This window comes from Stegostoma tigrinum, chromosome 40, assembly GCF_030684315.1.
Source record: "Stegostoma tigrinum isolate sSteTig4 chromosome 40, sSteTig4.hap1, whole genome shotgun sequence".
Taxonomy (NCBI): domain Eukaryota; kingdom Metazoa; phylum Chordata; class Chondrichthyes; order Orectolobiformes; family Stegostomatidae; genus Stegostoma; species Stegostoma tigrinum.
In genome coordinates, this window is record NC_081393.1 from 4860926 (window position 1) to 4989389 (window position 128464).

Here is a 128464-nt window from a genome sequence, read left to right on the forward strand (position 1 = left end):
TCTCGCTTCGTGCACATGAATTTTTTAAGATGTTTCTAAATAAAGTGTAGGCCATCAAGCAGAGGAGGGTGAATTATCTGCAGTGCCTTATGCAGTCAGTGGCAATCTTAATTCTTAGTTGTCAGAAATACTTCATCAAATAGCACTTTTTAATCCATTCTGCAGAAGACGCTGAGCACAGAGACTCCACCTTGGGAAGGTTTGCTGTTTTGCTTATTGACAAGATAAATCTGATTCCATCCCAGCCAGGGACCTGCTCAGCAGTTGACCGCAGGGGACTAGGGATCAGAAATTAATTTGAAAAAGAGCATTTCAAGGAGATAGTGAGAATGGTCACTGATGTATTTAATGCCCTAGTGACATCTGTATTTTTGCTTGAAAAATACCTTCGATGAGGTACTTGGCAGGAGTGGCTGGGATTGTGACCTTTACTGTTACTCTGGGAAGTCAGGTGTCCTGATATCTGTGGTTCTCTTGGGTGGGTGTCAGGAATCTGGATGCAGCCTTTCAAATGCGTGTGGCTTAGAACAACATCTCTCGGGCAGGGGGTAAGAGGAAGCAGCTCATGTACACTTGGCCAAGCTCCTTGCTGATGCACTTGGCCATAACAACCAGTTGGTTTCCAAGCATTTTCTTGGAAAGTTATATTTTCTGATGAATTGAGTGTTTGACATCAGACTTGTGCAGCATTCTAGCCAGTCTGGCACTTTCCCTTTCATAAAAACCGAAAGAACTGCAGATGCTTTAAATCAGGAACAAATACAAAGTTGCTGGAAAAGCTCGGCAGATCAGGCAGCACCTGTGAAGGAAAAAAATAGCGAACATTTTGGGTCCGGAGACCCTTCCTCAGAACTTCTCTCTCATTGCCAGCAATAGCTTGGGTTCCCTACTTTGCAGCTCAGTCCTGGGAAGTGGAACCCAGAGGAGCTGGGTCATTCCTTCTCTCAAATACGTTTTATTCCTCACGCAAGATCATTTCCAGTTCCAAAAACATAACGTAATGAGTTGGGGACGTTGTTAAATGGATGAAAGGTGAAGGCCCATTCTGATCCCCTAGCCACCCTGGTTGCCTAACGTAACAATAATGTAACTGTCTGTGGCAGGCAATCTGTCAGTCAATCTGCAGAAGAGCAAGGAGGGTTTGGCTGACACAGATCAGAAGTTCTCTGTTACTGTGCAGAGTTGCAGTTAAAATTTCACAGGCCTAAAACAATGCAGTATGTGTGGTGTTCAGTCTTTGAACTGTTTTCTGTTCAGTGCAGAATAAATCATAATATGGCATGGAGAAAATGTTGCCATTTTGCATTTATCTGGATATGGCTTAAATGAGGATGTCTTTGCATTTTCCATGCCCCATGGATTTTGCAGTGGAATCAGCCATGCCTGCTGATAGAATAGTCAAGTGATGTGAGGTCACGCCTGTCCCACCTCACCGACCGCACTCAAACTCTCCCACAGCCTGGTGGAGCATGTAACTGACTGTAAAACTTTGGACAGTCTAAAGTGGCAACCTGCTGAGCTCCCCTGACTGTCTTCTCTCCCCTGAGTTGCAAAAATGCAAACCAAAGTCATGTTAATCCCTTGGGTCTTCTGATACATTTGTGAGCTGAGTTGAAACATGGCCTCTGCTGTCCATTGCTGGAGGAGCATTATGCCTGTGGATTGTTGGGAATGTGAGAAATGACTTTGATCAGAAAGAGTTAATGCATAAGAGTTTATCGTTGATGCTTGTGTTGTCCTTAGGCTATACAAACGCATGCTTTGACCTCTCTTCCAGGTGGACCCACATTTGCAGGTGAAAGTTTGTGTCTTAAGAAGTTCTGAAACTTAAGTATTTTGTATCTGGCTTAAAATGCTTGTCATTTAGCGATTTGCGGTGTCTTTTGTTTAAAATTACCTGAGTTATTTGTTTCCTCTGATCTGAACTGGGCAAAAATGTGACACTTGTACAGGGGAAGGAAAATGCTGTTTATATTTTGCATGAAGACAAGTACAGAGATGAACCTGTGATTAAAAGCTGCATGAAATGCTTGCCCTTGATATGAAGCAAGCTGTATTTATCTGCTTGAATTTTAATTGTGAATCAGGGTATTGTTTGATGACCAGAGATCGTAAACGGGCCTGAAGATCGTGGCGCAGTTTCTGTTGCAACGTATAGTTGAGAATTGCGCAGTTCAAATCAGATGACGCAGTTTGATTGGAAGTTTGAGTGGGTGATGGTGGTGATGGACATCTTCTTACCCTTGCTGTCTTGAGCTTTAGGTAGTGAGCATTCTGAAAACTGTGTGTATTCAAAGAACATCCAAAACATGAGCTCCCCCCAGGTTTGGCTGATGCTAAGGGACAGGGTGACCACTAGGATGAGGCATCATGACTCCTCAGAGAGCAGGGGAGAATCATTCCCAACTGGGTTTTTTTTTAAAAAGTTCCTGATCCCAGTTGAAAGGTTGGACAAGAACAGGATTCCAACTCTGCACTGGCACCCTCTGGTCAAAGTTTCCAACATTGGTCATGCAGACTTTGAACTGAGGTCCAAACCTTTTGTCAGGAGGATAGCCAACGTACGGGAACCTGGTTACCCTCCCTGGTGGCACAACAGCAGTCAGGGCAGAACAGGTAACGAGTCTCCCACCCTCCTATTGTGAGCGCTCACTGGAGCTCTCGTGCAGAGGCTGTCCTGGAAATCTGGTCTCTATCTGAGCAGCCCTGTGTGGAGCCGGCAAGACCCTGGGTATTTTTTTGGGCACTGGCTGGGCGCTGCTGCTGCTGCTAACTGAACGCCAACAGGCTCAGCACAACCGAGAATCGTGGCTTCACCATTTGTATTTGCAGGGCGTCTCACTGGTGCGGCATGCAGTGACGGGACTGGGGGCCGGGCCCGTGACACTACGCAAGGTGAGTTAACAGTATCCGCTAGAACTGCCTGGGGATAGGTGGGTGGTGAGGGGGACGGGATAAGCATTGTGCTCAGGTCTTGCCCTCATTTCCAAATGTGGCTGAACTCAGCCCGGGATAATATCCTCCTCTGCAGAGTGTCTTGAATGAAGATGAACTCAAGCAGTTGAGTTGATCAGCTTAAGCAAAGTTGGACTTAATACCTCAGCCTAACCTACTTCCAGATTGAAATGGTTTTGTCCGCCATCTCTGACTCTTGATGATTTAGGCTAGGAAGCTGTAATGTCAGACAGCTGGGAAGACGAGATGCGTTGCAGGTGAGGGAGTCATGTAGATGGCTTTGGCTCCTCATCAAACCCAAGCTTAATGCACTTGGATTCTGACCCTGAACCAGTCTGCTTAATTGAACTCAAAAGTTGAGCAAAAAATAATGGAACTTCTCTAGTCTTCGCATGTTTGTTCGAAAGCCTTCTCTTTCAACCTGTTCAGGGTTGACCATCCCACATGCGATCCAGCAGGTCTAATATTATGTGTCTGTAGTCTTGCTCTTGACATTGTTGCTGCAGAGGTATTATGTGCAGTACACGTTATTGTAAGATGGCCTTTGAGCAATAAATGCATGCTTTTGTCAGTACTTCTGTGTGGAATATTTGTTCTGATGTCTGTTGTCTTTGATATTGAAATTTTAAGATTGTACTTGATACAGAGGATGAGACATAGTTAAACCTGGCTGGCTGCTCGTGGAAAAGCAGGCAGAAAGCTGATATCCTGACTTGTCTTATTCAGTAAATTTTGGGAGACTCAATCAAGTGGGATGAATTTAGTGCAACTAAAATTATTTCAGTAAATTGATTTACTTTTAGTCACTTTACACGGAGCTGGATGTTTGTCACAGAAAACCATAGTGTGTTTAGTATTGGCAGTGGGAGGTGATATGGAGGCATTTAGAGCAAAGAACAGTTGTTCCTTGCAGACTCTGTTGTGCTAGGTGGTCTATGATATTCAGCAACGATGCACAGTTTGTGGTAGTATTGTTTTGCTGCCTCATGCCCACACCAAGGTTCACTGCTCTGCTGTCTTTCCAAACTCACTCACTCTCTCCATTTGCACTGTGCCGTTCACGTTTACAGGCACATCCTTTCCCTTCGTCACATAGCTTGTTGGACACCATACACTAGTTTGTAGCCCTCAAAAATTGCATTCTCCACCATTATTCAAGAAGGGTAGGGCTAAACCAGGAAGCTGCAGGCCGGTGTGGCAAGATGGTTGGAAAACATTGACGGACGGAATTAATCCTCACTTTGAGATACAATGATTAAGGAGAGTCAGTCTGGTTTGGTCAGGGAAATGGTATTTTTTGTTGATGAGGATACTGTGTGTGTAGCTGAGGGTCGTGCAGTTCATGTCTAAATGGACCTCCATGAGGCTTTTGATGAGGTCTCGAAAGGCAGCCTGGTTAAGAAGCTAAGACCCCATGGGGATGTAGGACAGTTTGGAAAATTGGATCCAGCATTGGCTTTGTGACAGGAAGCAGAGGGCGACGGTTTAAAGGGAGTTTTGGAAACTAGAAGGGTTAACTGCTGGTCTTTGCTGTTTGTAATGGGCATGGATGATCGAGATATGAATGTACAGGGTATGATCTGCATGTTTGCAGGTAACATGAAAAGGAAGGTGTTGAATATAGTGAGGAGAAAAGATTAGACCACAGGACCCTGTGAATGGGCTAAACAGTGGCAGGTGACATTTAAACCTGAAAAGTGAGGGTAGACAAGGCAGTGATGGACCCATTGAATGGCAGGAGCCGAGGAAGTACGGGGGCTCAGAGGGACCGAGGTGTGAAATCTTTAAAGGCAGCAGGACATGTGGATAATATGGTTAAGAAAGGGATTGAATATTGGCCCTTATTAGTCAAGGCACTGAATACAAAAGCAAGGAGAACCTTTGTGGTGTGGTTGTAGTGTCCCTACCTCTGGACTAGAAGGCCAACTTTCAAGTCCTGCCTGCTCCAGAGGTGTGTAATGACATTGCTGAGCGAGTTGATTGCAAAATATTTCCATAATTAAGGTGGCTGTGATGGTGCTGTATAGAATGTTTTGCATGATTTGAAGTATTTGTTCATGTCTTGGTGCCGCATGAATGGTAGGATGTGATTGCCCTGGAGAGGGGTGATCGAGATTAAACAGGATGTTGCCCTGAGCTTGAGAACTTAGGCTCTGAAGAGAGACAAAACAGGATGGCATTGTTTTCCTCAGCGGAGAAGGCTAAAGGTGGAGGTCCTGATTTAGGTATATGAAGATGTGAGGGGCTTTGACTGGGTATGTGTAAGAGAAATGTTTCCCCTTTGTTGATGGGTCGTTATACATGGCACACATCTTTAAGATAAGAGCCAGGAGGTTTAGGGGTTACATTAAGAAAGTGTTTTTCACTCAGAGAGTGGTGTGTAACTGGAAGGCAGGTGAAAGCCTGTTACTGGTAGGAGCCCTCAAGACATTTCAGAAGTTGTTCAGGTGAGCACTTGAAATACCATTGCATTCATGGTTACAGGTCAAAGGCTGGAAAATGGCATGAGAATAGGTAGGTGCTCAGTGACTGCTATGGATGCAACAGTACAGTGCAGGAACAGGTCGTTTGGCCTACCACACCTTCGCTGACAGATGACGTTTCTGAACTAAACCTTTTCACCTCTACACAGTCCACATCATTCTCTCCCTGTCCATTCATGTATCTGTCAAGATGCTTAAATGTTGCTATTGTATCCAATACCACCACCTCTGGCAGCACATTGCAGGCGCTTACCACTCTGTGAAACAAGTTACCTCTCACCTCTCCTCCTTAAACCTATGTCCCCTCATAATTGACACTTCTACCTTGGAAAAGAAGTTTCTGACTATCCATTCTTTCAAGACCAGTTACAATTTTATGAACCTGTCTAAGCTTGCCCCTCAGCCTCTGATGTTCAACAGTGATGGGCCAAAGGGTCTCTCTCCATACTGTATAAACTCTCTGACTCTTCAACTCTAAACTGAGGAGCCTTGACATTTTGGCACTGGCTCTGCCCTGTGTCTCGGAAGGTAAAACTTTGGACAACATTCACTGCACCGAGGGGAAATCTCTCTCTGCATGGGTGATACAGGACAGAGTGCGTGTCCTGAACAACATGACCGAGGAGCCACTGGTCTTGCATGAAGTGGGATGAACCTATTGTGAAAGGGAGTTGGAATAAAGTTTCAGAAGTAGGGGTGTGAAGAGTTAGGGGTGTTACCATTGCAGCTGTACATGTTTGAATTAGTGTCACTATCTGCACAGGATGACATTTGAAGAAAAGTTCAGGTTCTGCCCGTCTTGTCAGTGTACTGCGTTCATTTTCCAAGTGTTCGAAGTTTCTGTTTTCTGTGCAACCTTCTGCGCCTTTGTGCTTCCCTTTGAGAGTAGCTGCAGAAACCATGAATCTTGCAAGCAAATGACAAAGCAGCATTACTGCTGATGCTTCAAGAAATTCTGCGCTCCTCCAATTCAAACAGCATCACATTTCACCCTGATTTGCATCCTCATTGCTTTGAGAGCAGTTACTGCCAGAATTTAGCACAGGTTCTGGACATGCACATGGACAGCAGTGAATTGAGGGGAATGTAGGTTAGATTAATTTATTTTTGGATTAGGAATATTCCACGGCACAACATCGTGGGCCGAAGTGCCTGTACTGTGCTGTACTTTTCTATGTTCTATGTTCCCAGGACAAGCAGCCCATTGCTTAGTGTGTCCAGCACAGCCACTTGATGTGGTTGTGAATGGCTCCCAGGAAAGGCAACAAGTCACTTCCACTGGAATAACTTGCCTTGTTAGGTATTTGACTTACATAGTGTCAGTGGGCACTATCTGAAATCTGAAGATCTGTTGGGTGGCACTGACTAACTACTCTTGTGTGTCTTTCTGTGGTCCGTGAGGTATCAGCTACATGGATGGAAGCAAAACTTGAGCAGTCTTGTGACAAATGAGCTGCAGGGGTCAACGATTGAGTGGTGCAAAGGTACAACTGAAGCAGGAAGCCAGACTCAAATCCATAACTTGGGTAGTTGGAACCCTGACTGATAGATAACCAGTGGGTTCAGTAACAAGCACATGTCAAATTGACAGCACTCCCAGAGCAACATTGTATATCATCAAGGGTCACGTCCTGGAATTACACTTTCTGTACTTTTAGTCTGAAATCTTGTAGCATTTACCTGGAACAGGTTAGTAAGTATGTTAACCCATCAGAGAAGACATTGAGATGCTGAGTCATGTTTATAATCACTGGTTTTGTGTTGGGATAACCTCACACCATAAATACAGGATAGTTACGAGAAGAACAGAGCACCACCAGCCCCACCAGACGAAGTCTGACAGCTGAACATTCCTGCTGTCAGAATTTTTCACTGCTCTTTGCTCAGAGTACAAATCACACTTGTTTCCTGACATGCTGGCATAATGGTGTGTGAAATGCGCCATTGCGCTTGAATTTCAAAATGCAAGGTTCTGCATGGTGAAATAATGAAGCATGATTGGTCACAGGGAGTGTAGAATTAGATTGAAACAGTGAGCATGTGTTTGGAGAAGTCTGAAGTTGCAGGAATGAAACCAACTGGTGGAAGGGAGTTGAGCAAATATTGGGCAGGCACTTAAAAGCGTTTGGTTCTGTTTCTACACTACCCATTAAGTCTCAACATTTATGTAGCTTGGTAATGACTTGGTGAGCTCCCTGATTGAGCAGCTGCACGCAACACTCAGACAGAGGTTTGTTCATTTTGTTGTGATTTCACCTTGAAAACCAGGTAATACTGACAGTATTGTCTTAAAGCAAGCATTGAAATGTATTCACTTGTTCCATGAGAGAATTCTGGCAGTAGCGGCCCTGAAGGAGAGCCTAGTGAATAACCTTGCGCTGCTGTGCTGAAATTGCTGTTGGTGTTGTCAGCAATAATTTCTATTTTTGTCCTGTCCCAAGTCCTTGTTTCCCCCCCCCCCCACCGTCCCAGGCATGTCAAGGAGGGGAGAGGCTTGCGGGTTAGTCTGTTCCCAATGCACAAAAGGCTGTTGCATCTTGTGCTTTCTCCCCTTGAGTGGTCGCTCAGCTGTGGGTATTTGGGAGCAGACAGTTCAGTCCCAGATCACAATCTTCAGTGTTTTCTCTTCCAAGGTGGCACTGTCGGTGGGAGCGGGAAAGGAAGAGGAGCGAAACGTAAACAGGACGGAACCTCGGGAGGGACTGCCAAGAGGACCCGAAGGTGAGGCCGTTCAGGAATTGATGGTGTCCCTGTGTCAGTGGGGAGGAGAGCAGTCCGGCTTTGAGAAACCCTTCTTGTTCATGTACCCATCCAGATGCCTTTTAAAAGTTGTAACTGTACTAGCCTCCACCACTTCCTCTGGCAGCTCATTCCTTACACCCACCGCCCTCTGTGAGGAAAAGGTTGCCCCTCAGGTCTCTCTTAAATCTTTCCCTTCTCACCTTAAACCTATGTCCCTCTAGTTTTGGACTCCTCCCCCACCCCCACCCTGGGGGAAAGACCTTGGCAATTTAACCTATCCATGCCTCTCCGGATTTTACGATAATCTATAATGGTGCCCCTCAGCCTCCAATGCTCTAAGGACTATAGTCCCAGTCCATTCAGCCTCTCCCTCTAGCTCAAACCCTCCAACCCTGGCAACATCCTTGTAAATCTTTTCTGAATTCTTTGAAGTTTCACCACATCCTCCAATAGCAAGAAGAACAGAATTGCACTCAGTATTCCAATTGTGGCCTAACCAATGTCCTGTACGGCTACAGTGTGACCTCCCAATTCCTGTACTCAAAGCACTGACCAATTAAGACAGGCGTACCAAACACCACCTTTACTATCCTATCTGCCTGCGAATCCACTTTCAAGGAACTATGAACCTGCAATCTAAAGACTGTTTGTACAGCAACATTCCCTGGGACCTTACCATTAAGTGTATCAGCCATGCCCTGATTTTGCTTTTCCAAAATGCAGCACCTCTCACTTATTTGCATTAAACTCCATCTGCCACTCCTCAGCCCATTGGCCCATGTGGCCAAGGTACTGGTGTACTGAGGTAACCTCCTTCACAGTCCACTCCACCTCCAATTTTGGCACCACTCTGAAGAGAACAGCACCATACAGCAGTATGTTTATGGATTTGGAATAAATGCTATTAATTTCTGCCACTGTAGTGTTTGTTGTGTTCCCATCTAAATCTGATCCTCCATCCCAAAGAATTAGTTGGGGTGAATCATTCAAATTTTGGAAGGACTTAGAAACAAACATTCCCTACAGCGTGGAAATAGGCCATTTGGCCCATCAAGCCTACATCGACCCTCCAAAGAGCATCCCACCCATATCCTGTCCCTGTGGCCCTGCGTTTCCCATTGCTATTCCACCTAGCCTGCACTTTATCAGCAATTTAGCTTGGCCAGTCCACCTAGCCTGCACAGACAAAAGGACAATGTTTGGAGGTTGCATAGACAGTTGTCTGAGGGTGGAATCCAACCCAAGTCCCTGGCGCTGTGAGGCAGAAGTGTTAACCACTGAACCCAGATTGTCCTAGCTGGGCTCAGACCAGTGAGAAGCAGATGGTTAAGGTTTTTGTATAATCCTAAGTGCACGTGTTCTTTTGATTCCTCCCAGTGACCCGCTGTTTGCTGCTCAGCGCCTGCCCCCACATGGCTATCCCCTGGAACATCCGTTCAACAAGGATGGTTATCGGTATATCCTGGCAGAGCCTGATCCACATGCCCCAGATCCTGAGAAACTAGAGTTGGACTGCTGGGCTGGTAAACCCATCCCTGGGGACCTGTACAGGGCGTGCCTGTATGAGAAGGTTCTTCTGGCACTGCACGATCGAGGTATGCATGGTGGGAGAGGCTCCCTTCGTTTGAATGTTAGCTTTCCGCCAGGATGCGGGGAAGGAGGGAACTCTTCCCGAAGGAAGTGGGTTCCCTCAGGGAATGACGGCGGCTGTGATCTTTGTGCTGTCATGTGTTGCTGAACTCTGAGTGGATCTTACAGTATAGTTCTGGCAATGTGCTTGCATTTCTTCCAGTGTTTGTCAGACAGCGAAAGTGTGTTGGTGTCCATTCTGGGCTGCGTTCTCATTGAGACCACTGGTTGCATAAAATGATGCCTCCACCGTTCTGTGACGTGGTAGCCCTGACCTCCATGTAAGCTGCTGAGTACACGGAGTCATGTCATGGGGTGTCAGAGTGCACTGTGCAAGGATTGAGGCTGTTGAGGTGCAGATTTGCAGTCCTTGACTTCACAAGCTCCCAATATCTTTGAGTCCCCCAAAGAAGCACATGATGGGGAGATGCCTTCAGATCTCCGAGTTCAAGCTGAATTTGGAAGCGCTGCGTTTTCCCATCCCGTTGATGTTCATCCCCGACTCTGTCCGAGCTCAGCCTTGAATTTCCATCGGAGATCGTTGTTAGATCAGATTGGGGAGAGGGACCCTTTTGGCTTGTCGCCACTGTTTTGCAGGTTAAGGGCAGAGTTGGGAGATGCAGCAACGGATGCAGACTTTGTGTAGAATCCATGGTACAAACTGTTGATGTTATGAGATGGTCTCTGAGTTGTAGGATGCTGGGGAGTTAGGGACGTAGGAGGCACTGAATTTTGTCACTTCAAAGAGCTGGGAATTGAATGTGAGGTTCTTGCATTGTTGAGCATGTAAGAAACCAAGCGTCTCCGTACCGTGGCTCGTGTCTTTTGAAATTTGCTGCTCATTGTGCAATCTTCTCAGCTCCTCAGCTCAAGATCTCGGACGATCGACTGACCGTGACGGGAGAGAAAGGTTATTCCATGGTGCGGGCCTCTCACGGGATCCGGAAAGGAGGCTGGTACTTTGAGATCACTGTGGACGAGATGCCTGCGGAAACGGCTGCGAGACTTGGCTGGTCACAGCCATTAGGTACAGTACCGTACTGCATTGTTCTGCAGAAAACCTGTCAGTAAGGAAATTGTTTGTCTAGTTTGTTTGCCTCAGTAAATCTCTTGAGGTGATCATCTTGCTAACAGCAACAAAGACTGATCTTTTTAAAGAAAGCAATTTGATGGACACGTGGAATATATCATTGCCTTGAAGCCCTGCAGGTAACTGGTGATCCATGTACATGGTACACAGAACAGTAAAGTGCATGAAGACACCCTTTGGCCCATTCTGTCTGGGCTGACCATGATGTCACTGGAGGAGACATGTATTACTTCCCTCCGTTCTAGACTTGGCAATTCAGCCCCTTGAGCCTGCTCCACCGTTCAGTACGTGATTGACCTCAGCTTGGCTTCAGCTCCACTTTCCTCCCTGTTCTCCACAGCCCCTTCAACTCGTTACTAATTACAAATCTCTCGTCCTTACACCCTGTCCCAGTGTCCACCATACTCTGAGGTAGGAACTTTCACAGATTCATGACAGTTTGGGTGACGTAATTTCTCATCTCTGTTTGAAATCTGCTACCCCTACTCCTAAAACTTTGACATCTTGTTCTACATTGGCTCCCACAAAAGGAAACTTCCATTCTGTGTCTCCTTCATCAGTGTTCTTCATCATCTAATGTACCTCAGCCAGGTTTCCTCTTGTTCTTTGAAACTCTAGTAACTATCAGCCTAAACGCCTCTTGTCACAGGAAAAACCTTTCAATCTCTGCTTTTTCGTTGCCTGTCAGAGTACATGATATAGTCAGCGAGGCAGAATGGAATTTCCAGTCTTGATACTCAGGCCATTCAAAGAACAAAGAAAATTACAGCACAGGAACAGGCCCTTCGGCCCTCCAAGCCTGCGCCGATCAAGATCCTCTGTCTAACGTGTCATCTGTTTTCTAAGGGTCTGTGTCCATTTGCTCCCTGCCCATCCATGTACCTGTCCAAATATATCTTAAAAGATGCTAACCTGTCTGCGACTACCACCTCCACTGGCAATGCGTTCCAGGCACCCACCACCCTCTGTGTAAAGAACTTTCCATGCATATCTCCCTTAAACTTTCCTCCTCTCACTTTGAACTCATGACCCCTAGTAATCGAGTCCCCCACTCTGGGGAAAAAGCTTTTTGCTATCCACCCTGTCTATACCCCTCGTGATTTTGTAGACCTGCTGGTGGGTCCTTCAGTGTGGGTCAGCTTCAGTAAACCTGCTGGTCTTAGCTTGTCCGTCAAATTTATACTCTGGTAGCAGAGAGCGAGTCTGTCCTGCTGATTTCAAGTCTCAGTAGTTTGTTCTCCCCTTGTTTGAATTTCAGAATAGTGTGGCTTGTGGTCAGGGACCAGCGAAAGTTGTGCCAGTTGTTGAAATGATGGGAAGGATTGAGTGTAGTGGTGAGTCTGGATGCTTGCACACCTAACAAAATCTCAATGTGTGTTGGCAGATGATATCGGGAGGTACATTTGGGAGCAGAAGAGATGGAGCTTGACGTTCACATTTCAACTTGTAACCTTGTCAAACTTGGCTACCTCCAGGCAATCTCCAGGCACCTTTGGGCTATGATAAGTTCAGTTACTCGTGGCGGAGCAAGAAAGGGACCAAGTTCCATCAGTCGATAGGCAAACACTACGCCAAAGGCTATGGGCAAGGAGACATCCTTGGGTTTTACCTGTATCTTCCTGAGGACACAGAGGCTGCCCGTGCACTGCCAGACACCTACAAAGATAAGGTAACATGAGGAATGAGGCGGGGGGGTGGCGGTGGTTGTGACGGTAAGCTGAAGTGAGAAAATAGACAAGGAGTGGTTTGGTAGTTCACGGGAGCAAGGCAGACAAGTGCACAGCTGAGAATGAGGTAACACCAAAGAATTAAACTGCACTGATGTCAGTGCCAGAGGCCTGACCGTTAAGGTTGATAAACTCGGGGAACTGGGGGCTGGGATAGCATTTAGATATGTCAGAGCCATGGCTGAAGGAGGAACAGGACTGGTAGGTTAATCTTCCAGGGTATAGACGCTAAAGGAAGGATAGAAAAGGGGAGGGGGCTGGTGCGGGAGAGGAGTAGGATTGCATTTTTGATCCAGGATGACATTATGGCTGTACATGGAGAGGATATTGCTGCGATTACATCTGTTGAAGCTATATGGATAGAACTGAGAAGTAAGAACGGAATAATCATCTTGATGGGATTGAATTATAGGTCCCTGTTAGCAAGAAACTGAGGAGTAAATAAAGATTTCAGATCGCTGTAAGAATAACAGGGTTATAGTGGTCGGAGAGTTTAACTTTCCAAACATAGACTGGGACTGCCATAAATAACGGGCTTGGAAGGCAGGAATTTGTGTTCAAGAAGTCTTTTTTTACATCAATATTTCGATGTACCTTTACTTGGGAAATTAGAGCAAATGACGAAAGAGTTAGTACGGGAGCACTTTGAGGCCAGTGATCATAATTGTATTAGTTTTAAAATAATTATAGAAAAAGATAGACCTTGTGTAAAATTTACAATTCTAAATTGGAGCAAGGCTAGTTTTGATGGTATGAGACAGGAACTTTCAAAAGTTTATTGGGGTAGACTGTGCGTAAAGGGATGGCTTTTCAGTGGATGGCTTTCAAAACTGGGATAACGAGAGCCCAGATACAGGATATTCCTGTCAGAGAGACTGGCAAGGCTGGTAGGAATTGGGAACAGTGGCTGACTGGAGATATTGAATCTCCGGTCAAGAGAAAGGAGAAGGCATATATCATGTATAAGCAGCTGGGATCAAGTTAATCACTTGAGTGTAAGGTGAGTAGGGGCATACTTAAGAGGGAAATCGTGAGGGCAAAAAGGGAATGTAAGATACTCTTGGCAGATGAGTTTAAGTATAATCCAGAGAGATTCTACAAGTACATTAAGGGCAAAAGAGCTAATCATGACCCTTTTCAAGATCAATTAAACTGTCTATGTTTGGACCCACAAGAAATGGGAGAGATAGGAAATGTATTTTTCGCATCAGGATTTACTGTGGAGAGCGAAGTGGAAGCTAATGATCTGGAGGAAATAAATGTTCATGTTTTGAAACAGTCCACATAACAGAAGAGGAGGTGAAAGAGAACATAAAAAGCATACAAGTAGTTAAACTGATCAAGACAGGATATTGTGGGAAGGTAGGGAGGAAATTGCTGAGCTCCCAGCAGAGAGATTTGTATCATCATCAGCCATTGGTAACGTGCTGGAAGATTGGAGGATGGAAACTGTTGTGCCTTTACTCGAGGTCTGTAAGGAGGGATTTGGGAACTATACGCCAGTGAGTCTAATGTAAATGGTGGGTAAGGTGTTGGAAAGCGTTCTGAGACAGGTTCTACATGCATGTGGAGAGGCACAGACTGATTACAGAGAGTCAGCATGGGAAATCTTGTCTCACAAACTTGATTGAGATTCTTGATGACATGACCAAAAAGATAGCTGAGGTCAGAGCCGTTTTTAGAATGGACTTTGGCAAGGCCTTTGAGAGGGTTGTGCATGGTCAACTGGTGAGGAAAGTTAAATCACATGGCACCCAGGGAGAGCGTGTCAATCACAAAATGGGCTCAAAGGTAGGAGACCAAGGTGGGTGGTCAAGGGTTGATTTTCGGAAGGGAGGCCTGTGACCAGGTGTGTCGCACAGGGATCAGTGCTGGGTCTGTGGCTGTTTGTCATTTATATAAACGGTTTGGATGAGAAAACAGAAAGCATGGCTACTCAGTTTGCGGATGACACCAAAATTGCTGGTGTGAATGGGATCTTGATCAGCTGGACCAATGGGCCGAGGAGTGGCGGATGGAGGTTAACTTAGATAAATGCAAGGTGATGGAAGGACAAATCAGGGCAGACCTTATATAGGCGGTAGGGCTGTGGGGAGCATTGCCAAACAGAGACGCAGGGGCCCAGGTACATAGTTCTCTGAAAATGGTGTCACAGCTACATAGAGTGGTGAAGAAGGCATTTGGGATGCTTGCCTTTATTGGTCAGAACAGTAAGTATACAAGGTGTTGGTGAGGCCAGTTTTGGAATACTACATTCAGTTCTGATCTCCGTGCTATAGAAAGGATATCATTAAATTGGAGAGTGTGCAGAAAAGAGTTAGTAGGATGTCACTGGGCTGGGGGTTTTGAGGGAAAGGGAGCAGTTGGATAGGCTTCGACTTTTTCCCTGGAGCATTAGAGCTTGAGTGTTGGCCTTACAAAGGTTTATAATATCATGAGAGGCACTGGTAAGCTAAACAGCCAAGGTTGTTATGCGAGGGTAGGGCAATTCAAAACTGAAGGGCATAGTCTTAAGGTAAGATGGAATAGAGACCCGAGGGGCAACTTTTTCATACAGGGTGATTCATGTGTGGAATGAACTGCCAGAGGAACTCGTAGGTGCATGTAAATGTTGAAACTGTACAAGATATTTGGACAGATCCATGAATAGGTAAGCTTTGCAGGGATATGAGCCAAACACAGGAAAATGGGATTAGTTTAGTTTAGGAAACCTGGCCGGTGTGGATGAGTTAGACCAGAGTGTGTTTCCGTTCTGTATGACTCTGTCTCTCCCATTCGAGCAGGGAGTCAATACGTTTCTGAGAGTTTGTTAATTAACATTATTGATTTAATTTACCTGCATTAATTTCTCTTTGGAATTGGCTTAATCTCAGGTTCCTTGTCCAAATGGTAACTTGGCACAGCAGTGGTGGATGCTGTTAATTGCCCCAAAGCATTACCCACTGCTGAACAACAAGTTCCTGAGTTCAAACCCCAATTCAGAGACTTCAGCATGAAATGTAGTGATGCTAACCCGGTCCTGAGGGAGCCCAACACTGTTGGCTACAGCACTTCATTGATGACAGTTCACATCCATACAGTACTATCTTATGGCACAATATTGGGACGAGTTTGATTCCAGGTGTCCTGGCCAGGATTCAAGTGATCACTTGAAAAGAGAGATCATGTGGGTCGTTTTCACGTTGCTGTTTGTAGGAACTTGTGTGCAAATTGGCTGCCACTTTGCATATCGCACAGCAGCCTCAGTACATTGCAAAAGACTGCGTCAACTCTGGAGCACGTGCATCATGACAGAATGCTTGTGTGAAGTCCAGGTCAGACGTCGTGTCTGTGAGAATGGCCTTGTTGTGATTGTTCAGTCTTTAAGAGCAGTTCCTTCAATACAGACAGCTTTCGTACCACGTGCTGTGCAATATGTAGAGCCAGTCCTGAAGAACTTGAGTTTGAGCTGGGGAGAAACAGAAAGCGGGTCAAATCATAGGGTTTGTGTTTATATGCTGTTTAATGTCAATCTTTTCTCTCTGAGGCAGGCATTGATTAAATTCAAGAGTTACTTGTATTTTGAGGAAAAAGACTTTGTGGATAAGGCTGAGAAGAACCTCAAACCAGCAACAGGCAGTAAGGTGAGATTCCCAGTGAGATGGTGCATCTGTTGCCAAAAGGAGACGGAGACAAAGCCTTTCATGTTACACTTCGCAGAACTAGCATGCAAGAACCAGACTTGGAAAGAAAGGGACACCGTGAGAGGAGGGTTAGGGTTGGTCAGGACACTGGGATTCAGTCAGAGCAGTTAACTGTCAATGTTAACCCTCCGAGCAGGCAGATTCCGATTCAGCAAAGTTCATTGCCAATCTCTGCTGCATCCCTACGGCAGCCACTTGACCAATTATAATCTGCCTCCCGGCTCAGAGAATTAAGATTGACGGCTCACTGTTATTGCTGAATCTCCATGTCCTAACCAACCACCCTGTTCCCACGCTGCTTGAATTAGCGACTGTTTCCTGGATCCTCGCTCTGACAAGCTTTGAGTTCTTAATGCCTTTTAGCAGTGTTTTAAATTCCGTACAAACCAGCAATAATTTACATACCAGTCACTGTTCAAAACAGCCCCAGCTGAGTCGACAACAAAGCTTGGAGTTATCTGCAGGTACGTGATTTCGAGGAAGCCTAGCTCGAACAAAAATCTCCAGTGTCAGTACTGTCTACAAAATGCGAAAGGGGATTGATAAGGTGGGTGTGGAGCATGCGATCCCCCTTGTGGGTCACAGTCTTGAACAAGATGCCACAGCAAGCGAGTAATGTTCAAAACTGAAATGAGGAGAAACTGCTTCTCGGGTGGGGGGTCGTGGTTGTGAATCTGTGGAACTCACTGCCCCGCAGTGCAGTGGAGGCAGAATCAATCAACAGATCCAAGAAAGAAATAGACGTGTTTCCAGTGAAAAGCAGGATGGAGGCTGGTTGGGAGCAGGCAGGACAGTGGATTTGACACCAAGATAAGATCAGCCATGATGGTGTTAAATAGTGGAGCAGGCTCTAAGGGCTGAATTGCCTTCTCCAGCTCCGAATTCCTGTGTTTCTGAGATCGGGATCTGACTGATTCGTTGCAAGGACTGGAAATGATCGATGGTTGGTTTGGTCCAGTCCTTATAGGTTGGTCTGGAATAACTACTGCCTTGACAAAATCTTGAAAGTTTTTTTTTCTTTTCTCCTGATCAGATGATATTTTTTAAGAATGGAGATAATGAGGGAACTGCCTATGAAGATGTGTATGCTGGAGTGTACCATCCTGCAATTTCTTTGTACAAGAACTGCACTGTAAGTATGACTGAGGGAGCTCGTGGACTTAGTGCTGATTGCAGCCTTCTCTCGAGGATATATCTGGTATTGAGCAAGGAAATACGGGCTCTGGTTAGGTGCTGCTGCACTGTGTACTCAGGGCAGTGCTTGATGGTTTCATTCGTCACTAGCACGGTTCACTCCACCTCATTGCATTGGATTGGCGCCCTCATCCCTCGCATGTCGTCCATGCATCCTGTGTTTTCCCAGTTGACAGTTGCTGAAAAGCTGCCACAGGGCTCAGACCACTGTCCTTGATCTCTGGGAAACAGCAGTGACTCTGTAATGGGCATTACCTCCCTTGTTCCAACTATGAAGAGTGTTGGGCATTTACTGAAGGGTCTTTGATTTTGAGAGCCTGTCACCCATTTATTATCGTTAAGGTGTTGACAACGAAGGGCAGACAGGAGAGAGGCTGTCTCTGACAGGGTGCCAGAAGAAGTACTGAGAAGTTGCTGTAGCATTTCAGCAGGCAGGTAGACAGGACCTTGACACTTGTACTTCGAGCCTTGTTTCAATGTTGGAAAATTCCACTGAGATTTGTTTGCTCCACTTGAATACCCTGTCTGTCAGAAAAACAGAGTTGAGTGGAATCTTTTTGACTCAGGGTGTTCCAAGTGAGAGATTCATTTTCTGGCCGCAGTAATGGGCATGTTCACTCATTGAAATATATCAAGGGAATGCTTGTTTTTCACGTTTGGGTTTCATTTTTCTCAGGTGTCAATCAATTTCGGGCCAAACTTCAAGTATCCTCCAAAAGACATTCCGTTCAAACCAGTAAGTTGCCGCTGTTTTCATGCAGCAGTCCTCTTATTCTGTCTTATTAAAAATAAACAGTTCTGCAATAGGAATGCTGACAATGGGGACACGCTGAAATTGTGAGACTGTACCCTTTTTATCCTGAGCAACCTGCTGCAGCATTTTGTGGGATGTGCAGTGTCAGAGATTTTCTTCCCCGCATCAAAACCTTTCAACTGAATGTCAAAGCAAGGCTCCATCCATCCATCCTTGGTTCACGGGAATAATCCTGAGATATGATTGGAAGAAAAGTTGGTGAATTCCCTTGGTGTAATGGCCAGCTTTTAACCCTGTTCACCCATCACACTCCTCCAAGTTAACTGGTCTCTTTTCTCACTGCTGCCTGTGGAAGCTGTGATAGTAATTTAGCCACTCTGCTTCATCCCCTGCCATGGTCACAAAATAATCTTTTAGGTTCTGAAGCACTGAGAACCTGCTTTTAGGCGCTGTATAAATGTGGGTTATATTCTGGCCTTGATGAGCGGCGTAATAGTCAGAGAATCACAGAAACCTATAATGTGGGAGGAGGCCATTCAGTCTGTCATGGGTCTGCTGGCTCATGCTGTCCTCACATTTCCTCTTGTTTGTAACTGTACAAGTCCGTTATCCCCTCTCACCTGTCAAATTCCCTTTTCACTTGAATTATTCCTGTTTCCAACTCTTTCTCACGAAGTCCGTGCCTCAAACTGTGTCCCTGAAACTGAGCCTAAAATGCAACAAGTCCCTGCTTCCATTTCCAGGAGCTTCTGCAATTAACCTGATCCTGTTTGTCTTTGTTTGATATGCAGATAAGTGACATGGGCTGGTACGCTGTTGTGGAGCACACACTGGCAGACATTCTTTACCATGCCGAAGGAGAGGTCGATGGGCGGCGAAGCCCACCCTGGGAGCCCTAACTCCCTCCGAACTAAGAGAAAACCTGGCTCTCCAGGAACAGCCGAAGGAACCTTGTGCAGCTAATTTAAATCCAAATGATACTTGAACCGCAAGCAATCGTGATGGGCTTGTACAATCTTGGAGTCATGTCAAACTGATTCCATGGTACTTGGGTTTTGGTGAACCAACCCAATCCTATTGCCAGCCAATTCCACATATAGATCAGTCACATGGTGCACAATGCTAGGCTTTACATGAGCTCTACTCCCCCATCCACAACCCAGACGTGTTCGTACAGCATCACATGAATGTGATGATACATTTGTGAAGCTGAATGGGTCCTGCATTTTTCGGCGTCTTGACTTGATGACCGTAGCATTTTGTGAACAGATCACAACACACGGCACTGGCAGTTCGGCTCAGCTCTGAATCACATCAAGCAGCAACAAAAAATTACATGAGGTGACACCGTTCCCGATGGAACTGGGTTGCCCAGTGCTGCTTCCACAACGCAGATTCGTAATCATCATGAAGTGGGCTGAGAAAGACCACTTGGACAAAATGGCATGGGCTATTGGGGGCCTTGTATCTTGACATCATTATCCTGTAATAAAAGCTGGAAATAATGTGTGCCTTTTGGATTCCTGAATGAAGTTGCATTGTCTGTTTCTGTCTTCTCATTTAGGGAATGTGGCATGAGTTTGCGAGTTTGTTTTTTCACTGCTAATTGTCACTGGTCCTTCCTTGTTAAGTTTTCACCAACTTTGTGACTGCGTTTTCTTTGACCTCTTCCCTGTTTTACCTCGAACCTCTAACATCACCAAGTTTTAACGAAACGAGGCGAATTTAGTTTACTCAAGCCAAGAGGCCTGAGGTTCCAGTCCCAGCAGCCCCAGAGACATGTGATGACATTTTAACAGGTTGAGGAGAAAATGCTTAAAAGGCAGTGCAGATTTTGAAACTGGGTTGCAATTATGTCAGGCCAACAAGTCATTTCAAAGTCACACAGATGTGCAGCACAGAAACAGCCCCATCAGTCTGACTTGTCCATGCTGACCAGATATCCTAATTTCATCCGGTTTCATGTGCCAGCGTTTGGCCGTATCCCTCTAAACTCTTCCCATTCATATACCCATCAGCTGGCTTTTAAATGTTGTCATTGTACCAGCTTCCACCACTTCCTCTAGCAGCTCATTCCATACATGCAGCACTGTCTGCGTGGAAAAGTTGCCCCTTGGGCCCCTTTTAAATCTTTCCCCCCCTCATCTTTATACCTATGTCCTTGATTATTGGAGCCTGCACACTGTGTGGAAAAGACCTTGGCGATTTAACCTATCCGTGCCCCTTCTGATTTCATGAACCTCTGTAAGATCACCCCTCAGCCTCTGACATTCCAGAGGAAACAGCCCCAGTCTATTCAGCCTCTCCCAAGAGCTCAAACCCTGCAACCCTGGCACCATCCTTGTAAATCTTTCTTGCACCCTTTCAAGTTTGACAACCTGTTAGCTATAGCAGGGGGACCAGAATGGTATGCAGTATTTCAAAAGTGGCCTTTCCAATATCCTCTGCTCAGTGGACTGACCAATAAAGGCAAATAAACCAAATGCCGTCTTCACTATTTTGTCTGCCTGCAATCCGTTTCATGCTTCACTTCTACACAAATGCAGTTTCAGCATGGATTATGTGGCAATTGAGTTTATCTGCTTTCCCTTTCTCAAAGGTATTTGGGACGTAGCCATGTTTTTCTGTCATCTCTTCTTCCGTATAATCTACAAAATGAAACAAGTGTTTGGGGAGAGGATCAACCAGTTGAAATTTGGAAGAATGATGTTGCAAAGGGGCAGAGAAATGGATTGGCAGTGGTCACGACGAGCCTTGACACCATTTGAAGTCAGGATGCTCAGACTCGAGGATTGAATAGCTGCATTGTCTCTTCTGATTTGTGCATTTCATCTGCAAATAAATCAAGCTAGTATTTTTAACCTGTGGCGTGATCTTGTTCTGAGGATGTTGGGTGCTTGTCCATCTTGTGGTGAATAATTTATTGCTGTCAGTGTTAGGCCTGATGTATAGAGACAAGCCAAATGTCTAAGAATAACTTCCAATTTCAACAGAGGACACCTTTCCCATCATGGAGAGGAGTAAGTTTTGGGCTGGCCAAAACTCTGACAAGTAAATTCCTTCCCTGTGGGTAACAATCTTTGAGTCAGGCCTAGAAGATCCTGATGATTAGACAGGTGATGGTCAGAGCTTGTGTGGGTCTTGTTTTTGGAGAGTGTGAAGTTTACAGATTATGTTGAGTTACAATAGCCTGCTTCGTGCCTGGAGCATTCAAAGTGGTGTGGCAGACTTGATGGGGGAGCGTGTGTCTGATCTGAAGCTGAGGGGTTGAGTGAGGTCTCATTGATGCCTCGTGAGACCAAGGCCTGGAAAGTGAGGGGCAAATGAATTAGAGGTTCAGCATTGGTTTAATGCAGTCAACTGTCAAAATGAAGGGTGAGCTAATTGCCAATTTCAAACAGAATCATATCCAGTTTAATTCCTGCAGTGATCTCCATCAACTCTGTTGTAAGACAATGGTTGTGCATGTCAATGCTGTTGATGGTCATGTTCCAAATGGAAAGTGCATGTTTGTGTTCAATTCACTCCCGATCCCTCAGAGATGATGGTGCATATGAATAGTGGACATTTGGCTGAGCTGGCAGAGGGTTAGCTTTGGAACATGACCCCAGCTATCACCAGTGTTTTGAGGAAAGTAAAAGGAGAACATCTTGGGCGAGAAGAGAGAAGGACAGCAACATTAAAGACACATGGACAGGCAGGGAGCAGAGGGACGCAGATATTGTGAAGGCAGATGGGATTAGTTTTGAATGGCATCATGGTCAGTACACACATGGTGGGCTGAAGGGCCTGTTCATGAGCTGTACTGTTCTGTGATCTGATGGGTGATCCCAAAATGTGTTTTGCATCTCTTCCGACCTCCTCCATTACACCCTAATTAGCTGCACCAGCTGCTGTCAGGGAGCACTTGTTCCCCTCAATCTTGCCCTTCACCCGTTTCAATATGCTCTTGTATTCTGTCTGTGCTTCATCCATTCTTGGTCATTCAAGTCAGGAGTGTGATGGAATACTCACCACTTGCCTGGATGAGTGCAGCTTCAACAACACTCTAGAAGCTTGACACCCTCCAGAATAAAGCTACTGACTTGATGGACTCCGTCCAGGGCCACCCCTCAGTCGCAGCAGAGTGTACTAGCTACAGTAGGCAGTGCACGAACCCACCCAGGTGCCTTTAGCAATATCTTCCAAACCTCTAACCTCTACCACCTGAAAGGATGAAGGCAGCAGACACATGGTGAATTCACCAAAGAGCCTTAGTAACTTGCTAACCTGGATCCACTTCCATCAACAAGGGCAAGAGCAACAGATACATGGGAACGCCACTCCTGCAAATTCCCCTTAAATCACCCTCCAAAATCCTGCAACTCCTTCACTGCCAGCTACGGGTGTCCCACACTGCCAAGGACTGCAGTGTTCACCACAACTTCCTCTAGTGCAATTTGTGATGGTAACAAATGTGGGCTTTGCCCATGATGCTATGTCTCCTTAAAGCGTTAATTCAAAAACTGCATTTGCTGCCTCCCCCTCTAATTTCAGCAACACTGCAAGAAGGCTGCATATGTGTGACATTTAGTCATAGTCCCAAGGACCAGTGTTTCTCTGCTCGACTCCATTGTCAGTTCATTTTCAGAACGATTTTCATGGTCTCAACTTGCAACTTTACTTTCAAGTGTGTGATAAATACAAATTGAAAAGGATTGTCTGTGCAGTATATTTATTCAAGAGCAATTTTAAGAACAATAAATAACAAAGAAAATAGTACTGTGCATTTTCAATTTGAAATATAAGGATTAGAATCTATATATTATATTTTTAAATATATGTACACAGTGTAAAGCCCGCACCACATTTGTCAAAGGAAGGGTCTCTAAGCAGGCAACCTGCCAATTTTGCAGATACAAATCATTTGTGTTTGGGAGTTTTTCAGGTCACAAGTTCATGATTGGAATATACCTGAAACACGGATCGAGAGGGTGAAATGATGTGCGATGGGATGAGGCTTGAATGCTCGCAGAGAGCATTTGGACTGAATGGCCCATTTCTGTGCGGTAAATTCTGTGGGAGCTTTGTGTTGCTGCATGTTATCACTTTGGCATCAGTGATCCTCTGCATCTGAGTTGACCTGGTTGTGGACCAGAGCAGATGGGACTGTATTTCCTTCTGAGGCTTTCGTTTGGCATCAGCCTTTGGCCTGTCCTGCAAAGATCAGAGGACGCCTCTCTGGCCTCTCATCCTTGCAAGGTGTGAAAACATATACCTGTGCTGGCCTGTTCAAACTCTCGACAGGCTGGCCATCCATCCTTTTTGGAAGGAGGTGGAATCAATGCCATTCATGGGATGCTAGCCAGTGTGTGTCACAACTCCCTTTACTCAGAGCCTGTTGTTTTATCACCGTTAAAACAGCTGACCAGTCTTTTCAAGAGAAAATCTCTTTGAAGCTGCTGTTCCTCAAGTGATGGGCAGAAGGTGTGTCTAAGTCAGCACATTCCTAGTGATATTGTCCCAGAGACTCGGGTAACATTCTGGGGCCCTGGGTTTGAATCTTGCAGTAGCAGGTATTGGAATTCAATTTTAAAAGAATCTGGAATGAAGAGTCTAATGATGACCACAAATCCGTTGTCAATTGTCAGAAAAACACATCTCGTTCATGAATACCTTTTGGGGAAGGAAACTACCATCCTTACCTGGTCTGGCCTACATGTGATTCCAGACCCACAGCAATGTCCTCTGGGCAATTAGCAATGGGTGATGGCCTCGGCAGAGACCCCCTCATCCATTGAGTGAATAAAGAACATAGTTTACAAAGCACTGAGAGAGGAAGGAGTGTGTGGAACTGAGGAGGTTGCTGGTTCTGTGTCATGCTGTCAGTTTGTGGTTTAGGTTTTGGCTTTGTTGAGGGATGTGAGGAGGACATCCGCAGACCTTTATTCCTGTGTTCTGGGTCCAGCATTGCTGGGAAACATGATATCAGGAAGATCAGGGGCAAAGGAGGTGAACGATATGAATTGTTCAGCCCCACAGCCCCAGATCAAGCTCTCGTCAGCCTGAGAGTTCAACGGCTGATTCAGCCAGTCCCTCTGTATCAGAGAACTACAGGCGTCACCACTGACTTAGATTCAAAGCACCACTGCATCGAGAGAGGACCCACAGTTTGTCATGGAGCCCCTTCTCGGATGTTACATGAGGCCCTCCCTTCAAACCTTTTCAGTGGTTTTACAGTTTGTGCCCTGTGTCTCTGGCCAGCATGGTTTTAAATGGGGCAGACATCCAGAACAAATTGGGATCAAGAGAATGGGCATTCTTAGCTGGGACCCCTTCCCCAGGGGGACTGGTGTAGTTCACGGAGAAGATAGTTGCAGGAGTCTGGAGTAAAGCGGGAAGGAAGAAAACATAAACTCATAGAAAGCAGGCCATTTGGCCCATCAAAGCCACTCAAACCCTCCAAACAGCATTCCCACTCAGACCCACCCTGTAACTCTGAGTTCCCAATGCCTAACCCACCCAAGCTGCACATCCCTGGACACCATGGATGATGTAGCACGGCCCTTTCACCTCCCCTGCACATCTTGGGCTGTGGGTGGAAACCCACTCAGGCACTCACCTGAGGGTGGAATCAAAGCCACATCCCATGTGCTGTGAGGCAGCAGTGCTAATACTGAGCCACAATGCCCCCTCCCGCCCTATTTGAAAATGTAATTGATGGAGCATACAGAATGGGTTGGGAGAAAACATCATCTTGTGGGAGACTTTACAATGAGGGGTTTAAAGTTGAAAAATGAGGGCTCACCATTTTAAACAGCAATGAAAATAATTTTCTCCACACTGGAAACCTTTGCAACATCTCAAAAGGTAGTCCCAGCAGAGCCATTGAGGATTTTGTTTTAAGGTTGAGGTGAATTCTCACTCAGCGAAAGGGGTGAGAAGTTGCCAGGTGCAGGCTGGAACATTGGGCTGTCAAATTGGCCTGACTGAATGGCAGAACAGGCTGGGGAGGCAGACGGGCCTGTTCCTAGCTTGCATCTAACCCTTGGAAATTTTCCCTTTTAAAAATAATGCACACCACAGCTTTGAATAACTCCGTCAACCCAAGACTGATGATTGTGAAGGTTTAAAATCGGAAAAGGTTGAAAAATTCCATTCCCAAGACGATCGCAACCGAAGACCGTGGAATGCAGAGTTCCTCATCCAACCACAAAGAAATGGAGATTTTAAAGAGAAGTATTTCAGAAAAGTGGAATGTTGCCTGAGATTTCCCCACCCTGGCGTGGGGGGAGTGAGGAGAGAAGTTAATGTCGGTGGTTTCAGCAACTGCAGACAGCATTGTTGGAATCCAGGTGACGGCGGAGATGTTGGGCGAAGTCAGCTTGGGATTGGGAGAGAGCCTGGTCAATGAGAGACTTTGGCAACCAGCCCTGGAACAAGGAAACAGGAGGTCTTTACATCAGTCAGATGGAATATTGAATCCAAGACGGTGACAGAAAGTGCCTCAGTTGTTTGAATGCCAGTCCCTAGCCTGCCTCTCTCTCTCACCTGCCTCTCTCTTCGAATTTGACAGCGCTGTCAGCCAGAAGGTTCATTCTGCTCCCCTGCTTTCTCCCCATGGCCCTGCCCCTGTCTCTGCTTCAAGTATTTATCCGGGTTCATCTTGACAGTTACCGATGGATCTATTTCGACCTCCCAAAACAAGCCACAAGTTAAATCTCCCCTCTCACAAAAACCCATCTTCCTTGATTATTTTTTAAGATCAATGATCCATCCAGTACCAGCTGCAAGCTGTAATGTCACTGGCACAAAAAAACCACCTGGTCACTTCCAACAGGGAGCAAAATTGGAGCGGCAGATACAGGGACACCCAGTGCCTGTCTCCTTGTGGTCACTGGGCTAAATTCCTGCAGCTCCCCACTTCCTGACACCTTGGGTGCACCTTCAAAGAATGCAGGTCAACGTTTGTCTCCTTGAAGGGGAAATTAGGGATGGGGCTGAGTGGGAACTGATGAAAGTCTTACTCTCAGTGATTAAGGGGATGATGTAAAACTGCCCTGAAATTGGGCATGAATGGGAGCTTCACAAGATGAAATAGAAAGTGATGCTGCCACGAGTCAGCAGCCTGGTGTGGTAGCTAATACTCAATGTTCGTCTAAATCTTTTGAGAAATTGATTGACTTTCAATGAAAAGTCCAAGGAAGTCCAGATGACGTTTGATATTGGGAAACCACTTTACAAACATGGAGAAACCATTCATGGTTACTGTGTGCATCAGCTCCATTTAATCATCTTTCCTCTATATTTTCTGACACTTTGATCTATGCAAATATTGTTTGGTCTGGTAAGTTATGATTGTCCAAAGACTCTTTTTTTTAAAGTAGAGCTCCTGACTTCTGCCCCTTTCCAATTGGAAAAAAAATGAATCTCAATTTTATTCTTGAATGACCAGCTCTGGATTTAAAATCACAGTCTTGCGATTTTATTCCACCGTCCTGAGCAGATAGTTTCTCTGCGTTGATGGTATCAAATCATCTTAAAAGCTGAACAGACTCAATCAGATCACCCAGAAATCTCCTGACCTTCAAGGGAACAGAAGTCATGTTTGTGCAACATCTCCTCAAAATGAAACCCTCAAAATCTACCACAGAAGGAGATCCAGCACCTCAGCCTTCTCAGAGTGAGAACTGGCCCAGGCGCAAACTGTTGTTTCAGTTCTTTCCATTGTTTTGATGTGGCTTCAACAATTAAGCTTGTGATTTTTAAAATTCTTGTTTCGAATCTGTGTAGACCTTTGGAATGTCGATTACTAATATTTCATGAATGATTAGTTTCATAACAGAACCTTGTGCCTTGATTAATTCAACGGCCATCCAGAAAATCATATTATTAATGTCAAGCTCCTGTGTATCTCTTGTTCCCAAACATGAGTCAGCCCTTGGAGAGATAAGAAGTCTGCACTGGGATGCTCCATTCAATAACTGCACTGTGTCACCCTGAGTTGACTTACCTTCAGGTCAATACTCAGCAGCCATGTGAACCTGGTCTTGTTTGGATCTTCAGCAGAGGGGCGCAGGACGATACAAGTGGGCCCATTCTCAGCCCTGCAAGCACAACAAGCCCAAGTTAGCAAACTCTCACTGCGTTTCAAAAAGTAACCAACATCTTTTTCTAGATTGAGACTTTGCTGCCATGTATACAGGAGTGCAGTGTACAAAACCACCTTTCTCTGGTGCCTCCATGTATACAAAAGCCAGGATTAAAAACAGAAGCAGAAATAAAAGAAACAGCCAACAGAAAAGGAAATGTTCCGATCACTGCCCTGCCTCCCCCATCAGTCCTCATCACTGGATTAAAGCCACAAAGTCCCTCAGCCAGAGAACAATAGCAAGCAAGCCTTGTGGTGATAGAATGTGTGGGAATGGATTGTAACAGGATGAGCCTCTGGCCTGAATGAACAATAAGGACTTTTACACGCACTTTCCCCCGACACTGCATCAGGTCTAAGATATGAAGCCTTGATGTCACCTAAAGCTAGCAATGTACATTCATATTGCTTCTTCAATGCACTGAAACATTCCTGAAGAATTATAGAAGTTGCTGGAAAAGCTCAGCAGGTCTGTGAAGAGAAAAAAGCAGATTTAGCATTTCCATCGGGTGGCCCTTCCTCAGGGCTGATGGTCAGTTTATATTTAGAAGATAGGGTAGGGGGTAGGAGGTAAATATTAGGGTAAAGGATAGAGCCCAAAGAGAGGAGAGCAGTTGGATAGACAAAGGTGTTGATAATGAACTGCCTGGGAGGGTGAGTAGTTAGTGACTAACAACAGGTAGTGTGTAGTGGCAAGCTGTGAAATAACCAGGCCTGGTGTGTGGGATAGGAGGCTAGAACATGGGAGAGTTTAGGCCCTAAAGTTATTGAACTCGATATGGAGTCCAGAGGGCTGTCGGGTCCCCAAGTGGAAAATGAGGTGTTGTTCCTCCAGCTTACATTAGGCTTCACTGGAGAACTGCAGCAAGTCAGACAGGGATGTTGGCCAGGGAACAGGGTGGTGTGTTGAAGTGGCAGGCACAAGTGGAAGCTCAGGGTCTTTTCTGTGGACAGAACATAGGCGTTCTACAAAGTGGTCACCCAGTCTACGCTTGGTTTCCCCGATGTAGAGGAGGCCACATTGTGCGCAGCGAATGCAGTAGACTAGATTCTGGGAAGTGTAGGTGAAGTGTTGCTTTGCCTGGAAGGTATGTTTGGGCCCTTGGATACTGGGGAGGGAGGAGGTAAAGGGTTGTTGGGGTCGGTGCCATGGGTCTGGGTGGGGTGGGATGTTGGGGGTGAAGGAAGTGTGGACCAGGGTGTGCTGCAGAAGGCAGACAAAGGAGGGGGGGCAATATGAGTCTGGTGGTGTCATCTCGCTAGAAGTGGCAAAATGGTGTCTGATGATCTGGATGTGAATGCTGGTGGTATGGTAGGTGAGGATAAGGGGAACCCTATTGCTGTTGTGGGAGGGAAGAGAAGGGGAGAGGGTGGAATTGGGGGAGATGGGTCGGATCTGGTTAAGGGCCCTGTTGACAACGGAGATGGGGAATCCTTGGTTGAGGAAGAAGGTGGACCTTTCAGAGGCTCCCTTGTGACTGAGACAGAGGAAGTGAGAGAATGGGATGGATTCTTTACAGGAAGTGGGGTGTGACGATGTGTAGTGCAGGTAGCTGTGGGAGTCAGTGGGTTTGTAATGGATATTAGTGGCCAGTCTATCCCCAGAAATGGAAACAGAGATGACGAGGAAGGGAAGGGAGGAGTCAGAGATAGATCACGTGAAAGTGAGGGCAGGGTGGAAATTGGAGGCGAAATTGATGAAGTTTTCCAATTCCAGACGAGACAGGGAAGCAGCAGTGTTGATATCATCGATGTATCGGAGAAAGAGTTGTGGGTGGGGGCCGGAATAAGACTGGAACAAGGAATGTTCCACGTACCCCATGAAGAGACAGACATAACTAGGGCCCATTTGGGTACACATGGCAACCCCTCTTACCTGAAGAAAACGGGAGGAGTTGACAGAGAAGTTGTTGAGGGTGAGGACTAGCTCGGCCAAGCGGAGGAAGGTGGTGGTGGGTGGGGATGATTCAGGATTTTGCTCCAGGAAGAAGAGGAGAGCCTGAGACCCGCCTGGTGGGGGATGGATGTGTAAAGGGTTTGCACATCCATGGTAAAGAGGAGGTGGCAGGAGCCTGCAAACTGGAAACTTTGAAACTGGTGTAAAGTGTCAGAGGAATTATGGATGTACGTGGGTGGGGATTGGACCGGGGAGAGAAGACTGAGTCACGGTGGGAAGAGATGAGATCTGAGAGGCAGGAGCAGGCTGAAACAATGGGTCTGCATGGGCAGTCCTGTTTGTGGATTATTGGAAGGAGGTAAAAGTGAGCTGCTTGGGGCTGGGGGACTATCAGTGTCAGGGGGAGATCACCAGATGAGATGAGGTTAGTGACCGTAGTTGATACAATGGCCTGATGTGTCACAGTGGGGTTATGGTCCAGGAGAAGGTAGGAAGAGGTATCTGAGAGCTGTTGCTGAGCCCCTGCAATGTAGAGGCATGATAATCAATGCTACATTTGTTTGATCAGTGATAATGGGAACTGCAGATGCTGGAGAATCCAAGATAACAAAGTGAGGAGCTGGATGAACACAGCAGGCCAAGCAGCATCTCAGGAGCACAACAGTTGATGTTTCGGGCCTAGACCCTTCATCAGAGAGGGGGATGGGGTGAGGGTTCTGGAATAAATAGGGAGAGAGGGGGAGGCGGAGCGAAGATGGAGAGAAAAGAAGATAGGTGGAGAGGAGAGTATAGGTGGGGAGATAGGGAGGGGATAGGTCAGTCCAGGGAGGACGGACAGGTCAAGGAGACGGGATGAGGTTAGTAGGTAGGAGATGGAGGTGCGGCTTGAGGTGGGAGGAGTGGATAGGTGAGAGGAAGAACAGTATAGGCAGGTGGGGACGAGCTGGGCTGGTTTTGGGGTGCTTTGAGGGGAGGGGAATTTTCAGAAGAATCTTAAATTTGTCAAGAGCAACAGAGATGGAGAGAAGGCTGCTTCTGAAGCTGAAATGCGCAAGCAGTCAGGCACCTTCCTGACTCAAGAGTCCATCGACTAACCTGGCAACACCAACCCATCTGTTGGGAATTGAAACAAGCAGCAGAGAGAAACATTGCAGAGACAGAGGTGCAATTGTCATCTCATGGTACTTGAAGTTCAATGATGTCTTAGTGAGGAACTGAGCCACAAATATGCAGTTAGTTCTTCTGAAGCTTTCTTGAAGGACTGTTGCTGAAATCCCTGAAACAATCTGCTCCATGCCGACTGCCAGTAAATGTGACTACAGGTGTTGGTGTACAATTTGAATTTCCAAGCCATGACAAATTCTCCAAACATATGTGACAATGTACAAACCAAACCCAGAAGGGGGCCGTGAGTGTGGGCAGCTACCATTTTCAAATGCCATCACCACCAACAGTGTGTCTGCCAAGAATGTCCACACATCTGTGTGGCACAGTATAGGTCACCTTAGTTTGCTGCCTTGAACACAATTTTCACCAACCAGTCAGGACATCAGGGAGGCAAAACAGGGACGTGCCTTTGTCAGTCGAGGCATACACTATAAGGTCAAGAAGCTAAGCTTGGAGCTGGACAGGACTTTAGTTGGGCTGGAGTACTGTGAACAGTTCTGGTCACCATCCGATGGCAAGAGTGTCACTGCATGGGAGGGGGTGCAGAGGAGCTCCACCAGGGGGCTGCCTGGCATGGAGCACTTCAGCAAGGGAGAGGGACTGGACAAGCTCTTTGGAGCAGAGAAGTCTGAGGGGTGATCTGACCGAGGTGCAGAAGATATGGAGGGGCTGAATAGAAAGCAGCTGTTGACCTCAGTTGAAAGGCGAATGATAAGGGGGCACAGTTTTAAAGTGAAAGGCAGGAGGTTGAGAGGGAAGACGAGGAGAGGCTTTTCCTCTTGGATTGTGCATTGCCTGGGAAGGTAATTGAAGCACGTAGCTTCACAGCCTTTAACAAGTAACTGGATGAGAGCCTGAAATGTCAGAAATTTGCAGCTATGAGCCCAGTGGGGTTAGTGTTGATAGGCCAGCACAGGTTTGATGGGCGATAGGGCCCCATCGTATAATTTTACGATTGTACTGTACTAATACATTCACTTGTGAGCCAAAATATTGAAGCTATTCATCTGAATATCCCAACAATATCAAAAAAAAACAAATTTGTGGGGCGTGAGATAGGGTTGGTTCATGCACCATGACTCAGTGTTATTAACTGTCGAGAAAAGGTGCATTTCATTTTACACCCATCAGAGCATTTGGCAAGATTACCAGTGTGATGGGGAACAGCACTGCAGAAGGTGTGAGGGGCACGTGTAATCTCCATGGCAATGCCTCAACCAATCAGCACTCTCCTCTCTTGCAGCATAAATGTTACTTCCCTCTATTTCCTGTCAATGGGCCTGATGAGCACCAGACCTGGGTCATTTTCCTGCACTCCCCCCCGAAGGACTACTACCTGTTTCATGCAGTTACGACAGTGCTTCCCAATGACCTGGGATCTGGCAGAGGGCTTGGTTTCAGGAGTGAATGTTACCTGATGATGCCATTTTGCTCGGGCATCATGTCACAATGGGTGGACATCCCAGCCAGGAAGCAGGTTGAGCCCCGTCTCTTGGCATAGCGCACGCTCACAAAGTCCCTGGGGCTGATGAGTTTGCCTGCGGTCTCCGTGGAAACCTCATGAGTCAACATCGTTTCCGGGTTGATCTTTTTCAGGATCTGGTGGGGGAATAAAAAATATGTTTCTTTTTCCAGTACAGAAAGCTCATGGAGACTGACAGACAGACAGGCAGGGGATGAAATAAGGCTCAGAATTTGGATTGGAGATAAAAGCTCAAGTCCTGTCTGAGGGAATCACAGCATTGTCAGGGCCCTGGAGGCTGTTCAGCCCATCATCTGCTCTTTTGGAACAGCTATCCCATCCTCCTAGGTCTTCCCCCAGTGCTCTGAGGACTTTCCCCTTTAAGCATCAATCCAGTTCCTTTCAGTAAGTTGAATTTGCCTTCAATGCTCTTTGAGACTAACCATTTTGGATCGGAATAACTCACTCTGTTCGGTAAATTCTTGTCTTCTCTCATCACTGTGCCCCCTCCTCTCTTTTAAAGTGTCTCCCTATCTACTTCATCTATGATAGGGTAGAACCCCTCAAGCAATTTTAAGAAGGCATCCTCAACCCTAACTTTTTCTTTTATTTTCAAGGCAAATATGAATTACAACTTGACAAACTAGTCGATGTCAAGAGAAAAACCATTTTAAAGCACAAACAAAAAAATAAGTATTTGGAATAACTTAAATCTGTTGGAAAACTTAACAGAATAACAGATGTAGTAACTATTACTAATAGTAATAATAATTACTAATAAATCACTATTACTAATAAGCTGTTCCAATATAATAACATCTCATTAACACGCCCTTTGGCAAAAAGGCACATTCAGACAAATAGATTTATCTCACAAGTCACCCAGCAGCAGAGAGGAACCCAAGCGTCTTGCTGTAACTGAGAGAGAAAAGAAAGCTTCTTCAAGTTCACAACAGTGACTGCTTAAAATTAAAACTAAAAACTGAAATAAAAAAGACGAGAAATCCTGGTCTATAATTGCTGGCCACACCCAGCCAGCGTGCTTCTATTGTTCCAACTTTCAAAAACAACCCCCAGGCATGCCAGTGGGTCAGCATTGAGGACCGTTGCAAAGTGCGGATTCCCCGTGCACAGCAGTGTTGATTCAGCACTGCATGCATCAAGTGCCAGAATAAAAATCACTGTGAAAGCGCAACTTTTTGAAAAGTTTTAAAATCCACTCAGGAGTTGGCTATCGCTGTTAGTGTCCGATCAACTGAGGTCACCGGGTGGGTGACCTAAGTGAGGGACTCTTCAAAGACTGCGGATCTTTTAACTCCAGTTCTGGGGAAGGGTCACCAGACCCGAAACATTAACTCTGATGTTTTTCCTTCACAGACGCTGCCAGGCCTGCTGAGCTTTTCCAGCAACTTCTGTTTTTGAACTCCTCACTTTATTCCTTCAAATTTTCCGATTTAAATTAAGCAGGACTTTAAGGTTTAGCCATGCTCTTACATTTTTATTTTTCTACTTATTCTATGAAGGTAATGCTTAACTTTCTAATTCTGTTGCTTTTATTATTTTATGCCTGAGTTTTGCATCTTGGTACCAGTGATGGTGAGATTAGACACTTTTCACTTTACTCTTGTACTTGAGCACGTGACAATAAAAAATCTGAATCTTAGTCCTCCAATCCCCAGTTGTGACTGTGTTCCAGTTGCAATGCAAAACTGGCCCTGTGGTTGTCACAGCGGTGGTGATGTGACGGTGGGATCTACCTGAAACTCATTTTTGTGCTTCGACTGAGGCATCGGTGTTGGCCTGGCCACTGCGAGAACTCCCGGCTGTCCTTGGAAACGGCGGCCATCAGATTGGTGAGATCCACCCAATCAGGTGGGGCCTCAGCTGAACGTGTTACCTGAAATGTGCACCTCAGTTGTGCATGCAAGTGTTAGCCTGGATTTTGTGCTCAAAGCCCCGGTTCAAATCACTCACTGAAACTGCGTTAAAACTGCATGAAACTTTGTTTTGCAAGTGACTGAAGGATCAATGGGTTCAATAATTGCAGCAATAATTCTAGCCCCAGACCACCAGAGGTTCTTTTTGTCTTGGCACCATTTGAAAACCCTGGGTCTGAAGCACACATTGAAGGCCCCTCTTGTGAAACAGCTTACCTTCACTTGTTTAATGTTCGGGTTCCACTCTCCCATCTGTTCGACCTTGTCAAACAGCTCACTGTAGAGCAGATCTAATGATTTGTCCATCTCCACCTCAAGCTTGAAGACTTTGCCAATATCTGGAAGTGTTTTGCTGACGACTTTGTCACCGTTGGCCTGTTGAAGATTCAAAATGCTCAGTTTGTCGCTCACTCGAGAAGCCAGGCGAAGGAAGAGGCCGCATTGCGCCTCCTGTGTGCTCGACAATTCAGTCGGGGTATGGACTTGACCCTCTGTACCTGACTTTGTTCTATATCCTGGGTGCCTTTACCTCACCGGGAATGTGTTTCATTCTGGAAAGCTCCAGTCGTTTCAGCTTCTGGAAGCCTTTCTGGCTAGATTATGGGTGCCTTTCGTGTGAGAAAGACATCAACATGCACGGTGAGAGCAAAGATGGTTTGACAACAACAGCAGATTGGTTCTGGAAGTTTGGAGCCTGGTGACTCAGGCAGTTAGAGACCCATGAGGATGTGAACAGTGACAGATCAGCCATGAATGGCAGAGCAGGATCGAGGGGCTGAATGGCCTTCTCCTACACCAATTTCTGATGGTCTTACGTCTCTACAATCCCAGCCTGAGATTTGGGAGTGGCAGGGGTGGTGGGCGGTGGGGAGGGTAGGTTACAGGAGACAGTTGTGAGCCAGCTTTGTCTCGCATCATCACTAGTGGGTGTGTGAGTGGGATGATCAACCACATTGATCTCCTGACTTGGTGCCAGGATCCTGAGCCATGGGATTTCCTCAGCAATTGCAAGGGGCTTGTTTAAGGCAGTGCAGCTCTGTATTGAGTTCTGGCAACTTTGCAGCAATTGTCTGCCCAGGAACGCACCTAGCCTGAGCCAGCAGTCACACTCTGCAAGGGATCCCACCACTTCCATTCATCAACCTCTTCCCAGCATCACATCAAACTCCTTTCAGCCTGACCTGACCGCGGTTGCAGTGCAATGGAATGAAGGAATCTGGAAAAGGGATGTGGACCCAGGTTTGAGACCCTTCATTTTGGGGGAAGGATTGGAGAAGTCGGGACTGTTTTCCTGGATGGAGAGAGAAAAAAACTGTTCCCATTGGAGAACCAGAGGGTTTGGTTTTACAGGGTCTCGCAAATGAAACAGATGCTGCATGCAGTGAGTGGCTCTACACTGCCTGGGGGTGTAGGCAAGGCAGGTTTAACTGAGGGATGTGTGAGCAGAACAGATGGTGATGGAAGTGGAAACAATATTCAGGATTACAGGGAAAAGGCACTGAACCGGGGCAGAGACACTGGGCTGAATGGCCTCGTCCCGTGCTGTAACACCTCTGTCATTCCATGTAGGGTCTTGTTTTGTGCTGACCCCCTGAACTTTTAGCAATTTATCCGAACGATATCAATGAGCTCCCCACCAGGACCGTGTCCTTCTTTAAGGCGGGGGGTGGGGGGTGGGGGGTGGGGGGGGGAGGCTTTGGCTAAAGAGGACGAAGGCAGCATAACTTACCGCTTCGATTTCGGACTTCCACCCACTTCCGTCCTGCAGAATGGAGATGGATTTCTGCAGGGCTTCTTCGGCCTGTTTAATGTACGCCATCTCTGCCTCAGAGTACGGCTTCTCTTCGAGACAGTAACCTAATTTAAGGGCATGAGACAGTGGGGAGGGGTATCAGCAGCAATAAAAAGTAAATCAGTCTTATTTTGCAAATTCTTCAGCTTTGCCCTTGTATCTGTTTTGTTTTGGAAACACATGTTTTGTTGTGATCCCATCTGATGTTACGACTGTGTGACTCACATCGCAGAAGGAATCCTTCCCTGAATGATCATTTCTTTTCCTTCTTGCTTGGTTCATTAATCAATCACTGAAACACAGTCATGCGAGACTGTAGATTTGCTTTCGCAACAAAGGAGATGTTGAAATAACTTGAAAATATGAACCAAGCTGTCAATGCGGAATGGTCCTAAAACACCCAGCAAAACGAAGTTCCAACCTGATTCCTGATGCTACCTGTTGCCGACACTCAGGGCCCGAGGAGTGACAGCACTGTCTCGACTCTTCACAACCCACTTCACTCACTTCCAGCAGTTCCTTTGCTGTGGACTGCAGGGACAATTCCACTGGAATTTTCCGAGTTAGCCGCCAGGAATTTTTTTTCACAGATCCGAGAGCCTAAACTTTCTCAGTTCTTAAAACCTGCAGCTTTCCAACCAAACATTCCTGGTTTGCAGAGATAATGGGAACTGCAGATGCTGGAGAATCAGAGATAACAACGTGTGGAGCTGGATGAACACAGCAGGCCAAGCAGCATCTCAGGAGCACAAAGCCTCTCTGATGAAGGGTCTAGGCCCGAAACGTCAGCTTTTGTGCTCCTCAGATGCTGCTTGGCCTGCTGTGTTCATCCAGCTCCACACTGTTATTCCCAGTTTGCAACTTGCAAAAACCGAACTCCCCTCTGCTGCGGTGCCTTATTTCCTGAACTGCTTCGGATTGCTTCTTGGGGAAAAATGAAACTTGCTTCCGAATTCAATTCATGTGCCTTGTGAACTGAGCTTTAAAGAAAAATTTGCCCATTCTAGATTCGTCCAAACTGAAATCGAAGCGGATGTTTATTCCAGTGGTCAACCATATCAACATCTTCCCATTCACACCAGAGGGTTCTGCAGTCATCTCCTTTTGGGAAAATGCAGGCTTTAGGCCATTGGTGTGGAATGACTCAAACCTGTAAGTGTTTTCTTCAGAGGGAGAACTTAATAGAAGTAACCAACTTCCAGAAAATTATGTTAAGGTATAAATTATGCACCATTCATCACTAAATGTATGTCAGTATCTTTTGCATTATCCACAAATGCAGCATCAGTTGGAGCCATGCCTTGCAAGCATCTATGGGCATTGCCCACAGTTGGCTTTGGAATCAGACCCAAGTACCGGAATGGGAAATTCAGTCCCGTCCCTCGCACTGAGCCACCAATTAGCATCAGAAAATGGAAGAAGCTGAATGTGGGCCGGCAGATGCTAAGATTTTCCAACTGGTTGCTTTTCCCCATGAGTTTTTTGGGACCCCACCACTGGTGGAGCGGCTGGCAGTGGGAGTGGGCTGGTGACGGTCAACGTGGACGGGCCACCAGGAGGTGCCCAGGCTTGGACCCGCTCTTTGCCAGTTCTGCCCCTGCCATTGTCTTCAGCCAGTCCCCCGTATTTTCTTATCTGTTCACCCTCCGAAAACAGCTATCACAGCTTCTCACTCAGACTGCAAACTTACTTATTCGAGCCCCTGGGCTGAGTTGCTATCAGACAGCTCCCCCCACGATTGCCAGTAAACATGCCACAATGAAAGAGGCCATTCGTCCCATCTGCTGATGTATGGGAGCCTCTGCTAACTTGTCGTCTCTCCCTGCCAGCAAACCCTTCTATTCTTTCCTCTCAGAACTGGCTTGTGATATTTCCCTGGTCACCCACCCCGTTCTCTTCTCTTTTGCCTCAACCTTTCCAGATCGCTGTCACTTCTCCTTTCTGCTGTCAGCCTCTTGCAAATCCTCTCACATCCCATGAGCTGATCATTCTTTTGGAAGAGAACTTTTGTCGTCCAAGTGCAGCCCAGCAAACATTCCATCCACATGTCAGCTTTGCTTCGCTTCCTCTCAGTTCTGTTGTGGTTCAAGCTCAGAGATTCACTCTTCTATTTGTAACCCTGTGTTGGTGTTTTTTGTGTATTTGAGTATTTGTGTATCAGTCTTCCCCAGCCCCTCAAGATATCTTCGGTGCTCTCCCCCTTCACCTTTTTATTCTGTTCTGGGCTAAATGCAATCCGTGACTCCCCATCCTGACTTGGAAATACATCGCCTTTCCTTCACTGTCGCTGGATCAAAATCCTGGAATTCCTTCCAGAACAGAATCGTGGGTCTATCCACAACACAAAGACTGCAGCAGTTTGAGATGGCAGTTCAGTACTGCCTTCTCAAGGGGCAACTAGGAACAGGCAATAAATACCAGGCCCAGCCAGCGACGCCCACATCCATGAGCTAATGAAACAAAAGCGATGTTGCCACAAAGTGAATGTTAATTTGTTCACTCTGCAAAGTGTGTGAATGTGCTGTTTTTCATGGCTTTGACAATTTGCTCTGTGTTAAATGTTTAAGATGAATGCAGAAGGTGAAGTCACATTTAAAATGCGAAATGTAAAAGATCTGAAGGCGGTACTCACTGATGAGGGAGCTCCTCCTGCGAACCTGACTGACCCGGGAGCTGGACCCTTGATTCTGAAGCCTGAGCTGATGGAGTTTGTGTCCGAGAGCTGCCACAGCTGTGTGTCTCAAACCTAAGAGACAAAAATAGGGAGAGGGTCTGACTCTAAGCTCAGACTCTGACACACCAAAGATTCAGCGAGATCTATTAGAGCTCAGACTATCATAGGCTGGACATTGCAACTTTGTCCATTTGGATCCTGAAGTAGTGATAATAGGAATACAGTCTAGAGAACAGAGCACTGCCAGATCAAATACTTCTCAACATCCCACCAGGATTCTGTGAGTCAGGAAGCTGTGGTTTTATGCTAGCTCCTTCCTTTCCTGAGCATGTTAAAGGACAGCGTTATCCCAACTGGGATTGAACAAATTAAACCATGTTGGGACCTACTAGTCCTCTGCAGGAGAAGTGATAGTTGGAGCGTGAGCGAGAGAATCAGCTATGATCATATTGAATGGTAGCACAGACTCGCAGGGCCAAATGGCCTACTCTTGCTCATCCTTTCTATGTTTCTACTCCTCAAATCTCTTCACCATTTTAGATCGAGGCTGGTCTGTCTTTTAGCTCCATGCTCCTGACTTTGACCTCTACTCCTCCCAACTTAGTGAATGTGTTCCTGTCCTTTGTAAAATTTACAATTGTCTCCCTGCACCGACAGTTTTTCTGGGGGGGGAGGGAGGTAGTGGTTGGGAGTGTTTCACTGTCCCATGGGTGTTGGAGACCCCACAGCATTTGTTCATAGAATCCATACAGTTCAGACTCAGCCCAACCCCCTACTGTATCCCTGTAACCCTGCATTTCCCATGGCTAACCTGCACATCCCTGGGCATTGCCAATCCACCCTAACCTGCACATCTTTGGACTGTGGGAGGAAACCGGAGCACCCGGAGGGAACCCACACAGACACGGAGAGAATGTGCAAACTCCCACACAGTTGTTCAAGAGTGGAATCCTACCCAGGTCCCTGGTACTGTGATGCAGCAGAGCGAAACATTGAGTCACCGTGCTGCCCTCTGAGACTGGACTCAAAGGGGGTGCACTTGTTCTGAATTCCCCTGGCAGCTGTAACAGAATGTGCCCATGTCTCTCCCCTGCCCCCCCAAATGAACTGGGCCACAACTGAGACCCCAAGTGTTTCTTTCACGCTATAGGGCATTATCCTACATGAGTGACTCCTTGAATAAGACAGACACTGAGGGGACAGAGACAGTGAAACAATGAGAAGGAATTGGGTTGCTCAGGGGTGTTCTCTCACCAAAGTTCGGGGCTATTTTCCAGTTGGAAGATGCTGTACCCCACTGGTCTACATGTGGGGAAAACAGTTGACCAGGCCAGATGGGACTTTCTCAGATAACTGTCCGATCAGGGCGAGAGGTGCTAGACCTTGCAGGTTCTCACTGAAATGGACTGCTGGCGCTCAGTGACACACAGAGTCCTTGCAATAGGCCAGCACACGTGCTTTTCAATGACACTAAATGCTCAGACCCTATTGGCTGCGACAGTTTAATTAATTTGGTGGTCACAACTCCTTTTGCAAGGAAAATCAAATGAGCTTTCTTCATTGCAACGAATGTACATTATTTTTCAAGGCCACAATTTTTCATGGTTTCAAAATCCCTTGAGCTCCAGGTGCATTGAAACAAAAGCCAAATTAAAATCTACACTCATCCCCCAAATCGTTTGAAAATCTGTGCTTGCCTCTCAGTGCGTGGAGGGTCACAGATCACAGTTTGAGACTTCTGCCCGCCCCCATTGACCAGCCGCAGGGTGTGGCTTTCCCCACATACCTGTCACGGTGCGGATGTGCTGGTAAGAGATGGCCGCGCAGAGCTTGAAGGTGGCTGGGATCATGGTGTATCTTGTTTGGTTTGTCACTGAAGTCTTCTGGAGTCGCCTGTCAGCTGTTTTCTTTTTATACACGCACTGCGAACAAGCCCAGAATTTATGGTGTTCCACCTGAACCTTGTCAAGTACACCCGTGACAGCAACGTGACAAAATCAGGGACGTTCATCAGATTAACTGGTGCAAAAGATCAAGCTGCCAGAAAGGTTGTGGACGTATCTGGAAGCCTACATCCCTATATTTCTTTCAGAAAGCTCAGCATGAAGGAGAAATGTATTTGTCCTTCTACATGATGAGCAAATACTGAATACATTTACACCACTGTCACTCACGGGATGAGGGTGTCACTGGATAGGACAGCATTTCTTGCCCACCCCTAATTGCCCAGAAGGCAGTTAAGAGTCAGTTGCCTTGCTGTAGGCCTGGAGTCACACGTAGGCCAGACCGGGTTAGGTTGGCAGCTATCCTTCCCTAAAAGGCGTCAGTGAACCAGATTGATGATGGATTCTGTCACTGTCAGATCCGTAATTCTATGTTCCTCACTGAATTCAATTGCCACATTCTGCCGTGACAGGGTTCGAACCAGGGTGTTATCTGGGTCTCTGGATTAACAGCCCAAAGGCCATTGCCTCCCCATTTGAAGGACGGTGCCTCCTGTTGTCACAGATAAACACAGCTGCCGAACCTGATGGTGGGGGGGGTCCGAATGGGAGTTGCTTTGGGAACATTTTTCTGCCCAAATCTTACCAAACGCATCTCATTAACCACCAACCTACAGCTTCTGTCTGGTCTGATCCTACCCCCAGCTTATCCCGCACCATTCCCAGAACGACACACCACTCTCTGTAGAATGGTGGTGAGACAACCCGAACCCATGAGCTTACTTCCTCATCACGGTGTTTCATTGAGGGCGACCAATTGGCAGATTCTGAGCAAGCAAGTCTATCTGCTCAGGTGTAAATATTGGCAGTGCACAGTTGACCTGAGCCACACAGTGGCACAGGGGTTAGCACTGTTGCCTCACAGCACCAGGGACCTGGGTTCAATTCAGTTGGGGTTTTTCCTCCTGCAGGCCAAAGATGTGCAGGTTAGGGTGCATTGGCCAAGCCAAGTTGCCCGTAGTGTCCAAGGATGGGTAGGCTTGGTGGGTTAGTCATGGGAAATTACAGAGAGTGGGTTTGGAGGGTGCTGTTTGGAGGGTTGGTGTGAACTCGAACGGCCTCTTTCCACACTGCAGGGATTCTATGATCCTGTTGAAACTTTGTAAGGTTCTCACCTGGTGTCAATATCATGGAGTTACTTTTGTGTTATCTTCACTCTGAGAGGAGTTGTGTGAGAAATCCACACTGCTGTTCCTCACCACTGGGGAGGTCTGCTGGCCTCATCCTCCTTTTGGACCCTTCGAGATGCTCCCCCATCCAGCCACCCTCTTCCTGGGAGACATTCCTCAGTGTTAAACCTTTCTGACCCTCACATCCTAGTGCAACAAAAGGCAGCCTGACAAATCTTCAGTTCAAGAAGTGGACTCTTTCTCTCCTATAGTTCACTGGTTCCTATTGGTGCTGTGTAGACACGGGCCCTGTGTTCTACAGGAACAACCTCTACACTGTCTACATGTCACTGGGAGGGCTCCTGACCACCTTCCCAGGTGGATATGGGGGATCTTTCCTTTGAGGAAGGGAGTTTGGCTAACATTCAAAGCTCAACCAAGCTAACTGAAGCCAATTGTTTCATGGCTGCTGGTGGGATCTTGCTGTGTGCATCATGGCTGCAGCATCCCCAACATGACCTAAAATATCTCCTTGGCTTTAGCCAGAGAGTTTTCAGACAGCCCAGGACACCTCAGAGACGGAAAGGAAAAGGACCATAGGGAAAACAGGAACAAGAGGATATGCTGGTGTGGAGCTGGGTGAACACAGCAGGCCAGGCAGCATCAGAGGGGCAGGAAGGCTGATGTTTTGGGTCTGGACCCTTCTTCAGAAATTCATTTCCTCACTTCTTTCTGAAGAAGGGTCCAGATCTGAAACATCAGCTTTCCTGCTCCTCTGATGCTGCTTGGCCTGCTGTGTTCATCCAGCTCTGCACCTTGTTATCTCAGACTCCAGCATTGACAGTTCTTGCTATCTCTAAGAGGACATGCTGACTGGGTTCGATGATGTACAAGAGGGACAGGAGCGATCTTGTGTGGTGCACACACACCAGCATTGGCCAGTTGGGCTGAACGGCCTGGATTGTCTAATGAGTGCTGAATGTGATGTGCTTTGGGAGATCTTAAAGTGCTGTGGAAATGCATCATTGTTCCACTGGCAGGACAGATCCAGCAGAGGGGACAGCACTGTGGTACACAGTCAGGAAGGAATTGCCCTGAGAGTCCTCAACATTGACTGTGGGCTGCATGAAGCCTGATCTGTTCAGGTTAAACATGGGCAAGGAAACCCCTGGATGGTTACTACTGAGTGTGATGGGATGCTCCCCACTTGGCCCTGGATGAGGGCAGCTCCAACAACACTCAAGAAGCTCGACATTATCCAGGACAAAGCGGTCGCTTGATTGGCACCACATCCACAAGCATCCGCCTCCCTCCACCCCCGACGCTCAGTAACAGCAGTGTGTACTATCTACAAGATGCATTGCAGAAATTCACCAAGGTTCCTCAGACAGCACCTTCCAAACCCACGACCACTTCCATCCAGATGGACAAGGGACAGCAGATACATGGGAACACCACCCCCTGCAAGTTCCCCTCCGAGTCACTCACTATTCTGACCTGGAAATATATCGCCGTTCCTTCACTGTTGCTGGGTCAAAATCCTGGAATTCCCTCACTCCTAAGGGGCACTGTGGGTCAACCCACAGCACATGGACTGCAGTGTTTCAAGAAGACAGCTCACCCCCACCTTCTCAAGGGGCAACTAGGGACAGGCTGTGAAATGCCGCGAATGAATTTTAAAAAGTCTCGAGCCTTCATTGTAACTGATCTCTGAATGGGGCTTCTGGTATTCCGGTGAATTTAACATTTGCCTGGAAGTTATGAAACCCCACAGTGAACACAGCTGCAGCCTCACACCTTGTGTCTGTGTCAAATTGATGCAAATTGGTGTCTCAGAGCCTGCACAGAGGGAATACCACATGGTACCTGTGCTATATTGGTGTGTGGCCAGTGTCTCTGATATGTGCTGTGGGACTGCAATGTCTCTGCCCCTCATGTGAAGGGGTCTGGGTCACTCCCTCTCTACAAGAGATGGTGTCTTCAACGGTTAGAATGTATTGCACCTCACTCTCAGACAGTGTGTCTGTGTGGATTTCAGCCGAGTGAAACTGACTGCCACCCTCACTCTCCAGGGACATTGCCTGCTTTACCTGTCACATCGGGTCAATCTGACCCATCCATGTGGGAAGCCATTCCAATGAGGCGATGGACGTCCGTTAACCACTCCCCCCGAGGGGCAGACTTGATCTATTCCAGTTTAGCACGGTCAGTTCACATGCTGGCCTTCAGTTAAGGATCTCTGTAATAACCACGTCTATTCTGAGAGAACACTTCAAAGTCCAGCGATGACACACCACGTGCCTGAGGCTGTTTGTCCAAACTCCAGAAATGCTAGAGATTGAGGCCAGGCAATACCCATTCAAAATAAACATAGGGGAATGAAAGTGGCGGAGGAGACTAACTGTGGCATGGTTAGGTCTCAATAACAGAGCAGTAATACCCTGGTTACCAACCAGTAAATGGCAGCTGGGTGACAAAATCCTGGAACACACTTCCCGGGCAGCACAGTGGCTCAGTGGTTCGCATTGCAGCCTCACAGTGCCAGGGTCCCGGGCTCGATTCCACCCTCGGGCGACTGTCTGTGTGGAGTTTGCACATTCTCCCCGTGTCTGCGTGGGTTTCCTCCGGGTGCTCCGGCTTCCTCCCACAGTCCAAAGACGTGCAGGCTAGGTGGATCGGCCATGCTAAATTGCCCGTAGTGTTCAGGGGTGTGTGGCTTATAGGGGGATGGGTCTGGGTGGGATGCTCTAAGGGGCGGTGTGGACTTGTTGGGCCGAAGGGCCTGTTTCCACACTGTAGGGAATCTAATCTAATCAAAGCATGGACCTACACCATGTGGACTGTACTGCCTGCCTCAAACAGGCAGAAAGAGTCCCAAGGTTCGAGAAGAAGCCTCAAACTTGCTCTTTCAGGAATTGCAAGCCCAGGAATGCCCCAAACTTAAAAGAAGCTTCGCTGAGAAATAAAGTCTTAAGCCAAGCCAATGGCATCTTCTGAATGAGGTCATCCAAGTCTTCAAGACATGAACAGGCAAAGGCAGGGAAGATCGAGATAAACCCAAAACACATTTCCACATACAGCAGTGGATGCAGGATCAGGTGTTAGCTCTAAATCTGAGAGAGAAGCTTTCTTTTATTCAGCAAAACATGAAGGGATACGGGGCAAAGGCAGGCCCATGGAGTTTGGACACTTCAGGCATGATCTCCTTGAATGGTGGAACAGGCTCAAGGGGCTGAATGGCCTAATCCCTGTTCCCGTGTTATTGGTTTTGACAAGACATCCTCTCCCCTGTGGCGCCCACAGTTTGTAAAACATGCAGTGAGTCCGCGAGACTTTGACTTCTGGCTCATTTTGTCCTGTCCGAGAATGAGATGGTGCAAGGTCTAATGTCTTGGGCAGAAATCTTGGCGGATATAATCAATGTTCATTTCCTGAGACAGGGAGTTGGTACAATAACTGGGACGGTGGGATTTTAACACTTCCCCTAGTTCTCTCTGAATGTTCATGTTGTGTGAGTATCTATCCAGCTGTGATCACACACCCATCAGCCACCATGGAGCTGCAGCCTTTCTCATGAAGAACTGACAAAGGTTAATTGAGCAAGTGCCATGCAGAGACAATTTCCCACTCTGTCAAACAGAAAGCAGTGATGTGAATTACAGCCATTCTGAGAAAGACACAGGGGGCAACAAAGCAACAATGGCTGGCCAGAAATGTGCAGAGGAAAATGTGACTACAAAATAAACCTGTCACATTTAACTCAGGGGTTGAAGTTACAGGAGAATGGAGATTGGTGTGGGATGTCAGATACTTTTTGTTTCCAACCTGGAGGTGCAATAATGTTCAACCAACCAATCACAGAAAAGAATTCTCACAGACAGCTAACCAGGTCATGAGTGATAAATGGGAACTACAGATGCTGGAGAATCCAATATAATAAAATGTGAGGCTGGATGAACACAGCAGGCCCAGCAGCATCTCTCTGATGAAGGGTCTACGCCCAAAACGTCAGCTTTTGTGCTCCTGAGATGCTGCTGGGCCTGCTGTGTTCATCCAGCCTCACATTTTAATAACCAGGTCATGAGAATCACTTTTGTAAAGTGGTCTCTCAGAGAGCAAAATAACCATGGGGAGCCACGTGTGAGATTAAAATAGAGGGGAGCAAGGATGCTGGCTTTAAAGAATTAAATGTGAGTAGAGCTCTTTGTCACCACATGTCTGAGATGAGATATTCAGGCCCAGTTACCTCTCTGATTGGTGCCACCTAGCTCAGTGACATGTCATAGAGTCAAAGAACAGAAACAGGCCCTCCTGTCCAAAGAGTCTGTGCTGACCAAAATGCCCAGCTGAACTAGTCCCACCTGCCTACTCCTGATCTGTATCCCTCCAAACCTTTCCTGTTTATGTATCCATCCGGATGTTTGTTAAACATAGTAATTGTATCCACTTTATCGGAAGTTCATTCCACATGCGAGCCAGCCTCTACCTGAAACAGTTTGTACTGAACAACTCCCCGAGCAGACTGCCAAAGTAATTCGGCAGAATGCCTCATCACCAGAACTTTCCCACAAGCACCCAGCCCTCACTTGGCTGGTGGTGCGAAGGGAGATCCTGTGAGATCCTTTATGTATGCCCAGTCTGTCTGTGCCACCGCTCGCTGCCCTCAAAGTGGCTGCTGGGGGGACTGAGACTACCAAATACCTCCTTCTCGGAATGCGCCTTTGCAAAGGATGCCTGGACAGAAACAGCGGTTTTGGTTGAAGTTCGTCAACGCAGCTCCATAACACAGGCCTCTGTTCCCCAGGACACACGCCGAGACAAACATCAGCTGTGCCTGGAGGACCATCAGCTCAGTGAGAGACTCTCTTTGGTCTCCCTGAAAGGTGTTGCTTTCCCAGTGTAAGCAGCTCACCTCGGCAGAGCGTTGCAGACTGGCACATTCCAAGGTCCGTGACTATGTGTTGAGGGACACACTAAAGCCTGAGGAAGCTGCCTCCAGGTTACAGTGGGGCAAAGACCATTCTCTAGGCTCTTTCTCCTGGAAGTAAATGGGGGTCCTTCAGTTATTCGACATTCCCAGCGTCTCAGCATGTTGTGTTCAGGCAAGAAATGGTGGTGGTTGAGTTGTTGGAGGGAGTCAAACTCCAATGTTTATTTCCTTGATCTGCCACTGTACAGAAGCAAACTGTGTTTGTGTAACGGATATATACAGATATATTTTATGAACAGAGTATATTCTTGAATTAAAAGAAGTGAGCAAAGAAGTGCAAGTCAGAAAGAGGAGGCTGTCACCACATCTGGTGTGTAATTGAGGACAGGATTTAATCTCAGCACTGATGGTAACGGGGATGTAACGGGGATGGTGATGTTTTGAGCAGAAGTGGTTCCGGAACGGAAAGGATAGCTCCCCTAGACTGGTCTCTCTCCCTGGGGCAATGTAGCAAATTCAGAAGCCATAGATTGTCCCTGCCGAACACAAAATAAGCATCAGTGCAGGACTCACCGAGATAATTCCCCCAGATCGGTGGCGTTTGATGTCAAAGTAGGGCAGTGTTCCTTTTTGGTTGTTTGTTTGTTTCGACCAGTTCTTTCGACTCGACAGCTGGAGGAGAGGATAGTTTCCGTGTGTTTGGTCTCGGGGGGCGGGGGGTGGTCCTTGAGGATGTTGGAAGCTGTGGAGTAGCGAATCTAGCGTGGAACTCCTCGGTCCCTGTTCTCCTGGATCATTGGGATTCAGAGTAATGGCCCGAGGGCCGCTATAATTGAACCCCACCCCCACTGGGCCACAAAATGAGTGGCTTTAGCGTCAAACGTTTTCAAGATACGGCAGCATAAGTGAGCCTTTGAAACTCTAGCCGTTTCTATCTCTCCTCCCCCCCCCCCCTCCACTTTCTCTGGGTTTGCCTTCGCGGACTGAATTACAAAGACACGTTATCAGGCTTGACACTGAGGGATTCCTTGTGTCCCTTTTCGAACAGGGCTTCCTCTGAAAATTGTAACCAAGTCACCTCGACATTTGTGAGGAAAGGGACGTAACACAAGGGCAGGGCGGTGGAGCAGGGGCTTTGCATCGATCTCTTTGATGTGGAGACATTCTCCACTGAGTGTCACCGAGGGTTTGCAGGGGAGGGGGGCGCTAACAGACAGGATGGTGGGGTTGGCGGCTCAGTTCGATCAGCCACAACTGCATTGAGGGAACACGGGGGCAGATAGCCCACCCCTGACCCACTCCCTCCCTTGGGTCGGTTTTCCTGCGATAGTAGGAACTGCAGATGCTGGAGAATCCGAGATAACAAGGTGTAGAGCTGGATGAAAAACAGCAGGCCAAGCAGCATCAGAGGAGCAGGAAGGCTGACACTCAGGCCTAGATCCTTCTTCAGGAATGATGGTGCTTGGCCTGCTGTGTTCGTCCAGCTGTGCACCTTGTTATATCAGGCTCTGAGATGGCCTCTTTCAGCGGTCCATGCTATCTCATCTGTGAGTGAGAAGGTGGAAGATACAAGTCGCACTCTGGCACTTTGACCTGGCTGTTTGGCCCAGAAGTTCAGCTAAGAAGGAATCGTGTCTGTCAGAGGGGAGTGAAGCTGTGGAATTCTCTACTGCAGCGGGCTGTTGAGAGGCTGGGTCATTTAAGTATAATCAAGCCTGAGATAGACAGATTTTATTTAGTCAGTGAGGGAACCAAACATGATGGGAAAAGGCAGCAAAGTGGAGTTGAGGATGCTCGGATAAGATGAGGCATTGAGTGGTGGAGCAGACTTGATGGGCAGAATGGCGTCCAACATCTCATGGTCCTACATTCAGCCCCTGCATCCAATAGAGCTGTGGTTTTTTTCTTGGTCATGAGTATTTGTCAGTTTTCACCCGAGGGAGGGTATTTCTGAATTTGACAGTTTTCAAATGGAAAGTCTGATTCACGGTCTCATGTAGCAGCGTCCGAACAACGGAAATGGGCTTTCGCTGTGAATCCTGAATCGAATCCATGAGACTAGTTGGGCGTGAAGCTGTGGCTCTTGTTGTTGACCCTTTGCTGCCAGTGAAGAGCACTCTCCCATCCCATCTGATCCACACCAGCCCACTCCAATCTCCACTCCTTTCCGTGGATTTGCAGGCCTGAGTGTATAGCAACCAATGTTCCAATTTCTCACCCTCCCAGCACTGCAGGGGAGGAATCGCTCCTGCTCTTAAAACCTCCAGTGGTCTTCAATCTGCAATGCCCAGGGCTTGTGGCTCCAAGACAGTAGCACATGTTCATTGCACAACAAAGAGCTCCTCATCCCCCATCCCCTCTCCACAAGCATCGTTCTGGCCCGCTTCAAAAGAGAAATAGACTGGGGAGCCCACCCCTTGTGTTCTGACCAACACTGCTCCTTCAAACAAACATGGTTGGTCAAGATCACATCACAGTTTGTGGCAGTTTATGAGTGGAATCAAGGGCTATGGGGATAAGGCAGGAAAAAGGATACTGATTGTGGATGATCAGCCACGATCATAATGAATGGTGGTGCTGGCTCAAAGGGCCGAATGGCCTACTCCAGCACCTAGTGTCTGTTGTCTATTGTCTAGTTTTGCCCACCAGCAATTCAATAGGAACAGGAAGGGGCTTGCCTGTACTCAGATCACAACAATCATCAGCAGAGAGTACAGAAGACACCTTCCAGCCCATTGAGTCTGCACTATCAAAACCTTTGAAGTTGACATTCCAAGTGGTTGAAATTGTATCAGAGATAATGGGAACTGCAGATGCTGGAGAATCCGAGATAACAAAGTGTGGGGCTGGATGGACACAGCAGGCCAAGCAGCATCTTAGTGGTTGTCCTATTATTTATTAGGATTTGTGAGCTTATCGGCCTCAAGGGAGGAATGCATTGTTGCCAGTGATTCTGCTCAACTTCCCTATGTAGGCTGTTCTATCATGTCAGCTCTGCCACAGTTGGTGTGTGTTTGTGTGGTTATCCTAAGACTCTAGTTTAATCTGGTGTTGTCTCTTGGCATCATTGAAGACCATACCTACCTCCCTCTGACAAAGCCACGATGACGACCCCTGATCAAAACTCATCTTTCCAAGCAGACATTAATTGTCTCCTTCAGAATTTTCTCCCATGACTTCCCTACTGCTGATATGGGACTCATTGAATCATAGAATCCCTACAGTGTAGAAGCAGGCCATTCGGCCCATCAATCCACACCAACTCTCTGAAGACCATCCCACCAGACCCACCCTACCTTATCCTTGCGTTTCACATGGCTAACCCAGTGAGCCTGCACATCCCTAGATACTATGGGGCAATTTAGCTTGGCCAACCCACCCTAACCTGCACATCTTTGGACACTTGTAATTGCTTTCTTAGGTTTTCCCTGCACTTTCTATATTTCATTAGGATCTCCATTCATTTGTTCCCTTTGTAACTGTTAAAAGGCTCTTTTTTCCCTTCTTATCGAGCCCTGAATATTCCTGGACATCTCGGATTCTCTGGGCTTGCAGCTCCTACATTTCACCCGAAAGGGAACATTTTGGGCCTGTACTTTGCCCAGTTCCATTTTGAACACTCTTCGTCTGGATGGATTCACCCACAAGGAGCTGCTCCCCATCGACTTTGGCCAGACCCTGACACAGTGTTGTAAAAGCCCCCTCTCCCCAAACCAAAACCCACCATTTGCAGGCGGTCTTCCTCCGTTTCCAGAACAAACTTAAAAAGAATGGTGTTGATAGCCTATCGCTGAAATGCCCTTCCTCCTGCCGCCTCAAATACCTCTCCAGCTCCCCTCAGAGTTAGGGCCAGCACTGCTCTTGGGCCTTCGAAATGTTGCTTTCAATAGTTGGCATGACGGAACCGTGGATGCAAAGATGTGAACTCAGTGCTAGAATTTGTTTCTTTCTCAGTAGATTGTGAAACTGAGTCTGTTCCTGGTAACGTTCCCTTGACAAAGGCTTGTTGTCCTTGAGAACTTGTTATCTGGTGAACACAAGTGCTTCTGAAGTCGGCCTCTTCAAACCAAGAGTTGGTTGCTGTCTAAATTGGGACGGCTGACGCAAGGAGAAACAAGAAAAGACTTTGTCTCACCATGCCCAGGGTTTGATATGAGTGCTGCGCATTAATCTCTTTATCTTGTGTTGCAAGGGGCTATCAGTCTGCCCTTGAATGTGATGTACCTGATAGACAAATGGTGACAGGCTGAAGGCTAAGGGAACAGGGGATTTATTGTTTGCACTGATAGTGAGTGTGTGGGACAAGGTTATGTTTCAGGCAGTGAAAATCCACCGGCAGAGTCTCCTTGCCTCCCAATAGCGCCCGTCACTTTCACCAAACTGTCACAGTCACTTGCACCCCTGCCTCTGCTTAAACTCATTCTATTCTCACCTCTGCGGACTGACTATTCCAAACCTTCCATTTCCCGACCACCTTGAGGGGGCATCTAGCTCGCAATGAGGACTGTGTACCCATCCACCACCCCGAGTTCAGGGACACCGCCCCCCCACTCCTCCCCCAGGGCCTGGGTCCAGCAACTTAACAGTCTCCAGGTTTGTTCTCTCCAGGCTCTCACTCTTCCCTCACCCGGCCAGCCTCCAGGATCTCTGCTCCTCTCTAATTCTGACCTCCTGCCGCACCCTGAGTGTCTACACCCGGGCACTACGGACAGGGCATTCTCTTCACAAATCCCTCTGAGACTTCATGATGCTCCTGAAGACCTGTCACTTTCCATCAGGATGGAGCTTTTAAGAAAGAGTTTGGGACAGTGCTTAGGGCCTCAAGGGGTCAAAGGCAATGGGGAGAGAGCAGGAAGAGGGTACGGAGGTGAGCCACGATGATACTGAATGGCAGACCAGGATGGAAGGGCTGATGGGCTACTCCTGCTCCAATTTCCCATGTGTTAATGCCTCTCTCTTCTCTTGTGTGACTCAGTCTTCACCGCTCTGATCCACTTTGGGATGCCTTCCAGACGAAAGGGGCTCTGTAAAGGGGAGTTGTTGCAGAGATTGCTGAATGTTCGACAGCCTCCTGGAAGTCTTCCCATGCCACTTGCTGGTTTGGTTTGGAGCAGAAAGGGTCAGAATCAGAGCCACAACGCGACCCTCACAGCAATCTGCACCTCCCCCCGCCACAGTTTGCACAACACCTCAACGCACAGCAGTGAGAGGGGTTTCCTTCGTTTGGGATTTCAGCTCAACTTTTGTTCTTAGAGGCTTCGCTGTTGGCACCCAGACTCCGGGGATGAGCTCTGGCGTGGACTGGCATCTGTTGCAGCTTGTCTGCCAGGCAGGGCTTCTAGACACATGGATTCCATCCACAGAGTTGGAGGTGAAACGAGATGGCTTAGACCCCACTTACCCCCAGCACATTGCCCTCATCATTCTGCCGTTATGGAGAGGACAGAGGAAGCCAAGTTGGGAAGCCCAGGCCTGATGGTTCAGACCCTGGCTTGAGGTGCTGTGTGTTTGCAGCAGTGACTGGTGCACCATTGTGATGGAGCCCATGAGCCGGGCCTGACTTCACAGTTCCCTGGACTTGTGACACGCTGGCAGAGTCCAAAGTCATCGAGCCCCCCATCTAGGGCTGGCCCGGGCTGCAGAATTTCCATTCTCCTCACTGAACCCCTCAGTTCCTCTGCCCCTCCCTCCATTGCCTGCTGGGAGCCATCAATCCCATAAGCCTACAACCTCCCCCAAAGTCTCTTCCAGGATTTATTTCTCTCCTGCTCTCTTCAGTCACCATCTCACACCTTGCCCTGGGAGACTGGCTGCCCTTGCTGTCTTGTGTCAGTGCTGAGGTAGGTAGCAGATCAGGTTCCCCTCAAACCTCTAATTTACAGACTGTGCCTTTTATTCTGGGACCCCTCTGCCCCACAGCGGCAACGCTGAAGGGATGGGGCTGCAGCAGGCCGATGTGCAAGGCCGGAGGCAGAGGGAGGATTTACTTTTGCTGCTCTCTTTGTTCTTGGGAGCCATGGACGAAGGGGGAGGCCTGGGAGAGTGAGAAGAAACTGAAACAAATTTCCTGAACCAGGTTTTGGTTCTTCAGAGGGATGTGATCAGGGTTGGGAAGGTGGGGAGGGGTTGGTGATCTGGATACTGTGGAATAATAGCTGACAATTGTGTGTGTGTGTGTGTACACCTGTGTGCACGTGTGTCTGTGTGTATGTGCACCTGTGTGTGTGCCTGTATGTGTGCACGCCTGTGTGTGTGTGTGTGTGTGTGTGTGTGTGTGTGTGTCTGGCCTGTTTAGGGCAATGAGAAGGCTGCTGGAGAACATGGGAGACACAGCAAGGTCGAAGGAATGATGGGATCTAGTCACAGCCAGCCCCAGGTGAAGCAGGAGAGATGCAGAGTGAGTGGTAATGCGATAATCTGCCTGAGGTCAGAGCTCAGAGCACATTCTGCCCAGAGCTCACCCACTGTCTGTCCCTGTGACATTGTCGTGTGAACAATCCTCAGTGTGCTCTGTCATCCTCAGGACAGCGAAATAAATGGGACATTGTTTTATCAAACTCCCTGATCAGTTTTTCCGTTCTGATTTCCCTTCCTATCCTATCGAGTGTGTACTGCCAAAGATACACTTCTCCCTACACGAGTCCCCCTTTCCCACCCTGGGCTCATGGCCTTTAATGTTATGACACTTCAAGAACTGATCCGAGCACTTTTTAATGGTTGTGAGGATCCCTGCCTCAACCATCCTCCCACGCTGTGCATTCCAGAGCGGCAGAACCCTCTGGGGGCCAATAATCCTTTCCTCAACTCCCCTCTAAACCTCCTGCTTTTCACTTTAACAGGGTGGCCCCTTGTTTTGACAAGGGCAAGTGTTCAGCCATTTGGCCCTTCCAGTCTATCCCCACCTGTCCCTCCCCCCCACCATTCCACATCACAGCTCATCTAATTGTGGTCTCACGTCTATTTCCAGCTTTCCTGCCCATCCTCTCCAAAAGTCACAGAGTCAAACTAGTTCGTCCAACCAGTCCATGCCGACCATGATCCCAAACTAAACTAGTCCCACCTGCCTGCCCCGGCCCATATCCCTCCAAACCTTTCCCTATTCATGTACTTATCCAAATGTCCTTCAAATGTTGTAACTGCACCTCCCTCTGGAAGTTCATTCCACACGCGAAACACTCTGTGTGTAAAAAAAGTTGCTCCTCATGTCCTTTTTAAATCTTTCTCCTATCACTTTAAAAATATGGCCCCCTAGTTTTGAACTCCCCTACCCGAGGGAAAAAATCCATTGACAGTCATCTTATCTATGTCCCGCATGATTTTACAAACCTCTGTAAGGTCACCCCTCAACCAGTGAGAAATGTCCCAGCCTCTCCGGCCTATCCTTTTAACACAAGCCCTGCATTCCCATAACATCCTTGTAAATTTTTTCTGAACCCTCTCCAGCAAAATAATATCCTTCCGACAACTGGGTGGCCAAAACTGGACACAGTGCTCCAGAAGAGTCCACACCTACAGCCTGCACAACCTCAACATGATGTCCCTACTCCTAAACTCAACGTGTGCCAAATTCCTTTTGAACCACCCTGACCGCCTGTGATACAAGCTTCAGCCAATATGTACCTGATCCCTCGTGTCTCTCCAACACTACCTGGGCCACACCATGAATTGTGCATGTCCTGTCCTTGTTTGTTTTAACAAAATGCAAAACCTTACGTTTATCGAAATTAAACTCCATCTGCCACTCCTTGGCCCTGTTTGATTGAGATCTCTTTGTAATCTTAGATTTCTGTCTTCACTGTGCACCCCCACCACCCCCCCCAGACCACCAATGTTGGTGTCATCACCAAACTAACTAACTAACAATGCCTCCTGTATTTTCATCCTCATCATTTATATAAATGACAAACAAAAGTTGTCCCAGCAGCAATTAATGTGGAACACTGCTGGTCACAGGCTTCCAAAATAACCCTGCACCACCATCCCTACCATAAAGCCAATTTTTTATCCATTTGGGAGGCTCATCTGAAATTCCCATGTGGCCTCACTTTATTGATTAGTTTACTGTGTGGAACCTTGTCAAAGGCTTTACTAAAGTCCACGTAAACAATATCTACCACTCTGCCCCCATCAATCTTTGGTTTCCCCGTGGTACTATCACCGGTCAGCCAGAAATCTGTCAGACCCATCTCAAACCCTGAAAGGGAGACCTCCTCGTTTTAAATTCTGTGCCCCAGTATCAGCGAGAGGGAATCTCTTCCCAAAATCCAGAGCGCTCGGAATCTTGTACGTTTCGACAGGCCCACCCCTCATTTTTATCAAACCTCCAGTGAGTGAGGTCCTGGCCTTTCCTCATGAGGGAAACTCCTCACCCGAGGAGTGAGCTGAACAAAGCTTCTCAGAGCTACTTCTGATGAAATCACATCCTCTAAATAGAGCGCAGCACAGCAGAAATGTTCAGGATGAAAGGCCTGTTTGCAGCTGGGAGTGTGATTGGAAAGCTCTCTTTCTGTGACCTGTTTTAACTGGAAGTAGTGGAGGAAGTGAGTGTGAGAATTGGAAGAGGGTACTGATGTAACGTTTTCACATCTTTGCTATGATGTGGTGCCTGCAGCTGTACACAGTGCTCCCGCTGAGAACTAATCACTGTTTTCTATAAGTTGCAAAAGGCCTGGTCTTGTATTGTATATTCTTATTCATGAAGCTGAGAATACTGTATATGCTGTCAACAGCTCTCCATAAGACCACAAGACATAGGAGTGGAAGTAAGGCCATTCGGCCTATCGAGTCCACTCCGCCACTTAAATCATAGCTGATGGGCATTTCAACTCCACTTCCATGCACTCTCCCCATAGCCCTTGATTCCTGGTGAGATCAAGAATTTATCGATCTCTGCCTTGAAGGCATCCAACGTCCCGGCCTCCACTGCACTCCATGGCAACGAATTCCACAAGCCCACCACTCTCTGGCTGAAGAAATGTCCGTTTTAAATTTACTCCCTCTAATTCTGAGGCTGTGCCCACGGGTCCTAATCTCCCCGCCTAATGGAAACAACTTCCTAGCGCCCACCCCTTCTAAACCGTACATTATCTTGTAAGTTTCTATTAGATCTCCCCTCAACCTTCTAAACTCTAATGAATACAATCCCGGGATCCTTAGCCATTGATCATACGCTAAACCCACCATTCCAGGGATCATCCGTGTGAATCTCAGCTGGACACGCTCCAGTGCCAGTATGTCCTTCCTGAGGTGTGGGGCCCAAAATTGGACATAGTATTCTAAATGGGGCCTAACTAGAGCTTTATAAAGTCTCAGAAGCACATCGCTGCTTTTATATTCCAACCCTCTTGAGATAAACGACAACATTACAATCGCTTTCTTAATTACGGACTCTATCTGCAAGTTAACCTTTAGAGAATCCTGGACCAACACTCCCAGATCCCTTTGTACTTCTGCTTTACGAATTTTCTCACCATTTAGAATTTCCAAAGTGCAATCTCGCTATCTATCCTGCCAATTTTAATGAGATATGTAAATATATAAACAGGTTTCTCTGCTCCTTTCAAATTTTACCCTTTAATTCATCCTTTCTCTCCATTTTTGTGCTAAAGTGAATCACCTCACACTTGTCTGTTTCAAACCCCATCTGCCACCTTTCCACTCATTCTACCAACTTGTCTGGACCTCCACACTATCCTCGTCACAGTTTTGAGTGGACTGCAAACTTGGAAACTGACCCAGGTCATTAATATGTCCCAGGAAAATCGAGGGTCCCAATATAGACCCCTGGGGAGCTCCACTCCAAACAATCCTCCAGCTCGAAAAATATCCATTCACCATTACACCCTGTTTCCATTCACTCAGACTGCTTTTGTTTCAATGTTGTTACTGTCCCTTTCATACCCTGACTGATAACTTTCCCCCAAGTCTGTTGGGTAGGACTTCATGGTCAAAAAGCTCTGGCCAATGAGTCAACGCGATTTTCCCAAAATAAATAGAGATAGAGGAAGCTGATGTACTGAAAATTTTGTCAAACATTAAGATTGACAAGTCGCCAGGCCCGGATCAGATTTGTCCTCGGCTGCTTTGGGAAGCGAGAAATGCAATTGCTTCGCCACTTGCGAAGATCTTTGCATCCTCGCTCTCCACTGGAGTCGTACCTGAGGACTGGAGAGAGGCAAATGTAATTCCTCTCTTCAAGAAAGGAAATAGGGAAATCCCCGGCAATTATAGACCGGTAAGTCTCACGTCTGTCGTCTGCAAGGTGTTAGAAAGGATTCTGAGGGATAAGATTTATGACCATCTGGAAGAGCATGGCTTGATCAAATACAGTCAACACGGCTTTGTGAGGGGTAGGTCATGCCTTACAAACCTTATCGAGTTTTTTGAGGATGTGACTAGTAAGGTTGATGAGGGTCAAGCTGTGGATGTGGTGTATATGGACTTCAGTAAGGCATTTGATAAGGTTCCCCATGGAAGGCTCATTCAGAAGGTCAGGAGGAATGGGATACAGGGGAACTTAGCTGCTTGGATACAGAATTGGCTGGCCAACAGAAGACAGCGAGTGGTAGTAGAAGGAAAATATTCTGCCTGGAAGTCAGTGGTGAGTGGGGTTCCACAGGGCTCTGTCCTTGGGCCTCTACTGTTTGTAATTTTTATTAATGACTTGGACGAGGGAATTGAAGGATGGGTCAGCAAGTTTGCAGACGACACAAAGGTCGGAGGTGTCGTTGACAGTGTAGAGGGCTGTTGTAGGCTGCAGCGGGACATTGACAGGATGCAGAGATGGGCTGAGAGGTGGCAGATGGAGTTCAACCTGGATAAATGCGAGGTGATGCATTTTGGAAGGTCGAATTTGAAAGCTGAGTACAGGATTAAGGATAGGATTCTTGGCAGCGTGGAGGAACAGAGGGATCTTGGTGTGCAGATACATAGATCCCTTAAAATGGCCACCCAAGTGGACAGGGTTGTTAAGAAAGCATATGGTGTTTTGGCTTTCATTAACAGGGGGATTGAGTTTAAGAGTCGTGAGATCTTGTTGCAGCTCTATAAAACTTTGGTTAGACCGCACTTGGAATACTGCGTCCAGTTCTGGGCGCCCTATTATAGGAAAGATGTGGATGCTTTGGAGAGGGTTCAGAGGAGGTTTACCAGGATGCTGCCTGGACTGGAGGGCTTATCTTATGAAGAGAGGTTGACTGAGCTCGGTCTCTTTTCATTGGAGAAAAGGAGGAGGAGAGGGGACCTAATTGAGGTATACAAGATAATGAGAGGCATAGATAGAGTCGATAGCCAGAGACTATTTCCCAGGGCAGAAATGGCTAGCACGAGGGGTCATAGTTTTAAGCTGGTTGGTGGAAAGTATAGAGGGGATGTCAGAGGCAGGTTCTTTACGCAGAGAGTTGTGAGAGCATGGAATGCGTTGCCAGCAGCAGTTGTGGAAGCAAGGTCATTGGGGTCATTTAAGAGACTGCTGGACATGCATATGGTCACAGAAATTTGAGGGTGCATCCATGAGGATCAATGGTCGGCACAACATTGTGGGCTGAAGGGCCTGTTCTGTGCTGTACTGTTCTATGTTCTAAATGCATGCAGTTCATTCTATCCCGCAGGAGCATTTCCTGAAGTTTCCCCTCCATCTGTGTTAGACAGACTGGCCTGTCATTGCTGAGCTCAGTTTTGAAGTTTCCAGATGACTGAAAACTTGGAAGAATTGTCACCTGTGAAGAAGAACTCTGCAAGGACATTGACAAGGTGGTGGAACAGGCAGATAGGTGACAGATGAAGTTTAATCTGGAGAAGTGTGAGGTGATGGAGACAGAGAGAGAAAGGATGAATTAAAGGGTAAAATTTTAAAGGAGCAGAGAAACCTGTTTATACATTTACATATCTCATTAAAATCGGCAGGATTGATAGCGAGAGCTGTTGACAACGTATACAGTATTCTCGGCTTCATGAATAAGAATATAAAATACAAGACCAGGACTGTAATGCTGAACTTATAGAAGACATTGATGAGATCTCAGCTGGAGCATTGTGTACAGATGTGAATGCATTGGCAAGAGTGTGCGAGGGTGATTTACAGGCATGAATCCAGGAATGAGCAACTTCTGTTTGGAGGGTAGATTGAAGAAGATGGGACTGTATTCCTTGGAGACCAGAAAGCCAAGAGGAGATTTGATAAAAATTTTCGGAATAACTAGGGTTCTCACAGAATTTTTAAAGAAAAAGATCCAGAAATAGATATAAGGTAATTTGCAAAAGAAGCAAATGTGAGGTGACAAAATACTTTTTCTCATTAATGTACTGCCTGGGAATGTAGTGGAGGCAGGCTCAGTGAAGGTATTCGAGAGCAACGTTGGATGGTTATTGGGAATAGAAACGGTGTGTGGGGTTCCAGGCTGGAGAATGGCACAAAGTGATCATGCTCATTCAGTGATGTAGTGTGAATGCAATGGGCTGAATGGCCTCCTGCAGTTACTGTTCTGCGAGTCTTTCTGATGCTGCACCTCAAAGAGGGAGCTGGAGAGACAGTGGGTGCGTTGGTTGTAGTTTTTCCAGAAATCTTTGGATGTTGTGGAACTATCAGAAGATTGGAAACCTGCCAATGGAACAGTTCTGTTCAAAAAGGGAGCAAGACAAACAGTAGGTAGTTCAAGGGCTGGATAGCCCAACATTTATTGCTGGAGAAGTATTGGAAACAGTTATGAAGGATGTAATAGCTGTGCATTTGGAAATCATGACACAATTAAGCAGAGTCAGCATGGCTTCCTGAAAGGAAAATTGTGTTTGACTAATTTATTAGAGTTTTTGAAGCAGCCTGAAGCAGTAAATGTATCCTATGTAAACTCCCAGTAGGCATTTGATAAGGTACCTCATAAATGGCTGAGTTATAAGATGAGAGCCCACAGTGTTGAAAGCAGAACATTGGCCTGGACAGAGATTTGGCTTGTGGGCAGGAAACATCGAGTGGAGATCAGGTTCATTTTAAGGTTGGTGGTCTGTAATCTGTTGGGTTCCACAGGGATCAGTGCCGGGGTGACAGCTGTTTACAATATATTTCAATGACTAGGAGGAAGGAAGTGTATGTCCTGGAGCAAAATATGGAGACAACACAAAAATAGATGAAAATGCAGTTTGTGTGAGGGATACAAGCAGTTTACAGAGAGACATTGATAGGTTGAGTACATGGGCATAAGTTGGCAAATGAAGTGTAATGTGGCAACATATAGAACCTAGAACATAGAACAGTACAAGGCCCTTCGGCCCACGATGTTGTGCTGAACTTTTACCCTGAACCTAAGGTCTATCTAACCTTCACTGCTACCTGATACTATCACCACTATGCCTATCTAACAGCCGCTTAAATGCCCCTCATGAGGTCAACACCACTACCCTCTCCAGCAATGCATTCCATGCCCCGACCACTCTCTGGGTAAAGAACCTACCTCTGACGTCCCCCCTGTATCTACCCCCACTCACTTTCAAACTACATCCCCTCGTAATGGCTACCTCCACCCGAGCAAAAAGTCTCTGGCTGTCCACTCTATCCATACCTCTGATCATTTTGTACACCTCTATCAAGTCACCTCTCATCCTTCGTCGTTCTAAAGAGAAAAGCCCTAGCTCTTTCAACCTTCCCTCCTAAGACCTTGCCAACATTCCAGGCAACATCCTGGTAAATCTCCTCTGCACCTTTTCCAACACTTCCACATCTTTCCTGTAATGAGGCGACGAGATCTGGACATAATACTCCAGATGTGGCCGAACCAGGCTGTTGTACAGCTGGAGCATAACTTCACGGCTCTTGAACTCAATCCCTCTATTAATGAAAGCTAACACACCACATGCCTTCTTAACAACTCTATCCACCTGGGTGGCACCTCTCAGGGAATTGTGCACATGAACCCCAAGATCCCTCTGCTCCTCCCCAATCGCCTCACACTTTTCAGGGTTAAACTCCATCTGCCACTTCTCAGCCCAGCTCTGCGTCCTATCAATATCCCTTTGTAACCTAGAATAGCCCTCAGCACTGTCCACAACATGACCCACCTTCACATCATCCATGAACTTACTAATCCACCCTTCCACTACTTCATCCAAATCATTTACACAAATCACAAATAGAAGAGGATCCAGAACAGATCCTTGTGTTACACCACTCAAAGTTGATCATTTCGTATCAGAGAAGAAAAGAACAGAATATTATTGAAATGGAGTAAACCAGTAAAAGCTGCAATACAAAGGAACTTTGGGGGCAGGGAACATGTTCACAAAACACAGAAAGCGAGCAGACAGGAGCAGCAGGAAATCCGGAAGGCTAATGGAATGTTGGCCTTTATTTCAATGTGGTTGGGCAATGAGAGTAGGAAAGTCTTTCTGTGCAAGGAGCCAGTGAGACCACATGTGGAGTAGTGTGTGCTGTTTTAGTCCCCTGATATCATGAAAGTTATCATCTTATTGGAGGACGTTCAGAGAAGATTAATTGGCATATGAACAAAGGCTAAACAGGTTGGGCCTTTCCTCTCACTAGAGTTTATATGATCTTATTGAAACACAGAGGGTTCTGAAGGGGCTTGACAGGGTAAATGCGGTGAGGGTGTTTCCCCTCATGGGAGAGTCTAGGATGAGAGGACACTGACTCAGAATAAAGGGGCACCAGTTTAAGACTCATATAAGGAGGGATTTATTCTCTCTGAGGGCTGTAGGTCTCTGGACCTCCTTGCCACAGACAGCTGTGAGGGCAGACTCCATGTGTGTGTTTAAGACTGAGATTGACAGATTCTTGATCATTTGGGGAGTCAAGGGCCTGGGAAAAGGGTGATAAAGTGGATGTGAGGAGTGTGGGATCAGCCATGATCCTATTAAATGGTGCATCAGACCTGAAGGGCTAAACAGTCTATTCTACTCCCATTTATTATGGTCTGACTCCAGTAGACCTGGCTTGGAATATTTTGTAGAATGGACATTGATGGACTGTGAATTTTTTGCGTTAAAGTTGGGAACAAAGACCCACCACAATTACCTTTACTCCCTCTGACTCAACCTGCAATACAGGAAGAGCAGCTCACAATCTCCCAAAGGCCATGATCTCAGTCCATGCCAAGCATTTGTCGTGACATTGAGAAGCAAAATTCCTCATGGGGACGGTAATAAGAGGGACTGCAGAAGATATGTTACACATAGCATCTGCAAATACTGGAACTGTGAAATCATCACTCAAAATGGTGGGGTCACGAAGCAGTCAGTCAGTACTTCGGGGTACAGAGAAAAACTGCTCATTCTCTTCCAAGTAATTGTCAGCACTGGCATGTAAGAGGGAGGCACTGTCGTCTTTATTGTGAGATTTTTCATCTTTTAAATGTTACACGTCAAACTTTGACGAATGCAGTTGATGCAGATTTTCAAAAGTATGTTGGCTTTTAAGAGACACAGAGTAAAACTAGAGAAATATTTTGCTGTTCCTGTGTCTGGCCTTTTCTTTATTAACCTGTCATGGGAATTGGGTGTTGTTGGCACGGCCCTGCATTTATTGCACTGTCCCTAGTTGCCCCCTTGAGGAGTTGGGAGCGAGCTGCCTTCTTGAACTGCTGCAGTCCTCCTGCTGTGGGTTGACGCACTTGAGGGAGGCAATTCCAGGATATTGACCCAATGACAGTGAAGCAACGGTGATGTACTTCCAACTCAGGGTGGTGAGGGGCTTGGAGGTGTATTTGCATGGGGTGGTGTTCCCATGTATCTGCCGTCCTTCTCCTACTCATTAAAACCCGCTTCTTTGATGAAGCTTTCTTCATCTGCCCAAATGTCCCTCTACATGAGATAGCAGGAACTGTTATCTGAGATAACAAGGTGCAGAGCTGGATGAACACAGCAGGCCAAGCAGCATCGGAGGAGCAGGGAGGCTGACGTTTCAGGATTTTCTGAAGAAGGGTCGAGGCCCGAAACGTCAGCTTTCCTGCTCCTGAGATGCTGCTTGGCCTGCTGTGTTCATCCAGCTCTGCACCTTGTTATCTCTGTACATGGGTTGCTGTGAATTTTGTTTCCTGCTCGGACCCTTGAATAGCAAAAGCTGTCCCAATGAAGACAGCTGGCGGGAGGTTATGAGACAAAGATTGATCAGTTGCAGGGTATGCAGCTGAAAGAGGGGGATTTGCAGACCTTTAATGAGCTTTTGGCAGGATCTTTGAATCTTTTCCAGGCAGAGTTTGACATATTTGCCAAAAGCAAGGGGCAGCTAATGTTTATGTTGGTCTCGATGGAATTTTTCAAGAAATCAATCTGTTCAGGGGATATGAGCGGGGCTGGCTGGCAAGGCTCTGTATTTACTCCCCATCTATCCCTGCGCAGAAAGAATATCGAATCATCCGATCTGAAAAGGATGGGTTTGCAGACTCGGGGTAGAGGGGCTGAGTGGCCTACAACTGCTTCTCAGTGGCGTGTGGGCGTCCGGGGGGGAACAAGAGTTTGGCGCTGCAGTGACTCTCCAAGACGGCGGGCGGCGTTGTGGTGGGAGGACCAGTTGGCTTGGGAGCCGCGGAGGCGTGGTTTTGACGCGCGAAGACGGAAGAACTGGGGTCGGCGCTGCAGTTTCGCTTCCAAGCCGTCGGGGCGCTGTAATAGGAGGCCCCGTTTCCGGGTTGCGAGGCTGGTGGCGTTATGAAGTAGCGCTCTCAGGCGGCCGGAGGACCAGTTGATTTGAAGGGTGGCGGTAGCGACGCAGTGGCGCTCCCGTGGGAGGTGTGGGGGAGATGCAGCGGTGCGCTCTTGCTGCCACGTCACAGTCGGAGGGAGGGAGGGAGGAGGGTTGTCCGGGTGACCGAGCTGGTGAGTGCAGGCGGAGGGTGGCGGGGGAACTGGGCGAATGGGTGGCGCCGCTGCTCCCGGCAGCAGGACCGTAACCGCTCCCTGTATTAATTAACGTCCATGAAAAACCGAGAGTAAAACCCTTTGGGTTGTCAAAGGAAGCGGGGAATTGAACGGTCCCCATCACCTGCTCCTTACAACTGGGTTTGAGGGTATGGCTGGGGGCGGGTGTGGGATAGGCGAGGGGAGGCATAACTCGTTATTCCCTCCCTGCCTGCTCCATCTACCCACCTTGGGCACACCACCGTGTTTTCTACCCGCGTCTTTTTGGTTTAATCTCTTCTCGCTGCTTCCCACAGCAGGGTGGGCTATCACAGAGGCGATGGGGCGAATGCCCCCCCCCCCCCCCAACCAACCCCTCTCCGCCCTGAAGTCTGGTTGCAGTCTGCAGGGCTGTGCAGGCTGACCTGTTCTGTCCTGCAACATGTGCCACCTTTACCCTCTGTGACCTTGGCAGCAGCCAGGGGAACATCCCCACCAGGAGGAGACCACTCGGCCCCTCCATCCTGCTCTGCCACTCAGTGAGATCATGGCTGGGTGATTGCCCCACACTTCTGCTTCCCCGCCACCCCATCATTCACCGATAATCTGACTCCCCTTTTCCTTAAAAAAAAGCACAGGGGGACTTGTGGCGGCTGCTCTGTTTGAGAGGCTGGCTGGGTACCTGGATCTACTGACAGGGAGACTTCCACCTTTTGCTTTCGATTGCGCCCCCCCCCCCACCCCAGAACGAAGTGAATGCTGGACCCGAGACGGGAGCGTAGCCAGTCAAAAAGTGGGCTTGCTTGCCGTCAATCCTGCCTTCAACTTTGAATGATACTTTGGAAGCAGCCTCAGTGCCATCTGATGTGGCAACATTGACAGGAGAGGCAGCGATTACTGAAAAGTTGCAGCTGTACGATGAGGGTGGAGGGGCTTGGGATGGGTTGCTGAAGGGGAGCTGGCACCAGAGGGCTTTTTTTTTCCACAGACAGGAGGATTGGTGTTGGAGCTGCCAAAAAAATGAATGGGATCATGAGCTGTGTTGTCATGTGTTGGAATGCAATAACTCAAAAAGACAATAGAAACAGGTTCAACATCAGATTTCCAAAGGGCTATGTGAAGGATGAGTGGGCAAGGGAAGAACGCCAGCAGGAAGGAACTGGGCAAGATTCAGGAAGAGTGCGCAGCCCTTTTCTCAATGTTTAGACGCACAGCAAGAGTCAGCCCGTTAAGCCTGCTTCACCATCCAATGAGACCGCACCTGATCAGATTTTGACGTCATATCTACATTCCTGCACATCCTCAATAATCTTTCACTCCCTTGGCAATCAAAATGGTGCCTTAAAAATAGTTAAAGATTCTGCATCCACTGCCTTTTGAGGAAGGGAATTGCAAAACACCCTTAACCCTTGCAGAGGGAGAAGATAAAACTTCTGCCTGCAATGGGTGACCCTGGATATTTAAACTATGACCCCGAATTCTCGATTCTCCCACAAGGGGAACCCTCGTCTCCACCTCCATCCAGTCAAGTCCCCTCAGGATTTTGTATGCTTCATAGCAGTCAAGTCTGACTGTTCGGAACTCCATGGGATATTGGCATAGCCTGTCTAATCTTCCTCAAAAGACAGTCTCTTATTGCAAGGTATGAGTCTGGAAAACCTCTGACATGCCTCCACAACATTAAGATGGTTGAGTAAATATGGTGATCTTCACTGGACATAGGACTCCAGAGGTAGTCTCATCTGTGCTCTGTGTAACTGAAGCCTGACCTGCCGACTGTTGCATAAAACGTAACGTGCAGTCAGCTTTCCTGATTACTTGTTGTACTTGTGCACTAGCCTACTGCAAGGAGAGAGGGTGCATTTGTGGCAAAGCCGAGAGCTCGGGTATTGACTGCTGAGTCTGTGTTTGAATTGTTGTGGAGGGGCAATTCCAGGTTCTTGATGCACCAGAATCTGAATTACGTGCTCGGCTCATTGTGTGCTTATGTTCCTGTTCTCCGGCCATCTCAGTGCTCCTCATTCTGTGAAATAAACTGCTACAAGATTCTTCTGCTTAGGGCTTAAAGGACCAGCTTGTTTGGATATGTTTGGATGTTATGCTTCAGTCATATAGGACCTTGGTGAGACCTCAGTTTCAGTCCTGTTATTTAAGGATTGATGAAAATATATTGGATGTGGTTCAGAGGTCGTTCACCTCATGAATACCACGAATGAACGGGTTGCTTTACGCTGAAAGGATGGCCAAGCTGGGCTTGTTTCCGCTGAAGGTCAGAAGAGTGAGGGGTGACCTGTTGCCGTGACTCCGAATGGTCTTCACAAGATAAATGTGGAAGAGATGGTTCTCCTTTTGGGTGAGTGCAGAATGAGTCGGTGTTCTTTAAAAATTTGGGATTGTCCCTCTTGCACAGTCAAGGAGAATTTTCCTCTCCCAGTGGGTTGTGCGTGTTTGGAATTCTGCCTCAGAAGGCGGTGGGGACAGTTTGATATTATTTAAGATAGAAGAGGGATAAGTTCTTGTGAGGCAGGTGAATGAAGCAGATTTGGAGGGTATACAGGAATGTGAAGTTTGGACCACGAACAGTTCAGCACTGGTCTCATTGAATGGTGGAGGGGCTGAATGGTCTACATTCATTTGTCATTCATATCCATCTGTTGCAGCGGGACAAAGGAGTTTTCCCTCGGATGGAGGATTTCAAGATTAGTGGGCACGTTTTTAAGGTGAGGGGAAAGAGATTGAAAAAACATGAGGGGCAAGTTTTTTTTTACACTGTGTGGTTCGCGTGTGGAATAAACATCCTGAGGAAGTGTTGGATATGGGTGAAATGACAACGTTATAGAGACATTTGGATAGCTACATGAATAGGAAAGGTTTAGAGGCTAATGGGCTGGCAGGTGGGACTAGTTTAGGTTGGGATTATGGTCAGCATGGGCTGGTTGGACCGAAGGGTCTGTTTCCACGCTGTATGAGCTTCACAGGATTTCTCAGCTGTTCAGAGAGAAATGTTCAGGGTGTGAATCCAGAATCCGGAGTGGAAGGCTTTGGGTAAAGCTGATATTGACAGGGTGTTTCCCCGTGCTGTGGGGGGAATTGAGAACAAGGGCAGATGGTTACAAGTTAGGAGTCTCTTTTCAGAATGGAGCAGTGGAGCAATTTCTTCTCTGGATGGTCGTTAGTGTTTGGAATTCTCTGCTGATGTGTTTCACCGGCTTCCTTACCAGTACCTGTTTGTGAGTGACACTGCAAAATCAGCTTGAAAGCTCTTTCCAGGAAGTTGGGTTTGTTCAAACAGACTGGGACAGTGTAGGAGCTGCCAGGCAGAAACGTTCCTGCAGTACTGAGTTCACTCAGAACTGTGGCTTGGTTCAGCGAGTAAGATGACAAAAGGTCATCCAGCACAGAAGAGGCCTTTCCGCCCATCGAGTCTGCACTAATTTCATTTTCCACAGCCTTGAATGTTACGATGCTTGAAACGCTGATCCGAATACTTATGGCAGGTTGTGAAGTTTCCCGCCTCAGCTACCCTCCCAGGTTAGACATTTCTCACTGCCACTACCTTCTGGGTGAACGCATTCTTCCTCAAATCTCTCTAAACCTCTGAGGGGAACAGCTGCTTCCTATCCATCCTGTCTGTGCTCCTCATCATCTTACCTACCTCTATCAGGTCCCTTCTCTGCACCAAAGAAATACATGCAGGCTTATCCAGCCTCTCTTCATCACTGAAATGCTCCCCCCCAGACAACATCCTGGTGAATCTCCTCTGCACCCCCTCCAGTGCAATCACAACCTTCCTACAGTGCGGTGGCCAAAACTGTACATAGTACTTCATCCGTGGCCTAAACAAAGTCCTGTACAGCTCCATCAACACCTCCCTGCTCTGAGAAACTGAGCTTGGACTGACAAAGACAAGAGTTCCATGTGCCTTCTTAACAACCCTATTAACCTGTATCACTACTTTTGTGCTCCTGAGATGCTGCTTGGCCTGCTGTGTTCATCCAGCTCCACATTTTGTTATCTCGGATTCTCCAGCATCTGCAGTTCCCGTTATCTCTTGCTACCTTCAGGGATCTGTGGACAAGCATCCTAAGATCCCCTCTGAGCTCCCCAGCACTCTGCCATTCACTGAGTACTCCCTTGTCTTATTGCTTCTTCCAAAATGCATCACCTCACAGCTATTCAGGTTAAATTCCATCCGTCACTATTCTGCCCATCTGACCAATCCGCCTGTATCCTCCTGCAACCTAAATCCTTCCTCCTCACTTTGTGTCACACGCGTACTTACTGTACAGATCGCCCTGCCACCATTTCTTGTCTTTCAGGGGACCCAGTGCTGATCCTTGTGGAATACCAGTGGTGTCCAGTCAAAACAGCTTTTGCCACCAGCCTCTGCCTGCTCCCTCTCAGCTGGTTTTGGATTCACCTTGCCAAGTTACCCTGGATCCTGTGTGCTTTTGCCTTACAGGATTACTCTTGTCTTTCCAAGCAGGTCAGCACTGAAACACCAGGCAGCCGGAAGCTCGGGTCACCATGCGGAAGAATGTCGTGGTAAACCTAGTCTGTGAAGTGGCACTAAGATTACTCCTGTTTGCAATATTCCTGTAAGTGTCTCAGCTTTCTGTCAGAACCCTGTCTGTGGTCGAGTTACCTCCCTCCCTGTTACCTCCCACCTGATCCATCACTCCCAACGAGTTTCTGCTGTTGCTGCACCCCCATTTTAAAAACAAAATTTAAGTGAAAACCCTGGCTGGGACTAATCCTGACAGTGCGTTCAGAAGATACAGGAGCAGAGTTGGGCCAAATGGCCCATCAAATCTGCTTCACCATTCCATCATGGCTGATATGTTTCCTGCCCTCTTTGTCCTGCCTTCTCCCCATAACCTTTGATCCCCTTACCAATCAGGAACCTATCTGTACATCTCTGTCTTAAGTACACTCAATGACTTCGCCTCCACAGCCCTCTGCAGTATGAGTTTCTCAGAGTCACTACCCTCTGGCAGAAGAAATTCTCCCTCTCCTCAGCTCAAAAGTGTTGCCCCTTTGCCCTGAGGCTGTGTGCTCATGTCCTGGTCTCTCCCACTGGTGGAAACATCTTCTCTGCATCCACTCTATTCAGGCCTCTCGGCATTCTCTGAGTTTCAAAGCGATCCTCGTCCCTCTAAACTTCATCGAGAACAGACCCAGAGTCCTCACCCGCTCCTGATGTGATAGGTCCTTTCTCCCCGGGATTGTTCTTGTAAACTTCCTGTGGGCTCGCTCCAACATCGCCTTCCTCAGATACAGGACCCGAAAGTGCTTATGAGCCAGGATGGAGGTTTATGAGCTGAGGAAGTTGCTGTGGTCTGAGGGTGTAGGATGTTAACAGGAGAAACAGCTGGAGCACTGCAGGAGAGGGTTTCCAAACTGATGGAGTATGCATGGGGAGGTGGGGGGTGCAGGCAGGATCACATGGCTGTGACCAAGGTGGGGAGCCTGAGAGGACAAGAACCCCAGCTCTGCCGAGGATGGAAGCTGCAGGGGCTAGGACTGTGTGGGTGGGGGTTATGGGGGCGGCGGCAGAGTTTCCCCTATAAGTTGGGAGTCTACGTGTTAATGAACGTGTTGCCGTTGAAAATTGCGTTCTCTTCTTTCAATCAGGTGGTTCTCGGATCTTTATTTGTTTGTTTTCATTCACCCGTTTATTGTCCATATCTGTTCTCTTCCCCCTCCAAGGGCAGGCCAGAGCTAACCACAAGTGTGAGGCGATGCACTTTGGTAGGAGTAACCAGAAGGCAAAGTACAGGGCTAATGGTAAGATTTTTAGCAGTGTAGATGAGCAGAGACATCTCGGTGTCCATGTACACAGATCCTTGAAAGTTGCCACCCAGGTTGACAGGGCTGTTAAGAAGGCGGACAGTGTTTTAGCTTTTATTAATAGAGGGATCGAGTTCTGGAACCAAGAGGTTCTGGTGAAGCTGTACAAAACTCTGGTGCGGCCGTACTTGGAGTATTGTGTACAGTTCTGGTCACCGCATTATAAGAAGGATGTGGAAGCTTTGGAAAGCGTGTCGAGGAGATTTACTAGGATGTTGCCTGGTATGGAGGGAAGGTCTTACGAGGAAAGGCTGAGGGACTTGAGGCTGTTTTCATGAGGGAGAAGAAGGTTGAGAGGTGACTCAATTGAAACATATAAAATAATCAGAGGGTTAGATAGGGTGGATAGGGAAAGGCTTTTTCCTAGGATGGTGACGGCGAGCACGAGGGGGCATAGCTTTAAATTGAGGGGTGAAAGATATAGGACAGATGTCAGAGGTAGTTTCTTTACTCAGAGAGTAGTAAGGGAATGGAACGCTTTGCCTGCAACGGTAGTAGATTCGCCAACTTTAGGTACATTTAAGTCGTCATTGGATAAGCATATGGACGTACATGGAATAGTGTAGGTTAGATGGGCTTGAGATCAGTATGACAGGTCGGCACAACATCGAGGGCCGAAGGGCCTGTACTGTGCTGGAATGTTCTATGTTCTGTGCTGTGGGCCTGGAGTCACATGTGGCCAGGCCCAGGTAAGGATGGCACTTGCCTTCCCTAGAGGCTGCCTGTGAACCAGATGGGTTTTCCCAACAGTTGCCACTGGTCATTGAGCACCTCCAGTTGGAGATCCCGTGGACCTGATGGGCTGGAGGCTGAGTTGCGCTCTGGGAAGAGTGACTGGGTAAAGATTTCTCATGCTGTTTGCATTCTGTAGGATGACTGAGACGATGACTCCATTCCACCGGATTATCCACCCGGAGGAAATGTGGCTGTACAAGAATCCCCGGAGCGAGCGGGATACTGTTCCCACCTGGCACATGTTTGTAAGTGAATAAAACTACAGCGGTGCCCTTCAGCAAGTCAGGGAATGTTGCGTCTCCTCGATGCTGAGCGATATCCTCGGTTGAAACCGTGCAGGGGTATGGGCAAAACTGTGGCTGGGAACTCTGCTCCATCGTCATCTCTTTGGCTGCAGATGTCCAGCTCTTTCAGGCCATTCCTGAGTGCACTTCACCCTGTGCTGTTCCAACCCTCTTCCCCAGGCAGTCAACTCTGCTGGGGTCTGGACCTGGGATGTGGAACACGTCCATGGGAAAGCATAGTGTATTTTGTTTGGAAAATGGATAGAGGAGGCACTGGATGGATTATTCTGTCCGGCCTAAAAGCCTGTTGAGGTTCCTGTCATGTCTGCCGCAGCCTGGCGAGCAAACGCGGACTCAGCATTATTTGCTGTCTCTTCATGCTCTCGGTCATTCTTGCTGCTTGGATTCCTGTCCCAGCTGAGTAGAGACAAGAAGTGGAGCCCATTTCCCCAGGGCAGAAAATAACATTAACTGTCCTCTAACTATCTCTCTCTCTCTCGCTCTCTCTCTCTCTCTCTCTCCCTCTCCCCCTGCCCCTCATCTCCACCAGGCCATTTCCTTCCTGACTCCGTTGATGGTGATTCTCCTGATGAAGGTGCTGAATCGATCAGAAAACGGGGATGTGAAGGAAGGCTGTTTGGGTGAGTGATGTCCATCCATTCAGTCTCAATGTGAGCCTGTGCCCAGTGGAAAAATGTTCCCTCTGGGGCCAAGAGGGAGAGCCTTCCTGATGCCCCTGGAACATTGCAGACGGGCTGCCCGCCCTTTTGTGTGATATGTTATCGTTAAACTGTGGTCACCTTTGTTGTGTGGATGAATGCATGGCAAGATCCCACACAAGTGGCCGCGCTGAGGAGTTTGTCTGATTTTTAGCAGGTGCTGGTTGAGGGGTGGCCGTTTGGTGGTCGGATAAACTGAGTGGGGGCTGACCTGAAAGTGCTCCCTTCAGAGACAGGAGAAGTCCCAAACCGCTGATCCCTTGGGAGTCAAATCATCACTTAGGCCTGCAGCCACCATTGTTTGCCAGTTGAGATCTGGTTTCCCGTTTGGAGCTTGAATGTTCCTCAGTATCTGTGATGTTCTCACTGAGCAGTGACTCTGTGTAATCCACCCCTGTCTTGTGGTGGTCACCTCATTCTTGTCTTTCCCCTTGCAGCTGCTTCTCTGGGCCTGGTTCTGAATGGAGTGATTACAAACACCTTGAAACTTGTGATTGGAAGGTAAGCCAGGACGGGCATGACCCAAAAACAATTTTGCTGGAGCAGTATTGCAGCATGTTATTGTCGCAACCATGCTGGCTCTGGACTTGAAATCCAAAGATTTAATTTACTGTTTGGGCATTTCGAAACTCTATGCGCGCAGCATCTTGGCTCACTGCCAGTGTACGCTCTGAAACCATTTCCCCGTACTGTGGTGTTCCAGCATCTTGGCTCGAGCACGTCACCAACAAATGGCTTCTGTATTATCTGAGGAAAGGCAGAGTTACTTTGTTGTGCCTGAGCTTGATTCTGGTCGTTCAGCTTCACTGACAGGCAGTAGGGCTGATGCCACCCTCACCTCCCGTCCCCCGTGATATGTTTCCGAAAACCATCCCAAACCCTTGCGCACAAATGCTTCAGGAAAAGTTGAAGCTCTGCTCAGCCTTTGCTCCCGGTTGGCTTTCTGACTCGCTGTGATGTTGTTTCACAAGGGCCATTCTTTGAGCCTCTCTGGAAAAAGATGAATTTCTTGAGGTGTGATCCGTCGGCCCGTAGCTGTCTCCTCAGGCACTGTCCATCACTCTGTGCTGTCACAGGCCTCACACCCATGCCTGTATTTTTCAGTGCCACAGGTACATTGATGCACTTTCAGAGCTGAAGTTGCTGAAACTAGAGACAAACTGTGTTCTGACTGAGAATGACTGACTACAGTTCTGTGACAGAGTGTCATTAGTCGCCTGCTTGTGACAGTTGTCCTTTGAGACAATCCCAGCACCTTACCCTGCTCAGCAACCAATTCATGGTATTTCTCACCAATCTTTACAGACCAGGAGAGTTCGACCAGACCGCTTTGATCCCTCTCTCCCATTGTGCCTGTGCAGGGCTGTGGAGTGTTTAACAGAGTGAGAGATACAATGGTGCATTTGTTCGGTGTTTGCATTCACTCGAGGGGTTAGGGTCTGGAATATAGTGCCTGAGGGTGTGTGGTGGGGAGGTGGCTTCACTCAAGGGGTTAGGGTCTGAAATGTAGTGCCTGAGGGTGTTTTGGGGGGTGGGGGGAAGGCAGGTTCACTCGAGGGGTTAGGGTCTGGAACGTAGTGCCCGAGGGTGTGTGGGGGGGCAGGGGTGGGGGGGTGTGTGTGTGTGGGGAGGCGGGTCCACCCAGGTAAGGACTGCAGACACCAGATGTTGACCAGCTTCAGTCTTTGTGAAGGAAGAGTTTAATGGGGAGGAAGATGGGCTGTTGTCCCAGTGTTCACACCAGGAATTTGATATTTTCCAATCAGCTTGGTTCCAAGATGTTACTACACCCCTCTGGAGCAGGTGAGACTTGAACCCTGGCCTCCTGGCTCAGAGGTGTTGCCAGAGCCCCCAACACGCCAGTATTTATGCTGCCAGTCGCTTATTCCTGTTGCAACTTGTGAAGTATTTGGCCCTCTCCGTAATGTGGACAGTGTAGTGTACGTTGGTCCCACTCTCTGGCGAATGTGGTTTATCCAGAATTCCTGCTGGGATGGTTAGTGGGAGCCTCACGTTTGTCTTGAATTGCTGTCTAAATTACTTGCCGGAGAAGGTGACAGATCGGCATTGTTATAAGCTGTGAAGGTTCGAGCTGGTGACTGTGCCGTCTTGTTTGCAGGCCTCGTCCGGATTATTTCTACCGCTGTTTTCCGGATGGAGTGGTTACAGAGGACATGCAGTGCACCGGTGATCCCGGCTCTGTCCTGGAGGGCCGGAAAAGCTTTCCCAGCGGCCACTCCTCCTGTAAGTACAACTGACCTCACACCCATCAGATTAGCACAGAGACAGACCCACAACTTGTACGCCCTTCCCTTCTTGTTTGTCCCTATTCACGGAACGTGGGGGGTGCCTGGCTGGGCCAGCGTTTATCGCCCATCCCGAATTGCTCCCCCGAGAGGGTGTGGGAAGAGCTGCCTTCTTGAACTGCTGCAGTTTCACTGGTCTAAGTAGAGCCGCAGTGCTGTTTGGGAAGGGTTTTCTGGCACTTACAGCCGGCAGGAGCAAAGCCTTGCTGAGCCCATGTATCCGCTGCCCTCGTCTCTCCAAATCTTCTGGGTTGTGGGTTTGGAAGGAGCTGCCTGAGGATCTTTGGTGAATTCCTGCAGTGCATCTTGTAGACAGTACACACTGCTGCTACTGAGCGTCAGTGGTGGAGGGATTGGGTGCTTGTGGATGTGGTAGCAATCAAGCGTGGCAGCTTTGCCCTGGATGGTTGTCGAGCTTCTTTGAGTGTTGTTGGAGCTGCCCCCATCCAGGACAAGCAGGGGGAGTATTCCCTGTCACTCCTGACTTGTGCCTTGTAGATGGTGGTTAGGTTTTGGAGATGAATTAACCGTTATTCCTAGTTTCTGATCTACCCTCAGAGCCACAGTATTTAGATGGCGAGCCTGGTTCAATTTCTGTGCCAAGCTGCCATAGTTTGATGATTGGTTTCAATAGGAGCCCCGAGGATGTAGGTAGGATTCAGGGAAGGAGATGCCATCCAGCGTTGAGGGGAGGTGGCCAGAGCTAACACTTGTGGAAGTTATTTGCCAACTCCTGACCCAAGCTGATCGATCAGAGCGCGTGCTGGCCTGAGCACCACTGTGTGGCGGTTTGTGAAGAGCGCCGTGCGTTGGTCTGTGGCCCTGATGTAAGGTTTGCCACATTGTTCAGCTGTAGCCACGGGCTGTTTGTCACTCAGTGTCCCAGGATGCTGACTGCGTTGGGCTGTTGCTTCCAGGTCCTGGAACGCGGGCACTGTGGAGTGACGTCGCAGATCAGCAGCATCGCACTGAGCGGTGAGATGGGCTCAAAAGATGCCCACGGCGTCTGACGTCAGGCCAGACAGAACGGGAGAAGGCCCTTCAGCCCCTCAGGCCTACTCTGCCATTCGCACGGTCATGGCTGATCAGGTCGCCTTGACCCCCCCCCCCCCCCCCCAACCTTCGCCCCAGAAGGTGAGCTGTTGCCATGACACCGCAGGCAAGGTGCCAAATGACCCTCAGCCCCCAAACCCCACTGCCCCGTTGGGAGGAGGTGCCCAGCACCCAAAGCAAGTTTGCAGAAAGCAGAACGTGAGAGGGGGCAGGGCGATGGCACATCAACACTCGGAGCTCGAAGGTGGGTGGGTGGGCACTGGCTCATTCATTCTGTTGTGAATCTCGGGATGGACCGACCCCCGATTTTTCACTTTGCAACACTGAGAGGTGGCGGGGGATTTGTAGCAGCGTCCCCTTGCTCGTCCTCACTGCCATGCTGAGCCCCGCGCGCGTGCAGCTGAAGGTGAGGGACGGAGGGTGCACAGACAGCAGAACCTGTCTAGTTGTTGTCATTTCTCTCCCACAGTTGCCTTTGCTGGCCTGGGTTTCACCACCTTCTACCTGGGAGGAAAGCTGCACTGCTTCACCTCGAGGGGCCACGGGAAAGGCTGGCGGCTCTGTGTAATGATGATGCCGGTCTACATCGCAGCTATGATTGCTCTGTCACGCGCCTGTGACTACAGGCACCATTGGCAAGGTGAGCACTCAGCGGCTGTTTCAACCCTGTCAGCACCCTCTCCCATCCTGCTCCAGGGGGCGCAGGCGGACTCTGTCTCTCTCTCTCTCTCTCTCTCTCGCGTTCTCACGCTCTCGCGCTCTCTCTCTTTCTGTCACTTGCTCTCTCTCGCGCTCTGTCTCTCTCTCGCGCTCTGTCTCTCTCTCGCGCTCTGTCTCTCTCTCGCGCACCCTCTATCTCTAGCACCATGTCTCTCTCACTGTCTTTCACTCGCTCGCTCGCTCTCTCTCTCACTCACGCACTGTCACACATACTGTCTCTCTCTCTTTCTCTCGCTGTCTTTCGCTCGTACTCTCTCTTTCTTTATCTCTCTCTCGCGCTTTCTGTCTCCTGCGCTGCCTCTCTCTCTTTCGCGCGCTGTCTCTTCCCTCGTGCTCTCCCTTGCTCTCTCTCACACCCTCTGTCTCGTGCAGACAGACATAGGTAGGGAGAAATGGACTGGTCACAAACCCTCAACCCCTTTTGAGTGTCCAGTGACTGGCTTATCCCAGCAAGCAGAAAGAACGACAGAGACCTGGTGATGGGAGCTCATCTGCATTCACTGGTTGAGCTGCAAGCTTAACTGCTGTGAATTTTATGTAACTGATCCTAATCTTTCTCCAAGAATTACCTTTGAAGCGTTTTTGAAATCTTATTTTCATTTCATTTCGTTCCCTCCATGGTTCATCCTGCATCTGTTTGAAGCCCGCTCCCCACAGTTAACTATTGCCAATGTTCAGTCCACAGTCACTGTTCTTTATTCTGGCATGGGATGTGGGTGTAGCTGGCAATTTGTTCCCCTCCCTTGCACCAAGCCATTGGCCCGAGGGGAGCTGGAAGGAGAACCACACTGCAGTGGGTGTGGGCTGGCATGTAGCCAGACTGGGTGAGGATGGCCGTTCTCCCCCTCTGAAGGACATGAGTGAACCAGGTGGATGTTCGTCACAGTCGTTGGCAGTGCCACCATTACTGAGGCGAGTGCAGATTTTGTGAACGGAGTTTGCGTTGGCGGATTTGAATCCCTGTCCCCGTGAGCTTTGCCTGGTCCCCTCCTTCGCTCATCCAGTGACATGGCCACTCTGTTACTGCTCTCTCTCCTCATCGAGGAAATCTCACCTCGGCAGGGTTTTCCCAGCTGGCAGTCCTTCAGCTGGCCCTTTGGGAAAATTGAAAACCCTTGGTTTAACTCCAGGGTGATCCCCATTGGATATTGGAGCAGTCAGGAAAGACCTGGATTCCCTTAAGCTGTTAATTTCCTTGTCTGCCTTCGCAAAGGACAGTGCAATGTCCTGGACCTTGGGAAGCACTCCTTGACAAAGTGAAATGCTCCAGTTTGTTTTGTCCATCTGTATACTACTGACTGACTGACACCGGCTCCCAGACCCCCACAGCTTCCTTTTAACCTTCCCATTTTCTTTTATATATGTATCTTCTTATGGTGTCCTCTCCCATCCCTGAAACCAACTCGATGTTCCGATTCACTCTGCTGTCCGACTTCTCCAATTCTAGCCTTCCTGATTTTTCGCGTCACCCCCCTACTGTACCTTAAACTGTTTTCAATTCCAGCCTCTTCCCTCACCTTTCTCACCCTCTGCCTCTGACTCCTCCTCAAAAGGGGGAAGATTACAACCACTTGCTGTGACTGAAGTTGTTGTCGCGAGGCCTGACATTCCTGTGTGGGAGTTGCGGTTTATTTTTGAGGAGTGTGCTGTGTTGAGTACTCAGATGTATGATGGCTACATACCACCAAGCTGTTTGCCTTTTCTGTGATGAAATCACAGCATAGTCAGCAACTGCTCTGAATCGCTGTGTTTCAGGGAATATTCAGCAAGAGGAGTATAGCTCAGCGCTGGATTAATGAACTGTGGATTGCGGGATCCCTGGTTCCAATCCATGACCACCCTTGGAGGCAGAATTGTCATTTTGGGAATGTGAACAACGCGTTCTGTGTGACCACAGTATGATAGAATCATACATTAGGTTTGAACGTGAGGAAGCCCATTCTCAGGAAAGCAAATTGAAGAAGTGAAATTGTGAAGGCATTTGGCATGAATTGGCTGAGATGAAAATAGATGAAAAAGCATGACTGTACATGGACAACTCACGGCAACTATCCTTTCAGGAGTGTTGATGAGGGTCATGAATTTTTTTTTTAGCAAGGCTTGAGATAAAGTCCCTCGTTGCAGACTGGTCAAGAAGTTAAAACCTGTGGGATCGAAGGCACAGTGAGATGTTGGATCCAAAATTGCTTGTCAGGCTGGAAGCAGGCGATGGCAGAGGGATGTTTCTGTGGCTCAATGTCAGCTTCTGCAGGATTCGGCACTGGGGCCCTTGCTGTTTGTGGCATTAGACTTAAATGTGGGGAGGACGACTGAGAAGTTCGCAGATGACAGGCTGGATGGTTAAATAGAGAGAAGATAGCTGGGAGAGTGTAGGAGGATGGCAATGGACTGGGCAGAGAAGTGACTAATGGAATTCAACCCGGACAAGTGTGAGGTCATTCACTTAGAGAGGGCTGACAGGGCAAGGGGTTTATAAAATGAGAAGTGGGACCCTTGGATACAGTGAAATGAGAGGGACCTTGGAATGCCTACCCTCAAGGTAGCAGGGCTGGTCAGCATGGTGGTGAACACCATGTGACGTACTTGCCTTTTTTAGCTGAACTTTTGAAAACAAAACAAGGGCGTGATGCTGCGGCTGTACGAAGTGCTGGGTTGGTCCCAGGTGGAGTACATTAAGGAAGGAAGTGGTTACACGAGAGAAGGTGCTGAGGGGATTAATGTGGTCGCTGCTTGCCTTGGACGGTCTATGATACAAGCAAAGCTTGGAGGCTGTGTTGCTTTCCACAGATCAGTGAAGAGTTCGAGGGGACCTGATAGAAATGTATAAGTTGAAAAGGGCCACAGATTGGGTGGGGATGAAAGCACTTTGCACATTTATGAAGCAGTCAGTAACTGGGGATATAATTCTAAGGTTAAATAGTGGAAGGCAAAGAATGGAATTTACAGGGAATCTTTTCGGTTAGAGGGTGGTGGGAGTCTGGATCTCATAGCCTGAAGGAAAACCATAAAGCAATGTCGAGACAGGCATTTGGGTTGCCTCAGCCTCCGGAGAAATACATAAAAAGCTGGAAAATGGCATGAGTGTAGTGGGATCCTTGTTGGTGTGGACACGATGGACTGAATGGCCTCTATACATCGATATGCATAACTGTACATTCTCGCAAGGTGCAAACAAAAGGTAACTGAAAAGATTCTCTGTCAATTCCATTCCTAGCCTTCCACGTTTTAACCTCAGAACTATATCCACAGTTATGGACTGCTTCTTAAATATGCAAAGTGCTTTCGTCCCCACCCTTTCAGTGCCCCTCCTCACTCTGTACATTTCTGTCAGGACCCCTCGTAATGTTTACTGCTCCGTGGAAAAGGTGGCCTACAACCAAATATCAAGATTAGATCAGATTTTAAAAATAAGTTGATAAAGTTGCCAGAAAATACTCGTAAACCTGAGGATTGGGAGTATTTTAGAACCCAGCAAAGGAGGTCCATGTAACTGATAAGAAAGGAGAGTATGTTATTTGAATGCAATCTGGTAAGAAACATAAGAATAGAGTGTGAAAGCTTCTATTTTATTGAGTGTGTGGGGGTCTGCTACATGAAGAGTCAACAGAATTCATAGAGAGAAAAAGAACAGAAGGCGAGTTGGAAAGATTGAAGTATGTGGGATGGTAGATTTATACGCTGGGACAGATTGGTGATTGGTTATAAATGAGTCATTTCTGCTTTGGTAGGCTATGATATGCGGGTGACTGCAAGCCTTGGTGCTTGGGCCACAACTATTCACAATATTTGTTCATGACTTGGAGTTGGGGACCAAATGTAATATTTTGAAATTTGTGAATGATAGAGACCGATATGAGAATGTGTCCCGATCAGCCATGATTGTATTGAAATGGTGGACAGGTCAATGGGCTGAATAGGCTCCTCCTGTTCCTGTATCCCTAAGCCCCTGGCTCTGGGACCAAGGCCAGCTTTTGGGAGCTGGGAGCTGGAAGCTGTTGGGTGAAGGGGAGGCTGGGCATATCCCCTTGAGTAAAATGTGAATTTTGTTTTGTAGATGTGGTGGCTGGCTCTCTGATCGGACTGACCATGGCCTATACCAGCTACCGGCAGCATTACCCATCCCTCTCTGACCCCGACTGCCACAAACCATACCCCAAGACCAAGCTGTCGATAGCGCAGGAGCGGAAGCTGTCCAATCCTACCTTCAAACTAGACGTTTAGAGAGCCAATGTTTCGGCGAAGTGGACCAGGAAACACGAACCCTCTCCTCGCCATGTAAACTCGCTTTTCCTTTTTTTTGGATGGGGTTTCGGGGTGGGGGGAGCAACGTTTGCACAGATTTATAATGGGACCTTGTGCAGCACTACGCTGAGTGCACATATGACTCTGTCTGTCTCTCTCTCTCTCACACACACACACACACACACACACACACACACACACTCTCTCTGACACACACAAACACTCTCTCACACACACACACTCACACGCTCATGCGCTCACACACACACACACGCTCACACAAACACAGACACAGACACATACACTCACTCACACACACACTCTCAGTCTCACAGATGCGCGCGCACACACGCTCACACACACGCACACACTCAGACACTCACACAGACACACTCACTCTCTCTCTCTCTGTCTGTCTCTGTCTCTCTCGCGCTCTCTCTCACACACAGACTCACACACACACTCTCTCACAGACTCACACACAGACTCACAGACACACTCTCACACAGACTCTCACAGACTCTCACACAGACTCTCTCACAGACTCTCTCACAGACTCTCTCACAGACTCTCTCACAGACTCTCACACAGACTCTCACACAGACTCTCTCACAGACTCTCACACAGACTCTCACACAGACTCTCACACAGACTCTCACACAGACTCTCACACAGACTCTCACACAGACTCTCACACAGACTCTCACACAGACTCTCACACAGACTCTCACACAGACTCTCACACAGACTCTCACACAGACTCACACACAGACTCACACACAGACTCACACACAGACTCTCTCTCGCACACTCTGTCGTGCACACACACACAGGCACACACACTCATTCTCTCTCATGCACTCTCACACACTCGTACTCTCTCACGCACTCTCTCTCACGCACTCTCTCTCACGCACACTCTCTCTCGCACTCTCTCTCTCGCACTCTCTCTCTCACGCACTCTCTCTCACGCACTCTCTCTCACGCACTCTCTCTCACGCAGACACACACTCTCACGCAGACACACACTCTCACGCAGACACACACTCTCACGCAGACACACACTCTCACGCAGACACACACTCTCACGCAGACACACACTCTCACGCAGACACACACTCTCACACAGACACACACTCTCACACAGACACAGACACACACTCACGCTATATGTGTGCAAAGCAAGGGAATTAAATGGACCAGCAAGACACCAGAGCGTTCAGATTTCATTCGTTCATGAAGTTAATGACTGTCCGCCATTTCTTAATTTATAAATGGAAGAGTTTTTCTTAAATTTTTGCTCGAGTTTGAAAATTCACAAATAAAATGCAGACCTTTCGAAGGCAGTGCTACACCATGGTTGTAACAAATAAGTGCATTTCGACTTAGAGCTGGATGCCTTTCTGAAAGTGATGACGGTTTGAGTCTCGGAACTTGACTGAACCCCCCACCCCCCCGGCACCTTCTATGGAGTTAACTTCAGTGCGAAAGCAAACAGCCACTGTGCTGTGCACTGTCTGAATTCTACACTGTGCTGTGTTTACTGGGACCAGTGCCTGAAGTTCACTCCCCAGAATAAGATGAGTTAGTGGTATACAAGTCCTTTGATACTTTGCATTGGTGGTGGTTTTATCGGTGGATGTGATGTGACCAGGGGTCCAGGGCAGCTTGGGGGCTATGTGATTGTCTGCAGTCTTAATCAGAGTTGTTGTCAATCCAGCCTGGGATCCCCAGGAGGTGACCTGGCCCATTCTGATGAATCACCCGCAGGCCAAGTTGGGAGAGCTGAGCAGCCTTCCTCACTGAAGGGGCAGTAACAACCCCATGTGGGTCTCGCCACCAATCTGACTATTTCTTCATCACTTTGATGCCGGGAGTTCAGTTCCGAGTTAATCCGAGCTAAAACATACAAACTGTCTTTTTCCAATTGCCAGGAATTAGGTTCACAAGGACATTAAAACTAGGAGCAAGAGTAGGCCATTCAGCCCCTTGACCCTGCTCCACCATTCAATTTGATCACGGCTGACTTTATCTTGACCTCAGTTCCATATTGCTGCTGCTGCTCTCTATGACCTTTCAACCTGTAACTCATTAAAAATCTGTCGGGGTGCTTGTTAAATTTACTTAGCATCCACTGTACGCTGGAGAAGTGAATTCGACAGATTGACAAACCCTTTGAGAGATATAATTTCACTTTGTTTCTGCTTTAAATCTGTCAGCCCGCGTCCTAAAACCCAAGGTACAGCCATCCTCTGAGCCAAACCCGGACAGCTACCACACTTAGCCACATCCTTTCACAACAGCTTTATGGACAGAATTTTCGTAGGCGTATGAACCCATCACTGGTGGCACTCGTTCCGGTGAAACACTCCCTCACTCTGTCACCGAGTGTGGAGTTGGGGACCATACACACTGAGGTGCGGAATGGTTTATCCTATCAGTGTTGACATGGTTATGTCAGGGAGATGCGCTCTAGTTTGCCCTCTTTCGTGTTGTGTGAGGCATTGGTCATGTTGCTTCCTGTGGTGAAACCCATCAGATTCTGTCTCTCTGTTAGAACCCAAGGATTGGTTTTGGGATTCTTCAGTAAGCACACCTGACCATTCCACCCTTGCTTACTGTAGATGGGACCATGAATGCAGAGCCTCTCCCTGATCTGACTGCTTGCCTCTGCTGTGGGTATGGAGTTGAGTGGCGTCATGCATATTGTACAGAGTTTTTTGAGGTGGGGGGGTGTGGGGAACAGTTCTCGCTGGGATGGTGGTGTTAATGTGTGACCATGCTGGATCCAATGGCTGGAGACGGACCTGTTGACATTCCATGTTCTGTGGGATGTTTGGCACTCTGCTGTGCCATGAGTAGGGAGGGACTTGAGTTTGCCGTGGAGTGCCCGAAGTCCGTTTCAATTTGGAAGGACAGGTTGGAGGGGTGGGTGGGGAGGGGGCTTGGATGTGACCACCCCCAGCCCCTGGACAGCCAGGTCCAGTTGTCTCAAATCTGTGGACTTGGTTCAGTGCAGTAGCAGTGACTGGCACTCACAGAGACATGCACACATCTCTTCCCCCCCACCACCCCACAAACCTGTACCATTTCCCACAAACTGACTGTCCTGCTGGGATCTATTGTTGACCGTCTTGTCAATCGCACCCATCTCGAGCACAGATTCCATCAGATCTGGAGCCCGGTGGCTATCTGGCTGATGGTCTGCTCCCTGCACTGTGGGCTGAAATGGTTCACTTTGATCCCTGGCTGCCCATCTGGTGGTTCTCAAATAGCAGTCGTTTCTAGCTGCAGGATAAATAATCTCAAGTGTTGTGGCATTTCCAGTCCTGCTTTGTACAGCTCCCTTTCGTGCCAATGAAAATACCCAGAGAAATAGACACGCTACCATCTAGCTCCCCGAACTTGCTGCTGCTTTTCAAGATTACAACTGGGCACAGTTGGAGCACAGACCCAAGTGAAAGGAAGCCTGAAGCACCACACCCTTGGGGTGTTGGCGTTTACCTCCTTACAGAATGTAAATTCCACCGGAATGTGGTGGGTGGGTTGGAAGAACCAAATGTTGTGTTTGTGAGCCCTGTCTTGTCCTGTAAACATCCAGGGGCAGACTGTGACATGTTCTAGTCCCACACTCTTCACAGCAAGTATCGTAAAGTCAAATCCTGTGTATTCATGGAAAGTATTCTGTTTGTGTGGAAATAAAACAATGACTGAAAGAGATTGAGGTCTTTCTCTGTTATTTTTTTAATGAAGGCCCCTCGCAGGCCTTGCACAGTGACAGGGGGTCTGTTGATGAGCTACAGTTTCCTTCAGTCTTCAGGGCCTTTCAAAGTCCCAAGTCTCTCTGAACCTTGATGTGCACTACCCTGTCCATATACAGTTATGATATATTTCAGCACGGAGTCTCTTCCCTCAAACACAATCCCAAGTTTGCAGTCTGGGTGGGGGGTGGGGATCTGCAGGTCTTGCCTTTTTTGTGATGCAGTTTGTGGGTTGAGTGCCACCCCTATTTGTTGTAGCAGGTCAGCCAGCACTGATGCTCCCACTGCGGTACTGAGGGGATGCTGCACTGTTGTGCTCCAAATTAGGCATTGTTTGAGGCCCCGGATGCACATACAAAACGCTTTACAGGCACTGTCTGGGGAGGTGGAGCTGCTGTAATCATCCACAAGTACTAAGGCATGAGGCTGTCCATTTATAAGTGTGTGCCTGTCTTGGAGGAGCTTGCTGTGTGCGAATTTGCTGCTGCAGGTCCAATAATTGTGACTACACGCCTGAGAAAAGCATCTGGGAACATCCTGAAGCAATGCAAGGTAATCAACGAATGCAGGTCCTCCTTCTGGAGGTTAGCTGGTTTCCAATGTTGTCAATACTCTACACTGGAATCCCAAAGAAAAGCAAGAGTAGATGATGGTTGTGGAGGAGAGTCTCTGTATCTGGGAAGTGTTTCGGTGTTCTTCAGATAGTCTGATCTCCAAGAGGCTTTGAAAAAGTGGTGGAAACTTACAATGGCAGTACTATTGAATGGGAGGGGGACAGAATGGTGAAGAGGAGCGACGAGACAGGCCTCACAGGATAATGGAGGACTCCTCCTTTGAAGATCCAGCAGAGGGATAATGGGCCGAATGGTCACTCGTGATTCTTCAAACATTGAAATTCCCACGAAAATGTCAGGTTCAAGACTAGGCAAAGCTAGGTAGAAAGAGGGTGGTTAGAGGAGAGAGTGGAGTTAGAATGGAGGGAGGCTGAGTGTAGGAAATAGTTGGGGTGGTAAGGTAGAGGAGCCCTGTTTGTGGAGGGATGTGGGAGTGAGAGTGCAAGCAGGGCTGAGGAGAAGAGTTGGAGTGGGGGGGAAGAGGTAGAGCGTGCAAGCAGGGCTGAGAGAAGAGTTGGAGTGGGGGGGAAGAGGTAGAGCGTGCAAGCAGGGCTGAGAGAAGGAAAAGTAAGAGTGGCAGCAAGGGTTTCCCTGTTACCCCCTCCCCTTCCTCCACCCTGAGCCCTGCTTGCCTTTAACTCCCACTACCAGGGCCAGGGCCCTTCTCTCTGCCCCTCCCTTACTTCTCCTCCAGCCAACCCCCCCAACCATTTCCTACACATCCTCCTACTCCCACTGGGGCACTGCCTCCTCTAATCTTTCTACCTTGCTTTGCCTAGTCTCAAACCTGTCTTTAATTCTGACACATCGCTGGGAGGTGAGCGTGCATCCTTTCAGCCACTCCACCTTCCATACTTCCAGGATATTTCGAGCTGATCCTTAACATCGCCATTGCCTTGCTGATCTGGAAATAGGGGGAACTGCTGCACCCTGGCTGAAAGGGGATTTGAACTTACAACCTCCTCTCTCCCAGTCACCTCCCATCACAGACCCACACTTCCTGCTCACTGAGCCACTCTAATTCCTGTCCTTTATAGTTAACGCTTCCATTCTCCACAACATCTTTCTGACTCCACCTTTTGTCTCAATCCATCTTGAAAAATTAAGACAAAGTTTGAAGTGTGGGAGACTGTGTTTGAAAGGTTTGCCTGCCCATCTCCCTGCTTGGTTCAAGACTTCACATTTCAGATCTAGGACCATGCAAACACCTCGTAACCTCCTTAAAACCACTGGCCAGATTTGAAAGAAGCACCTCCCTCCAACAGTAAAAACCAAACACTTTATTCACACATACATAGAGGAAAGCTTCTCCCTACGCCTCAGTCACTCTCTCTCAATGCCTCCATAGTGAGGAGAACTGGCGATGGGGAAATACTGCACTGTTACAGACGATTCGGTTTCAGGCAAAGTCATTACATGTCACAGAATCACAGGATTGTTCTGGCACAGAATGAGGCCATTCAGCCCATTGTTTATCTCATTGCCTTTTGACTAATGAAGGCAGACATACCGAATGCCTTCTTCACTAGCTGTATGCCTGTAAGGAACTATAAACCTGCACCCCAAGGTTTCTTGGTTCCCTAGAGGCCTACCATCAACTGCGTAAGTCTTTGCCTGGTTTCCCTTACCACAATGCAACACCTCGCATTTATCTGAATTAACGTCCATCTGCCGCTCCTTCACCCACTCGAGCAAGGTCCCTTTGTACTCTGAGGTAATCTTCTTCACTGTCCACTAGACATCAATTTTGGTGTCATCTGCAAACTTACTAACCACACCTTCCATGTTCACATCCAAACCATTTACTTAAATGGCAAACAACACTGGACCCTGCACCACTGGACACTGGCCTCCAGTCCAAAGCACACACGGTCTCTTACTTTCAGGTCAAATTTGCAACCAATTGGCTAGCCGCCCCTGTGCCCCCCCCCCGATCCCATGTGATCTACCATGTGGAGCCTTGCCAAATGCCTGGCTGAAATTCCATACAGACAGCACCTACTGCTCTGTCTTCACCACTCTTCTTGGTCACTTCTTCAAAAATCTCCGTTCAGTGAGACAACTTCCCACGCTCAAAGCCATGTTGACTATACCTGATCAGTCCTTGCCTTTCCAAATAAGTGTAAATCCTGTCCCTCAGGATTCTCTTCTAAAACCTACCCACTGCTGATGCTAGGCTCAAATCAGTTTATTGACATTTACAACATGCTGCCCTGCTTTAACACTTTCAGATGGAAGCATTCCACCTGACATCATAACTGAAGTTTTGCACTCAAAACTCATACATTTTTGGCAAAATTCATTGATGGGACATGAGCATCATGGCCTGGGCCAGCCTTCTTGCCCACTGCAAGTTGCCCTTGGCTGTCATGCCCATTTCAGAGGGTATTTCAGACTCTTTCATGTGGCCGCAGGTCTGCAGTCACCTGTCGGCCTGGTCAGTGTCAGGACGGCAGATTCTCCATCCCCAGATAATGGTCAATAGCATGCACTGGATTCACCAATCCACGGTGGTTACACAGTCGGTGATTTTGGGACCACGAAAAGAAATGGGGTAAGTTCACAACGGGACAAGGAGAGCAGCCTGAAAGAGTAAAGGGAGTGCAGATGCAGCATGAAAAAGGAGGACAGGAAGATTTCCTGAAGTTTATTGGTGGAGGGATCATACAAATTGTAGGGGCTAGACCAGAGTCTGCAGTTCCAACATAACACTGCTCAGAGATTCCACAAAGCCAGTATGAGACTGAGAAAGAGTTGCACTTGGTTCCCCTAACTGTCCATTACAACACCACCCCGCACCCCCAAAACACACAGACACCGGGTGCTGCATTTCTCTTTGGAGTGCGTACGGAGCAGGGAAGAGAGCGCAGGCCAATAGCGGTCCAACTGGGAAAACTCGTTGGAATGTAACTTTACTTGGAGTTACATTTTCCAAAGCTTCAATAGGAAACTCATTCATCAAACAAGACAACTTCCAATGATCCTCCTCAAACATGCTCCTCTTCAAAGTGCCACTTTAATGTGAATGAAAGGTGTAAAAAAATAAATAAGTCTGTACAGATTGGTCCTTCAAGAGCCACAGAAGGTGACCCACAGCTGTCCACAGCCCATCAGCAGCATCCAGGATCAAGCCAGTGATTGTACAGTTGAGAGTTTGTGGGTGAGTCAATCCCCTCGCCCCCTCACCTAGAAGTCCGAATGGGAACAAACTTGCCGTTTGCTAAGCTACTCAGATAGATTAGAGAGGTCAGCTCCCACAGGTTGGCCATCAGACCTGGCCTCAAAGCCTGTGGAGAACACACAAGACAGGGTCTACACCAACTCAGTGTTCCTCCACCAGAGAAAGAAAGGTCACCCCAGGGTGTCCATGAGAACTGCGCCAACACCAGCTCCAAGGTGACCTCTCCTGCCTTCAGTCTGGTGGTGGCTCGCTGCTCCAAACCCCGTCAGTGCTGCACTTGTTCCAAGGTGACCCCCAGCGTTTGGTAAACTTCCTTCAGAATTAACAGTGCGGTGTCTTCAGACTCCCTGGAGGGACCAGACAACAGGAATAGCTCAGTTCCAGGATGAAAGAGATTTTAAACAAGAGGGAAACGACAGAGTGGTGTGTATTAAACTGATCAATGGTCTAACAATATCTCAGAGGTTGTCACAGAGACACAACACTGGAAAGGTTGACCTGGCTCTTGGGCCAACTTGTCAGGATTAGGGACAGGCAAAAATCGACGACAACATACATTCACGCAGGGCCTTCAATGCAGGGTACACGATTAAAAAACATAAGCTAAGCTCCTCCTCAGAAATGAAGGCCAGATGAACATGCACAGCGATCGCACAGGCAAGGGGAACTAGGGGAAAAGCGAAAAAAAAAGGCAGGGGAGACTGGGAACTGGGGGAACAGAGAAAAGAAACCATGCAGGCAGGGGGACTGGGTACCCGGTGACTGACCAGGAGTCGGATTGGACAGCCCCAGGAAGGGGCAGCCCAGTGGGTCAGTGACCTCAGTGGTCTAGGGGACAGCTACAGGGTCTGGTAGACAGGGGTTTCCAGAGGTGCTCCCTGTTCAGCCTCATCACCTGATCAGAGCAGAGAGGATGCCAGTCAGTTGGCTCTTGCACTGCCTGCAATTCCTTCCCACCCACCACCAGCCCCCAGTCCTTCAGTTCACACGGTGCCCTTACCAGTAGCAGAGGTGACTCTGCAAGGCAAAGAGATACTCGTTGAAACTCTCAATGGGCTTCTCCTGCAGCACATAGTCAATCCGGTGGCCTCCATTTAGCATTCCGATCTTTACCTGCTCCATCTCCTCCTGCAAGGGGCAGCTGCTGTCTGTCTCCTCGCCTGCTTCAAGACAAACATGGCAACGTGTCAGTCAAGACGACCTCTGGTCAGAGGCTGATCTGTTGGAGTGCCTGTGGGAGGATGCACAGAGACACACACACACACACACAACCATCCCCAAACCCAACAACACCATCCACGGCTGTCCAGTTCCAAGCTACAGTGCATAGACAGAGCTTACAACCCACAGGGAGCAGCACCCCCCCCCCCCCACCATTTGCAAAAACATACATACATGCAGCACCTGTACCATGACAAGGAGTGTTATAAACATACATATCACAACGAGCTATCAGATATTTAGCAAAAACCTCTTGGTCGAGGAAGGATGGGTGGGGGGGTCCGGGATGCTGGTGGTGCAGCTGTGTGTTGGAGTGTGAGGGGGGGGCCTGGACAAGGGTTAGAGCAGCAGGCAGCCCGCAAAGTGGGTGAGGATGGTGCAGAGCTGAACACAGAGTCGCCCTGAGATGGTACGGATACACAACTCCCCCAGCTTGAAGGCTGTCTGAGCTCTGAACGGGGGATCAGTATTGATAACAGCAACAGGGTTACAGAGTGAGACTGGCAGCCATTGCCCCGTACCCTCCCCCAACGACTGACTGTGGGCACATGGGGCAACAGGGCAGCCACTGTGTGCCCATATCCCCAACAGGAAGACTGGGAATGTGTGGTTCCTCATTGTAACCCCCTCCACCCTCGCTCAACAGGCACTGGGCCAAGGCCAGTGCGTTCAACACAAGCAGCTGCTGACCCACTGCTGTGTGCTCCCCACAGCGCCCCAAGAGGCAGGCAGGCATACTGCACGTACTACTGAGCCCTGCGGCTGGGAAATCTCACAGACCAGAAGATGCAGTCTTCGGTTATTCAGCCCAACTATGCTGTTCCCCCATTCAGTGAGATCACAGCTGATCTGATCATCCTCAACTCCACTTTCATGTCTTTGCCACATGCCCCATCATTCCCTCATTAAACGGACGAGATGCTGGAGGGTCTTGACGGGGAGATGTCGAAAGGTTGTTTCCCCTTGTGGGAGAGTCCAGGACTAGAGGGGATCATCTCAGAATGAGGGGTCACCCATTTAAGAGGGAAATGAGGAGGAATTTGTTCTCTCTGATGGTAGAGGATCCGCTGAATTCTTTACCACAGAGGCCTATCGAGACTGGATCATTAAGTATTTTTGCAGCTGAGGTAGATTTTTAAAATCAGGTTTTTAAAAATTTTCTTTTCCAAAGGAGACTGTGCAACGAGTTGGCTACCGTTTCACAAATCATGTTTGTTGGAGCACACTGAGTTGCAATTCCCTCATCTTCTGGAGGAATGACTGTTTGACAACAACATTTTCGTTGGCTCCTGACCAGGGAACCACAGCTTCTGTGGGGCCACAACCGCAGAGAAACATTGAGCCAGCGAGACAAAGAAATCTCTCTGTTTTCCCTGACTCAATGTATCACAAAGTCTTGCTATCTTCCATTCATCTCTCTCTCTGTCTGTCCCTTTCTATCTCTCTCTCTCTCACACACACACACAATAACGGCATTTGCAGAGAGAGACAGCGAGAGAGAGAGAGAGCGCGAGAGGGAGGCAGCAAGACAGAAAGGGCGGCAGCGGTGCAGAAAGACTGGAAGTAGGCACCACCTTCACTATCCTTGGCTGCTGACTGGTTGGCTGACATTGCAGCCGTATCCGGCAGCAGTTGTGGCATCGGGGACTGGATGCGAGTAAACGATTGCCAGGCGTTCCTGAGCGAACAGAACAGGCCGTTCTTTATGTCAGTGCCCATGCGTGTCAGGCTGTCCTTCAGTTCTGTTTGGAGAGAGAAAAACAAAAAAAAATCATCGTGGGTATCCAGGAGAGAGACTGTCCGTCACACGCCAAATATGGATATGACACCAGGGACAGACAGAGATATACAGACCCGCCCGGACGCACGCACACATGCGCGCACAGGAGGGACAAAGCTGGGTTGAGAGCTGGCTACAAAGATCCAGCCCTGCTGTTGGACTGGGTGTCCAGCTCAGACAGTAGAGCTGAGAGGAGTACAGGCTCTAAAGGCGCTGGGGGGTTCCTGACTGTCTGACATCGTTATACCACTGCATGACAGAGAGGCTGTGACCCCAGTGCTGTGCTCACCAGGGGTGGGCAGTCTGGCCATGCCCACCGCCCATTCCCTGAAAGACCGGGCGACTTCACCCACACAGACATTCGCGAGTCTGCCTTATTCAATGTGCAGTCGAAGGGAGCCTGGTGATTGGAACAGGGAGCCTGGTGATTGGAACAGGGAGCCTGGTGATTGGAACAGGGAGCCTGGTGATTGGAACAGGGAGCCTGGGTGGGCAGTGAGGAAATAGCACCAATTGGGTTGCTCTTTCCAAGAACCAAAGAATGGGGAAAACAGCTCAACAGTGTGCCCCCCACCTCCAGTCCTGGTGGACTGTACATCCTCAGGGAGAGAACTTGCCCAGATACGGGAAACTGCATGCTGAGGCTTGCGGTGATGGGGGCGGGGGGAGCTTCACCATTTCCATACTCGCTGACAGATGTTCAGTGGAGAATCATTGTGGGTCTGCCTCAGGTTGGCAGGTGGGACCAGCCCCTGCGTAGTGGGGCTTGCAGGCAGCAGTAGGGGGCCTTACCCAGGTGCATTCTCTTCCTGCCCTTGTGGTGAGGGATGAGCATTGGTTCCAAATCTAGATCTGGCACAATCATGGGTTCAATCCTGTAGGCCACGGGGTCAAACTGCAGCAGGAAAGACAGGCAGACAGACACAAGGTCAAATATATTCACCGTGTGAACACCCACCCCATCCCTCCAACAGCCGTCATGGAAAGCACCATTACCAACTAGGGGAGGCCAGCTGGTAAAGGAACATCTCCTTCACTGACCAGGAACTCATCACCATCTAAACACTGTGGCTTCAAGGTCAGGTCAGAGGCTTTTTCATTCATTATTTCATGGGGTGAGAGCATCACAGGCTCGGCCAGCAGTTAGAACTCAAACCAGAAAGCAATTGAGAGTCAACCTCAACGCCGCAGGTCTGCAGTCACACGTAGGCCAGATGAGGTCAGAAATGGCTTGAGTGAACTCGGTGGCTTTTCATAACAATCTATACTGGATTCATGGTCACCGTGAGGTTTTAAATTCCTGATTTTTTATTGAATTCAAATTCCACCACCATCTGCCGTGGCAAGATTCAAACACAGGCCCCCAGAATATGACCCCGGTCTCTGGATTAACAGTCCAGTGATAATACCACGAGGTCATCAACTCCCCGATATTCCCAGCTCGGAATCCTGTGGCAAGAAACTCACCTCCTGACTCCCAAAAGCCTGTCCCACCATCCACAAGGCGGAAGTCAGGATTGTGATGAAATACTCCCCACTTGCCTGGTTGGGGAAGCTACAACAACACTCATGAAGCTTGATACCACCCGGGACAAAGCTGCCCCCCCCCCCCCCCCCGCTTGATTGGCACTGCACCCACCAACGCTCAGCAGCAGCAGTGTGTACCATCCACAAGATGCGCTTCAGGAATTCACCAAAGATCCTCAGACAGCACCTTCCAAACCCACAACCACTTCTAGCCGGAAGGACAAGGGGCAGCAGATACATGGGAACACCACCCCCTGCAAGTTCCCCTCCGAGCCACTCACCTTCCTGACTTGGAAATATATTGCCGTTCGTTCACTGTCACGGGGTCAAAAATCCTGGAATTCCCTCGCTATAAGGGCATTAGGGTCAACAGCAGCGGTTCAAGAAGGTAACTCACCCCCACCATCTCAAGGGGGCCACAAGGGACAGGGCAATAAATGCTGGGCCCCTCCAGCGACACCCACACCAATCCCAGGAGGACTGCACTCCTGCACTGGACGGAAAACAGCACTAGTGTGGCTCCGTACGCTATGGATGCTGCCACACTGTGTCGCTTGGAAACTCCTGAAGGGCGACTGTGGGGACTCACGCTCATCCAATTCTCTTTGTCATTCACATGGCTGCAAGTCACAGAGACAGGCACTCCCCGACACCCACCACCCCCCCCCAACCCCTTCCAACGACCGACTGGATCCTCAGGCCTGAGGAGGTATCTGACGTGAGTCGGTGAAGCAGATACTTACAGGATGATAAATGTTGAAGAACCTCTTGCATGTTGGGAAGGTGTAGTTCGGGTCAATCCTCTTCAGGCCTCGGACAGTCAGAAACATTCCAATTGGCGAGCCAAAGGCGAAAAAGATGTCTGGCTCAAATCTGATCCGGGGGTAATTCACCGAAACCTGTGGTGTGTGGGGGGCGGGGGGGGGGGGGGGGGGGGGCAGCGGGACAGAGGGAACAAACATGCAATCTTTTTACAACACGGTCCGAGAGGTCAGCTATGAGCCGCCCAGGCCGGAGAACCCACTTCTCCTTTGCTGCATTCGGAGTTCCCGATGGCTTCCCGGGACGAGGGGTCAATACGAGAGGGACGACCACCTCGAGGAAGGACGGGTGATCTCACCAAATGGCGGACTGTCCTCTCTGTGGGGTTGGGGGGTGGGGGGGGTGGAGTGGGGGTCCTCGGCAGTAACCCCCTCACCAACCCAACCTGGTCAATTCCGTTGGAAAAAGGCATCAGCCGGAGCTCACCTTGGGAATTCTCTCCCCCGGGAAAGCTGTGGATCTTCCATTGCGAAGGATGTTCGAGATCATCTTCCATGAGAATAGGTTTTTGACTGAAGCTGATGAGGGACCAGCAGCACATGGACCGAAGGCAGCTGACCACCAGCTTACTCCAGGGGTGGGCAATAAATGGTGGGTCCAGACAGAGACACCCACATTCCCGGAGTCAATGGGAAACATACAGGAAGTGGAGCCTGTCCCAGGGCTGGAGGAACATGTTTTCCTAAAGGTTCGTATCCCTGCATTCACAGCCAACAACAGCAAACTCAAACAACATAAACCAACAGATATAGTCCATGTCAGCACTCCCCGTGGATTATACCAGCTGGATGTGGGGACCGACAGTAACCTCTCCAAAGTTGGCGAGGACTCTGAAATTGGTGTCGTGCCGAAGAAACAAGGAATTTGCAAAACGGTAGGTTCGGTGAATGGGCCGACATTCGACAGAGAGATTTTAATGCGGATAACTGCGAGGCTAGCCATTTCAGTCAGGGGAAGAGAAAGGCGAGACGGAGAGAGCCTGCAGAACGCTGCACAGCAGACTGAGCTGGTTGCCCTCTCACATGAATCACATTCATGTAGTTTCCCGGTACAGCAGGTAATAAGGGAGGCAACAGAACTTCAGCATGTGTGGCAAAACAAATAGAACATTAAAATAGGGAATGTGTTGCCGCAATGGTGCAAGTCACGAGTAGGACTGCACCTCAATATTATGTACAGTTCTGGTCCCCTGGCAGGGGAGGTATGCAGTTGCAGTTCAGAGCACTATCACGAGATCGATTCAAAAACAAAAGGGCTTGCCTTACAAAGAGAGATCGAGCAACTCAGGGAATACTGTCTGCGGTTCAGCATAGTGAGAGGAGATCTCATTGAGGGACATCGGCTGCTAAAGGAGGGTGACAAATCAGATGTGGAGTGGGCGTTACCTCGCGTGGTGCAATCCAGAGAGAGAAGGTCATGGTTTTTAGGATGGGTGGAGAGGGAAGGAGATTTGAAACAGAGATGAGGAGGAGTCACAGACAGTCGTGAATCTCTGGTACTCAGTGCCCCAGAGTACAGTGGATGCTGGGACACTGAGTAACATAAACGAGGTGACACAGAGAGTTAGTAATGGGTTGAAGCGTTTTGGAGAGCGGAGCAGTAAGGTGGAGTTGAGTCCGAGATGAGATCAGCCATGATCGTATTTAACGGCTAAGCAGGCTCAAGAGTGAGAGACGGAGAGACAGAGGGTGAGAGAGACTTCCGTGCTTATCCACCAGCTGCTCAGCACTGACCGCCAAAAGAGAGAATTTACCTGACCAATGCCGACATCGAACTGCTCGTAGCTGACCGAGGTGACGCTGCTGGTGGAGAGTGGGCGCTGGGAATCCTCGCCACCGCCTGCCCGCTCTCTGGCTTGGTTGCTTTTCTCAGGAACAGGCCTCGCTGCTGGCTCACCCATCTGCTCCTGCTTCTCCTGCTGCACAGCGGGACAAGACCCGGTCAGTGAGGAGAAAGCTTTGCACAGCAAGAGGCCGCACGGTTACCCCATTGCACCTTCCCCCCCCCCCCCCCCAATCAATGGGGTGGTGTGGGAGGGCATTGTGTCCCCTACCCACTAGGCTCTCAATTCCCCCCCCCCCCACCCCGCAAAAGCCCTGTCAGCTGCTCCCCCTGGTTTGACAAACCCAAGTGCACTGCCAGCTCCCCACTACTGAGTTGGTTTCAGTGGCCATTTGCCACTGAGTCCTAATCAAAGCCAGTTCCCTCTAGCTCCCGACCCTTCACCCCAGTGCAGAGGCAACTCGAACATACACAGCGGGAAACGCAGGCCGAGTGCCTCAGCCCACAGTGACACAGCAACCCTTAGTGTACCTGTACGCCAGCCAGCTCCCTTCCCAGGCTCAACATCTTCTTCCTGGGCCCCAGCGGAATCCCCAATTCCTTCAGCTCAGCATCCGAGCACATGACCTGAGGACAACAGCACAAGCAACACTGAGGGAGTGGGGAAGTGTTTGCAGACCCCTCCGCTGAGCGGCGGGTACGGAATCTCCATTAGGATGCAGAGGTGGACAGAGGATCGGGGGAAGCAGGGGGAGAGAGGTGGGAGTGACGGCGAAAGCAGCGGAGCTGACGTGAACAGAGTGAAATCAAACCAAAAAGCAGGGGAGAGAAAACGAAAGCTGTGAGGATGTGCAGGTAGGTCTCACCAGCGACTCCAGGTCCAACTTCTCCCTTTCCAAAACGCTCAGGAATTCCGAGAGTCCGTGCACCTTCAGAGCTTCCTCCAAACTCATCTCCTGGGGGAGAAAGGAGAAAATGCTTCAGCATTGTGCTCCAACCTGACCAAGAATCCTGTCGCTGAGTACCTTAACCTCAGGCACACACAGTACGGAGGTTGAGCAACAGCCAGGTTATCAATGGCGAGCAGTAGGCGATCACATGAACTGCTTCTGAGAAGGTAATGGATTCAGGGGAGGAGGAGGAGGAGCAGGGGACAGAGTTGGATGGTCAGCACGATCATGGTGAATGGTTCGGTTGCCTCAGAGGGCCGAACAGCCTATATTTCTGTGATTTCAGCAGCGATAGTTCACTGCAAGAGAGGGGTTCAAGCTGAAGTTCGATAAAACATGCACCAACAGACGTCCGTTGGGCCCCTCAAACCTGTTCCGTCATTCTGTTGAAACCCCTCTAAAATCCATTTCACAGCTTTTGGCCCACAGCCCCCACTGCAGCCTCTCCAACAAGGTCACCAGCGCTCTCCCAGCTCAGAGATCAAATTCACAACTGACTGCGCAGGCTTCGGGGCAAGAATCCTGTACTTCTTTGGCACAGGGAACTTTCACCATGACCATGTCCCGATTTAGCCACAGGAACCAGCTCCGCTCCTGTTGGACCATCTCGATCCATCGGTAGGGCCATCCCACAGCAGGGTGAGCTCCGCCACAGACTGGACAGAAATCCTGAATCCACCACACACAGGATGGGCATCGGAACCAGTGCCATTAGCTCCGATTGATCCCCACGGGAGAGACCCAACGCTCCACCCAGCCCCCTCAGAACCTGGGCTGGTGCAGCTCCAAACCATCTCCCATCTGTGGATAGCATTAGTGAAGATGGCAGTGTTTTTTTGACAAGAATTGCTTGATGCTGTTAGAGTCAAACAGTCATACAGCATGAAAACAGACCTTTCGGTCCAACCAGTCCATGCCGAACATAATCCCCAAACTCAACTGGTCCCACCTGCCTGCTCCTGGTTAGTATCCTTCCAAACCTTTCCTATTCCTGTACTTCTCCCAATAGCTTTTAAACTGTCTCCACATCAACCACATCCTCACAAAGCTAATTTCACACATGCAATCTACCCTCTGGGTAAAAAAATGTGCCTCTCATACCTTCTTTAAAATCTCTTTCTGCTCACCTTCGAAATGTATCCACTGGTCTTGAGATCCCCCATCCTAGGGAAAAGACACCTGCCATTAACTCCATCTACACCCCTCATTATTTTATAGACTTCTATCAGGTTGCGTCCCAACCTCCTACGCTCCAGTCAATAAAGTCCCAACCTTTCTTTCTAACTCAAACCTTCTATACAGAGCAACTTCCTGGTAAAGCTTAACAGGACCATCTCCAGTTTAATAATATCTTTCCTATAACAGGGCGACCAGAACGGGACACAGTGCTCCAGAAGAGACTTCACCAAGGTCCTCTACAGCCTCAACTTAAATGTCCGAACTCCTATACTGTAAGGACTGCGCAATGAAGGCAAGTGTGCCTAACGCCTTTTTAACCACACTGTCTATATGTGAAGGAAACTTCAATGAATTAAGTACCTCAACCCCGAGGTCCCTCTGTTCCACAGCACTACCCACACCCTACCATTAATTGTCAAAGTTCTGTCCTTGTTGACTGTACCAAATGGAATAGTCAGTTCTGGTTTAATCCATTAGTTCCATTCTCGTGCGGTCTAAGAAAAATCACACAATAGCCGCACCATTTAAACTAATGGGGCTGGAATCGCATGCGAGCCAACACAGGAAAGTTCACGTTCTACAAATAGTGGTCGAAATTCTTCAATCACTTTAATGCCAATTCAGATTGAACAAACACACATTAGGGCAGAATTGACTTTGCCTCACATTTATCCAGACTGAACTCTATCTGCAATTTTCCAGCCCCTTGACCGATTTGATCAAAGTCCCTCAGTAAACTTAGAGGACGTTCTTCACTTGTCTACTATGCCACGAATTCTGGTGTTGTCTGCAAACTTACTGACCATGCCTTGTATATTGTCATCCAAATCATTTATACAAATGACAGATGAAAGAGAACCCAGAATCGATCCCTGAGGAACATCGCTGGTCACGGCCTCCAGTCCAAAAAGCAACCCTCCACCATTACACTCTGTCTCCTGCTGGTAAGCCAATTGTGTCTCCAATTGGCAAAGTCACCCTGAATCCCACATAACCTAACTTTATTAATTAGTCTACCATGCGGAACCTCGTCAAAGGCTTTACTAAAATCCAAATAAACAAGGTCTACTGCTCTACAATCAGCAATTATAAGACCATAAGACACAGGAGTGGAAGTAAGGCCATTCGGCCCATCAAGTCCACTCTGCCATTTAAATCATGGCTGATGGGCATTTCAACACCACTTCCCTGCACTCTCCCTGTAGCCCTTGATTCCTTTTGAGATCAAGAATTTGTCGATCTCTGCCTTGAAGGCATCCAACGTCCCGGCCTCCACTGCACTCCGTGGCAGTGAATTCCACAAGCCCACCACTCTCTGACTGAAAAAATGTCGTCTCATTTCAGTTTTAAATTTACCCCCTCTAATTTTAAGGCTGTGCCCACGGGTCCTAGTCTCCCCGCCTAATGGAAACAACTTCCTAGCGTCCACCCCTTCTAAACCATACATTATTTTGTAAGTTTCTATTAGATCTCCCCTCAACTTTCTAAACTCTAATGAGTACAATCCCAGGATTCTCAGTCGTTCATCATACGTTAAACCTACCATTCCAGGGATCATCCGTGTGAATCTCCGCTGGACACGCTCCAGGGCTAGTATGTCCATCCAATCATTTTTGGAAACCTACTTTAAAAACTTAATCAAGTTTGAGAGACATTATTTTCCTCTCAAAACATACTGACTGTCCCTCATGAATTTTTGCCCCTCAACGTCCATAAATCCTGTCTTTCATAGTCACCTCCATCAATTTACCGAAGTCAGACTCACGATCTATCGGTTCCCTGCTTCTCCTTACAACCTCTCTTCAAGTACGGTACAACATTAGCCACCCTCCAGGCACCTCATACATAGTTATAGATGATGTAAAGATTTCTGTAGGGGGTCCCACCATTTCCTCTCTTACTTCCCACAACATTCTGGGATACACGAGATGAGATCCGGTGGATTGGCCATGATAAATTGTCTGTAATGTCCAGGTTGGGTAGTTTAGCCATAGGAAATTCAGGGTTACACGGTTTGGGTCTGGATGGGATGCTCTTCGGTGGGTCGTTGAGGATTGGATGGGCTGAACAGCCTACTTCCTCACTGTAGGGATTCTATTCTATGATCTATGAAGATCCCTGAGATTCATCCATCTTTACATTCTCCAAGACCTTCCAAGCTTACTCTTCTACAATGTGAACTGTTTTTAAAACATCCAAATTTATATCCCTGCGTTCTCTAGCCTCCATTAAAACTTACATGAAATATTCATTTAGTATCTCTCCCATCGCCTGGTGTTCAGCACAAAGACGATCTCCTTGATCATTAAGAGGCCCTACCTGCTCCCTCGTTATCCTCTTGATCTTAATGCATTTGTAGAATCCCTCTGGATTATCCTTAACCCTTATTTGCCAATGCTCTCTCCTATCCGTTCTGCCTTCCTGATTCCTCTCTTAAGAATGTCCCTACACTCTTTATATTGATTAAGAGGTTCAATGGAACCAAAGTTGCCCATATCCGAAATGATTTTTCATTTTTGACAAGAGCCTCAATATCTTTATTCATCCACTGTTCCTTATCTTACCAGCCTTACCACTCTAACAGGAACAAAATGCTTCTGAACTCTCATCATCACAGCCCCCATTCCACACACAAACGACCCTCTGTGTCAAATATTTGCCCCTCGTCTTTTTAAAAATCTTTCTCCTCTCACCCTAAAAATACACCCCTGTGTTTTGGAATTCCCCATCTTGGGCGGGGTGGGGGGGGGGGGGGGGGGGGGGCGGTGTGGAAATCACGTACCATGAACCATGTCCACACCCCTCATACAAGGTCAGCCCTCAGCCTCCGACACTCCAGTGAAAAAAGTCCCAGCCTATCCATGTAACTCAAACCCTCCATTCCTGGCAACATTCTGGTAAATCTTTTCTGAACCCTCTCTTGCTTATGAATATCCTTCCTCTAACGGTAAGGCTAGAACTGGACACAATACTCCAGAAGAGGCCTCAATGTCCTGGACAACCTCAGTTTTGTTGGTACATTTGGGATTTTATACATTGTTCGTCAACCAAATCATAAACACAGCTTCCTTGATCGGCAAACCCAGGAGAGGGACCTGACACACAAACTCCTAGCTCAGAGGCAGGGACATGACCCACCCCACTCCACCAACTCCTGGCCAAGCGTGACAACATTGTGTTCCAGCCCCAAGTCAAGTCTGCAGCTTGCCCCGAGGTGGGGGGGGGGCGGGCCTGTCTGCTCCTGGCTGCTATAAAAGGTGTGAGGTGAGCACCTCCAACAAAGGTCCCACTGACTGAGCAAAGAAATGCGGAAAATAGGAGCTAGAGTAGGCCATTCAGCAGTTTGAGCCCGCTGTGCTGTTCAATACAATCATGGCTAAGCATCCAGCTCAGTCCCCTGTTCCTGCCCTCGTAACCCACACCCCCATATCCTTTGATCCCTTTAGCCCTAAGGAACATACCTTCTTGAATGCTTTGGCCTCAACTGCTTTCTGTGGCAGAGGATCCTGCAGGCTCCCCACTCACTGGATGAAGACACTTCTCCTCATCTCAGTCCTAAATGACGTTCCCCACATCCTTAGACTCCGACCTCCATTGGGAACATCCTCCCAGTGTTTCCCCCTGTCCAACTCTCTCAGGATCATCTTTGTTTCTACGAGACTGCACGCACCACAAACTCAATTCTGAGGAAGGGTCACCGGACCCGAAACAGCAACCCTGTTTTTTATTTTGGCCTTCACAGAAGCTGCCAGACCTGCTGAGCTTTTCCAGCACCTTCTGCTTTTGTTCCTGATTTGCAGCATCCGCAGTTCTTTCGGTTTTTAAAATCCAGAAAACCCAGTCCGCGGCCCTCTAGATGTTTGCCAACCCCAGCGAAACCCCTTTTTCCATAAACCTAGCACCTTGTCCCAAAGTGGGGGGCCAATGGGGTGGGTGGGTGGGGCGGGGGGGGGGGGTGTGGTTTCTGCTCGGCATTTCCCGGCACGTCCACTTGGACTTACCTTGCTGCACGAGCAACACTCCCTTCTTGCCCTCGGCTCACTCATGCTGTGCTCCTTCTGGTTGGAGGTCGCCTGGTTTGTGAGAATGTCGAAGAGGATCAAGGATCCTGTAAAACACCAAAGCCTGCTTCAATCCCGCAGCGAGGGGTCAGCTTCACCTCCGTCATCGCTCTCCGTGCGAATAGGATTGCACCCAGTTCCCGGAAGGATTTCAGAGGGACCCTGGCACTGGGCATCTTGCTGAGGACATAGCAAAGCAACCCGCATTCCCCACCTCCTGCCTCCCCCAAAATGGGAGGGACACATGAAATGGCATCTCTCAAATAAACAAACACATGGCAACGCCTCTGACACTCTAGATGCGGTGGGGGGGATGGGAACTGCTGATTGGCTATCATTGGCCATCTCTGCCCTGGTACACGTGTCCCCCTCTCTGAACGTCAGCTCATGAGCCCACTTGGGAAGATGTAATTCAAGGTCGAGTTATAACCATGGGAGTGAAACAGGTTGAACAATACACTGAGGTGAGTATGGAAGCCAGGCAGCATGGTGGCTTAGGGGTGAGGCGTGGCACTCAGGAGCCAGGACCTATTCTACCCTCCCGCGACTGTCTGCATGGGGTTTGCACATTCTCCACGTGTCTGCGCGGGTTTCCTCCCACAGTCCGAGGGTTAGGTCAGGTGGATTGGCCAGGCTAAACAGCCCAGGGCATCCGGTTATGTGCAGGTGAGGTGGGTTAGCCATGGGAAATGCAGGCTTACAGGGATAGGGTAGGTGGACTTGATGGACCGAACAGCCTGCTTGCACATTGGCGGGATTCTACCCTCTTTGGTAAGCATAGGTGTTGAGCCGAAAGGTTTTGTGCTCTGCTGGACTGTAACTCCTCAGTAAAGGCAGACCTGATTGGGGGAAGGAGGTGGGGGGTGGTAAGGAGTGCAGATGGGCTAAAAACTGTGGTCGGGTGTCCGTGGGCCTCAACTCAATCTCAAAAGCCCAGGAGAGGATGAGAAAGAGCCGATTGCTGTGAGAAAGCTTCCCCCCCCACCCCGAAAGCTCAGTCCCCTCCCGGCTCTGATGGGATGGGGCTTCACTGGAAGCATTTCCAGCGACTGGCGGAGGGGGGGGGGGTCTGTACAATCTACCTGCAGGGCAGCTCCTTCAAAATCCAAACACCAGCAAAGGGCCTGGAGTCCGAGTGACGGCATCTCCTCCGCTATCGTCACAATGCGACAGAAACACCGCACACCCCCCACTTCCTGGCCCACCACCTTCCCTGGGCATCCCAGACAAAGGGTGGTGGGGGAGGTGTGGAGACAGACATCAACCCAAGAAACCGAACTGAAGCACTATCGCAGCGGGGCACGTGGACCTTACCCAGACTGTGGCCGGCCACGGAGATCCCACCATGAAAGTCCGGGTTGCGTCGCTGGAAGACAGTCAGCAGCTGATTCATCTCATTGGCCACAGTGTCCACGATGGTCTGGCAGTAGGTGGGACTGTTGTAGAAGAACAGGTCGAGTAGGGTCTGGTTGGTGAAATGGCGCAGGCGACTGATGCTGGGCAGCGTTATTTTCCGGATGTCTCTGGGGTCGGGGGAGGTGGGGAAGAGAGCAACAGGGAGACAGACTGAGCCGCGAAGGGTTAACCATGACCCGCGCAAACCACGTTCCCCCCCCAATACCGCACCCCCCGACCTTGGGGTGTTTCAAGTACAACACGGAAGGACACTGTCTACAGCAGGTGCTGAGGGAGCAAGCCTCCAGGACAGGCCAAGCTCCAAGAAAGCCCTTGTTACATTCTGAGAAGGATCAGAGGGTCCCAATGTTCAACAGCGTCAGCTTTGGCAAGGAGGTGTTGGCACTGCAGGCAGCATGGTTAGACCAAGCTCCTTCCTGCCCGGAAACAGCCGCTGACGGCATCCTGATGTCACCCTTGAAGCGACTGTCCACCCAAAGAGTCACAAAATTCCCAACAGCTCCCTGGGTGGGATAGGCAGACCTAGATGGTCTGTGCGGAAAGCCACAAGGTGAACCAACAGCAATCTCCAACTGCGTCTGGTACCTGCCAGTCTGTTTCCTGAAGCCTGGCAGAGAATTGAGATCAACAGCTTGTCAGCATCGCGATGGAAATGATATGCCAACCCCTCTGTTGCATTCCCATTCACTTGGGGGCCCAGTGCCACTGTTGTCGGAGCACCGGCTCTTCATGGGAAATCCAATCCCCAGCTCCCACGGAATGGAGGGACACCCCGGCTGACTCTCCCCACCCAGGCAGGCAGAGTCCGGCTAGCTCTGAACTCACCAGGCAGAGGGTGAAATGGGCTCAGTTACACATGCAGAGGGCAAGAGGGAAGATGCACTATCACATCCCAGTCGCTGCTCACCGTGCAACACGCTTCCTTGACAGAGGCTGGCATCTGCCAGGGATTGGGAGGGAGTGGGCTTCAGTACTCACTCATCGACTCCGGTGGCATCTCCATGCAGTGTGCAGTACCAGTTCACCGGCAGAAATTCCACCCTGCCAATCTTCTGCTCGTCCGCAGCTTTCTTGAAGTGAGTCTGAAGCAGGCTGAGGGAGGTGTTGCGGAAGTCGTTGACTGTAATGAGCAAGGGATGGGGGGTAGAAAATGAGTTAGGCAGCAGCTCGAGGTGAGGAAGCAGAGGTGGAGGCCACGCAGCTACCCTCCGTCCATGCCCCTGCAGGGAGGTGCAACGATGCCTCTGTGGTGGGGGGTGAGTGGATGTCATCATGTCACAGACCAGAGGGCAGCAGGACTCAGTTTGTGCCCCTACTTGTCAGATCTGGTGCCCTCCCCCTGGGAACACTGACCACCACTGAAAACAGCTGGACACCTCTGAAGTGTGCACAGGAGAAGCTGCAAGAACAGGAGGAGGCTGATCCCAGCGACAGACAGCATCTCACTGAGCATCACTGGGACAAAAGGAATACCAGCTGCAACAGTCTCCAACAGCATTCTTTCCCGAAACTGCACAGTCTACCCTGAATCCCAGCGCAGAATTTCACTTTTCACTCTGTTTATTCATTTGACAAAACAAAAACCCCTGCTTTGTGCCTCCTTTTCCAGCGAGGTGACTTCAACAGAAGCTGGGAAACGTTTGCTGCCCGTGGCTCAACATGTTCCCTTAAAGGAAAAGGAACCACGGTGTGAATTTCTGCTCAGAGTGCGACAACAGCGTGCACAGTGTCAGCAGCAGGCAGAAACACAGTGACACGGCTCAGATTAACTGCAAACTGTTCATGACCCAACTGGCAACCAAACAGCAGCAACGTGAGTGACACCATGATTCTGTGAGCAGGGATTTAGGGCGGCACGGTGGCTCAGTGGTCAGTGCTGCTTCCTCACAGCCCCAGAGACCCAGGTTCAATCCCACCCTCAGGTGACTATCTGTGTGGAGTTTGCACATTCACTCTGGTTTCCACCCACAGTCCAAACATGTGTGGGTTAGGTGGATTGGCCGTGATAAGTTGCCCATCGCGTCCAGGCTGGATGGATCAGCTGTGAGAAATGCAGGGTTTTTGGGATAGAGTGGGTCTGAGTGGGAGGCTCTTTGGAAAGTTGGTACGGAGTCATGGCCCAATTGCTTCCACGTTATAGGGAGTCTATGGCTGAGATGAGCAAATGGGGTGGGGAGCTCTCTCCTTGTTTTGCGGATCTGACCTCCGCAGCTGCAACTCAACGACTTTGATCAAAGCGTTTATTTCTCGGGCACCCCTGGCTTTGGTCTGTCAGCATACAACTGCAAATCTCGGATGAGGAGCAATGTTTTCCCTTGGAGCATTGGGAGCAGTGGCGGGGGGGGGTGTGTGGCAGGGGCCCAGAGTGTATTAAAGACCAATTGAGATGGATGTTCGATCAGCTGGGGCATCGCGTGTCGGGGGCGTATGAGGAGTGCCAGACCAGCCGTGATCCTATTGAATGGCAAAGCAGGCTCGAGGGGCCGAACTCCTGTTCCTATTTCTTATGGTCTGTAGCAAGAGCAGGACATGCGATTGCTGCCTGCTGGTGCCCTGCTCCCTGAAGGGTCCCGAAATGGTGAGACAATATCAGCCGGTCTGGTCAATCTGATAACAGGAAACACGTCATGGCTGGGGCTCTTGTTCAAAGTCACACTTTCCATGACATTAGGATCATTTGTGTTGACACAGAACAAACGGGCAGCGTACGTGGGCCATGACTTGTCCCCCAGTGAAGGGCAGAGAGATTCGGCATCAACAGGATGGCCCAAGGTGACACTGTGACCCGGTGGCGGGAGGGGGGGGGGTGGGGGTGGGGGTGGGGAACAATATGAAGTTCTCCTGCTTTGACATAGCTACCTTTCAGATACACACAGGAGGATCAAGGTGGATTTGACCCAAAGGTCTGAAACCCTCCCACCAAGAAATTTGGATAACCAGACAGATTGAGGCAGGGAGACCAGCTCCCCTTCATCACCAGTCTGTGCCAGGCTGTCTTGAGCAACAAGCAGGGTATACCTTCGTATTTACGTTCCCTGCTCCCCTTTGAAGAGCCCACACGTTGTTACTGGAGGCCAGGCACCTTTGAGATGCTGGACAAGGTCAGTTTGCTTCAGTGCCTTTAGAGGCGATCACAATGAATATTTTACCTTTGTAATGTGGAGGGTCGCAGTGAATTTGCCAGATGGCATGGGAGTGACTTGTTGCTGGAATCATGTGCGACATTAGCTACGTATCCACAGGTACACACAGGGAGAATCCAGTTAGTCAATTCCGAAGGACAGCACCTCCAGCAATAGTCACTGTGGTCGGTGAGCACAGAGCAGAGGCCATAAGTGGCTTGTACAAAGCCCAGACCAGTGAGAACTCACCGCACTGAATGATACTGCGGAAGCGGATGTCGCATGCAGGTCCGATCCCATGCACCATGAACACTAAATGATCCACTTTGACAGGCTCGCCGAGGAAGATGTCGCCGTACGTCTGTTCCACCCCTCTCTTCATAGTCCACGGCTTACCCTGCTCTGAAGCTGCTGAGTTCCAATCCTGGAAATGCATCATCAGCTGAGCCAAACAGACAGGGAGGATGTGATTAGACAGGGAGTCACAAGGACAGCTCCAACAATCAGCATGCACTGTCTGAACATTATCACACCTGCCTCGATGCCGACCCAATGCCAAGATGCAGGACATCTCTTCTGGGCTGGACAGGAACCTGGAGTGACAGGGGAAGGACCCAGTTGTCACAGTGCATACAGGTATCAACAACATGGGTTGGGCTAGGACAGATGCTCCCCTGAGGGATTCTGAGCGGATAAGGGTTAAAATAAAAAGCAGAACCACAAAGATAATAATTTCCAGATTATTAGCTGAGCCACATGCAAGTTGGTATAGGGGTTACTAGGTCAGAGACGAACATACATGGCTCAAGGACTGATAACGGGTGACACAGGTTCCACTCTCTGGAGCACAGGCACCTGTAGTGATCCATTAGGGTGGGCTACATCCGAACTGTGATGGGACCAGAGCCCTGGCAACTTGCATAACTTACACTTTTATAGATCGGGCTGAGAGCTAATCACTTGGGTGGCGCGGTTCTCTTGAAGAGAACGCTAAAAGGTCAGAAAAAGAAACAAGAGAAGTACATGGTAATGAAGAGGTAGTTGTTTTGTCGATTGCCACGCAATGTCTCAGCAGCAGAATGGCATCACCTCAGTACCTTGGGATTGTGTAACTTGATGACCTCTCCGGTGGGAAATTGTAGCTTCTTGTTCCATTCGTTTGACATCACTGCTTCCTTGTAGGTTCTCTGTGGAGAGGAGAAGATGATTTTGTGATAAACGTACCACTCGGGGGGGGGGGGGGGGGGGCGCTCGAGTTTGCCGAGTCAACGATTCACTTGTTGAGTGTTCCAGAGGCCAGCTGACCCCACGGGTTTCTCGCGTCAGCCTTAGAGGGTCACTTGCCACGTAGAGACCAAGCCAGGGTCAGCCAGATCGCGCTCCGAACTCACGTTTACAACAACGAGAGAGCAAAGTCAGGATCTCTCAACGACCTGCCGACATCAATTTCGTAGCTCTGTCACCATGAGCTCGGAGACTGAGGTTTTCACCTCTCAGCAAACAGGAAACAACTCAACAGAGCCCCTGCCCACCAGGAACACGCTGCCAGCCACTGAGGATGTTATGAGTCACTGCAGCGTACACAGAGGCCATTCAGCCCATCGAGCATGGTGCTTGATCGCAGCAACCAGTTGAACTGTTTGAGGCAATCTCCATGCACCATTTAGGACAATATTATGAAACTGCGATGTCTCCTGTTCTTCCCACTCATGGGTTGGTCTTGGTGAGGGGGCGCAGTTTGCTAAACAAAGATTACAACTCTGCAGCTAATATTCAGCCTCAGGCAGCTGTGGCTTGGTCTTTCCTGACCTCAGCTCCCACAGTTAAATAGCCAAACATGCAAACAGATCAACGGGACACCCATGAGATCACCTATCTCCCCTCTAATAGCCGAGGTGGTGATGCAAAGATGGGAAAGCAGGGCCCTTCCGCTAATCCAACCAAAACTATGGATACGCTGCATGGACGACACCTTCATCATCATACAACAGTCTAAACTAGAAGAGACACACTAACTAATAAACAACACCCTCACCGGAATCAAATTTATCAGCAAGAACAAACAGCTCCCATTCCTGGGCGGGATAGTAGAGCACAGGTCGCGTGGGCAATTCCAAACGAACGTACACCGAAAACCCACACACACACACACACTGACCAGGTACTGAACTTCCACAGTAACCATCCTAATGTACACAAACAAAGATGCGTGAGAACATGATGTAAACGGGCAACGACACACTACAGCAGCACAGAACTACACGAAGAATAATGGAGGAGGAGGAGGAGGAGGAGAATAAGAAGATCTCTCCCAGGTTTTCAAGGACAATGGATAGCCAAGAAACTAGGTCAGAAGATGCCTCCATGAACAACATCAGGAAGATAGTATACGCCCCGACACTACCTTACATCAGGAATACGTGGGAGCTAACCACAAGAATCCTACGACCACTGGGCATCAGAGGAGCACACAGATCCACGCCAACTCTCGGCCAACTGCTCACCCGAACTAAAGATCCACTACCCACTATAGACAGGACCAATGCCATAATCACGAATCCCTGTAGAGACTGTGACAAACAGTACGTCGGACAAACAGGAAGGAAATTAACAACAAGAATACACAACCAATTGATAACAAAAAGCCATGACCAATACTTGCTCATCTCTGTCCAGACAGACAAGGAGAACCACCGACTCAACAGGGACAACACCGAGATCCTGGGATGAGCAAAGCAGAGACAGGGGCAGGAATTTCTAGCAGCCCGGTACTCCACGAAGAACGCCCTCAACAAACACACAGAACTCGACCCCATATACTCTCCATTGTGAAGGAAAACCGGAAGTGAGGTATTCCAGCTCAAGGCACTCCAGAGTTTAAAAACCAGGTGGGAAAACACACCGGCGCTTCATTGGAGGCTGCGCTGATGACGTTACCCAGCAGGGTAACGAAACGTCTGCGAAACAACAGCCAGCTCGGCCAGCCAACCAACCACAACCCGAACTGTAAATCTACTCCAAAACACTGAACACACCAACGATGCCACTCCCAGACAATGCACTGTCATTGCTCCACCCTCACGCCAATTACCCCTGCCAAGCCCACTCACATTCCCAACTTCCACACAAACCAGCTGTACAGGATAGAGTTATCCTGCAGACCGGAGCTTAATCCGTGGGGATGTGAAGTCAGGAGGACCCCCTGTTGTTGCTGAATTTGAGAACCTCACAGATACGTTGAGTTCTACTGGTGTTTCTGGCATTTGAAGTTCTGCAATGTGAGCACTCACTGATAAAAATCTTCGCCTGAATTACTTCTAACAAGCTCAGTAGAGAGTTAAACAGAGGCACGATTGGTAATTTGGCAATTGCTGAGCCCCCTGCAAACCACTCACCATCCTGTCTTGGGAATATATCACGCTTTCTTTGATGTCGCTGGGACAAAATCCTGGAATTCCCTTTCTAAATGCACTGTGGGTCAACCTCCAGCACACGGCCAGCAGCGGTGCAAGAAGGCAGGTCAGCATCAAGGGGCAACTAGGGATGGGGAATAAATGCAGGCCCAAGCCATCGACAGCCACGTGCTGTAACAACTGCCCCCTGAGCTGCAATGAGGGTTTGATATGATGCTGAGACATGGGGAGTTGTTGTTGCGACAATACATGCGTGTGTGGGACCCACCTCGATCAGCTCACTGAGCTCCTCCGTATATGGGTGGTACCTGCTGTCTTTCTCACTTTTGAAAAACCAGGTACACCGCCTGACTTGGCTGGGCGCCTCCTGCCAGTAAACGGAGTGCCTCGTGCGACTGGCCAGAAAGACATCGTAACGCCCTCCATCAGTCGGGACAGCGACGTCCTCCGAGTCCACTGCTTCTGAAAGACAACAGTCTTGAGTAGGCTCCCTCCCAGCTTGTAACACCACCCAAATCCCAGTTGCCTGCCCCACTCTAACAGAAACAGTCTTTCAACCTTGCAATGCTCCCAACTACCAGATATGTCCGATTCCAGACTGAAATCGGACTTGATGGATCATTTGGGTTTGTTTCGCACGGTAGCATTTGAACAAAGCACCGTTTCTTTCAACTCCTGGACTTGACAGCTAGAGAGGCTTTCCCTTGATTTGCCACCCAACTTAGCTTGAACATGCTTAGTTTTAAATAAGCCCTTCAAAAGGTTCTGACTGAACACCTCTGCTCCAGACTTTTAAAACTAGAGCCCTTACACTGAGATAATCTATTTCCTAAAGGTTCTGAACTGACTCCTGCCTCCAGGAGATGCTGTGCTTTTACACCACGCTACAGCAAGCTTTTTTGTGAATCGCAAACAAAAGCTTTCCAATTTTCCAAAGCAAAAGTCGTGTCTTGATTCTCCTCGTTGAAAAGCGCACAAACGCCTTTCATTGGTTGCTGTCTTCTATCATAGAAGTGTAATATTATTTACAAACATAAAATTAACAGGCCGACACCAGGAGGACCCCCAGTCCCCTGTGCTCTGAGAGTTACCATTTTACAATCATGGCTCTAGAATGCAGGCAAGTTAATTGCCAAGCCGCCTTATGTGCATGGACCAAAACCACGTGCCACTTGTTCAAAATCCAAACTTGGAAAAATAAAATATACCAAGATATTTCTCAAAACATGAACCTTGGAGAGTCAGCATGGACTTGATGAGCTGAATGGCCTGCTTCCACACTGCAGGGATTCCAAGTGAACAAGCTGCAGGCTTCACACTGCTATGCAGCACATCACCACAGCCTGTCTGACAGGAGAAGGGGTCTGCTCTGTGTCACTTTCACTGCCTTGGTACTCTTGTCCCTTTTCCATGGTAAGTCGACTCCAACCCCACTGTCTGAAAATCTGTGGGAGAGAGCGAGAAAGAAAGAAAAAAAGAGAGGGGGCGGGGAGGGAGGGGGCGGAGAGAGGGGAGGGAGGGGGCGGAGAGAGCGAAAGAAAAGAGAGAAAGAAGAGCAAGAAAGAGAGAGAGAGAGAGAGAGAGAGTTGTGTGTGTCACAGATTGGTGTTTCTCCATCCTGAGAAGGGGTCCCTGGAGGAGCAGAGAAGCCTCTACCAGGTTGGTGGGACAGAAGAGTTCTTGCCTTTCGCAAGTCACTGGATGGCGTACATTCAGCTGCCTGGGCCCTCGGGCTCTGGAACTCCTCTACTTCACCAGCTCCTTAAAACCCAACCATTTTGCTCCAGTGTCTCCATTTACTGCTCGACACACCAGGTTAGGTAGCTGCTAACTGATCAACAACAGGGAGCATGAAGTGCAGTCACACTGAGGGGCTAAGACTCTCCCCCATCACTGCCCTCATTCTGTTTCTCACTCTCTACTGTCTGCCCCATTGGAATCACACACTGGTCGCACAGAGGGTTCGGCAGTAAGGGTCCTTACCCAGAGCCTGCCTCCTGGCAGAGCAGTACTTGGTCTCCAGTGCATGAGAGTCTGTTTTACTGAAAGGGGTCCAGACGGGATTGGCGTCCTCCATCCTGCAGCGGAACCAATGAGGCTGCACAGTCTGGTAGCAGCTCTGGGCCACCTCACCATGGTGACTCGGCAACGATGGACCAGGCTGGCCCTCCCCTGATCCCAGTGTTCCCAGTGAGTCCTGCCGAGAAGATCAGAACAGCTGGAAGCGTGGGCCGCGTTCTGCACACACTGGAGAATCACCGCCCTCGGGCCGAGACAGCTGGGGGCACTACCCAGAGTGGGGGCTGGGCCTATCGCACAATCCCATCATCCCTCGCCAACGCCCCCCCCCCAGCCATGCCCCTCCCTCGTCAACCCCCCCACCCCCCGACCCAGGCCGTGCCCCTCCCTCGTCGCCCCCCGACCCAGGCCGTGCCACTCCCTCGTCGCTCCCCCCGCCCACGCCCCCCCAGCCGTGCCCCTCCCTCGTCGCCCCCCCGCCCACGCCCCCCCAGCCGTGCCCCTCCCTCGTCGCCCCCCCGCCGTGCCACTCCCTCGTCGCCCCCCCCACCCACGCCCCCCCCAGCCGTGCCCCTCCCTCGTCGCCCCCCCCGCCCATGCCGTGCCCCTCCCTCGTCACCCCCCCCACCGCCCACGCCAGCCCAGGCCGTGCCCCTCCCTCGTCGCGCCCCCCCCCCCGCCCACGGCGGCCCAGGCCGTGCCCTCCCTCGTCGCCCCCCCCCGCCCACACCGGCCCAGGCCGTGCCCCTCCCTCGTCGCCCCCCCCGCCCACGCCGCCCCAGCCGTGCCCCTCCCTTGTCATATTTCACCATCCTTTCACAGCGGGATGTGAGCCCTTGTCCCCACAGCCTTACCTCCTGGGTCATTTACCGAGCGACATTCCCACCATGCCACAGGTTTCCCCTACCCTAGCCCTGGTTGGGAACTGGGCCTAAATGAATGACCGGGCAAATGTAACATTGCAGACACAGCTGCACCTCTTGTGACGGTGGGAGGGTGCTCAAGTCTAGTGGCATATGAGGACGGGGGTGGGGGGGGGGGGGGGGGGGCGCTTTAACCCATTTCAGTCAAGTCTGTTCAACACCACAGGCCCTCAGCCAGTGGAGACAAGACTACTCCCTCAGCTGCACTGGAAACAGCCACTTTCACTCTGGGAGGAATGCACCACACAGCCAGCGCTGTTTCAGACCCATGCAGAATCACAGCCGAGGAAGACCCACCAGCCTGGGGCACAACACCGGCTCGCACAGGCCTGGACTCGGGAAAGGTACGCAGCAGAATTCCGAGAGCTTCTTCCGATGGACGTTCAGCCCACGCGGAACATTCCAACACGAAGGCTCAACCAGGCCGTGTCCAGGCTGAGGTGCCAGAGTGGTGTTTTGCACCACAGCATTCACTGTAGCTCACCTCTCCTGAAGCTGCTGGGCATGTCCCAGCGTAGGGAAGGTCAGAGTCAGCCTGCAAAACAGAGGCTCAGTACTACACCTGGCAATGAGAGCGCTCAGGATGTGGAGTTGGGCAGCAACCCCACCCCAACCCCCTCCCCCAGTTTTGTCCCACAGCTGCTCCCGGATTTTGAAAGAAATCACAATGAAACAATGCGGGGGTGATTCGTTTCAGGGTGCATGTTGAGGATGGGAAAACAAAACTGTTTGCGGCTTACGATAAGCCGTTTCAGAATTCCTGCCTTTAACTTCAGCCAGGGGCATCAGATCTTAGCCGTGCAGTTGAGAGAGACAAAAAGAGAAGGAAAGCACTACAGTTGCAGGAAATCTGAAGCACGCAGAGAAACTGCTGGGTGAATTCAGCAGTATCTGTGGACGAAGAGACAGAGTTAACATTTTGAGTGCAGTACAAACAGTCAAGACTCACAATCAACAGGATTGAGGCAGCCGTGAGCAAAATACTGCAGTAGCTGTGAAAATCAGGAGATAGTTTAAGATTGACAAATGTGGGAATTGTACCCTATTTCCAGCTCAGAGGTGTCTGGAACCTGCCAGAGTTCTGACTCTCACTTCACGGGGATAAGACTGGCTCTGTCCGCACGTTCAGGAAATAAACACTCATTTGACACCTAGATTTGGGGCAGCACTCACCTGGTGGGTACGGCTGGCGTCTGGGAGAACCATCTGCTGCTGCCCAGAATGGCAGACATTCACACTGTTACCGTCCTTCTGAATCCCGGTAACGGCCACTTCTCCGGGCTCCTCACAGCACTCCACACCGGCGCTTGGGGGTTCAATGTCGGGAAGAGACGGTGGTGCCGGCTGCCGGGATAGCACCTGGGAGTCGGTCGCCAGCAGCGGTAAATCCGTCACTTCGCCTGGAGGGAGTGGCACCCTGGCACTTTGCAGCCCGTTTCCGGTGACATTGACAGGAGAGCTTGGTCTGTGCATGTCTGCAATTCCTGAGAAAAACAGACAGGGGAGAAAGAAAAATCACAGTCTGAAGCTACCATTCACTGCATTCCCGCGTGGGCATGCTTTCACAAATCCACTCGCTCTGTTCGAACCCTCGCTGATTTTTCATTCATTTTCACTTTCCCAATTTTGGTTTGGAGCTTTGAACTGGGAACTGTGAGCTGGAAATGACCTTTGGACTGAGACAAAAATAAAAGGGAGACAGAACACATCTGGCTGTTGTTTGCTTGCGAGGCCAGATCTGGAAGTTAATTGTAGTTTGGAAGTTGAGCAAAGGTTCTGTAGGCTATTTGACACTGGGGAAGAGCAGTGTTTTTGAACAGACAGCAAAAATCAAACATCAAAGCCAGCACAAAATGGTCAGGCAGAGATTATTTTAAGAGGCTGACAAACACAGGAAAGTTAACTTGGCCCTCCTCGAACACTACCAGAGGGATGGCATCTCCTCAAATGGGAGTTTTGAAGAAGTTGGGAGTTTGCATCCAACCTGCAGAGGAAAGAGGGCTCCCAGCCCAGCATGATCAGTCCAGTCCACTGTGTTTCTGAGTGATGCCAGGACACCGCCTTCCTGCAAAAAAAAATCCATCCTCTATTCCCAATTCCTTCGCTTCCGCCGCAACTGCTCCCAGGATGAGTTATTCCACTCCCAAACATTTCAGACGTCCTTGTTTTTCAAGGACCGCAACTTCCCCCACTCAGTGGTTGAGAACGCCCTCGACTGTGTCTCGCGCATTTCCCGCAACTCATTCCTCACACCCCTTCTCCCAAATAACAACCAAAACAGGATCCCCCTCGTCCTCACGTACCACCCCACCAACATCCTGATCCAATGCATCATCCTCTGACACTTCCGCCATCTGCAATCCGATCCCACCACCATATATTTCCCTCCACACCCTTATCTGCTTTCCAGGGGGAGCATTCTCTCTGGGACTCCGCTCCAACTCCTCTCCAGCTCCACTACACCCAGGCCCCAAGAATACTTCCCACATCAAGCAGATGTTCATCTACACATCTGCCAATGTGGTATACTGCATCCGCTGTACCCGTTGTGGCGTCCTCGACATCAGGGAAACTGAGCGGAGGCTTGGGGACTGCTTTGCAGAACACCTACACTTGGTTCGCAACAAACAACTGCACCTCCCAGACAGGAGCCAATTCAACTCGCCCTCTCATTCCTCAGAAGACATGTCATCATGGGCCTCCTGCAATGCCACAATGATGCCACCTGAAGGTTGCAGGAACAGCAACTCATATTCCGCTTGGGAACCCTGCAGCCCAATGGTATCAATGAGGATGTCACAAGCTTCAAAATCCCGCCTTCCCCCACTGCATCCCAAAACTAGCCCAGCTTGTCCCTGTCTCCCTAACCGGTCCTTCCCCGCACCCCCCACCTCTGCCCTCTTCATACCTCAAACCCCACCCTCATCTCCTACCTACTAACCTCATTCCACCCCCTTGACCTGTCCGTCCTCCCCAGACTGACCTTTCTCCTCCCTACCTCCCCACTACACTCTTCTCTACTAGCTCCATCCCTGCCTCTGTGACCTATCTGTCTCCTCTCCACATATCTTCTCCTCTATCCATCTTCTATTCACCTCCCTCTCTATCCCTATTTATTTCAGAACCCCCTTCCCTCCTCCCCATTTCTGAAGAAGGGTCTGCTTGGCCTGCTGTGTTCATCCAGCTCTACACCTTGTGAACAATGATTGAGCTGCTCTCATGAGAAGCCTTTGAAGGTAGCTCCTCTCAATATTTCCTGAATGTTTAATTTCCTGAAAATCCCATAGAAAACCACGAGTCTTACGAGAACAAAGTGTAGAGCTGGATGAACGCAGCAGGCCAAGCAGCAAAGGAGCAGGATGGCTGACATTTTGGGCCTAGACCCTTCTTCAGACCCATTTCTGATGCTCCTCTGACGCTGCTGGGCCTGCAGTGCTCATCAGCCTTGCTATCTCAGACTCTCCAGCATCTGCAGTTCCCACTACCTCTGGTGCATGTCTCGCGACCGGGACCCCTTCAGTGCCAGAATGACCATCATTTCAACAGCCCAAACCTCAAATCTTTCACCTTTCAAAAATTTAACAATTATTGGACAAATGTCTTTTTTAACACCTGACAAAATCTCTTATTTTTCGCCAGGGAGAAATCTGTTTCCTTGTTTTAATTTATAAATTGTTTACACGTCAGGATATTTTGGTAGATTCTTACGGTTTCACATTTCAAATTTAATATCAGCTAACTTTACATCCCCACAAATTAAATTGTAATTCCCAGGATAAATCAATATTTCACAGTTAATTGCAGAACCCAGTTTGCTGGCCACTCTTATTCCAAACCCAACTGACAGAAAGTATCTAATGGACCATTCATGCAACTGGATAAAACATGCAATTTTACACTGAGACCTCAGGGGCTGTGGAAGCTGAAGTGGTGGGGGGGGGGGGGGGGGGGGGTGGTGGTGGTGGTGAGAGGGGCATATGCAGGTGTCCCATCTCACTGTTACAATATTTGTGCCAGCATTAAATGTGTCTGTGTTGGTTACTTTCCTTCCCAACCAGAGAAACAGTTTCTCCTCACTTACTAGGTTTTAAAGCATTTTTCTACAAAAGAGCAGAAGTGACCCCAATTGGGAACATTTGTTAAGGTGACAGAGGGGATAAGTGAGACTGCTGGTCCAATGATGAAGTGGTGTATTCAAGATAGGAACAGGAGACAGAGTTAAGAAAGATAAACCAGACACATCCCCAAAGCTTGGGGATTCTACAGCTTTGGGACAAAGTCCGAGAATTAGGACCAGGCCATTCAGCATACATATGAGGACGCACATCTACACACAAAGGGCTATAGGTATTTGGAGCTGTCTTTGACAAACAGCAGTGGATTCTGGATCAGGTGTTAACTTTAAATCTGAGAGAGAGTTTTTTTTTGTTAAGCAAAGGGATAAAGGCCATAAGCACAGCCATAATCTCACTGAATGGTGGAACAGCCTTGAGGACCTGAATGGCCTATTCTTGTTCCTATTTATACGTATTGGTTCCACAGGTTCAGGGAAGGAGGCACAGCAGGAACCCTGAAAATTCGGGTCTTGATTCTATTTTTTCCAAAAAAAGACACTTGGCGTGTTTTTGGGAAATTGCAAATTGCCTTTTTTTTTGTTTTGCACAAGGTGGGTCCAGGTTTTCCAAGATTGGGTCTGAATTCATTTTACCCTCTTTGTGAACTGAAACTTGCTGTCTGGGTGTGTCATCCCACAGGAATGTTTGGTGCATTGTTCATTTTCACTGGATGATTTGGGATGTAGACTCTCTCTGCAAGAAGCTCCCGGGGGTTACAAACAGCTGGTGAGTGTGTCAATCTTTGCAAATGCATCAATGGCTGTTGTTTTCAAGTCTTGTGGGCATCACAGCATGCTCACAGATGTACACCAGTCTTATGGTGTAAGCCTGCTTCGGCCACATCTGGAGTACTGTGTCCAGTTCCGGTCACCTCATTACGGGAAAGATGTGGAAGCGGTGGAAAAGGTGCAGAGGAGATTTACCAGGATGTTGCCTGGAATGTTGGGAAGGTCTTAAGAGGAAAGGTTGAGACAGCTAGGGCTTTTCTCTTTAGAACAACAAAGGATGAGAGGTGACTTGATAGAGGTGTACAAAATGATCAGAGGTATAGACTGAGTGGACAGCCAGAGATTTTTTCCTAGGGTGGAGGTAGCTTTTACGAGGGGACATAGTTTTAAAGCGAGTGGGGGTAGATACAGGGGAGACATCAGAGGTAGGTTCTTCACTCAGGGAGTGGTCGGGGCGTGTAATGCATTGCCGGAGAGGGTAGTGGAGTCGGCCTCATTGGGGGCATTTTAGCGGCTATTAGATAGGCATATGGATGCTAGTGTAAGGTAGGGGTGGAGGTTAGATAGACCTCAGATTTCAGGTAAAAGTTCAGCACAACATCACGGGCCGAAGGGCCTGTACCGTACTATGTTCTATGTCGATTGGTGGGCCCAAGCACAATAGTCCGGGACTCACCGGGCTCTGGGTCAGGTTCAACTTACTTATCATCAGCTTGTTGGTTTTTAGGAGATGTTCACACCAGATGGGACATAAACTCAACACTACCAGTTCTGGAAGTGCGCCTGTTTGCCCTCTGACCAATAGCTCAACATCACTCACCCGAAGACAGTGCCCAGTGTCTGGCAGCTTGTTGGTGCGTTGTGCCACTGAGCTACACCACCCCAACCCCCAGCTCAGGCCAGTGGCCAGGCTTCGTGTTACACACCGTCCAGGGGCAAGAGGGTCATGGGGGCGGGGGGTGAAGGGGCGAGGGAGGGGTAGGGGCCGAAGGGGAGCTGCTGCCCCTCCCCGTCCACCCCCAGCAGCACAGGATCAAGCAGAAACCACCCCCCATCAGTGTCCGAGGCTGGTTGCTAAGGCCTGGTACACGGGCTGGAAGGAGATTGGCAGTTGGGCCGAGCGGCCTGGTACTGACCTGTGTACTCCGGGGCCTGAGGTGAAGGCGGTACCGCTGGGTCTCTCTCAGGTTACGAGCTGTAGCCAGGAGGCCGCAGTCTCGTCCCCGAGCCGCGGTTACAATGTAGCGCCTGGGAACGAGCTGCTGTCACTTTGTATCCATTTGGAACAATTGCTCCCGGGCGAGCGGCTTCGAACCTGCAGCTTCTTTCAAACAGATACAAGGCCCCCACCCCGTCCTCCCCCGGGGGCGTGTCACAGTCTCACAGTGTGTCCCGGCTCTGCCTGTCTCTCTCACACACACACAGTCTGTATCTGGCTCCACTGCCCAGCCCCCAGCTTCTGCTGTGTTGGTGTGCGCACCCAGCTCTCTCTGTTTCTGTCTGAATCCCGCCCCAATTCTGTGTGCCCGTTTGTCTGACTGTGTCTCCTTGTGTGAAACAGGCTGTCTTTGTGGGTGTGCGGAGGACTGTCCAGTCTCCCCACCTCCCATCCCCATGGCTGTGTGTGTACACATTTGTTTATGTGTGCACATGTGCCTGTCTCTGTTAAGCGAGGGGGTCTGTGTGTGTTGTGTGTATGGGCATGCACCTACCCAGCCCCTCTTCCTGGATATGTCTGCGTGACAGTTTGTCTGTGTGTGCCTGCCTGTCTGTGTTGTCCGTATGGATGCTCCTCACCCCCTCTCCATGGCTGTCTGGCTGAGGGTTTGTGTGTGTATGTCTATCTATCGGTGTTTGCCTGTCTGTCTGTGTTGGTGCCCATGGGGGTGCTCTTCACCATCTCTCCCTGGCTCTGTCTCTCTCTCCTCCCATCTCTGGCAGTTAAACTGCACTCCCACAGGCCCAGAGCTCATTCTGCATCACCTCCAGCCGTGCAAAACAAAACCCTGAGATCAGTTTGCAGCTCCTTCCATTTACATCCTCCTGCACCTGTATCAGGTTGAAAATGCTGCTCCACTCCATCTGAAAGGAGTACTCCTTGCTCTGCGTACATGCTCCAATTGACTCCTTGTATGGCAACTTTTTAAGAACGAGTAACTCCACATCGACACCATCCAGATTCCAGTCCCAAACCCTCCCTTCAACAACTGAAAGCAAATGGCAAACAAATCCAATTATTGTACTGCTGCCCAGGAGTTATAGAGCTATACAGCACAAAAACAGACCCTTTGGTCCAACCCATCCACGCTGACCAGATACCCTAAATTATTCTAGTCCCATTTGTCAGCATTTGGCCCATATCCCTCTTAAACCCTTCCTATTCATGACCCCATCCAGATGCCTTTTAAATGCTGTAACTGTACCTGCCTCCACCACTTCCTCTGGCAGCTCATTCTCTACACACAGCACGCTCTGTGTGAAAAAGTTGTCCCTAAGGTCTCTTTTAAATCTTTCCCCTCTCACCTTAGACCTATGCCCCTCTAGTTTTGGACTCCCCCACCCCGGGGAAAATAGCCTTGGCTATTCACCCTACCCATGCTCCTCATGATTTTATAAACCTCTATAAGGTCACCCCCTCAGCCTCGGGTGTTCCAGGGAATATGGCCCCAGCCTATTCAATCTCGCCCTGAAGCTCAATCTCTCTAACCCCAGCAATGTCTTTGTAAATATTTTCTGCACCCCTTCAGGTATAACAGCATCTTTCCTTCAGCAGGGAGAGAAGAATTGAAAGCAATATTCCAAAAATGGCCTGATCAGTAGCAACATGACCTCCCAACTCCTACACTCACCAATAAAGACAAGCATACCAAACGCCTTTTTCACTATCCTGTCTATATGTGACTCTACCTTCAAGGAAATATAGAGATAACAAGAATTGCCGATGCTGGGGTCAGAGATAGCACAGTGTGGAGCTGGACGGACACAGCAGTTCAGGCAGCATCAGGGGTGGGGGGGGGGGGTGCAGGGAAGTTCACAATTCGCGTCAGGACCCTTTAGCAAAAAAACCCTTCTGAAGAAAGGACCCGGCCTGAAATGTCAACCTTCTTTCTCTGATGCTGCCTGGCCTGCTGTGTTCATCCAACTCCACAGTTTTCAATGCACTATGAACCTGCATTTCAAGATCTCTTTGTTCGGGAACACTCCCTAGGACGTTACCAGTAAATGTATAAGTCCTGTGATAATGGGAACTGCAGATGCTGGAGAATCCAAGATAATAAAATGTGAGGCTGGATGAACACAGCAGGCCCAGCAGCATCTCAGGAGCACGTCAGCTTTTGTGCTCCTGAGATGCTGCTGGGCCTGCTGTGTTCATTCAGCCTCACAATGTATAAGTCCTGCCCTGATTTTCCTTTCCGAAATGCAGCAGCTTTATCTAAACTAAATTCCATCTGCCATTACTCGGCCCATCTGATTGAGGGCTTGTGGTACTCTGAGGTAACCTTCTTTGCTGTCCGCTACAGCTCCAATTTGGTGTCATCTGTGAAGTTAGGAACCGTTCTTCCTACATTCACATCCATATCATTGTATAAATGTCAAAAAGGACTTTGGTGACTACCTCCCACACTCTAGCCTAAGACAGGCGCACCTTTAGATACAAAGATCTGGACAGTTGACCCATCAAGAAATTCAAATCACACCACTGCAGCAAGGGAACTTCCATTCATAACCAGCACAAAAAGAAAATATTCAGTATTCTACCATCAGCCAAATGGTTTGCTCACCTCGGTCCCAGTGACCGTAAAACTATCTGATCACTGTTGCCCATATTCATACTGCAACGTGTGGGTTGTCTCATAAGCAAGGATTAAAGAGAGTGAAGTTTTTGAGAGCTGACCATGGTTGAGACACAGAAGATCCTGTGTGGTTGTGACAGGGCACAGGGTCAATGTGGAACAATGTGGGGTGAATTTGGTTGCGAGAGGTCTGTGGGGGATTGTGACCCAGGCAAACAGCCCCCAGTGCATGCATCTTTGTCCAGTGATCTTTTTCTTGCTTTCAGAACAGAATAACACCATTGTTGACAGCAGAGCCCGTGCCTCGTGCTGAAATCCAGTGAACAATCAGTGTTCTGTTAAGGACACAGCAAGGTCGGTGGAAAGATAAGGCAGCCTTTATGCTGTATCACATTGCTATCTCTTGCCTCATGCAGCCAGCAATCCAACAATGAATTTGGTTGAAAAAAACTGTTACTTTCTCAAATTTGTAAAATAATTTAATCATGCACGTTCTCCAACATCATGCAATCAAAGCCGTTCATGCACAGCATCTCTCATTGAAACTGGAACCATGACAACAGCATGAAGTAGAAATGATTAAAACAAATCTTACATACCCACCATCAGCTTCAAAACAGTGCCAGGCATTCTTCAATGCCCACCTGATAAAGGTAGACAGTGTTCATTCCAGGGCTTCATGTCTCACCTGAAGTGCACTGGAGTGGCAGCCTGCTCTGTGTGTCTATCGACAACCCCCTGGCACAGACGGTGAGAGCCACCTGCTATGCCGCAACCAATTTATTGTAAGCTGCCCAGTTACTGTGTGTAGGAGCTGGGGCAGCTGGTAAAACCTTGTGCCAATGATTAAGCTTAATTTGCAGAGTGTCAGGATGGTGCAAACACATCTGAGGAGCAGAAGCTGTCTACCTGGCAATTCCATCTTGTGGTAGGTGTGTGTTACTGCAAAGAGATCATGCAGCCAGGTGTCAGTCAGCCCTTTGGAACCTATGTACATGATCATTTTTGTACATATTTTCTGTTATTAATTCCTTTCTTCACATGTATAATGCAAATAGCCTGTGTGTTTCTTATGTGGCTTGCAGACTGTTAAGAATCAGTGTCTCTCCATCTGTGGGAAGAATGAAGTAAAACATCAGAGCCTGGATTTTGTGTTAGGGCAGCTGCTGTTCTGTAAACAAGATCCTGTCCATTTACTGAGCTAGGTTTCAAATGGAAGCATGCAGTGATTAAAAGAAAGACACCAACGTCCCTCTAAATGCAAAATTTTTAACTCCAGAGTTGCCTCTACAAGTCAAGGGAGATCCAGGCTGACCCTTTCAGGTTCACATCACACAACGGCAGCTGAAAGTGTTTTCATTTCGGTTCATGAATCTTAGTCATGCTGCCATCCTGACATGCTCTGGCCTACATGTGATTCCAGGCCCATAGCAACTTGCAGTTGACTCCGAAGTGTCCTCTGAAACAGCCTCAGAACCGCTCAGTTCGGAGGCAAATTAGTGACACCCACATCCTGGCCAAGAATAACGAAATCACAGGACTGCAGCAACAATCCAAAAAAAGCCCACAATGATTCTTCGCCTTGGAAATGAAATGTTTTGCAGTATGGCGAACAGATGATGAAGGATAATCGGTAACTTTCCCCTGATAAATGCACCTGATCTCGCAAACTACCCAAAAGAAGATCAGAGACCAAAAAGCAAAATTACACTCACATCACAATCTGGCTAATGTCTATGTTTCCTTAATATTAGTTTGGGCTTCCATTCATTTTGAAAGAAACAAGTTTATTTGAGGAGCTGAATTAAATTGAAAGATCACACAAACATGAGAAAACACTGGAGGACGTTACATGCAGTTACGGGGTGAAGGAGACACGTCATTCCTTCCCATTCCTGCTTCATAATCCGGAATCTGATCCGAGTTCTTTCCTGAGGTTTGATCGTTTATAGGGAAATGAAAGGACTCCTTCAGGAATGGTCAAGTGGAGACACAGGGCAGTCAAAAGATGGAACGGGAAATCTGGGGGCTGTGTCAGAAAACACCAGAGCTGCAGACAATTTAGTGAGCTAGCTGAATAGTTTTTGGAGGTCCACATCAACAGTCGGAATCTTTTCCCCAGAGTTAAAATGTCTAAAACTAGGGCACATGCATTTAAGGTGAGAGAGGGAAAGTGCAAAGGAGATGTAAGGGGCGTGTTTTTTTTTACACAGAGAATGCCTGGAGTCTGGAATGTGCTGCCGGGGTGGTGGTGAGGCAGATACAATAGGGAAGTTAAAGGGATTTATAGATAACTACATGAATATGTAAGAATGGAAGGATATGGACCAAGGGAAGGCGGAAGGGTTTAGTTTAATTTGGCATCGTGTTCGCATGAAGTTGTGGACCAAAGTTGTGCTGTACAGTGTTCTCTGTTCTTTATCACTTCACAGTTCTCTGCATTCAACTTGATCCGCCATGTACCTGCTCACTTTGTCAGTCTGTTAATGTTTCTTTGAAGTTTTACTGTACCCTCCTCATAGATGACAATTCCACGAGTTTTCCTTTATCACCCACGAACTCTGAAACTGCCCCTTGCAACCCAAGACCTGGATTATTTCAATAAATCAGACAAGTGAAGCACCCAAGACTGACTCTGGGAGAACTCCAGCACAAAATAAATCTAGCCCGAAAAGTATCTATCAAGTGTTTCTCTCCGTTTCCCATCACCCAGCAGATTTTGTATCCACATTAGAGCTGCCCCTTTTACACCATGACGTCTAAAACATATGGCGTTGCAAGTTTATGTGGTACTGTATCAAACCCCTTGTGGAAATCCATGTAAACCACATCAACAGCATGACCCTCATCAACCCTCTGTTACCTCTTGAAAAGACTCCAGCAAGTTAGTTACACACATTTTCATTTCACTGATTCCATCCTAGCCCTTCGGAATTATCATAGCTTCCCATATGACTTTTACTCATATTCCAAGTCGTTGTTTCTGGAAATGCATCCACCACTGAAGTTAAACTGATAGACTCCAAGTGAGGGGAAGGGAATACATGGTTTGGGTGAAGAAAGGAAAGGACAGAAGGAAAGTTAAGCTGTTTTAATTTTAGAAATGTATTTCTACAGAATCGCCAACAACAATTACTCATCTTAAAGAATGATACCTGATACTTCAAGTTGTAGACTTTATGGCTGAGAGAGGTTGATTGTCAGTCATTACAAATTATCCCACCATTGACAAGGTATTGATATGGCTCACTATTATACAACTTTCTATGGGGAGTTTAATGTACAAATAAAGCAACACCCGCATACCAGAATTCATTGAAAAATGCAACACCATCATGTACAATGTATTGGTGTTGTATGTTTGAACAATATAATTAGTGAGCTTGGAGTAAAGGTCAGTAGTGATCATCATATGACTGAATGTTTCAGCTTCAAAGGGAGAAGGCCCAATCCCCAAATGGTATTATCAACTCAAGCAAGATGAGGGCAGACAGCTGAGTTCAATCGAGTGAACTGGGATATGAGGCTTGGGAATAGATTAGTCTAAGAAGCGATGGCAAATATTTAAAGGGATATTTCAGAATACTCAAGGAAGCACATCCCTCCTATAAAGTCCTAAAGGCAGGACCCACCATCTGTGACTAACAAAAGAAGTCAACAGAAGTATCAACCTTCAGGCTGAAATATAGAATTGTCCAAACGTTCACAGGCCAGCTGACGGCTCTGAGTATGAAGGACTCCCAAAAGGTCGAGTCGGGACAAATAAATGGAGGCACAAGAGGAAGCAAGGTTGTGATGTAAAACAGGTGTTGAGGAAGGAAAAGAGTAAACTACGTGAGTCTTGGTCTTCTAGAGGGTGAGAATGAGGTGCTCAAAACAGAAAATAAAACAGGCAAGACACGTTGAATACATTGATAATAAAATGTGAGGCTGGACGAACACAGCAGGCCAAGCAGCATCTCAGGAGCACAAAAGCTGACGTTTCGGGCCTAGACCCTTCATCAGAGAGGGGGATGGGGGGAGGGAACTGGAATAAATAGGGAGAGAGGGGGAGGCGGACCGAAGATGGAGAGTAAAGAAGATAGGCGGAGAGAGTGTAGGTGGGGAGGTAGGGAGGGGATAGGTCAGTCCAGGGAAGACGGACAGGTCAAGGAGGTGGGATGAGGTTAGTAGGTAGCGGGGGGTGCGGCTTGGGGTGGGAGGAAGGGATGGGTGAGAGGAAGAACCGGTTAGGGAGGCAGAGACAGGTTGGACTGGTTTTGGGATGCAGTGGGTGGGGGGGAGGAGCTGGGCTGGTTGTGTGGTGCAGTGGGGGGAGGGGACGAACTGGGCTGGTTGAGGGATGCAGTAGGGGAAGGGGAGATTTTGAAACTGGTGAAGTCCACATTGATACCATATGGCTGCAGGGTTCCCAGGCGGAATATGAGTTGCTGTTCCTGCAACCTTCGGGTGGCATCATTGTGGCAGTGCAGGAGGCCCATGATGGACATGTCATCAAGAGAATGGGAGGGGGAGTGGAAATGGTTTGCGACTGGGAGGTGCAGTTGTTTTTTGCGAACTGAGCGGAGGTGTTCTGCAAAGCGGTCCCCAAGCCTCCGCTTGGTTTCCCCAATGTAGAGGAAGCCGCACCGGGTACAGTGGATGCAGTATACCACATTGGCAGATGTGCAGGTGAACCTCTGCTTGATGTGGAATGTCATCTTGGGGCCTGGGATGGGGGTGAGGGAGGAGGTGTGGGGACAAGTGTAGCATTTCCTGCGGTTGCAGGGGAAGGTGCCGGGTGTGGTGGGGTTGGAGGGCAGTGTGGAGCGAACAAGGGAGTCACGGAGAGAGTGGTCTCTCCGGAAAGCAGACAGGGGAGGGGATGGAAAAATGTCTTGGGTGGTGGGGTCGGATTGTAAATGGCGGAAGTGTCGGAGGATAATGCGTTGTATCCGGAGGTTGGTAGGGTGGTGTGTGAGAACGAACCTGCCTGCCCTGGTCGACCCATCGTCTCAGCCTGCTCCTGCCCCACCGAACTCATCTCCACCTATCTGGACTCCATTTTCTCCCCTTTGGTCCAGGAACTCCCCACCTACGTCCGTGACACCACCCACGCCCTCCACCTCCTCCAGGACTTCCAATTCCCTGGCCCCCAACACCTCATATTCACCATGGATGTCCAGTCCCTGTACACCTGCATTCCGCATGGAGATGGCCTCAAGGCCCTCCGCTTCTTCCTGTCCCGCAGGCCCGACCAGTCCCCCTCCACCGACACTCTCATCCGCCTAGCTGAACTCGTCCTCACACTCAACAACTTCTCTTTTGACTCCTCCCACTTCCTACAGACTAAGGGGGTGGCCATGGGCACCCGCATGGGCCCCAGCTATGCCTGCCTCTTTGTAGGTTACGTGGAACAGTCCCTCTTCCGCACCTACACAGGCCCCAAACCCCACCTCTTCCTCCGGTACATTGATGACTGTATCGGCGCCGCCTCTTGCTCCCCAGAGGAGCTCGAACAGTTCATCCACTTCACCAACACCTTCCACCCCAACCTTCAGTTCACCTGGGCCATCTCCAGCACATCCCTCACCTCCCTGGACCTCTCAGTCTCCATCTCAGGCAACCAGCTTGTAACTGATGTCCATTTCAAGCCCACCGACTCCCACAGCTACCTAGAATACACCTCCTCCCACCCACCCTCCTGCAAAAATTCCATCCCCTATTCCCAATTCCTCCGCCTCCGCCGCATCTGCTCCCACGACAAGACATTCCACTCCCGCACATCCCAGATGTCCAAGTTCTTTAAGGACCGCAACTTTCCCCCCACGGTGATCGAGAACGCCCTTGACCGCGTCTCCCGCATTTCCCGCGACACATCCCTCACACCCCGCCCCCGCCACAACCGCCCCAAGAGGATCCCCCTCGTTCTCACACACCACCCTACCAACCTCCGGATACAACGCATTATCCTCTGACACTTCCGCCATTTACAATCCGACCCCACCACCCAAGACATTTTTCCATCCCCTCCCCTGTCTGCTTTCCGGAGAGACCACTCTCTCCGTGACTCCCTTGTTCGCTCCACACTGCCCTCCAACCCCACCACACCCGGCACCTTCCCCTGCAACCGCAGGAAATGCTACACTTGTCCCCACACCTCCTCCCTCACCCCCATCCCAGGCCCCAAGATGACATTCCACATCAAGCAGAGGTTCACCTGCACATCTGCCAATGTGGTATACTGCATCCACTGTACCCGGTGCGGCTTCCTCTACATTGGGGAAACCAAGCGGAGGCTTGGGGACCGCTTTGCAGAACACCTCCGCTCAGTTCGCAAAAAACAACTGCACCTCCCAGTCGCAAACCATTTCCACTCCCCCTCCCATTCTCTTGATGACATGTCCATCATGGGCCTCCTGCACTGCCACAATGATGCCACCCGAAGGTTGCAGGAACAGCAACTCATATTCCGCCTGGGAACCCTGCAGCCATATGGTATCAATGTGGACTTCACCAGTTTCAAAATCTCCCCTTCCCCTACTGCATCCCTCAACCAGCCCAGTTCGTCCCCTCCCCCCACTGCACCACACAACCAGCCCAGCTCTTCCCCCCCACCCACTGCATCCTAAAACCAGTCCAACCTGTCTCTGCCTCCCTAACCGGTTCTTCCTCTCACCCATCCCTTCCTCCCACCCCAAGCCGCACCCCCCGCTACCTACTAACCTCATCCCACCTCCTTGACCTGTCCGTCTTCCCTGGACTGACCTATCCCCTCCCTACCTCCCCACCTACACTCTCTCCACCTATCTTCTTTACTCTCCATCTTCGGTCCGCCTCCCCCTCTCTCCCTATTTATTCCAGTTCCCTCCCCCCATCCCCCTCTCTGATGAAGGGTCTAGGCCCGAAACGTCAGCTTTTGTGCTCCTGAGATGCTGCTTGGCCTGCTGTGTTCGTCCAGCCTCACATTTTATTATCTTGGAATCTCCAGCATCTGCAGTTCCCATTATCTCTGATACTACGTTGAATACATTGTTTGCTTCCATCTTCACTATAGAGGACAAGGAAAACATCCAGTAATCCCTCTAAATCAGGTAGGTGAAGGAAGAGATTAACTTTGTGAACTTACAATCATGAGGGAAGTGGTACTGAGAAAATAGAAGGCCCAGTGGGCTAGGTCTTGATCTCAGAGTCTCAAAAGAGGGGGATAAAGAGGTAGTCACTGAGCTAGTGTGAATTTTCTGAAATTGGTTAAACTCAGGAAGGGTAGCATTGGACTGGAAAGTAGCAAATATACGAGAGTGAAGCAGCAACCGGGAAACGTTCAGTAGTTTATCTGTCCTGGGGTGGGTGAGATGTGATCATGAAGGACGTTCTAACAGGTTATTGGGGAAATCTCAAGGTCGCTGGGAAGGATCTGCATGGTTTTGTGAAAGTGAAGTCAAGATTCACCAAATTATTGGTGGAGCACATGCGCTCTGGATAAAGAGTGGGGATCCCTGGCGATGTACTGCACTTGGATTTCCAGGCGATAAGGCACTATGTAAAAGTTTACAGTGCCAAATGGGAGGTCATGGTTCACAGGGTGAATATACTCGCATTTCTGGAAGGTTACGGGCTCAGCTGAAACAGAGTACACAGAAAGAAGTCTTCTTTCTGTTTGATAGGTTGTGACAAGTGCGATCCTTGGAGATCTGTGCTCGATTCTCAACCTGTGACAATTTTCGAAGCCCAAGATGAGGGGACCAAAGCCAACAAAGCCTGCCAATGGCACAAAGAATGGCTGGAAATTGTGTTGTGAATGTGGCACAACTAGGATGCAGACTGATACAGTTACGTTCAGAGTGTGGGTGAAAATCTGCCAGATGGAAGCTGCTTCAACAAACTACGTTCATTTTGGCAGGGAGAATACTCAAAAAAAAACAAGAGCATTACTTAAACCACAAATGTTGGTAGAATTTTGAGGTGCAGAAAGATCTTAGTGTTTGATAGCACAAGTTTCCAACAGTTAGTTTGGAAGTAATTACAAGATAAATGGGAAAGTTTTTTATTCTGTCGTGGGATGTGGGTATCACTGTTTGGGCCAGCGTCCATTGCTCATCCCCAGTTGCCCTTGAGAAGATGGTGGTTGGAGGGATTGTAACAAGGTTAGGCAGGTGGACCTCATAGAATCTGAGTTCCCTGATAGGGGCTGTTAATCTGGTCCAGTCAGGGAGCCCTGGCTGACAGATAGAAACAGAGGGTCGGAGGGTCACTCTGAGGCAGCTGAATCAGCATTCTTGCACGTAAAGAAACGGTGACTTGGTGATGGGACAGCAGCCTGGAGAGAGTTATTTTTGTGATGAACCACCCGCTTGAATCACTGCAGTCCATGTCCCTGGATGTGACTGGAGTTGAACAGAAAATAAAATGTTACACTTCAGTTATATTCCACATCTTAAATACTCAGTGCAAATTTGCTTCCCTCATCTAAGGAAGGATGTAAATGCATTGAAGGCAGTTTACAGGAGGTTTACTGCACTGATACCTGGCATGTCTGATGGGGAGAGGCTGGACAGACTGGAGAAGATTCTGTTTGCTCTTCTTAAGGTGGATATAGAAAGGATGTTGCCCTGTGCTGCTGAGTCTGAAAGTAGGAGATGAGGTTTTAACATGAGGGATTTCTATTTTAGGAAGGAGTTAGGAGTGGCACTGTGGTTAGCACTGCTGCCTCTCAGCGCCAGGGACCTGAGTTCAATTCCAGCCTCGGGTGACCGACTGTGTGGAGTTTGCACGTTCTCCCCCTGTGTCTGCGTGGGTTTCCTCCGGGAGCTTCGGTTTCCTCCCACAGTCCAAAGATGTGCAGGTTAAGGTGGATTGGCCATGCTAAATTGACCCATAGTGTCCTGGAGTGTGTAGGTTAGGTAGATTAGACATGGGAAATGCAGGGGTGGGGTGTGGGTGTGGGATGCTCTCGAAGGGTCAGTAT

General features: G+C 48.8%; 4 protein-coding genes across 17 annotated transcripts in view; 2 read left to right on the forward strand and 2 right to left on the reverse strand.

The window, feature by feature from the left end:
- Positions 1-19768, forward strand: part of ash2l (ash2 like, histone lysine methyltransferase complex subunit) — a 31716-nt gene extending 11948 nt beyond the window's left edge. The window contains exons 7-16 of one of the 3 annotated variants that reach the window (XM_059641226.1): positions 1778-1795; positions 2833-2895; positions 8072-8159; positions 9558-9775; positions 10669-10836; positions 12375-12568; positions 16157-16249; positions 17343-17441; positions 18180-18239; positions 19049-19768. In XM_059641226.1, the coding sequence (XP_059497209.1) occupies positions 1778-1795; positions 2833-2895; positions 8072-8159; positions 9558-9775; positions 10669-10836; positions 12375-12568; positions 16157-16249; positions 17343-17441; positions 18180-18239; positions 19049-19156 (1109 nt within the window). In that variant the 3' untranslated portion in view covers positions 19157-19768. The remainder of the gene's footprint in view (positions 1-1777; positions 1796-2832; positions 2896-8071; positions 8160-9557; positions 9776-10668; positions 10837-12374; positions 12569-16156; positions 16250-17342; positions 17442-18179; positions 18240-19048) is intronic. The other 2 variants (XM_059641227.1, XM_059641228.1) reach the window with 2 other exon arrangements.
- Positions 19769-24470: 4702 nt separating this feature from the next.
- On the reverse strand, positions 24471-43550 carry LOC125448068 (steroidogenic acute regulatory protein, mitochondrial). Its single transcript, XM_048523047.2, has 9 exons — positions 43519-43550; positions 40103-40238; positions 38275-38388; positions 35580-35707; positions 34067-34225; positions 31866-32050; positions 27250-27343; positions 25574-25669; positions 24471-24620 (listed from the first exon to the last, which is right to left on the reverse strand). Exons 2-9 carry the CDS (start codon positions 40164-40166, stop codon positions 24471-24473), a joined length of 990 nt encoding a protein of 329 aa, XP_048379004.2. The 5' UTR covers positions 40167-40238; positions 43519-43550.
- A 19521-nt stretch (positions 43551-63071) lies between these two features.
- On the forward strand, positions 63072-82822 carry LOC125448078 (phospholipid phosphatase 4-like). 8 transcript variants are annotated; one of them, XR_007246644.1, is made up of 9 exons: positions 65930-66731; positions 67684-67798; positions 69922-70030; positions 70620-70710; positions 71226-71289; positions 72908-73032; positions 74617-74787; positions 78922-79142; positions 81329-82822. XR_007246644.1 is itself a non-coding variant. In XM_048523071.2 (8 exons), exons 2-8 carry the CDS (start codon positions 67728-67730, stop codon positions 79086-79088), a joined length of 798 nt encoding a protein of 265 aa, XP_048379028.1. In that variant the 5' UTR covers positions 63072-63179; positions 67687-67727; the 3' UTR covers positions 79089-80463. The 8 variants fall into 8 exon arrangements, 7 of the variants coding, with proteins under 7 accessions (XP_048379028.1, XP_048379026.1, XP_048379029.1 ...); XM_048523071.2 differs by lacking the exons at positions 65930-66731; positions 81329-82822 and adding an exon at positions 63072-63179 and having other exon boundaries at positions 67687-67798; positions 78922-80463; XM_048523069.2 differs by lacking the exons at positions 65930-66731; positions 81329-82822 and adding an exon at positions 63136-63179 and having other exon boundaries at positions 78922-80463.
- A 3664-nt stretch (positions 82823-86486) lies between these two features.
- Positions 86487-120354, reverse strand: LOC125448129 (phospholipase DDHD2-like). 5 transcript variants are annotated; one of them, XM_048523185.2, is made up of 17 exons: positions 120117-120352; positions 112054-112364; positions 109922-110135; positions 108207-108397; positions 105623-105712; positions 104775-104967; positions 102382-102523; positions 101302-101510; positions 99928-100034; positions 94664-94753; positions 94329-94424; positions 93769-93933; positions 91937-92092; positions 90459-90561; positions 89461-89628; positions 87666-87828; positions 86487-87012 (listed from the first exon to the last, which is right to left on the reverse strand). In XM_048523185.2, the coding sequence occupies exons 1-17, from the start codon at positions 120145-120147 to the stop codon at positions 86931-86933; spliced, it is 2511 nt and encodes an 836-aa protein (XP_048379142.1). In that variant the 5' UTR covers positions 120148-120352; the 3' UTR covers positions 86487-86930. The 5 variants fall into 5 exon arrangements, with proteins under 5 accessions (XP_048379142.1, XP_048379140.1, XP_048379141.1 ...); XM_048523183.2 differs by having other exon boundaries at positions 108207-108400; XM_048523184.2 differs by having other exon boundaries at positions 87666-87825; positions 108207-108400; positions 120117-120351.
- Between the last annotated feature and the right edge of the window lie 8110 nt (positions 120355-128464).

Coding starts and splice junctions, on each gene's coding strand:
- LOC125448068 (XM_048523047.2), bottom strand. CDS start 40,166: ATGATCCCAGCCACCTTCAAGCTCTGCGCGGCCATCTCTTACCAGCAC. Junction 34,226..35,579: donor GGAAGTCCGAAATCGAAGCG/GTAAGTTATGCT, acceptor AATCTTCAACAG/GCCAACGGTGACAAAGTCGT. Junction 25,670..27,249: donor TGCTGAGTATTGACCTGAAG/GTAAGTCAACTC, acceptor TCCTTGTTCCAG/GGCTGGTTGCCAAAGTCTCT.
- LOC125448078 (XM_048523071.2), top strand. CDS start 67,728: ATGCGGAAGAATGTCGTGGTAAACCTAGTCTGTGAAGTGGCACTAAGA. Junction 71,290..72,907: donor TTGAAACTTGTGATTGGAAG/GTAAGCCAGGAC, acceptor TCTTGTTTGCAG/GCCTCGTCCGGATTATTTCT. Junction 73,033..74,616: donor TCCCAGCGGCCACTCCTCCT/GTAAGTACAACT, acceptor TCTCTCCCACAG/TTGCCTTTGCTGGCCTGGGT.
- LOC125448129 (XM_048523183.2), bottom strand. CDS start 120,147: ATGCCTGGCACTGTTTTGAAGCTGATGGTGG. Junction 101,511..102,381: donor GATGCCACCGGAGTCGATGA/GTGAGTACTGAA, acceptor CCCCGACCCCAG/AGACATCCGGAAAATAACGC. Junction 93,934..94,328: donor GGGAGCTGGCTGGCGTACAG/GTACACTAAGGG, acceptor CCCGCTGTGCAG/CAGGAGAAGCAGGAGCAGAT.